Raw genomic sequence first — 128,680 nt, forward strand, 5'->3', positions numbered from 1 at the left:
CAGTGGGACACCGCTTCGATTTGAGCGGCACCGAAATCCCTAGGCATGCGCAAAGCCAGTGCTCAGTGTCGCTCTTTTCCCTATATATTCTATTAAGAGCGACACTGAGCACTAGCGACAGTTTTCACGGTTACAGCGGCATTGATCTCTTTCTGATTGACTCTACTGGTAACATTTTACATCATCGAACAGATAATCAAAGTATTAGTTCACAAACAGTAAGCCTTGCTGGGAGAACTCATTTACATCGACTTGGATCTAATTTATGTTTACTTTGTAAGGATAACAAAACAAAAATAACACTGACGAAAAAATCTGAATTTTGGTAACCGTCCCAAATCTTTTGCTCTCAATTCTCCGGAAATTTGCTCGTTTTAATGAAAAAAGACCCCCAGTACAGCCAGTTATTTGCTCCCTATTATAAAGAGAGTAAAGTGATTAGATTCAAGGGAATAAAAGAAAAGGACCAAACCTTCCAGTTTGATGACAAGGGTTGTCTACTTTATTATGACCCTGAACTTATCACAAGAACCGAAACGGAGATATTATTGTTTCCGATAGGTTAAGCTATCTTAGTTTGAAATGATCATTTCTAGTTGTGATAGACCGAAATGGAAGATATTGCTTCAGCTACTATGGATCACAATACTAGCCCCGACTGGAACTAGACATGTGGGGGGTTTGTACAGATGCACTGTCAAACATCCTTATAGCTAACCAAAATCCTAGCACAGTGCATATGATTAACAAAGATGGCAAATTCCTTTCCTTGCTACTGACAACGGAACACGGTTTAAGTGGTCCATGGGCTCTCAAGTTACGACGATAAATCTCATCTTCTGTGGGTTGGATCTATTAACGACAATACTTGTGTGTGTACAGATATATCGAAAAGACAGAATCACTCTGTATAACGTTTAAAATTACTATGAAATACACATGTATTATAGTAATTTTGTCAGGGATATTCAAAGCAAAACATCTTTGTTGATCAGAAGCTCTTTTTCATTTAAAAAAAAAACGAATGACTAAGACCGAAAACTTGAATTGATTAATTGTAAAGTTTTGTAAAATAAATGATTTTGTTTAAATATGATAGCATTAAAAAACAATATGACATTATACATTCTATATTCTTTTGAAAAAGATAAATACTGATTTCAATATAAAGTAAATTAAAAGGATACAAGTATAATTGAATACTGCTCTTACTCGTAAGTTCTACACTGTTTATGTAAAACGGTCCCGGGAGTGTCAATTCGTGTAACAACATTACAATCTAATTATATATGTTGCAGTTGCAAACAAAGTCATATAATATTCGAGATGCTTTCTCTTATAAACAACCCTGAAATATCGACTTACATGTATTTGACTGAAGCTTTTAAGCCTTTTTTAGTACAACATTTTAGTAAATATCTTCTCATCATGAAACCAGGTTCAGGTAGAATCTGAAGATCCAAAGGTAGTGGTTCTTTCTCCATGGGATCCGCAGGGATGGATGTTTAAACAATGGAAAAGTGCATAAGTATATAGTTTTTGATGACCACATAATGGGGACTCTGCATTTTGCTTGTGAAGATCGGGAAAACGGGAAAATCTAAAAGTATATAACATCATCCTTATTATTCTGTTGTGATTTATATTGACTATTAAATCTTCTGTTCGGGATTTGGATGGCCTGAATTTTGTGTAAGAGATTCACTGAGAGAGATTGTTGATATGCATTCAAAGCAGCCTCATAATTTCCCGTTATTTGGTGAAATATTCCAAGAATGACTTTATCTAGTCTCAGACATTATAAGTAGACAGTTTAATTCTTCTGTGCTCTTCGGCCGGACTACCACAGGATGTCTTGTGTAACAGATCCAGTAACTTTTCTCTTGTGTTTTTGAATCACTGCATTAAAGTGAAAGTTAACATGTGGGTTCTTTACAAGAGAACGTAAAGTACATACAATCATTTAATTAATTAAATTATGTGCAACAAAAATATATATCATATTGCCTGTCTAAATGGGCAGAGAAAAACATTAATGATCCGTCTATAGTACAGCCTATGATCCGAATCATGTAGACTTTAAATTTAAACTTTTTTTTACATTGATCGATCTAGCTAATTGTCATTCAAAATACCTGTGGTGACGTTTCTCAGATAAATAAAAACTATGAAACCTATCTCGTTACAACACTGGTGAGATAAGGTAAGTATAATACTTACCAACTTAATGAAATGTAAAGAATAATCCATGATGATAATGATATGCGATGTGGGAATCGAGCTAATATACTTAGAATGGAATACCCTTTGTCTAAGTATAAGTTTAAGTTTAAACATATATCGTTTAAAGGGAAATTCAAAATGGCTATGTCTTGAAATTTATACAAATGCATGCTCGAAACTTTACAGTGAACACAGCTTCCCCAATTGGTGCACTTCTTGAATGATTTATGACAAAAATTGTAAAACAATGAAAATGTTAACTTAAAACTTTTCATCTTTATTGCCGAAAACTTGCGCCCATATGAAAATTGTAAAGACCTCTAAAAATAAAATAGACATTTCCCTTTAAAATTTCTTCGTACTTTTCTTATCGGAATGTTTATTCAAAATACATGTCTAAAGCAAAATACCGAATAATAAAAGCTTTCCTATGCTGACGTTGATATACCCCATTGAATTCGAAATGAGAGCCACCACAGAGAGTGACACATCTGTTTCATATTTGAATATTCAACTTGAGAAAGACGATATTATATAGCATCAGAAAATAAATAAATTTTAAGATTTATTAAGTGATTGCATCTTTTCTTTTGACAATTCGATCCCTTATCTATTTTGCATATGCTATTTTAGTCTGCATGGAGTTTATATGTCTCGTGGTGATTTGACCGTGATGAAATTGCATGTTTAAATGCTTTATGAACAAACTCAATACTTTCTTAAACAAGGGAAATTTTGACAAAATAAGTGATGATACAGGAATATAAAATGCATTGTTTAAAGATAAAATTTTTCAAATGGTATATACTATGTATATATGATCGATGCAATGACATATACAATAAGTCGTTTAAAGGAGTCTCGACTGACGTCTAGATTCAATTTGTGAGGTCCTAACGTTACTAATTTTTGCGTTTACCTGATCACACCAAGGAGCAAAAGGTTTATGTGACCAGTTGACAGGGGATGTTAACTTCTCATTAAATTGACTCCTGATTCCGCCTTTGTTTTCAGACGACCGCGTTGCCTCTACTCATTTGTTACATAATCAATGTTGGCCTTTATAAATCCTTTTTTTCATGCTTTAAATTTTTTTCTTTTGCGTGTTAAGTAAAATCTATGAGAAGATGCAAGTTTGTTTCGCGGGAAAATTCAACTTAGCAAGACTAGAAAACGACGAGTGGAAAATGAACGACTCCTGAAACTGATGCCTAGACCGGTGTTACAGAAAACTGTCACTTTTCAGGGCACTTGTTGTGGTCATATTTCTTTTTGTGATGTCAGACCGAATGTGGGTAAGTGGTGGTAGCACAAATCTTTTCCTTATCGACTCAGATGGTAACACGTTAGACCATCGGACAGATGAACAAAACCTGAGTCCTGGTTCCCACACAGTGAGTCTTGCCGGACAGACGATTTACATAGATTTAGATTTAAATATCTGTAAACTATGTAAGAATTACAAAACTAAAATTACACTAAATTAATGCATAAATCTGAATCATGGATTCCGCAGGAAATTTACTGTTCTCAGTTTATCCCGGAGATGCTTGTTTTGATGAAAAAATATATCCCGTCACCTCCAGTTGATGATGTAGAGGCAAAAATTGTCAGATTCAATGGATTAGAAGAACACAGACCGTCCAGTTTGATGCCAAGGGTAGAATCTTTATATTGACCCTGAGTGTATCACAGAAAACAGAAACGGGGATATTATTGTTTTTGACCTGATTCATGATATCCTTCTTGGGCTATCATCACGTCTAGTTGTGACAGATCAAAATGGAAGTAATCGCTTTACTTACTATGGATCAAAAAATGACCCCCGACTGAAACTGGAAGCAACTGATATTTGTACAGATGCACTGTCAAACATCCTCATAGCTAACCAAAGCTCAAGCACAGTGCATATGATTGACAAGGATGGCATATTTCTTTGCTTGTTATTGACAACAGAACACGGTATAAGGGGTCCTTGGGGTATGAGTTATGACGAAAAATCTCATCGTCTGTGGGTTGGATCTATTGAGGACAACAGGTTATGCGTGTACAGATATATCGAAAGACAGAATCACTTTTCATAGTGTTAAAATTACTAAGAAATATTTTGTGAATAAGAACAGTATTCAAACTAAACGTTCATTAAACAATACAAACTGAAGCAGAGCAAACATTGACCTGCAAAACATCTCAGGTTGGATCAGGTACCAAGGAGGTACTACAATAGTACCTAGATAAAAGAAAAACCTCGGAACATATTTTACCAATATTTCAAAATTAACATCACTGATCCCATTGTTTTTTCTTTTATCATTTTAAACTACTTGATAATTGTGACGAACATTAAAGTCGTAAAGGGTTTGATACAAGGAAATATGTAATTGCCTAATATGTAGATTTTTGGTAATCCATATATGTTACTTTGTAGTGCAAAACCTAACAAAAATACTATAGTTAATTATAGTTTACAAAAGTTAACAATGGTGAACTCTTTGGCAGTATGAAAACTTTGATTTACTATGAAAAATTTGATTTAACATGGTGATAACTATGGAATTTTGATTTACTGTGAAACATTTGATTTAACATGGTGAAATTTGATTTACTAAGTGATAACTATCACAATTTAGTGATCACTTTGAAAACTTTGATTTACAAATAGTGATCACTTGGGCACTACTAGTGAACATTTTAAAAACTTTGATCTACTATAGTGAACTCTTTGAAAACTTTGATTTACTATAGTTTACTTTAGTTACATGTAATTATAAAGATGGTTAACAACAGTTGTCTTTAGTATTTTTGTTAGAAAAATGGTCATATTTTTTAGCATTGTTACATCTGAAAAATATGATAAAGGATAAAGTGGTTAATAAAAGATCTCAAATTTAAGTAAGATGCGCACTGACCACCTTTTTTCTCTGCGATTTTGAGCCATACTATATGAGTACTTAAATGTGTATCCAAAATGCATTTCTCCAAAAATTCTTGCTCTAACAAATTTCACGAGTGACATACCTTAAAGCATAAAACTTTCATCTCACAGTATTAGTTACAATTTGTAACCCTAATTTAAAGATTATATTCAGTGGAGAGCCAACGTAGTCGCAATATGAGAAATTTATTGCACACATCTGACCGATAAACCTACGGTTTCTTTGATTGGATTGGATAAATTCCAGCTGCTATTACTTTGATTGTAACGAAGCATTACACTTCTTAATGTATTAAACAATGGTATCCCAGTATTGTTGTCTTTGAGATTTATAGGCAAATGTGAATACTACTAAGCAATAGAAAACACAATTTCTCCTTTGTTTCGGATATATTAAATAGCAACCATGTCAAACACTTTTTTATAAAGCACTAAGCGAAAAAAATAGACATTCATACTGAAAAGGAAAAAGAAACGCAGGGTAACACAAGATGCGGATATTTCTTGATTGCATGACCTAAAATTGCAAAACCTGAGAATCTTGGTTACAAGTATGAACAAAGATCAAGTTTCAGAATTTCTATACCCTGAAATGTATGACCTTCCGTGGGGAAAGTGCTTAAAGCCAAAAACATGATGACGATCGACAAGCTTAAGTTTGTCAACTTGGTCATCTTGTCCCATTTGATGCATGTACTCGTATATGCACTGTTTTTCTGTATTCTCAAGGGAGGGGGGGGGGTTAAAACTTAGACAATCTCACTTTTCGTCTAAGTATCACTTTTACAGAAGACAAATCAAATACACTGTGTAGTGGAAAAGTGAGACCGAAAACAAAACTCAAAAGTGAGCTCATCTAAGTTTAAATGCCCTCTCGATCCTTTAGTTCTAAAGCCTTCGTTATCATTTACAAAAGAAAAAAAGAAAACAACTGAAATCAGTCTCCGTATAACACATATAGTGATGTCACACTAACAGTTAAACACGTGCGGACATACGTTTCCCTTATCTTTCTCCTCAAGGATAATAAAAAAAGAAATTCCTTTTGAAACAATTTCAAAGTGAACAGGAGATGTTTGTAAAACACTTATGATATCACACTAACATTTAAACACGTGAGGACATATGTTTCCCTTATCTTTCTCCTCAAGGATAATTAAAACAGAAATTCCTTTTAAAACAATTTCAAAGTGAACAACAATGTTTTCAAAACACTTGTGCCCCCTTCCCAAAATTGAAATTTTTTCAAGTCCAAGGCATACCTCTATTAATCAAAGTACTGAAAGTACTGAAAAGCGGTTAGCATGCTTTCATCGAATATGTACAGTGCACAATAACAAAAAATGCATTGAATCATGATATTAAAGTAGGCATGCATATCTTTTTCCAGTGTCATCAGCGAAGAAGCAGACACACTGAATTTTGTAGTACTTAACTAAATGGTATAATCAATAACATCCCAGACTGATGTCACAAATTTTTGTTTCAAAATATCAACCTGAGATTTTCAGTTTGAAAGACAGGAAGTTCAATTTCAAAAATTTCTCCCTAATTGCCTCCATTGATGGCGTCCAAAAGTGCTCAGAACGAAAAAAAAAATTATGTTGATGTTGCAAATTTAATTGGCTTTCATGCTCTATTGATTCTGAAATTAGGTAACTGTAAAGGCTACTATAGCAAACAACTCAAAAAGAAAATAAAATGATAATTCAAATTCTTTAGATTAATTGATCTGGAGTACTGTACATAGATCTTTAGCTGGCTAGTCTGAGAAAAACGGATGGACGAGCAGAGAATTAATTAATTTCAGAGAGCTTCAGTTTCGTAGGCTCACTGCGGGTCAGCAGGTGTGACCTGTCATTGGGAATGCTTACTTCTCCTAGGCACCGGAACTTTCAAGGATCGTTTTTCTTTTGAGACCGATCACTGTTCATTCTGTATTTTGATACAGATACTGAGTACATCTGTTTATTAATATTATGAACTATTTCTCTCACAGGAAGAAAGACAAGTAAACAAGATAATAAAGAAATGTACATTATTGACTTTTCATATAATTAAATGTTCGAATAAGTGAATGGTGTATGACAATTATTTAAAAAAGAGTCTTGCACGATATGTATAAACGAACATATACTGAGTATTTTGCAAATATTTTTCATGAAATATTGTAAAAAAAAAAAAAAAAAAAAAAAACCGTGTGAGAAGGAAAGTTGTTGTTTAATCCATCAATACTAGTATTTTAAACATTCAAAGGTTCACTAAAAGTCAGTGTATAACAAACAATTTAATTGTCCATTGCAAGAATTACCTAGGTATCATTGTCACTTTCTTCAATATGTCGCATAAGCAATACATTGTTTTATTTTTTTTCTAGTAAAAACAAGTATGCGAATTTCTATCAATATGTCTGTAAGCATCTGTATTTTAATTTTTATTTTTTCTCAAAGGCTCAAAATGATAATTAACGAATTGGACAAATTCAAATTTAAAAAGTATTTTTACAACTTATACCTTGCATAGGAATTTAGCAAACTTTCAAAAATAATCATTCATTAGATATAATTTTCAATTTGTGCATATCGTCAAGATTTTTCATGCCTCTTTTTTCTATGCATATTTTATATCGGCTGATTTTTAGAAAAGGATCGAATGCCGATTAAATTTTTTTATCCAATTTTTTAAAATTAAATTTAGTATTTTCAGGCTCCCATTATTTTTTTTTTTTTAATAAAAATGTGATCGTTTAAAATCGTTTGTAATAATTAGACTGAGTACAGAATTTATCCCTGGAAACGAAGCTTTTATCATCTTTTAAATAATTTCAATTGAGAAAAAAAGGAGAAGAAAACAAACGTTTCATTATGGAAGTAATCCATAACTGTACAACTTAAAGATGTATTCAGTATTTTTATATAAAGGTTTTCTTCGTGTACTAGTATTACTTAAGTTAATTAAAGGGATGCCTAAATATTTTGGAAAATGAAACTCGATCGAGAGATTCTCCGATGTTTTGCAATCGGTAATAACCTTCAACCTCTTTAGCCAGTAATTAACCCGTCCTCCCTGTGCCAGTAGCATAATTTGGTCAAATATTTATTGTTCATGAGGGGTGCCTTACATTTAATCACAGGCACCTGAATTTTCACCAGTAATCTCTAAATAAGCCAAATATCGAAACATTCTACCCCCTCTATATACATGTATAAATACACAAGGTGTGCAACGCCATTTTGACCCCCTGTTCGATTCAGGCTTCAATTTAACACATAAATTGGATATGCCTACTGGTTTTCGAGTAGCACTGGGTTAAAATATGATATTTCTCGCTATATATTTCTTCCTTAAGTTTAAATCCAACGCGTTGATAATATTATCAGCTAAACTTCATGCTGACTTCGAATTTCGTGACAGGGCCCGATCGCCATCAGCTGACGTCACGGAAATTTAATCTCGACACCAAATGCTCCTATACATAAACTTTTTTAATACAACAATTATAAATTTATTTCATGGACAAACAAAATCAGAAAAAATTAAAAACCGAAAGATTATGTTGTTTTGATAGTCTTGATTTTATTCAACATGTGTTATATGTGTCAGAAACAAATCATAGGTAGAGGCTTTGTTGAAGTTTCCGTTGTCGATAGGTAGCGCCTTATGGAAGTTTCCGGTGTCGATACATGCCATAAAGCGGTTAGCGAAGCTAACCGCTTAAAAATGACACAATCGTACCCAAAACAGACTTTGGCCTAGATATTCAGCTAATATATCTGCATATCAAATTTCATTTTAAATGTGCAACTTTTGCAAAGAAAATGAAGAGAAACTGCATATCATTGGAATCTTTCTAAGTTAAAGGGGTATAATTCTGACAAAAATAGTGCGATCGTACCCAAAACAGAACTGGCCTAGATATTTATCTAATAAATCTGCATACCAGATTTCATTTCAATATGTTCACCCTCTGAGAAGAAAATAACATAAACTGCAAATAAGTTGTTATTTTCTAAGTCCTATGGGCATAACTCTAATAAAAAGAGCGTGATCATATCCAGAACAGAACTTGACCTAGATATTCATCTGATTAATCTGTATACCAAATTTCATTACAGTATGTGTAACGGTTGTGATATATGAAGAAAATGAACGGAAACATAAATGGACCGACGGACCGACAGATCGACAGACAGCAGCAAAGCAATATGCTCTCCCTTCTTCGAAGGGGGCATACATATTAATACTTGGGTTGTTCGAAAAGTTCTTGGACGATGTCAATCTTCGTTATACATGCATTACTTAAAAAAATTTAAAACAAGCATAACATATTGTGTAAACATATTTTTTTTTTGTTGATGTGTGAAGTTTCATTCCATCCGATTGAAAAGAAATTGATTTATATAATTATAAAATCAATGTTTTGTCCCCGCGGATTTTACACAATTTTACGTCTTAGCAACTCTGTCTTTTTTAATAAAGGCTTGAGACCCATTTTGTTTTCATTCCTCCAACATTTTAAGAGCTTATTCAGGATTGTTTTGAGAAAACACAAATTTGCATCGTTATCTGCTTCTCCTTGATGTTCTACAAGGTCATCGTTTTTGTCGTTTTCAATGAGGACTACCTACACATGTATCTTCTCAAGTGAATAGCTTTTCAACGAAGCAAAATATTGAACCATTACTTGGAGAATGTAGATATTCTAAATTTGCATGTCTGGGCTTTTTCATGTTTTCTCAATTTTAGAGAAAACGTGACTACAGACATTTTTAAGTTTATTGTTTGTAAGTTGCTAAATTTTTGATCTACTCCTTGATTCGATTTTTGCACTTTTTAAATCTAGATAATTAAAACATAAATCTTAGTATTTTAGAAATATTTAATAGAAACCATGTGTGTTTATTGTTAAAATATTTCTACTAAATTTGGATAACATATGACGTCAAATAAAAGAGATACGGCAGATCTAAAGGTCCAGGAACTTTTCAAGCAACTCTCGTATTACACGTAATAAACAAATTAACAAATGGTAGAATATTATATCAAAATAATTAGAAGGGCACTCGCAATGAGTGTGGAGAGAATGTTAATTGAAAGTTGGCACTAGCTTGTTCATACAAAATTGTTGTTTTTAAATGAGGCACTTTGATTTTAAAGGGGAAGGAAGTATCATTAGAATTAATTTTTTAAAAAAGTCCATGAAATTTAATTGCAGTTGTGTCTTCTTTTTGTTTAGCTTAAATTTTAAATTTTGATTATTGATTTTTGGGGGTATTCTTTTTTTTCAAGCATGTGTGCGTGCACATAGTCAAAATAATACAGTGGAAGACATTTTAGACAAGGAATTTAAAGGAACAGACTTTAATGAACTTTTGTTATCTGTCAAAACAGTTCTAACCAGGTCACGTCTTTAACACACGTATGTGATCCTCATAATAAATTTATTAAAGCGTAGTCAATCGAATCAGAGGTAATTTTTTTTTTATTTGGCAAAATATGTGTCCGATTGAGGAAAGGTTAAACTCATAGTGCAGTGTAAAGGTGTCATGGTGTTGATTTTGTAGCATAAATGAGAAGGTTTATTCCACAAGCATTGTAATCCCATTTTGTGAAAATCAGGTTCCAAAATATAATTTAAAGCTTTTTTGTGAGGAAAAGATGGAATATTTGTGAAAACATCTTATTACTATAATGAACATATTTTCATTCCACAAGCATTGTAATCCCATTTTGTGAAAATCAGGTTCCAAAATATAATTTAAAGCTTTTTTGTGAGGAAAAGATGGAATATTTGTGAAAACATCTTATTACTATAATGAACATATTTTCTTGTAATGTCTTTATAAACGGTAATTATTGAACACCTGTTGGAATGTAGGACAGTTTTATGACCTTTTTTTTTTTTTTAAAAAAAATCACAAATCAAACTCTTTTTTATATTTGAAAGAAAAATAAAGTTTAAGTGAATTTGATTATATTTTACCCAGTTAATGTATTCATTCTACAATGTATTATCCTGTAAAATGAAAGCTTTTTCTCGATAAAACTGTTTTATTTTCTTTAAAAAATGCTTTTTTTCTTGTAAGACCTGATCAAATCCATCTATTTTGGATAAAATAAATATTATTTTAAATAAATCTATTCATTTTTTCTCTCTGAAAATGTAAAACATACGGTACGTTTAAGAGGGAATGTAATTAGTCTTATTACTGTAAAAACAAATTAACTACCCATTATATCTAAACATCTATTGTTATTTGCTAGTGGGAATAGATGGAAGACACCATACAGAGATATATTTCTTTCTGGTTCAATATGGAAAGGCGGGTGTGAAAAAAAACTGTATACCAAATGCAATTCATAAAAATATCAAACACTTTCTTTTCGAATAGAATGTTTTTTATTTATTAAAACTACAGATTCAATGATTCTTTATGGAAAGCAAATATTTTACACGATAATGCAAATCAAGAACGGTGCAAAACTTCCAAAGACATCGGAAGAGAAATGAGGTGCTATATAGGAATAAAAATCCCCTGTCAAGTGGTCACTAACCCCCTGTTTTTCTAATCATGATCCTGGGGATAGGCGAAAAATCTATATGCCACTTCTTATTTTCTGTTATGATCTATATATGTTACATCTATCAAGAATTGGCTATAAATTTAACATCCAGTATTCTGATCCGTGTGGCAGGTTGAATTTTGTTGTATGGATCCACTGAGAGAGATTTCTGATACGCATTTAGAGCCGCCTGGTAATTTCCTGAGATTTGATGACAGATTCCAATAATCTGAAAGGAGATGTCTCTGATGTCATTGTGTTCTTGATTGTTGTGGACTATGTCCTGAAGATTGTTCAATGCTGCTTGTGAACTTACCATGTCAATATGTTTGTAGCATAAGAATTCTAACATGTATAAAAGCACCCAAGTGGTATACGTAAGGCTGCCACATGGTTTCGATAACTGTAATATTGTTCAAGCATTAATTCATTTATGTATGTAATTTTATTATTAAGCGGTTAGCTTCGCTAACCGCTTTATGGCATGTATCGACACCGGAAACTTCCATAAGGCGCTACCTATCGACAACGGAAACTTCAACAAAGCCTCTACCTATGATTTGTTTCTGACACATATAACACATGTTGAATAAAATCAAGACTATCAAAACAACATAATCTTTCGGTTTTTAATTTTTTCTGATTTTGTTTGTCAATGAAATAAATTTATGATTGTTGTATTAAAAAAGTTTATGTATAGGAGCTTTTGGTGTCGAGATTAAATTTCCGTGACGTCAGCTGATGGCGATCGGGCCCTGTCACGAAATTCAAAGTCAGCATGAAGTTTAGCTGATAACATTATCAACGCGTTGGATTTAAACTTAAGGAAGAAATATATAGCGAGAAATATCATATTTTAACCCAGTGCTACTCGAAAACCAGTAGGCATATCCGATTTATGTGTTAAATTGAAGCCTGAATCGAACAGGGGGTCAAAATGGCGTTGCACACCTTGTATATTTATACATGTATATAGAGGGGGTAGAATGTTTCGATATTTGGCTTATTTAGAGACTTACTGATAAAAATTCAGGTGCCTGTGATTAAATGTAAGGCACCCCTCATGAACAATAAATATTTGACCAAATTATGCTACTGGCACAGGGAGGACGGGTTAATTACTGGCTAAAGGGGTTGAAGGTTATTACCGATTGCAAAACATCGGAGAATCTCTCATCGAGTTTCATTTTCCAAAATATTTAGGCATCCCTTTAATTAACTTAAGTAATACTAGTACACGAAGAAAACCTTTATATAAAAATACTGAATACATCTTTAAGTTGTACAGTTATGGATTACTTCCATAATGAAACGTTTGTTTTCTTCTCCTTTTTTTCTCAATTGAAATTATTTAAAAGATGATAAAAGCTTTGTTTCCAGGGATAAATTCTGTACTCAGTCTAATTATTACAAACGATTTTAAAGGATCACATTTTTATTAAAAAAAAAAATAATGGGAGCCTGAAAATACTAAATTTAATTTTAAAAAATTGGATAAAAAAATTTAATCGGCATTCGATCTTTTTCTAAAAATCAGCCGATATAAAATATGCATAGAAAAAAGAGGCATGAAAAATCTTGACGATATGCACAAATTGAAAATTATATCTAATGAATGATTATTTTTGAAAGTTTGCTAAATTCCTATGCAAGGTATAAGTTGTAAAAATACTTTTTAAATTTGAATTTGTCCAATTCGTTAATTATCATTTTGAGCCTTTGAGAAAAAATAAAAATTAAAATACAGATGCTTACAGACATATTGATAGAAATTCGCATACTTGTTTTTACTAGAAAAAAAATAAAACAATGTATTGCTTATGCGACATATTGAAGAAAGTGACAATGATACCTAGGTAATTCTTGCAATGGACAGTTAAATTGTTTGTTATACACTGACTTCTAGTGAACCTTTGAATTTTTAAAATACTAGTATTGATGGATTAAACAACAACTTTCCTTTTCACACGGTTTTTTTTTTTTTTTTTTTTTTTTAAAATATTTAATTAAAAATATTTGCCAAATAAACAGTATATGTTCGTTTATACATATCGTGCAAGACTCTTTTTTAAATAATTGTCATATACCATTTACTTATTCGAACATTTAATTATATGAAAAGTCAATAATGTACATTTCTTTATTATCTTGTTTACTTGTCTTTCTTCCTGTGAGAGAAATAGTTCATAATATTAATAAACAGATGTACTCAGTATCTGTATCAAAATACAGAATGAACAGTGATCGGTCTCAAAAGAAAAACGATCCTTGAAAGTTCCGGTGCCTAGGAGAAGTAAGCATTCCCAATGACAGGTCACACCTGCTGACCCGCAGTGAGCCTACGAAACTGAAGCTCTCTGAAATTAATTAATTCTCTGCTCGTCCATCCGTTTTTCTCAGACTAGCCAGCTAAAGATCTATGTACAGTACTCCAAATCAATTAATCTAAAGAATTTGAATTATCATTTTATTTTCTTTTTGAGTTGTTTGCTATAGTAGCCTTTACAGTTACCTAATTTCAGAATCAATAGAGCATGAAAGCCAATTAAATTTGCAACATCAACATAATTTTTTTTTCGTTCTGAGCACTTTTGGACGCCATCAATGGAGACAATTAGGGAGAAATTTTTGAAATTGAACTTCCTGTCTTTCAAACTGAAAATCTCAGGTTGATATTTTGAAACAAAAATTTGTGACATCAGTCTGGGATGTTATTGGTTATACCATTTAGTTAAGTACTACAAAATTCAGTGTGTCTGCTTCTTCGCTGATGACACTGGAAAAAGATATGCATGCCTACTTTAATATCATGATTCAATGCATTTTTTGTTATTGTACACTGTACATATTCGATGAAAGCATGCTAACCGCTTTTCAGTACTTTCAGTACTTTGATTAAAAAGTCTGACGCGCCGGGATAAAAATTTTCTCATTTTCCTAGTCCAGGAATGGCCGCGTGATACCTCTACGTACATTTCTGAAACTTTAGAAAATGTATGAATCGTGTATGGCTTTGCCAGTCTTTCATTTGTCATCTTTAAAATAGATAAAGCCTCGAAATATCTGCATGTTTTGTAATTATACATAGCAAGATACAGCATGTCAGAAGTATTTCCAAATCTTGCAACAAATTTCAGCATGTTGAAGGACATTCTCTCAACAATGTAAATCATTCTGTTAGCCCGATTTGGTTCATTGGAGTTTAAAAAATGTGATAAAAAGTTACCGTATCTGCTGTTCATTAAAAACGCAATTTTCTGAAGAATTGAAACCGTTACTTTTTGTAACAAGAGGATTTGGCACTCCTTCAAGGATAAACTCATGAACTGTTCTATCGACTGCAGGACCCTTGTGCTGCAAGGAAAATCAGCGTTCTGATTTGTATCATATATACTCACTTCATGTTTATCGAACTCATCTTCAGAAATAAGAGTGTTTACATCAATGAATACAGCAACATATGGGTTATAGAAAAAATGCATAATGTGGGACCTCATACTGGAATTTTCAAACAGACAAGTTAAACCTTTCTCATATAATGCATGAGGTCTGGAAAAAAGTTTCCTCTGTGCTTCACCAACAATTCTAGTAAGAAACATGTTATTTTCTGGAATAAAGAAGTTAGGACAATAACCGTCATATAACCATTTTAGAATAACTTTAAAACATACCCAGAAATTTACCCTCTAAAAAATTTTGTGGGCACAAGCAAGGTATAGAATGGTTTTGAAGTGTCCAGAATACAGCTGTTTTAACATGATAGGAGCATAATAATTTGTTTTCACCTGGAATCGTATTAACAACCTTCTTTAGAAAAAGCTTTAACAAACCATAAGTTAAGAATTGGCAATGATTCATACAGTGTAAAAGTTTTTGTTCCACGGAAGAGAAAGAAATTCTCCATTCGATGTCTTCAAGATTTCCAAGTTTGTGTCCTATGGCAACAAAGTGAAAACCTTCGTCGACTATATCTTGTACAATGTTAGATGAAGGCCAATATTGACACTTTGTTATCCATGACAATGCTGTCGGAGGCCAAATATTACTGACAAAACATTGAGCAACATCAAATTCCATACCTCCCCTATTGATACTCGTACACGCTCCATGTATTTTAATATCACGTCCGTTTTCTAAACTTCTGAACTTTCTGCGTAATAAACTGGATATACAGAGTCTGTCGTTTATTCTGCTGCAGGAATTGAGGAGACATTTGCATTTATTGGGTCCATGTATTAAAATTTTGAGCAAAGCAAATCCAGGTGGACTTTCAGAACAGTCAGCAAGAAAATATGATAAATTGGATGGACAATGATGCTTAGCTTGAGATACGTCCCAAATAACGAGATCGCGCCTCGGCCAGATCATCACGTCGACATCGGAACCCTCCATTCTGAAACCTTCTTTGAAACTTCCACTCTCCATGTTATATAAGTTCATGTCGGACTTATCAGATACCCTCTCAATAATATCTGCCATACTTCGTCTCATACTAACAACAACAGGTGTCCCTATTTCTCGACAAAGTCCCATGAAGACAGATTCAGACAAATGCTGTTTTTTGTCCTTCTATTGAAAGAAATATAAGACTGAGTATTTAAATTTCTTTAAGTAGACACTTCAGACAAATTAGATACTTATATTTTATAATTTTTTTTCAATTTCCATATGACACAAATAAATTGTGAAAAATTACCTGTGTAATTGTTCCTGCCATATGGACTCCATCTTGCTTGCTTGATATACTTACTGTGGTAAATTTCCAATTCTAATTACAGTATGGATGATATATAGTCTTTATCCCAGATTATTAAATGCAGATAATGAAGTTCGAAGATCTATTTTCTTTATTATATTAATGGAAATTTCCATTTCAATTTCTAATTATCAATTTTTGTTTTTATACTGTATATTCATGATTTGTTCAAACTAGCAGTTTGATTGATTGATTGATTGTATACTGTTTAACGTCCCTCTCCAGAATATTTCACTGATATGGAGACGTCACCATTGCCGGTGAAGGGCTGCAAATTTAGGCCTATGCTCGGCACTTACGGCCTTTGAGCAGGGAGGGATTTTTATCGTGCCACACCTACTGTGACACGGGGCCTCGGTTTATACGGTCTCATCCGAAGGACCCCCCCATTTAGTCGCCTTTTACGACAAGCAAGGGGGTACTGAGGGCCTATTCTAACCCGGATCCCCACGGGATAACTAGCAGTTTGAATTAAAAAAAATTACACAGGCTAAAGTGTCTCACATAAATTTCATGTGAATTCTTCGCATGAAAAAGAAACAAAAAACAAGACATGTGAAATTTATGCGAAAACATCATGTGATTTTGACATAAATATCATATAAATTTTACATGAACAGCATATTGCATAAATATCATACAAAGAAAACTTCACTGAAAGTTAAAAAAAAAGATTTGTGTGAATATGATATATATAAAATACGTGGTTACTGTCTTGAAATATAAGCGATATTTGGGCGAGGGTAAGAAAACGTGATAGAGGGCGAGGCTTGCGTTTTCGACCCGAGCCCAAATATCGCTTATATTTCAAGACAGTTATCATGTATTTTGTTTATCCTGCAACAAAATTATACATTTGAACGTCCAAGACATGCTATTTTCGACAGATTTAGGCACATATCTACAGTTGAAACTATGACGCCATGGCGTAAACATTGCAATATACGTGACGTCACAATGCTTTTAGAATGTTGGAATACATGCACGAGGCTTTATTAGGGCAGTGATCGGATAATCGTTAGTTTATTAGGTAACCTTTAATAGGTCAATGCAAGGGGTAGTTGCAGGATAAAAACTGTTATTCACATGATATTCACATGAAAATATATTTATACAATTTTTTACATGATTTTCACATAATTTTCAAATGAAAAGATAGTCACATGAATATCATCTAACTTTCCACTTTTCCTTGTGTAATTGAAAACTTTAAATAGATTTTAATCATTTTTGTAAAATCTTTTAGTTTCCAAAGTAACTTTGAACCTAATTTAACTGATCAAACATTCCAAACAAACATCTTTACAATATTATCTCTAAATAATGCATAATTTACAATGCATAATTATAATGTAGTACAGAACCATTACAAGAATGCTCTCCTCGGATAACAGATACCGGTATGACATTTTATGATCTAATGAATGAAACATATGGCGATAACGAACATTATTCAAAATCAAAAGTCCATAAAACAATACAAAACAGGAGCAGAGCAAACACGGACATCAAAACATCAGAGGTGGGATCAGGTCCAATGGAGGAATGAACATCTCCTGCCGATCGGTCACACCTGCCATGTGCTCCTTGTCATGATCGGGAAATAACGGGAAAATCCGTCGTCAATTCAGTGTATAAATAATGGACTAACATCTTTTATTCCGGTTTTTCCGTTTATCCCGTACATATGTCTCAATGGATATTTTTATTTCTTTTTTAACAATGAAAAACTAATTTATGCATTGAAGAAAATGAAATTCTGTCAGTGAAATTAAATATATATTTTCTTTTGTCTCGAGGCTAGAATAATTTCCTTGATACGGATATACCAACTAAACCAATTAATTATATTATCTTTTGACGACTACAGCATTCCATACAGTAAATTCATTGAATTTAAAATATTTGTACTTTCTTTTCTTCATATTGAAATTATGTTTGGTGATTTTTTTTACATAAAAAATTAAAACGTTGAACAATCCAGATAATCTTTTTCCGGCATTCTCTCTTTGATATTAGTGTGCAGGTGCAGTCATTGATGTTCGATACTAGCATAGACGAGTACAGTCGTGGATGTTAGCTAACAGATCGATCCCACTCATTGAACCAAATCGCCACGTATGCTAGAAAAAAGAATACACATATTTTTGGTTTCAGTGATGAGGTGAGTACGACACATAACAAAATTTACACTTACAATGTTTATCATTCAAGAAGATAAATGATTAACAAGGGGGATGCCGTTTGCATTCTTTTTTTAGCTAGTATGAATGATCAGCAACATTAAGGTATTCAAACCCTTATAACAACAGATTCAATGAATTGAATACATAACAGATGTGTAGGTGTTGAATACTGTGAATATTTAGACATACATATGCTTAATTGCTACAAAAAATAATAAGATTTCCATTCATTTTAGTGTTCACAAGAAAATATACGAATAGAAATTTACAAACGTGAAGGAAATGCTGTGAAAAAAAAAATGTTACAACATGGGAGATTCTCTCAACAGAGTTTTAAGGGTACAAAGCTGTTCTCATTGTCATGTAAACATTGAATACTACTGCAAAACGTGTAAACAAAATCTATGTGATCTTTGTAAGGAAAAACACGTGACCAACCTTGACACCAAATATCACAATGTGGTAGTTGACTGTTTAAAGAGTGAAGACTTCATGATAGCAGAATCATGCGAAAGACACTTGAACAGAAACTACAAATACTGGTGTCAGTCATGTGAATGTCCAGTTTGTGAGAAATGTAATGAACATCATGGACATAAAATACTGGACATCAAATCTGCCTATAAAATTCAAAGAGAACAAATCTGGGACAGAACTGTTGATATCAGGAGCGAAATAATTCTGTACAACCATTGCTGAAATCAAGTTTGACTATGCTAGATGTCAAACAGGTCTGACTCAACTCCAGTTAAAAATGACATCACATGCCAAGACACAAAAGACACTGATAGATATACGGGTAAAGGAAACCAAAGATATATTCCGTTATTTGAACTCTAAATTTCAAAAGTCAAGGCAAACAATTAAAAGTATAGAGACATATGTCTTCTCTTTTGAACAGTCATCTAATAAACCAGCAAATTTTTTATCATTTATAAAAAGGACATCTCTACGCAGGATGAAGGGCATTCCAAAGACCATTGCATTTTCCTTCAAAAATGAAATCAACTTGAAGGAAATGGGTGAATTACAAGGAAAAGTCAGACTTATTGAGACTAGAAAAAGACAGGTGGAAAATGACCGAACCCTGAGACTCTTAAAAAGACCATTGTTACATAAAACTCTCTCTGTTCCAGGCACACATTGTTGTAGACGCATTTCTTTTGTGACGTCAGACCGGATCTGGGTAAATGATTACGGAACAAATCTCTTTTTGATCGACTGTACTGGTAACATTTTACTTCATCGGAGAGACGTACAAAATGATTGTCGCGGTTCTCTGACAGTGAGTCCAAGTGGAGAACTAATTTTCATAGACTTGGATTTCAATATCAGCAAACTTTGTAAGGACAACAAAACAAAAGTTATATTCATGCATGAATTTGAACTATTGAAACCATGGGATATTTACTGTTCTACAACCTCCGGAAATCTGCTTGTCCTGCTGAAAAGATGTGATCACTCATATTTCAAATGTGAGGAAGCATTAGTAATGATATTAAATACATTAGGGCAACTTGCTCAAATCATCCAGTTTGATATTGTAAGTGGTCAGAAACTTTTTAATAATCCTGAGCTCATCACAGAGAATCGAAATGGGGATGTTATTGTTTCTGACACGATTTACCGGAATTATTATGAATTTTCATGTTTGGTTGTGACAGACAGCAAAGGAAATCATCGCTTCACTTACCACGGACCAACAATTGACTCCAAACTAAGTCTGGAGCCCTGGGGAATCTGCACAGATTCGCTATCGAACATCCTGATAGCTGACTTGATAACAAGCACAGTGCAGATGATTAACAAAGATGGAAATTTTATTTCTTTGCTACTAACAAAAGAACACGGTATAAGTTATCCATGGGGTCTGAATTATGATGACAAAACCCACCTTCTCTGGGTTGGATCGGACGACAAAACATTGCGGGTATTCAGACATATCGACAGAAAGAACCACCTTGAAAATAGTTAAAAATAAAGTAAACTAATGATTAATAAAAATATTGTCCACAGATTATGTATGTATTTTTAGTATACATAGTATTTGGCTTTGTGTTGTAAACATGTAAAGAGTATATGTGCGTATACTTTATGTGAGTAGGAAGTGTTATTTCTCAGAAAGGTAATTGAATTTTAAGGAAGAACTTTTAAGAATGTGGAAACAGACATCAAGCCTAACTTTTACAAACCATTCTACATAACATGTCAATCCCCCCTTCGCCATAATACATGCATGGAGAGGCCAGGGAACCTTTGGCCATATCATACCTACATGTAATTATGTAACATAGAGTGTTCCATGGAACGCATGTGTCGCCTGCTTTGTAGATTCAATAAAGATGTATATAAATCTAAGTGTATGTAGGTAGCTATTTATTTACCACTGGCATGATGGTTCATGAGTGCACGAAATAGCATCCACACATACGTAGTATAAGACTGCGATAGAGTATGTCAATTAAAGAAAGTATGATCCCCAACCCTTAAATGAATAATTCAGTTGAAATTATTATAAATGATTATTTATCAATTTAATGTGTTCACTCTTCACGATCCGTTGTGGGATACCGATCCCGATATATTTAATATAATAATAAATCATTTAAATATCAGTTTGTGTGATGACTGAATATAGTATAATTTTTAAGTACAGTAATATGAGCGCATAAACATTTATAAATGCTAATTATCAACATCTTTCCTCTCAAAATTATCTAGTCTTAAGGAGGAACAGGACCTTGATATGGAAAGCCAACGGGTTCAAAATTTCAACTCTGTAATTCTTAAAATGTACACATTTGAACCTTGATTTGTAAAATGTAAATCATAATTTCATAATTTGTTAACTGTTATATCACAATTCGTTAAGTGTAAATTATCCATCATAAATTGAAAAGTGTAAAATGTAAATGCAAGTTATGTCAATGATCACGTGTAATTCGTAGACTTGCGAATTGACAACTTGTGAAATGTACTTTCGTGATTTGTAAATTATGCAAGGTGGCATATTAAGATGAAAGAGGGCACTATAAGGGTGGCAAGATATTTTGCCTCAAAGCTAAAATGATCCTTAACCGAGTTTTAAAATACATTTTAACAAACGGTATATAACAAGAGATTGTACAACAGTAATATTTTGTTGATTATAAACCGCTGTCAGTAGTGCCAGCTGCTAGACCTACATATATAAATTTAAGTTTACTTAAAAATTTTTATTGTAATCAATAAGTGTCCTCCTTGAATGTGAAAGTCTGAAATACTGTATAGCTGTGCTTTGTAATGTTAATTTTGTTCCATGTCTTACCGTGGTAGGAGAGGCAGAGATTGATCAATCAAAAATCTGACCAATTAAAATCTAACAAATGAAATTCTGACCATGCGGTGCGTTACTCTGCCTTTTCTTCCATCTACATCCTTGGAGGACGGACGTTGTTTCAAAGTTTGTTATTTATTTTATCAAGATTTTGGTGAGTAAATTTATTTCATTATGTCTTCTATGAGTAAAACTTCAGTTGTCATTCTTGGACACTCAATTGTGCGTCGTTTTCATGAATTCTTGAAATATGGTGACATTAGGTATTCTGCGAGCCTTGGTCTTGGAGAAACGCATTCCGTTCTGTACAGGGGTGTGGGTGGAAGAAAGGTTCGTGATATCATATCTAGGGATATGGAGAACGTATTTGTTTTAGGTCCCGATGTAGTTGTTTTAATGATTGGGGGAAGGATATGATTCCTAGTACAGATACTACATTGTTAGCTGAAAAATTGAACCTGTGGTATCGAAAATACATTGCCGCTATACAGTTGCAAAAATAATTGTTTGTAAATTATTGCCACGATTTGGTGTTCGTTTTGGGTACAATAATATTGCAGACAAAGTAAACGCAATATTGAGAGATGCATTGCCAGCACTGGGTTACTGCGTATTTTGGGAACATGGGAATTATTTCGTTTCTCCCCGTGAAGGAGACTGCAGTCGTAAATTTGTTCACGATGGAGTTCATCTGAACAGTCAGAGGAATGTTCATTTATATAGGAGTATAAGGGGAGCTTTAATTTCAGCGAGAAAATAGATATACATCTAAGTCATAAAAGTGTGTCACCATTTTGTTACTTTTATTGTTCGTCAATTTTTCAGATAGATATTCTTTGAAATTATACAACATTTTGTTATTTTAACAGTACGATAGGCATTTAGGATGTCTAATAATGTAAAACAGATTTATCCTTTTTCTGTGAAGAAAATTCGGTTGGAAAAAGTATCAGCAAATTTGATTGTTTCGTTGTTAGTTTAATTTTTACAGTACTTTAGGCGGATACTAAGTACAAGTTTCAGGCAGTTTTTTGGTACTTGCCAAGTTTCAACCCATTTGGGTTTTTTCATTTTAGTTTCGGCTTTTACCATGCAGATGGTGATTTTTTCCATCGTTTTTCTATTTGATATCTAGGAATGTATTTTAAAGCATTCCAGATTTATCCTTTTTCTGTGAAGTAAATTCGTTGGAAGAATATCCGCCAATTAGTTTGTTTCGGTATTAGTTGATTACTAAAATATTGACTGTAAATTTTTACAGTACTTTAGGCAAGTCCTATGTACAAGTTTCAGGCAGTCTTTTGTGCTTGACAAGTTTAAACCCGTTCGGATTTTTTCATTTTAGTTTCAGCTTTTTCCATGCATATGGCGATTTTTTCCATCGGTTTTTATTTGATATCTATGAATGTATTTCAATGCATTCCAGATCGACTTAACCTTTTTCTGTGAAGGAAAATCGTTGGAAATTGTCTGCCAATTCGTTTGTTTCGGTATAAGTTGATTACTAAAATATTGTGAAATTCTACAGTACTTTAGGCAAGTCCTAAGTACAAGTTTCAGGCAGTCTTTTGTACTTGCCCAGTTTGTACCCATGCGGGTCTTTTCATTTTAGTTTCAACTTTTACCCCGGCGATTTATTTTCCATCGCTTGTTTATTTGATAAGTCTAGAAGTGTATGTTGATGCCTTCCAGATTTATCCTTTTTCTGTATAAAAAGAAAGCAATTTGTTGGAAAAATATCTGCCAATTTGTTTGTTTCGGTATTAGTTGATTACTAAAATATTGTGAATTTTTACAGTACTTTAGGCAAGTCCTAGGTACAAGTTTCAGGCAGTCTTTTGTACTTGACATTTAGCCGTTTTGGCTTTTAATTCATGTTAGACCCACTTTTACCTTGATGATTTTTATATCGATTTCACTTCAAGTTGATTTACCTAATCATGTTCAATTCAATGGTCCAGATTATGGAGGAATTAAAATTAAAAAAAAATCAAAAAAATCCGCATTTCATTTTTGAAGGTACAAGTTTACTGTTTGTATTTGCCATCCCCTTTATGATATTTAGTCTTGTACAAATAGTTGTTTCTCATTATTCATTTATTAAGGTTTTATTGTTCTGCAACTGCGCTTAGATACATTACAAGCCCTTCAAGTACCTCGTTTGTAGTAGTGATGAAAACAATTCACAACAGCCGAACAGGTTGTTATCTGTGGGAAAGGCACTACAGCCTTCTTAGGAATTTGACACGGTGCGAGGGTTGTCGGCTTCAAAGGTGGTGATTTATAACTTATGTCAACCTTTCGTTTTATGTGGCGGATAGTTCTCACTGATCAGCATCGGCTTAGTGATGTTGACTAATGGCTTTTGCAGTCGCACAATGGGTGCTTTTATTGGCTTACGGCAATTCGGGAAATACAGATCTGTTCCAAAACACTTTTGGTTCTACTATTTACTCTATTTCCGGAAAAAATTTTGTCAACAACTGTAGGTGATACAGGGTGTTTTATCGAAAAGCGGCAGAATCAATGAAGTGAAAAATTAATTGTAAGAAATGGTTCATCACTTTCTAGTTTGTTGTATTAGATTTACACATATTACTGAGCGATGAAAGTGGTTATATAATGTAATGTTAAATATCAATATGCTCAAATACGTTGTCATGTAGGCTAACTGACTTTTACAGTTGCAGTTGGGGCCTACACTGGCTACAGTGAGGTCTTACAATTCTTGTTCATTGTCAATTAAGGCCGAAGCCTTTTACAGTTTATATTTATACATAACATAATATATTGGATACATACTTCTCCCTTAATTTTAAATTTATATAGGTATATATTTACCAGCATTATGCCAGGCAAAAGGAATAAAGCCCAACAGTCCAAAACAAGTCAGGTGAAAAGACCACGTCGTGCACAGAACGGAACTGGAGAGTCCACTACCAATGATGCTGTGGCTGTCGATGCAAGCACTCAACCCCTTGATGTTCCTCCTGAAACCTTGGCTGCATTAACCCAAACCATAACAAAGGCAGTCACGGAGAAGGTGTTAGCAGAGATAAAACCATTACTGCAACATCAGGGGAGTATCTCTGTTCATAATATGGGGAGAAGGGGGAAATAATGCTTCCACTACATCAAGCAATAGCTTAACAGCAAGTCCTTCTGGGTCAGTTTGTCAAATAACAAATAAGTCAGTGGATGCAAGTATTTCAGGATTGGTATCAGGCGCTGTAATCGAACACAGTTCACAGATTGTAGGTACTGAACTTCCACCTGCAGCAAATGTCGGTAAGAAATCAGGTTTTGTAAGCTCATCAGTACCGATAGAGGCAACTGTTTCTGACAAAATAAAAACTAAAATTTGGTCAAAACAATATGTTGATATGGCTCTGTTGTTAAAAAAGGAAAAGGGGAAAAGTAAGTATTCTATCAAGGTAGAGGAACAGGATCACACAGGTAAGGTGGTAATCCACAATATGCGATCCACAGATGACGACGAAGTTAGGGATGGTTCGTTATCCCTGCATGACTGGGTAACTGCGTGGAATAGGTATGTGACAATATATTGCATTAAAGATACACTTGCACAGCCAAAGCTTGCAAAACACATGGAATCGGTAAGGCAAATTGCAGAGGAAAAGGGGGACTGGAGAAAATATGATAAGGAGTTCAGGGAACTCATAGAACAAGGTGAGGTAGAATGGGGTGATGTCCATATGGAGATATATGTTAATGCTCGACTCAAACAATCAGAAAAGAAGTCAAGCAAAATAACACCAGACCGTTCGTCATTTGGTACGTATGAGGAAGTCCCTCAGGGGTCATGCTTTGCCTATCACAAAGCTGGAAGATATTGTAGGCTTGGTTCATCATGCAAATTCCAGCACAGATGTTATAACTGTGGTGGCTTCCATCCAATCTATATATGTAAAAAACCAATTCAACGGCCATTTCGTTTCTTGGACAAATCCAGAACCCAAAAACCATTTCAAGGAAATGGCACATCAACCAACACAGGTAATGCTAAATTCTCAAAGCCAACCTTGTCGTGTGTTGCCACCTTTGTGACGTTTAATAATTTGTTTGAAATTCTCAAAAGTATTATTAATAATGACATATAATTTTTAGCAGACACAAGATATCAAGATGAGAAATAAAACCAATTTTGTAAAGGGAGATAATCCAAATTTACAGTAATTACCACTTAGATTTAACAGAAAAATCATGAAAATGGGTCTGAAAACGCTAAAACATAACTTTAAACAACAAACAAATGGCGGAGGCGGGGCGGCAGGAGGTAAATAACAAACTTTGAAACAACGTCCGTCCTCCAAGGATGTAGATGGGAGAAAAGGCAGAGTAACGCACCGCATGGTCAGAATTTCATTTGTTAGATTTTGATTGGTCAGATTTTGAATGGTCAATCTCTGCCTCTCCAACCACGGTAAGACATGGAACATGTCATGTAGGCTAACTGACTCTTATAGTTACAGTTAGGGCCTACACTGGCTACAGTGAGGTCTTACAATTCTTGTTCATTGTCAATTAAGGCCGAAGCCTTTTACAGTTTAAATTTATACATAACATGATATATTGGATACATACTTCTTCCTTAATTTTAAATTTCTATAGGTATATATTTACTAGCATTATGCCAGGCAAAAGGAATAAAGTCCAAAACAAGTCAGGCGAAAAGACCACGTCGTGCACAGAACGGAACTGGAGAGTCCACTACCAATGATGCTGTGGCTGTCGATACAAGCACTCAACCCCTTGATGTTCCTCCTGAAACCTTGGCTGCATTAACCCAAACCATAACAAAGGCAGTCACGGAGAAGGTGTTAGCAGAGATAAAACCGTTACTGCAACATCAGGGGAGTATCTCTGTTCATAATATGGGGGAGAAAGGGGAAATAATGCTTCCACTACATCAAGCAATAGCTTAACAGCAGGTCCTTCTGGGTCAGTTTGTCAAATAACAAATAAGTCAGTGGATGCAAGTATCTCAGGATTGGTATCAGGCGCTGTAATCGAACACAGTTCACAGATTGTAGGTACTGAACTTCCACCTGCAGCAAATGTCGGTAAGAAATCAGGTTTTGTAAGCTCATCAGTACCGATAGAGGCAACTGTTTCTGACAAAATAAAATCTAAAATTTGGTCATAACAATATGTTGATATGGCTCTGTTGTTAAAAAAGGAAAAGGGGAAAAGTAAGTATTCTATCAAGGTAGAGGAACAGGATCAGACAGGTAAAGTGGTAATCCACAATATGCGATCCACAGATGACGACGGAGTTAGGAATGGTTCGTTATCCCTGCATGACTGGGTAACTGCGTGGAATAGGTATGTGACAATATATTGCATTAAAGATACACTTGCACAGCCAAAGCTTGCAATAGCACATGGAATCAGTAAGGCAAATTGCAGAGGAAAAGAGCATATTGATATTTAACATTACATTATATAACCACTTTCATCGCTCAGTAATATGTGTAAATCTAATACAACAAACTAGAAAGTGATGAACCTTTTCTTACAATTAAGATTCTGCCGCTTTTCGATAAAACACCCTGTATCACCTACAGTTGTTGACAAAAATTTTCCGGAAATAGAATAAATAGTAGAACCAAAAGTGTTTTGGAACAGATCTGTATTTCCCGAATTGCCGTAAGCCAATAAAAGCACCCATTGTGCGACTGCAAAAGCCATTAGTCAACATCACTAAGCCGCTGCTGATCAGTGAGAACTATCCGCCACATAAAACGAAAGGCTGACATAAGTTATAAATCACCACCTTTGAAGCCGACACCCCTCGCACGGTACAGTGTCAAATTCCCAAGAAGGCTGTAGTGCCTTTCCCACAGATAACAACCTGTTCGGCTGTTGTGAATTGTTTTCATCACTACTACAAACGAGGTACTTGAAGGGCTTGTAATGTATCTAAGCGCAGCTGCAGAACAATAAAACCTTAATAAATGAATAATGAAAAACAACTATTTGTACAAGACTCAATATTATATAAAGGGGATAGCAAATACAAACAGTGAACTTGTACCTTCAAAAATGAAATTCGGATTTTTTTTTTTTAATTCTTCCATAATCTGGACCATTGAACCGAACATTCAGAAACTATTAAGTTCCTGTCGCAAATCAAGACCTTCAATGGATATTCGTTTACCAATAACCATAGTAGTTCTGCATAAAATTTGTGATGCTTTAGAACATACAATATCGAACATATATAAAAGGGCATTATTTCAAACAATGTTTTTATTGGCTTTTCATGGCTTCCTCAGAATAGGAGAGATAACATCAGTTGGCACTGCTAATAAGGTTTTACAAGTTTCACAGATTACTTTTCAAAAAAGTAAAGTTTTGATTCACTTTCAAAATTATAAACATTCTGATGGTAAAGTTTTTACTCTTACAATTAATTCTTGCAACTCTTTAAAATATTGTCCAGTGGGGGCATTAGAACACTACATTAAGATGAGAGGGAGGACCGATGGGCCCCTTTTTTGCTACCCCCAAAACACTGCAGTCACAAGGCAAGAATTTTCAAACATATTAAAGCAAAGCCTCATGTTTTGTAATTTGGATGTCAATAGATTCAAAGGACATTCCTTTCGAATCGGAATGGCCTCTTACTGTGCATCACGAGGGATGAGCGATAGTCAGATTAGATTCCTGGGTAGATGGAAATCGGATGCATTTAAATATTGCATAAGACATGTGACACCATGTTGATATATGCTTGAGTGGAAGTGGATCCTCGGAGCAGATTTGTTTTGTTTATTGTATAGGATCTCGACTTTGAAGTGATTTTCAAGAGTATTAACGAATGGGGGCATATGTTTATCCCTCATCCAGAACAATAGTGCCTAAGTCATTTGTTAATACTTAGGCTAGTAGGTGACAAGATCGCGTGCATATAAACATTTAAAATGGTGAGGAAGCTTACAGTGTGAAATATTTTCCAATATGGGGGCATATGTCTATCCCTCATCTAAAACATTGCTTGAGTAATCCTTAAATGAATACCACATACATGTGAACTTAGTAAAAAACATCGAATAAGATGATGATTTGCGACTATAAGGGCATATATTTATCCCTTATCGGACATTCTACATAGTGATACATTAATACTTGGGACCCACAGACATAATACACTAGGAATAGTAAACTCATTTGGTTGTGATGGGGGCATATGTCTATCCCTCATAAGACACTTGTGAATTCAAATTGTTGTTTTATTGCATGACGGGACATATGTTTATTCCCATGTTTGTAAATTTGACTCACTTTTGGTATGATTTATGTTTGAGGTGTGTTGCCCTTTATTTTTCCTTTATGGGTCTGAACTTTCCCTAGTTCGGTCAAGTCAGTGGCGTTTTCAGACCCATTTTCATGATTTTTCTGTTAAATCTAAGTGGTAATTACTGTAAATTTGGATTATCTCCCTTTACAAAATTGGTTTTATTTCTCATCTTGATATCTTGTGTCTGCTAAAAATTATATATCATTATTAATAATACTTTTGAGAATTTCAAACAAATTATTAAAGGTCACAAAGGTGGCAACACACGACAAACTGTTTTACAGACTTTTTACTCATTGAAGGAGGATAAGATAAGGTGTTCTAGCTTTGAAAGGATTATGGAAAGAAATTAACCAGTTGATGGGTAACCGGGGTATCAAAATACTTATTGCATTAAAATAAATAAATTTAAGTTTACTTAAAATTTTTTATTGTAATCAATAAGTGTCCTCCTTGAATGTGAAAGTCTGAAATACTGTATAGCTGTGCTTTGTAATGTTAATTTTGTTCCATGTCTTACCGTGGTAGGAGAGGCAGAGATTGACCAATCAAAATCTGACCAATTAAAATCTAACAAATAAAATTCTGACCATGCGGTGCGTTACTCTGCCTTTTCTCCCATCTACATCCTTGGAGGACGGACGTTGTTTCAAAGTTTGTTATTTACCTCCTGCCGCCCCGCCTCCGCCATTTGTTTGTTGTTTAAATTTATGTTTTAGCGTTTTCAGACCCATTTTCATGATTTTTCTGTTAAATCTAAGTGGTAATTACTGTAAATTTGGATTATCTCCCTTTACAAAATTGGTTTTATTTCTCATCTTGATATCTTGTGTCTGCTAAAAATTATATGTCATTATTAATAATACTTTTGAGAATTTCAAACAAATTATTTAAGGTCACAAAGGTGGCAACACACGACAAACTGTTTTACAGACTTTTTACTCATTGAAGGAGGATAAGATAAGGTGTTCTAGCTTTGAAAGGATTATGGAAAGAAATTAACCAGTTGATGGGTAACCGGGGTATCAAAATACTTATTGCATTAAAATAAATAATATTAAACAGAAGGTCTCGTCGGTGAACTTCAGAAGGATCTATGATTTTCAGTAAAAATTTAAATCAATGATCATTTTATAATTTGCCCAAACTATAAGATTACTGATTATTGACATACTTCCGAAATTGGTATTTTATGAAGAAAAATGATTAGAGTTGTTCATGATATGGATCTATAGATACATTTGTATAACGTACGTCACCTTCTTATCACTGTCAGATTATGACACATGTTTATTGTTTACTCATATTAATTTTGCAAAATTTAAAGGTTTTAATCATTCAGAATCCTTTTATTCAGTGAAAAATATATGGTTTTAAGTATCTAAAGAAAGACACATACAAGGAGCAGCTTGTATAAAATCGAATACCCGTCACATTGTTAATCCGGAAAAAAAGCAGGTTGATCATTACCAATCGAATTTTATATTTATACTTTTTTTGCCTTTTCTAATATTTAAACATAAGCAACTAAGAGTACCACGAAGATTTTTTAAACAAAGCAAGTACTTATGTAGTGTTCTCAAATAACAAAATATCTCAGTGGTACTCTTAGTCGCTCATAGTTTTTAGAGCGTAAGAATGCTGAAAATACTGTAAATATTCTTACTTTTTTCATGATCATGCAGAATCAATGTCCTCTAAAATTTATTTTATGGACGAATGAGAAGAAATCTAATATGTTTTATAAAAAGTAGGTGTTTCCATTTTTCAAATGACTGGGGTGTCTTTTTATTACAAGTAATCTATTTTTCTTAGAAATTTGGGGGCCATGCGACATTACTTGTCATATCTTGTTTTTTTATGTCGAAGGTTAAAGTTTGTTAAAAGTAGGTCAAATGTTACTTATGAACGGCAATGGTCAGCGCTTTCATACTGCCCATATTTTATCTTTTAGACAAGACCTTTTCTTAGAAAGCAACAACCTTGACTCTTGGACCTTGACCCTAGAGTTTGTCCTACCTTTAAAAATGTTTTGAACAGGTGGTACTAGGGTTCTATATTTTACATTTTTATTTCTTATTTAAGGTACCAAAATATTTGATCTGCATTTGAGAAAGCTTATCTTATCCTCATTGATATCCTGATTGAGCTTAGTCAAACGAATCATAGATAATTTTGTAAATTAGGAAAAACAGGTCTCCGATTGAGGGTTATTTAAACCCCGTCCCAGAGAGACAATGCGACGTTAAAGTTTCAAGTTTCACGGTGTTGAATTTGTATCATAATCCTGGAATAGATGTCTCTCTTGTTAAAAAGGGGATGGCGAGGGTATTAACGAAAGGAGAGAATAACAAATGAATGCATAAAAAACCATTTTTTTCTGTTTTAGAATGCAATTTATTTAGGGAAAACTTTATCCTATGCAGATAATAATAAATTTTTAAGTTAGGCATTTGCAAAGTGCTATGATATATTCATTTATCTCATACGTGTTGGTGATACAGGCCGTTGGATAAACTTATGCTTTTTCAACGGGTAGATGCTTTATCAATAGCAGTTTTGACGCTTCAAAATTTTATTTGAAACTTTTACTTGTAATCCCTATTATTGCACTAATAAAATGAATGATAAAGAGCGATAATATCGTTAAAAGCCAGAAAAAGTGTCTTAATTATTTTATCAAGAGACCTGTATTGGCTACTTGAAGACAGATCTATACGTTAATTACCCCCCCCCCCCCCGCCCTTAAATTGTTTTGAAATTTCGGAGAAAGTAAAGCCTAGCAGTTAAGTTATTGTTATAAGATTCCTTTAACATCTTGAAGAAGGCTTTCTTATATTATACTACGTATGCCTACCTAGTAATGTGAGTGTAACTTACCATTGATCAACAATGAATCTACAAGTAGGTCCCTAGCCTTGCCTATCACGTTTTGTACTGCCATTGTCCAAAGAGTTCATTTTCATGATCCAATGGTCCTTACAACTTTCAGTCAGAAGTCCGTTTGATGTAAAGCTCCAGCAATTGTCACATAATGTTTTCAAAGATGCAGATAGCAAAAATTCTAAATTTTGAACACGATCTACTTTCTTTCGAGGTATGTCATAACATCAACGGTGCTACGTCATCAAGTTATACGTCATCAATTTGAATTAGCAATCATTCATGTAGTTTGGCAGGGGAAGTCTCAAAGTTTTGCTGAAACGAAAGTCGTATGAGATAAATAGAGTATCTATAATTGTGTGATTTGATATTGGCTTTATCCAACTCGTTGAAATGGTGTATATTCGCTCGGCAAGCCTCGCAAATATATACACCATTTCAACTCGTTGGATAAAGCCATTATCTAGATATCCTCTATTTATAATATCAACTAAAATTAATATTAAGTAGAAATTCAAACATGAAATATGGAGATAATAAATAGCAATTAAGCTCAAAGGTCTATTAATGCAATAAAAACCGAGATCGAAACAAGAAGCTCAAAAGATTTCAGAGGTGTAATCAGGTGTCATGTATGAGTAAATTGCCCTTGTTAACCAGTCATTACCGCCGTGTGTTCCTCTTGTCATGATCAGGAAAACAAATAAAAAAATCCGTAGACATACCACTTTTCTGGTATGACAAATTAAATGTTTCATCTACATGTATCAAGAAATGGCTATTACATCCAGTATTCGGATCTGTGCCTCTTGATTTTTGTTGTATGGATCCGCTGAGAGATGTCACTGATATGCATTTAAAGCAGCCTGGTAATTTCCAGAGATTTGTTGACAGATTCAACAATCTGAAATGAGATATATCTAATATCCTTGGTTACAAAGTCTCCTTGTCTGTCATTGACTATGACCTGAAGATTGTACAAAGCTGCTTGTGAACGTACCATCATGTCAACATGTATGTAGCATAACAACTCTAACATGTATAATAGTACCAAAGTGGTACATGTATGCGTAAAGCTGACAAACAATTTTGATAGCTGTAATACTGTTCAAGCATCAATTCATTTATGTACGTGATTTTATTAAAAAGTCTCACACGCCAGGCTACAAATTTTCTCATTTTCATAGTTCAGGAATGACCGTGTGATACCTTAACATACATTTCTGAAACTTTGAAACAATTATGAATCACGTATGACTTTGCTAGTCTTTCTTTTGTCGTCTTTAAAATAAATAAAGCCTCGAAATACCTGCATGTTTTGTAATAATACATAGCAAGATACAGCATGTCAGAAATATTTCCAAATCTTGCAACGATTTCATCATGTTGAAGGACATTCTATCAACAAGGTAAACCATTCTGTTGGCCCGTTTTGGTTCATTAGAGCTTACAAAATGTGATACAAAGTTACCATATCTTCTGTGTATTAAGAACGCAATTTTCTGAAGAATTGAAAATTAATGTTTTTTCTGTAACAAGAGGAATTGGCACTCCTTCAAGGGTAAACTCATGAACTGTTCTATCGACTGCAGTACCCTTGTGCTGCAAGAAAGATTGGCGTTCTGATTTAATTTGTATCATATATACTCCCTTCACGAAACACTAGTTTATGGAACTCATCCTCAGAAATAAGAGTGTTTACATCAATGAATACAGCAAGGTGTGGGTTATAGAAAAAAATGCATAACGTGGGACCTCATACTGGTATTTTCAAACAGACGTGTTAAACCTTTCTCATATGAAGCATTAAATCTGGAAAAAAGTTTCCTTTGTGCGGCACCAGCAACTTTAGTGAGAAACATGTTATTTTCTGGAATAAAGAAGTTAGGACAATAACCGTCATACACCCATTTTAGAATAACTTTAAAACATACCCAGAAACCCTCTAAAAAATTTTGTGGACACAAGCAAGGTATAGAATGGTTTTGAAGTGTCCAGAATACAGCTGTTTTAACATGATAGGAGCATAATAATTTGTTTTCAACTGGAATCGTATTAACAACCTTCTTTAGAAAAAGCTTTAACAAACCATAAGTTAAGAATTGGCAATGATTCATAGAGTGTACAAGTTTTTGTTCCGCGGAAGAAAAAGAAATTTTCCATTCGATGTCTTCATGATTTCCAAGTTTGTGTCCTACGGCAACAAAGTGACAACCGCCTTCGACTATATCTTGTACAGTGTTAGATGAAGGCCAATATTGACACTTTGTTATCCATGATGATGCTGGTGGAGGCCAAATATTACTGACAAAACATTAAGCAATGTCAAATTCTAGACCTTCCCTATTAACACTCGTACACGGTCCATGTATTTTAATATCACGTCCATTTTGTAAACTTTTTATCTGTCTGTGTAATAAACTGGATATACAGAGTCTGCCGTTTATTCTGATGCAGGAATTGAGGAGACATTTGCATTTATTGGGTCCATGTATCAAAATTTTAAGTAAAGCAAATCCAGGAGGACTTTCAGAACAGTCAACAAGAAAATATGATAAATTGGATGTACAATTATGCTCAGCTTGAGATACGTCCCAGATCACGACATCGCGCCTCGGCAAGAGTTTCACGTCGATATTAGACCCCACCATTCTGAAACCTTCTTTGTAACTTCCACTCTCCATGTAACAAAAGTTCATGTCGGACTTACAGTCAATGGACAAAAGTATTCGTTATTTTCAAAATGGCGTCGCGTTGTTTACGTTCACAACGGGAGTTTTAAACGTAGATTTGTATACTTAGAATTAAAGTCACTTACCTAATATTTGGTCAGATTTCCCTTCATACGGATTACTTCTTTAATCCGATCTGGAATAGATGCATAGAGGCTGTGGACGTATTCCAAGGGGATGTTTTCCCACACTTGTCTAATTGCCTCAAACAGCTGATTGCGACTTTCAATAGTTGCGAACATGCCTTTAAGCTCTCTTTTGATCTTTAACCAAATGTTTTCAATCACATTTAAATCTGGAGACTGAGTTAGCCAATCTGTGCAGTTAATATTATTTTCGGTCATATAGTTTTTCACTACGAGAGCCCTATACAGTACGGGAGCATTATCGTCTTGGAAAACATAGTCTTTGTTCGGGAAATGTCTGGCTATTACAGGCCATAAATTATAATCAACAATTTCTAAGTATTTGAGAGCATTTATATTACCTTCAACAGGTACAATAGTTCCCATACCATCAAAACACATGCATCCCCAGATCATAAGTGTTATTCTCCTTTTCGATGGCGGACAAATCAAATGGGGACTGTTCGCTTCGGCGTCCTTTCTCCATATATACACACGGTTATCTGTCCCCATAACAATCTGACTTTCATCGGAAAATATTTTTTTTTCCATTTATTATCACTTTTCCAGTTTTTTCGTTCTTGACACCATTTTACCCGCTTTTTTCTGTTCACACATCGAACCACCATAGTCTTCCTTGCACGTTTCCTTTTGTACCCTTCTTCACGTAATTTTCTAAATACTGTTTTTTCACTAAATTGTCTTCCTCCTCCTTCGTTCAGTTTGTTTGTTAAATCTGTCAAAGTGTCCCTTCTGTTAGCCTTAGCGAGACGACTCAACTTCGTCTTGTCCCGAGTTGTAAACAAAAGTCGACGGCCAGATCTCGGCAAGTTTTCTACAGTGCCCAGTCTGTCAAATTTATTCAAAATACTCACGATTGTTGACCTTGGTATACCAGACATTCTTGCCAATTCTGCTTTATTTGGAGTGTGGTTTGCAGATTTTACGATCATTTCTTTTACCTCAGTGCTCAACTCAACTGATTTTCGCCCCATGTTTTCAAGTGTAGTTTTCCAGTGTTTACAGACACACAAGTGACAAAATGACGTCACAAAATCGTGACGCAATTACTCCAGTTTCTTTATTGAAAGTCGTTAGTTCTATAAATAGCGCGAGTGAAAAATAGCCGAGAGATGCATCGTGATTAACGCAATGCCAATCAAAATGACGAATACTTTGTCCATTTTTAAGTCATTATTATTGCGTGGACCCTGAGGTCCACGCAGTAAATATATAAGCGAGGTTAAACCGGATGCCCTGGGCAAAAGACAGGCTACGCATGCGCGAGAATGCTAGAAAGGTCGCACCTTAGGTAACTTGCCCGTAGAATAATTCGCCCTATTCGAATTAAAATATACCATTCATTAACAAATCGCACTTTTAATTCTGCATACCGCATTTACATATTCATTGGCAAATCCGATTTTCTCTCTTTTACATATACCTTTATAGACAAACAAAACATTGATTCTATGGTATAAGCATTTTAAGAAGTTATATGTAACTTAAAAATCTGAATGAAAAACGTCATCCAACGAATAGAGATAGCTTTTAAAAGATAGAGCAAGTTTTTGCCGGCATTAGTTTTGTGCATCAAGGCTCGCAAAATAATTTAGTGTTTCAGCAAACAAAATATCGTTTGATAAAGGTCTGTAGCAACGGCTTTTGATGTGTGTGTGTGGGGGGGGGGGGGCTCCGACAAAAGAATCTGTGCTTCTCGTAAACCATCAGATCTCTATTTCTCATGATAAATTTCTTCCGTATAAATCCAGAACAGATGTCAAGTCCAAGTCAGTATGAGTTACACGTAGCAAAATAACCTGATTTTTTAAACTGACAAAACTAAAGGTCGCTAATCGGAGATAAAATTTCACAATTTTGATTTGACACTTGACTACAGTCAGTTATAAGTAGGCAGATCATTGTAGAAAAAGTGAACAAACCTACATGAATATTCCCTACACCTAGATATTTTCTTAATTGAATTTCAGTTAGAAAAAAAATGCGTATGGTCCATGTATTGCAGTCCTTTTTTAAAGGACAGCAACTTGTTAAATTTTTAAATTAGAGAGTTATTTAACCCCCTTCCCCGCAGTCACGCATTTTAACGCATATAGCATTTCCTATTTCTAACGCAAAATCACGCATATACCGTTTCCCCGCAATCACGCATTTTCACGCACTTTTAAAAGTTCATTTAATCTTAAATTTAATGCCAATTTCCTTCTATTTTATACTTGCAAAATTCTCATCAAATAAGAAAAGTTATATTTGTATCAAAATATTACGTCATGATATTATTTACGCTGAACTTTAATGAAACGTGTACCTCGCTATAAGGTGCTTGCGGGGAAATGGTAAATATCTATTTCTATGACGTGAACATTAAGTGTATGTTGCATAACAGTTCAGTAAGTTGTAAAGAGTTAAGATTCCTGAAATATTTTTTCTTGAAGTTTCATTTCAATTTTTATTGATCAATTTTTGTTTGATTCTGAATATTTTTTACTTTAAATGTTTGATAAATTTGAAAAATGGATTTTTTTTACAGATGTATCTTTAATAATTTTTTTTCGAAAGTGCTTTTAACTATTTAAACCTACCAAGCATGTCAAACAAGCACTTTTACAATGTTAGATATAAATAAATGCAAAAAAATAGCACAGAAATCTTTCAAACAAGAGGCCCAAGGGCCACATCGCTCACCTGAGCAAGTGGCTAGGAAAAGCACAGATCAGATCAGAAATGAAAGTGTACTAAAGGCAGGGGGGGGGGGGCTTGAATTTTAACCCCCCAGGGAATCATGATTTGAACAAACTAGAATCTACACTACCTGAGGATGATTCCCTATAAATATCACTACGCATGGCTTTGAAGTACTTGAAAAGAAGATTTTAAAAGGTTTCCCTATATATTCCTATTAAAAGCTTTTATAGGCCATTTGGCCCCACCCTACCCCGGGGGTCATGATTTAAAGAAAATTCAATCTACACTACCTGAGGATGATTCCACAAGAGTTTCATCTTTCCTGTCTCAATAGTTCTTGAGAAGAAGATTTTTCCTATATATTCCTATGTAAAAATTTTATCGGCCATTTTGGCCCCGCCCTACCCCAGGGGGTCATGATTTGAACAAACTTGAATCTAAACTACCTGAGGATGATTCCATATGAGTTTCATCTTTCCTGGCCAAGTGGTTCTTGAGGAGAAGATTTTTAAAGATTTTTCCTATATATTCCTATGTTACATTTGATCGGCCATTTTGGCCCCACCCTACCCCCGGGGGTCATGATTTGAACAAACTTGAGTTTACACTACCTGAGGATGATTCCACATGAGTTTCATCTTTGTGAACGTACCATCATGTCAACATGTATGTAGCATAACAACTCTAACATGTATAATAGTACCAAAGTGGTACATGTATGCGTAAAGCTGACAAACAATTTTGATAGCTGTAATACTGTTCAAGCATCAATTCATTTATGTACGTGATTTTATTAAAAAGTCTCACACGCCAGGCTACAAATTTTCTCATTTTCATAGTTCAGGAATGACCGTGTGATACCTTAACATACATTTCTGAAACTTTGAAACAATTATGAATCACGTATGACTTTGCTAGTCTTTCTTTTGTCGTCTTTAAATAAACAAAGCCTCGAAATACCTGCATGTTTTGTAATAATACATAGCAAGATACAGCATGTCAGAAATATTTCCAAATCTTGCAACAAATTTCAGCATGTTGAAGGACATTCTATCAACAAGGTAAACCATTCTGTTGGCCCGTTTTGGTTCATTAGAGCTTACAAAATGTGATACAAAGTTACCGTATCTTCTGTGTATTAAGAACGCAATTTTCTGAAGAATTGAAAATTAATGTTTTTTCTGTAACAAGAGGAATTGGCACTCCTTCAAGGGTAAACTCATGAACTGTTCTATCGACTGCAGTACCCTTGTGCTGCAAGAAAGATTGGCGTTCTGATTTAATTTGTATCATATATACTCCCTTCACGAAACACTAGTTTATGGAACTCATCCTCAGAAATAAGAGTGTTTACATCAATGAATACAGCAAGATGTGGGTTATAGAAAAGATGCATAACGTGGGACCTCATACTGGTATTTTCAAACAGACGTGTTAAACTTTTCTCATATGAAGCATTAAATCTGAAAAAAAGTTTCCTTTGTGCGGCACCAGCAACTTTAGTGAGAAACGTGTTATTTTCTGGAATAAAGAAGTTAGGACAAAAACCGTCATACACCCATTTTAGAATAACTTTAAAACATACCCAGAAACCCTCTAAAAAATTTTGTGGACACAAGCAAGGTATAGAATGGTTTTGAAGTGTCCAGAATACAGCTGTTTTAACATGATAGGAGCATAATAATTTGTTTTCACCTGGAATCGTATTAACAACCTTCTTTAGAAAAAGCTTTAACAAACCATAAGTTAAGAATTGGCAATGATTCATAGAGTGTACAAGTTTTTGTTCCGCGGAAGAAAAAGAAATTTTCCATTCGATGTCTTCATGATTTCCAAGTTTGTGTCCTATGGCAACAAAGTGACAACCGCCTTCGACTATATCTTGTACAGTGTTAGATGAAGGCCAATATTGACACTTTGTTATACATGATGATGCTGGTGGAGGCCAAATATTACTGACAAAACATTAAGCAATGTCAAATTCTAGACCTTCCCTATAAACACTCAGACACGGTCCATGTATTTTAATATCACGTCCATTTTATAAACTTTTTATCTGTCTGTGTAATAAACTGGATATACAGAGTCTGTCGTTTATTTTGATGCAGGAATTGAGGAGACATTGGCATTTATTGGGTCCATGTATCAAAATTTTAAGTAAAGCAAATCCAGGAGGACTTTCAGAACAGTCAACAAGAAAATATGATAAATTGGATGTACAATTATGCTCAGCTTGAGATACGTCCCAGATCACGACATCGCGCCTCGGCCAGAGTATCACGTCGATATCAGACCCCACCATTCTGAAACCTTTTTTGTAACTCTCCAAGTAACAAAAGTTCATGTCGCAATTACAGTCAATAGACAAAAGTATTCGTTATTTTCAAAATGGCGTCGCGTTGTTTACGTTCACAACGGGAGTTTTAAACGTAGATTTGTATACTTAGAATTAAAGTCACTTACCTAATATTTGGTCAGATTTCCCTTCATACGGATTACTTCTTTAATCCGATCTGGAATGGATGCATAGAGGCTGTGGACGTATTCCAAGGGGATGTTTTCCCACACTTGTCTAATTGCCTCAAACAGCTGATTGCGACTTTCAATAGTTGCGGACATGCCTTTAAGCTCTCTTTTGATTTTTAACCAAATGTTTTCAATCACATTTTAATCTGGAGACTGAGCTAGCCAATCTGTGCAGTTAATATTATTTTCGGTCATATAGTTTTTCACTACGAGAGCCCTATACAGTACGGGAGCATTATCGTCTTGGAAAACATAGTCTTTGTTCGGGAAATGTCTGGCTATTACAGGCCATAAATTATTATCAACAATTTCTATGTATTTGAGAGCATTTATATTACCTTCGACAGGTACAATAGTTCCCATACCATCAAAACACATGCGTCCCCAGATCATAAGTGTTATCCTCCTTTTCTATGGCGGACAAATCAAATGGGGACTGTTCGCTTCGGCGTCCTTTCTCCATATATACACACGGTTACATGTATCTGTCCCGATAACAATCTGACTTTCATCGGAAAATATATATTTTTTCCATTCATTATCACTTTTCCAGTTTTTTTTCGTTCTTGACACCATTTTACCCGCTTTTTTCTGTTCACACATCGAACCACCATAGTCTTCCTTGCACGTTTCCTTTTGTACCCTTCTTCACGTAATTTTCTAAATACTGTCTTTTCACTGAATTGTCTACCTCTTCCTTCGTTTAGTTTGTTTGTCAAATCTGTCAAAGTGTCCCATCTGTTGCCTTAGCGAGATGACTCAACTTCGTCTTGTCCCGAGTTGTAAACAAAAGTCGACGGCCAGATCTCGGCAAGTTTTCTACAGTGCCTAGTCTGTCAAATTCATTCAAAATACTCACGATTGTTGACCTTGGTATACCAAACATTCTTGCCAATTCTGCTTTATTTGGAGTGTGGTTTGCAGATTTTACGATCATTTCTTTTACCTCAGTGCTCAACTCAACTGATTTTCGCCCCATGTTTTCAAGTGTAGTTTTCCAGTGTTTACAGACACACAAGTGACAAAATGACGTCACAAAATCGTGACGCAATTTCTTTCTTTATTGAAAGTTTCATTCTATTTCGTTAGAACTTTCTATAAATAGCGCGAGTGAAAAATAGCCGAGTGATGAATCGTGATTAACGCAATGCCAATCAAAATGACGAATAATTTTGTCCATTTTTAAGGCATTATTATTAAATTTTTAAATTAGAGAGTTATTTAACCCCCTTCCCCGCAGTAACGCATTTTAAATAACGCATATAGCATTTCCTATTTCTAACGCAAAATCACGCATATACCGTTTCCCCGCAATCACGCATTTTCATGCACTTTTAAAAGTTCATTTAATCTTAAATTTAATGCCAATTTCCTTCTATTTTATACTTGCAAAATTCTCATCAAATAAGAAAAGTTATATTTGTATCAAAATATTACGTCATGATATTATTTACGCTGAACTTTAATGAAACGTGTACCTCGCTATAAGGTGCTTGCGGGGAAATGGTAAATATCTATTTCTATGACGTGAACATTAAGTGTATGTTGCATAACACTTCAGTAAGTTGTAAAGAGTTAAGATTCCTGAAATATTTTTTCCTGAAGTTTTCATTTCAATTTTTATTGATCAATTTTTGTTTGATTCTGAATATTTTTTACTTTAAATGTTTAATAAATTTGAAAAATGGATTTTTTTTTTTTTTACAGATTTATCTTTAATAATTTTTTTCGAAAGTGCTTTTAACTATTTAAACCTACCAAACATGTCAAACAAACACTTTTACAATGTTAGATATAAATAAATGCAAAAAAATAGCACAGAAATCTTTCAAAAAAGTCTTTTCTCTGATTACATATAATATCTGTATAAGGTTTACTGAACTAAAGAATACATTCTTTTATTTATCCAGTAGATGTGACTCATTTGATATCTTTTTTATATTCAAATAATTTAATTTTATTTGTATTCTCGCCTCTCATTGGTTGATTTCCAAAAAGGAACGCATAACATTTTGTATAATCTGGTTTGGTATGGGGACACACCCCCTTGACGACCAGCTTAATCATCCTATCCATGCAATCCCCTCATTTCCAGTCCTCGGAATCCATGGAAAATTCCAGATTTAATAAATGTACCTTCAACTTTAATCAATTACTCGTTCTTACCTCATATAAACAAACATCATGGCTGCTAGATCTATGTATCAGTCATTACCTCCCCTCGCTTCAAATCACTTCCGTTACTACGGTTGTATTATTGCGCGGTAAATTTGAACTTATAAAAAGCAACACAATTTTACATCAAAAGTTGTTTAATTATTTTAAAATTAAATTATAAGGAATGACTTTAATTCTTGGCCATATTATCGAGTATAATCTGGTTTGGGTCAGTTTACGCTTTTTTATAATCCGCTTCGCGGATTATAAAGCGTAAACTGACCCAAACCAGATTATACTCGATAATATGGCCAAGAATTAGAGTCATTCCTTAATTGTTAAGTGCAAATGTGACGTCACAATGATGATGAAGTTAAAAAAGTCTTACTATAAACAAGAGGCCCATGGGCCACATCGATCACCTGAGTACATTTTATACTTCTGTTTACAGTTACTAAGGTTAATGTATATTGTGACTAGAATTTTAAACTATTTGATATTACTCTCATATTAATAACAATTGCTTTACTGTTCTTGACCATATACCTTGGAAAAAAAAATCCCTATTGTGGCCCCTCCCTACCCTGGAGTAATGATTTGAACAAATGTGAATCTACACATAATTATTAAGGTCTTCCGTCTTCAGGGAAAGACCTTCTTGTTATTCTTCGGTTTCTTTTTCACTTTTTTCCTTCTATATTATTATTCTTTTTTTCTTCCTGAGATGCATGTTTCAAGTTTAATTTATGCTGGTAACTATTAATTCAATTCAAATAGAAATGATTATTAAATCTTACCTATGAGTTTACCATATCTGTCAAACCGAACGCGGCCTTTTACAAATACATAAATTCCTACGCAACTTCAAATGCATGTATCTCCATTAATAGCAATATCGTAATTGTAATCAGACAATATCCCATATACATATTAACTCAAAAACAATCTCATTCAAACTCACATATACACCCAGGAGCTTGTCAGAAGTTTATCAACTGGCGCTACTTGAAAATTCAAAGAAATCAACAATTTCAACGAACCCGTGGCGAAGTGGTTAGAGTGCTCGCTTACTTATCAGGGGGTCCAAGGATCGAATCCTGCTGAAGCACCTTATTTTTTTTAAATTAATTTTTTTTATTTGACGTCACTTACGGTTCGGAGATATTGTCAATTTTATGATTTTTAAGGGTCAGGTTGTCCCCAGACTTTCTAACAAATGTCTCTTGATAGAATCATGAAACTTTCAGGCATGATAGTCCTATGTCTATAGATATACGTAAGGTATTTCATTTTTATCGGAAGTGTCGCACGTCGGCGCTCGTTATGGCCTAAAAAAGTCCAATTGTGAATTTCAAAATTTCTAACACATTTTCTACGATATCTTTTTACCTGGAAATATTTTGTTACAACATAAAGAACAAAAGAAGTGTAAAATTTCAAGATCTTGAAAATAATATCTCGCAAGGCTGGCCCCTAAAAAGGGATTTAGAGGGGCCAGAAGTTTTTATCTGATATCTTTAAAAGTATTGAAAGTATTGAAAATTTGTAATATGTCAAAGAAGCAATGTTGTTCAAAATGTCAAGCTGAATCTAGTGGGGTCATCAAAATACGTCCGGTGACGTCAATTCCGAAGTAATCAGAAAATGCATATCTTTGCCGTTCTTGACAGGTTTTTGGGAAACATCTATCACCGGAAGCATAAAACTTTATTTTCCGTCCGTCGACGTCACTTCCGGTCGAACCCGAAGTAGCAAAAATGGCTAACTTTTGCAATAATTAACATAGAATTTATGGATCAAAATCATTTTAGCACGTCATTACTATTTTTTTATGTAACTTACTTCCGGTCAAACAAGACGGAGAACCTACTCGTTGCTTTGTAAAGAGCTTTGCTGTAGTTAGTATTTACTTTTATTTATGAGTTTATGTTACTGCAGACATTCAGTTACTATTCAATATCATATTTCAATACATCGGGATTACTATTCCACAATGGATCGTGTAGACTAATCAACAATTTCAAAACTAATGTTGTATATATGTTAATCCTTTGTTCATTTGTTACCTTATCATTGTTTATTTATTTCTTGTTTAAACTTTTATGCCTCATGTGAGGCCTTAAAGTGAAATAAAATGTTCAATGCAGTAAAAACAAACAAAAATCTGTTTTGAAGGATTGTTGGAATCACGTCTAGCTCATGAAAAAATACTTTGAAACTATATGGTATTCAAAAACAGCAGCGAGATGCTTAAAATCATGAAAATATATTGGATTAGCATTACATATTGGATCATGTTGACTGGCAGTTGCAGTAAAAGTGGACTGAAAAATCTCTTTTAGAGAACTTTTTTTTCTTCCTATTGTCAGATTCTATTGCAGTTTTAAACTATCCATGAATGCTTTTTTTTCCTTTGTAGACAAATACATTAACTATCATGCTAGTAAAAAATAAAAAGCTGACCATTTTTAGTTTAATTCACATCTTTAATGAAGCTACAAAGCAGACAACACATGCGTTTCTCGGAATACTCTATATACATGTAGTTTATTTACTAGGCTTGTTCGTAAAGTTCGAAACACAAGATTGATGATTACTGACAAATTAAACATTGATAAAATATATGAAACTATTATTTTCATTAGATTAATGTTTCATTTGACACACGTACCAATATTTAACAAAAACAAAGCACAAACAATTATATTTTTATCAGATACAAAAAACGACACATACTCAGACCCAGACCACTAAAACTAAAATCCTTGACGTTACCCGACGTCAAAAACTAAATTCGTGTAAAGCTTTTCTCAACACAGTCACCGTTTTACTCGATACATTTCTTTTGTCGCTGTAAGCAGTCATCAAAAATGAGTACAAACTGTTCGGATTTTATATGTATAAAATAATTTTTACACTTTCTGTCTCAGATCCTGTAAATCACCAAACCTTTGTCCGCGTAAAAAAGACTTTTCTAAGACCGCGGAACATTAACTGGCAAAATTGGAAATATACAGTTTACGTCATTTCTATCTGTTACAATCAAAACATTCAGTGATAGACAAAGAAATGGGCGGGTACTATTCGACGCGGACGTGGGGAAAACATCGGATTGAAATTGCAGATCGAAATTCATTTTCAATCCACCTGAGCTGTTTTCAAAGCAAAGAGAGAATATATGATCAAAAAATCAACTAATTTCAACTCCCAAATACATATTGTTTGAAGTTCACATTAATATGAGTTTTAGTTTATAATTTTAAGAACGCAAAAGATCATAGAAGACAAAGATTATTTTTCAGGAGATATTTGATAATTCTAGAGGGGGGTTAAAAAATTGTCGAGTCAGTTCATGGCTTAACATGACAATATATTTTATTTCTAGGATTATAAGAGTGCATGAGTTTTATACTTATTCTCACTGAAAACTGTTGGACAACTTTATTTAAAAATCGTTCAGCCCCCCCCCCCCCCCCCCCCCCAACACAAACATACATGTATACATATATTTATTAAACAGAAATGAAATATTTGTCCCTTAAATATTAATTCAATCAAAACACTGGACAAACAAATTCAAATTGTACCAAAATTAAAATTATTTGTCTTCTGGGTCATTCAGTAATAATGTGCCATCTAGCGTAGCGGAGGTGGATTGAAAATGAATTTCGATCTGCAATTTCAATCCGATGTTTTCCCCCACGTCCGCGTCGAATTGTACCCACCCATTTCATTGTCGATCACTGAATGTTTTGATTGTCACAGATAGAAATGACGTAAGCTGTATATTTCCAATTTTGCCAGTTAATGTTCCGTGGTCTTAAAGGAAATACGGCAAAGTCACGTTACGAATTCATTTTAGTACAGTAGGCTAACTGCAATCTCAGAATGATGGTCGTCCTTCACGCAAAGGAAATTTATAAAGTAATTAGAATTTTGCGGTGCTCCAGGTCACCATCCCAAGTCTAATAATGAAGCCATAATTGTATTCATATATTTGTAATTGAATATAGTTTTATATTTTGTAATTCACATTTAGTAAAGGATTACAAATATGTTGATAATAAATATCAAACATATCATTTTTTTTTTCAAATTTTAGATTGTCAACGAACTTTAAGGACAGATCTCGTATAAATGAATACATGATCTAAAGACATTTCATACTCTGCAGGAATTATTGTTTACAGTAAGTTTTACATCCATTCAATGAAAAAATTCTAGATTTAAAAAATTCATAGATAAATTAAATATTTCGAGTAAAAGCAAATTAATTATTATACTGTGGTTTGTTATTTAGTCTTGCACAATCATGTCTCTGTTTAAAAAAAAAACAGGGATATATCCTTGTTTTTTGTGTCCATACAATTCTGTGATCATAAAAAATTCATCATCACATTTAATATAACTGGCCAGATTGAATTCTATCAATTCTTTTTATAGCTGCCTCACTTATCTGATTAACTTGTATCTCTTCTTCAACAGCCTTTTTGTAAGAGACCAAAGCGGCTTCCTTATGATCAGTGAGTTCCTGGCAGATCCCTAAAATCTGCCACGATATGTTTCTGAACTCGCTAGGCACGTATTCCCCCACGTCATTGTTAAGAAAACTAAACAAATCAGCTAAAGCTCCCCGTGCTTTCCTTGCGTTAACACGACGGTAGCACAAGACCAATAGAAAATAAAGCATGACAAATGGAGGAATACCAATTGCGGGCAATATATTTTTCTTACTAGCCTCCTGTTCCAGACTTAATTCGCTGAGATAAATCAGGTCACTATCTAATACTATGTCTGTGACAACATTCCGATTCAATCTTATGGACCATGGTAGTTCTTTTACAGCTTCTGCGTAAGCTGAGTCATCTATTGTGTACCTGTATATCACAGAATTCTTGAACATCTCAATCTTTAAACACTCTAATACTTTCACGGCCTTTCGATATCTGTTTGTTTGATAAAGGAAAAGTGCTTCATAGAGGGATGTGGACAGAAAACCAAATTTTCTTGACAACCTCAATATCTCATCAGATCTCATTTCTAAAAGGTACCGTGATTTATTAGAAGCGTTCCCGCAATAAGAAGATGTTTCAAATGCAAGTATGCGAAAAACTTCTGATGCATAAACTTGCATAAATGTTTTCTGGTACTTTGTAAATGTAAAATTTTTATCTTTCAGAATTTTTTCTAGTGCCTGTAAGCTTTTGATAGGATTGAAGATGATTTTTATTTGATAACAGGTATAAGCGAATATTTCAAAGAAATATTCACAATCAAACTTAGGTTCAGGAAGTCTAACTTGAAGGTCGAATGGAATTGGAAAATTGGAATATCTACGTAATTGTTTTTCCATTGACGGGCTCAATAATAAACATGATGGCCACATCCTCTTCAAGCTGACAAGCTGCTGATACAAATTGTGCTGCACGTTTCCATAAACCTTCCCAAAGAACATATTGTTTTCTGGAATGAAGAAGTTTGGACATACACCATGATAAATATAGTTGATAAAAGTTTCAAAACAGATCTGGAAACATTCTAGGAGATTTTGTGGGTACCACTCTGGTATGATATTTTTTTGAATAACCCAGAATAATACCGTTTTCATGTGATAGGAACATAAGGGTAATTCTTTAGTTTCTTTTTTCAGAACCTCTTTAAGAAACATTTTTAGTAAAATAAAACACAAAAATTGGCAGTGACTCAGGCAATCTACGACTTTATGCTCTGCATGTGAAAATGAAATCCTCCATTCGGTCTTTTCATATAAAGATGACCGGTGACCGATTGGTACAACATGACATCCGCCACTGATGATGTCACGGACCATATGAGGTGGAGGCCAATTTTCACATCTACCTATCCAAGGAAGGGCTTGCGTGGGCCAGAAGTCGGACTTGAAACAAAATGCGAGGTCAAAATTATTTTTCCCCAAAGTTGTACTGAAACATGGACCGTGAGGAACAGATCCTGGTCCTCCGAGAAAAGAACACATGATATTACAGTATGTACTGCTAGATATGTACCGTCCGCTATTCATGTGAAAACATGCAAATATAACATCAGGTTTGTTTGAGTCATTTAGCAATTGAAGAAGAACATAGCCAGGAAACTTATGATCACTCTCCATTAATATCAAAGTACTGTTTTGAAAATTGTAATATCTGCCTTGAGATGAATCACATATAACTTTATGGGATTTCGGCCAAAACATTATGTCACTATCTGAACTTTCCAATCGAAATCCCTCTCTTTTGCTACCACTGTACAAGAGTCTGTATCCAAAGGGGCAGTTTTCGTTATCTATTCTATTTTTTATTTCCATTATATCCCTTCTCATGCCCCGCTCTTTCGGCGAAGCTATCTCACCCTCTCTCGAGAGTCCTACATAAAGTTTTTCTGATGCACGATGTAAATAATCCATCCTGCATGTTTGAAAAAAAAATAAATAATTATTGTTGACAGGTTAAAAAGAACTTAACTGTAATTCATATTATAAAAAATATATATATTAAAAAGATTATGAACTATTTAGAAATAAAAGTTCATTTTATATTCAACAAATGTCTACAAACACGATCGTGTGAAAAGAAGGTGCAATCTTACCTTAAAATCAAATGTGCTTGTTAAAAAGCAGTGTAAGCACTGAAATGTTCAATGAACATCCTGATAATTCATTTTATATGAATATTTTAATATACTCGTAGTTCGCATGCGCGTCCATTGTCATCAATAAAACCGGAACCAGAAACACTAACTTTTACAGCTGTACTCAGAGATTTTATCTTTGTCTTCGTAGAAATATTTCCTGTGTTTGACATCCTTATGAACTCTTGATACCATGATAAATCTGAGACTATTTGGAAAGGAAAAGAAAGATTCGTGTACAACTTGTCTATAATTTTGTTCTTTTTACAACCATTTCTTCTTCATACAAATCTTGTCCTTGTTAAAACCCCAGTGTTTGCAGATACAATGAGCAGTCAAGAGAGAGAGAGAGAGAGAGAGAGAGAGAGAGAGATGTAAAATCTCTGATATTTGAAGAAATAAAATGCTTATTTTGATAATTGCATATTAAGCCTTTTTCCAGCCTGAACTAAGCTGCAAAGATGAGGAAGTATTTGTAAAGGAAACCCACACTCGCCAATTACAAGTACATATTTTTGAATTAAATGATATAAAATTTTACTTTCTCGACATTTTTATTTACATGTATATAAGCAAACTACAGTACATCACGTTTTATTCCGCAATTTCACATACTTCCCCATTGCTGTGATGTCGTTCCTTTGTTTCAGCAGTTTTAAGATTTACCTGTAGCAGTCCAATATTAGAGAAAAGACTGATATTAATTGTAGATTCAGCCTTTCTCAGTACTACTAAATGCACTCTTAAAAAAGTTTTACTTAGTATTCATTTTTTACTTGAAATAACAAAGATAAGTAATAGATAATTACTAAGCATTTACTTAAACTTTTAAATCAATTACTGAAATATATGTCAATTACTAAATTCAAATGTTTTACTTGATTTTTGTATTTTAAAGAATTGTTTTGCTTACACACTAAAAAGTTTTACTTAGTAATTTATATTTACTTAAATTTGTGTATATAAGTAATAACATTACTTGGTCTTTACTTACATTTTACCACTATTAACTGTATATATATAATATAACTAATATTTTTTGTCCCCGTAAACGAAGTTTCGGGGGTATATAGTTTTTGTCGTGTCCGTCTGTCTGTCTCTCTGTCTGTCTGTCTAGCTGTCTGTTTGTCCGCAAAAACTTTAACCTTGCCCATAATTTTTGATTTAGCGGAGCTATGACTTGCATATTTCACATGTCCATTCCTTTTGACAAGACCTTTATTTGAGTATCGCCAAATTTGACCTTTTCACCTTGACCTTGGAGTTTGACCCACTTTTACAAATTCTAAACTTTTTCTTTAGCCATATCTTTCTAACAGTAAATATCAGGACATTAATGCTTCACGTATATATTATTTGTTGAAAGACCTTTCATTGGATACCAACAATCATGACCATTTGACCTTGACCTTGGAGATTTCAATCCTTGTGAAAAAACTTTAACCTTGGCCATTACTTTTGAATGATAAGGGATAGGGCTTTCATACTTACATATATGTAATTCCTGTGAGAAGACCATTCATTGGATACCAATACCTTGTCCCTTTGACATTATCCTTAGTGTTTGACCCACTTTTAAAAAGCATACCTTGACTTTAACTTTAAAAGGGGTAGGGTTAGTGCATTCATACTTAACATATCTCATCCTTGTGACAAGACTTTTCTTTGGGTACCACCAAATCTGACCCTTTGTCCTTGACCTTGGAATTTGATCTACATTTCAAAATTGGTTACATTGACCATAACTTCTGAAGGGTTGGGGCTAGTGCTTTTTGTCCCCCGCTTTCGCGAAAGCGAGGGGACATTAAATCTCATTCGTCTGCCCGTCCGTCTGTCTGTCTGTCCGTCTGTCCGTCAGTCTGTCCGTCCGTCACAAAAACTTTAACCTTGCCCATAACTTTTGAATAAGTGAAGCTATGACTTTCATATTTCATATGTGTATTCCTTGTGACAAGACCTTTCTTTGGGTACCACCAAATGTGACCTTTTGACCTTGGAGTTTGACCCACTTTTACACAAAAATTCCATATTTTTACTTAGGCCATAACTTTTGAATGGTAGGTACTAGGACTTTAATATTTCACATATATATTTTTTGTAGCAAGACCTTTTATTGGATACCAACAACTTTGACCTTCTGACCTTGACCTTGGAGATTTCCGTACTTATGAAAAAACTTTAACTTTGACCATAACTTTTGAATGTCAAGGTCTAGGGCTTTCATACTTCATATATATAATTCTTCTGAGAACACCTTTCATTGAATACCAAGAACTTTGCCTCTTGGACCTTGACCTTGGAGTTTGACCTACTTTTCAAAAACTTTGACCTTGGCCACAACTTTTGAACAGTAGATACCAGGACTTTCATATTTCACATACGTATTCTTTGTGGCAAGACCTTTCATTTGATACAAACAACCTTGACCTTTTGACCTTGACCTTGGAGATTTTTTGTACTTATGAGAAAACTTTAACCTTGATCATGACTTTTGAATGGTAAGGGCTAGGGCTTTCATACTTCACATATATGTAATCCTTTTAAAAAGACTTTTCATTGGATACCAAGAACATTAACCCTTTGACCTTGACCTTGGAGTTCAGTGATAATTTGTAAATAGATGACTTATGATAGGGCGTTCATATGTCATAAAAAAGGACATCTCACCCAAAAAAGACACCGAAAGCGGGGGACCACAATTCTTTGAATTTGCTTGTATATTTCAGATATGTATTTTTTTGTGGCAGGACCTTTCATACCAATAACATTGACCATTTGACCTTGACCTTTGAGAAATCAAGAAATACCAATATATTGAATTTGCATATAAGAAAAGTTTAACCTTTGCTATGTTGCCATACGGAGGGCATCAGTGTTTCACAAACACATCTTGTTTAAATTGTATTTATTTGATTTACTTAAAACAATAATTTATTTACTGAATCAAGTAGTATTCAGAGCAGTTGCAATACAAATAATTACTTAAAATTGGTAGTCTAATCACTATCAGGATTGAATTCTTGAAATGTATAGTTTTGGCTTCTATATTAATTGTCTTTGAGGAGGAGTTATCTTTCTTCTAAATATTCTTTCATGTAAAAAAAAAGTCATGCTAATTAAAATGCTGTATTATGTACTTGAAACTTTAAACCATTTTTAAAATGTTTTTTAAAAATATAAGGCTTATTCAATTTACAAGGCTTTTGATGTTGGAATTAAATGTTTTATTGTTAAATATAATAAAATAATTACAAAGAAATTGGCAAAAGAAATAGAAAGTATTGTTACCATCCCATGTAGGTTCATCTAATTGACTACTCAGAAAGCTCAATTAGGAAATTGTGATCAAGGAAACTGTGATACGTCTTACATTTTATACTTTCATAGTTACACGTATCTCCTCTATCAGATGGCCGTTACATGGCAGTTTTTCAAGTAAATAATGTCGATTTAAGTAAATATGATAAGTATTTCATTTACTTAGTAGTCTCTTAAGTAATAACATTCTAGATTTCAATTAATTTCAGAATTACATTTACTTAGTAATAATTCATAAAATCTAGTAAATAGAAAGCATATTATCTGTAAATTAAGTAATAATAATTTACTTAAAATAAGTGGTTCATTTACTAAGTAATATAATTCCTATTAAGTATTAGTAAATCATTTTATAAGTAAATGAATTCATCCTTATTACTAGTTATGTTTACAATTACTAACCATGATAGTCATTTACTTGCTATTCTGACTAAATGGATTACTAATAATTACTAGTTTTTCTTAATCTAATATCTTATTTTAAAAACAACAAGTAAAACTTTTTTTAGAGTGTGGGACTGTTACTAAACGAAAAATGTGATTAATAAGTGAAATGTTGAGGTCCTTGGAGAGAGTTTTTAATGCTTCGTTTTTAAAATGTTTCTTTCTATACCACATTTTAAGTTTTTGATCATTTAATTGTTAAATACGATAGAAGTAAATGATTGTATTTTGATAAACAAGGTTTAACATTCAAAATTTTTAGATAAAAGTTAGGGAGGTGAGATTTTCTATTTTTACATTTTCCTTTGCTTATTTTTGTTTCATCTACAATTTTGCAGACGTCTTAAAAATAAAGATATCAACAATTACCCAGGTAAATTTTTAATTTTTGGTTTTATATTTTTTCTTCCTCCTATAGAAGCGTTTTCTTTCTCTATCTTTGTTTACAGACACCGGCCTTATCGTAACAAAACAACACAAAGGAAAATATTACAAGACTTTGCAAATTCACACATAGGTTACGTAATCTAGCTCAAAATAATATGTATATATTTATATAAATGCATATTCAGACTTATTACATTCTGCATTAAGCTGAAAAGTATCTATAATTAAAGTTATAAATTTTAAAGTTACTTTAGATAAAACCTAAATTCCTTAGCCATAGATCGACCTAATTGGCTTAAAAACACTGGGTTGTTAAAAAAGGTAAGGGTGTGGAAATCTTTGTAAAGGAAATCAACATTCACCAATTACTAGTAAATACATTTGAATTGAATGATCTAAAATTTTACTTTCTAAATAATTCTATGCAGAGGGAAAAGTGGCTTACATGATATTCATGTGATTATCTTTTTATTTGAAAATTATGTGAAAATCATATGAAAATTATATAAATATATTTCATGTGAATATCATGTGAATAAAAGTTTATATGATATTCACACAAATCTTTTTTTTTAACTTTCATGTGAAGTTTTCTTTGCATGATATTAATGCGATATGCTCTTCATGTAAAATTCATATGAAATTTATGTCAAAATCACATGAAGTTTTCACACAAGTTTCATGTGTCTTGTTTATCGTGTATTTATGTAAGCAATCTACAAATTTATTATTCTTGGCGCTTTGCTTAAGATAACTTTAAACATTATCCAAGCTCAACGGAATTGGATATAGTAACGCGTTTGTGAGTGCTATATTGTTCTTATGCGAAACGGAAGCAATATAATCTGCATCCGAATCAATGTCGAATAGTGTCTTGAGTTGTAGCTACAGTTGTAAGCTCTTTTCTCGGGATGCTTCGCTCTGTCATGCCCCTCTTATTCTTAGATTTTCTTCTTTGAAGTTGAGGAAATCCCAAATCCTGGAATGCTGTAGGCGGGGTACTAGACCAAGTGTAAAGATATACACCTTTAATCAAATGAACTTGTTCAGTCTACCCGTAAGCATGTATAATCATTTTAATTCAACACTTATTAAATTAAATCATTTTCACGGCTTACTGAAAATTTATAATTGTAGATAATTAACCGATATTTATAAACATCTGCATAGTGGAGATCAATAGAAATCGGAGACTTTTTCTCCTGAGTATAAGCCTCTTACAATAAAGATTTAAATTGCATTTAAACCCAAAAATGGTGTTTATAATATACTAGATATCGAACCACAAAACAACATTAATCAGTAGGTATTGTCGCAAATTATCGACTTTAAAAAGATAAAAGGTTAAAAATTCGTTTTTCTTTTTTTCACGACAGAACCTCGGGCTTGAATTAAAGTTCTTTAATGAGCAGGACGCAAAATGATAAATACTAAAACGTGTGACTTGTATAGCTCTGTGTTCCATTTCAATTGAAGAAATTGGAAAGTAAATTTAAATTATCGAGCACGGCTCATTGTTATCTTTTGCTACTACGTCAGAGGTCCTCGTTTGGGACCGAGTGTTGGGAATGCAAGTGAATTAGAAAATACCTGCCAAGGTAGATATATACCATATAGGTACAAAGGTACACTGAGCATGGAAAATTGGGCCTGACATGAAAGGTGAATCAAGGTCCTGGCAGGTGTATCGATTTTTCTCGGGTGTTGTCAAATCTGAAATCTGTCAGAAATATTTACTCTTCGACAAGACGTGCTCAATTCTGAGACAAGTTTTTCGCCAAGGAGAAAACATGCGGACACTTTCACCTGTACAAGATTACTAGGTAAGTAAATTTATTTTCTGAATAATATAATCAAATAAGCAATATAAATACCATTTATACTTATTTTTAAGATAAGATTACTAATTGAAATTCTTTACAGTAATACATATTGTTATATTTGTATGAATATGTTAATCTGAAATAAAATATACATTTATGTTTAAAATTTTAATGCAAAATTTTGGGTATTTTTCTTCAAACAAACTTACCTTTCATTTAAATTGGTACGTACATATTAACTTAAAATCTTTATAATTAGTCAATCAGTACAGTTTGATATTAAAATGGGTTGTAAGATTAAAGGTAATGCAAGTAGGTCCTTAATTATGTCTAAGAACTCAAGTAAACTCTTAAATAAATGGTTTATCCCTCAATCTGGTCGAAACCAGATTTCAAAAGTTGGTGACATTGAAGGATGTTCAATAACAAAAATGAGCTGTTTACTTGTCTCGTGCATATTTTCAATTTACATCAATAGATATAATTTTTTAAGCACTTCTGCGACAGGATTGAATTAACTTTATGTTCTCCAAGATTTGGGATACATTTTAAATTATCATACTACCCTTGCAATTAATTGTTAGTTGAATTCAGAAACTTAATATGATGGTGACAAGATTTTGGTTAACCGAGTTGTTCCTTATTTTGAAGATTATCTTCCAAATACGTAATTTAACGCTATGATGGCTTAATACAACCTAGTATTGAAGTTGGCAATACACAGGGAGATCTAAAGTGCAGTTTTTAAATGGGTTAAGCCTTCCTTTTGTGGGTGTCTGAGGTTTCTCCCGTTAAATATAACATTAACTGCGATCCAATTTCCAATGTCTTTAGAGAATAGACGCTCATAAATATATTTGAATAGCACAGTTCTTAAGAAAGATAATGTGTTACCGGGATTCGCGTAAAATGGGCCCCTTCTCCGCGAGATTGTTCCGTTACTTTGCCAAAATGAATGATACTATTTGGCGGAGATAAGTCAGATTTAAACTTCTTCTCTGTATTTACACCACCTTTCACATCGATGTCCGTATTTACTCTGGAAGTATTCAATTGCTTTCCCTAGGTATAGCAAATAATTAGTACAGCAAAATTGATCTTATGATTTCTGCTTCTTTCTTTTGTGAAGCAAAAACTCAAAGAGTTAATAGAAAGAAGAAACCCTTAGAATGACTCTGTGTGTCAATCGTTTAGAATGATTTTTATATTTATAGTGTAAAGAAATTGTCACTAAATGTTTCCTTTTTTTTTTTTGATGAAGGCAAAAAATATCTATATAGTAAGGAAGTATAATTTTTTATGCTTTGCTATCGTTTAGGTGAATAAACTTGTTTATACTTTAACTGTCGAACTTCATTTAGAAATTTTGGTTTTCTTCTTGTATGATATCAAATATTACATTTCAAAGCATGGTAAGTTGTATTTTTTTCCTTAAAAAAATTGTTATAACATGAAGTAAATGAATAATTAATAATAGAAATGTATGAAATAGCATGTGTATGTTAAGTTGATTTAAATCTTTTTATAATTTTATTTGTATTTTAGGTCAGTATGATGAAGAATCCATTCTACAATCTCTCCACTGTTGGGAGTGGGGAGAGCGTCTTTATTTATCCTCTGGACGGCTCCGTCACTCTTTTAGGGTCGGGCACGAAAGACTTGATAGTGCACCGTCTCCGCCCGCCACCAGGTGGCGTCAAGACAAAGCATGTTTCCTATCACGGTGTGATGAAGTATAAAAGTCCAGACGATACGAAGTCGGAAAAGCAGCGGAAAGGAATTCTGAAGAATTCTTCAGGAAATCAGTTAGATGGACGTGAGGCACCGTCTCAAAAACTTGACGTGTCTAAGATTCAGTGTGTGTTAAAGAAAAGGAAAACGTCAGCGAATGAGAAACAATCTAATAGCTCATATAGTTCTAAGAGTCAGAAGAAAGTGAAATTTGATGATAAACTCAACAAACTGACAGAACTAGGTATTAAGTATAAAGCTGTGGATCTAGACTCGCGCAGTCATCCCGTGGATGTGTCCCACATCCGGCGACAACATCAGATTCAGCGAATTCCGGTCAAGTCTTCCCAAACTACAGATGTATCACGTGATCAAGAAAAAACGTCGATGAAAATTTCGGACATTTACGACTTAAAAGATTCACGTGAAAATAGAACAGTATCTCCAAGGTCGCTATCTAAGTCAACATCAACAAACAGCGGAAGTTTACATCGCCGTACTTCCGGCGACTCCTATCCGCTGATCGAGACTGATGCTGATGATTTCGTGCGGATGGATGTTTGTGAGGACGGGGTGATTCCAACCTACAACCCGCGTGAATCTTCTTATCAAGGGGACCGTGAGTCAAGGAATGGGGGAGATATGGCGGACCATAACAACAGGCTGATTGAAAATGGTATCCCCGTGTTTACAAAGACTGGAAAGTTTGTTAGGACAACCAAACTCAATAACTATTTTCATGAGAAAAAAAGTGAAGGTGAAAACGACAACAATATGAAGACAGACAAACCGAATTATCGTCTGCCTTTAGAATCAAATCGAAAGGAAAAATCAAATTCGAATCCAAGAGAAATCAGGCGAGTGTCGTCTGCTCAAAAGTCTTCCATAAAAACAACGACGAACAGTACTGGTGGTGCTAAAATTACGCGTTCAAGCGTGAAGCCGTTTATGTTCACTCGTTACAGTAAAGACCAGGGACCTCCCACATCGTCTCCCCGTGACGTAAATAACAATAAAAACTTCTGTGACGATTTCAAGACTTATGACATCATAAGATGGCTGACTAGTGTCAAAGAGATTCAGTCAAAAGAGGGTTTCTCGAGCTTCCCAATCGAACACGGTGCACGTCAGTAAACCATATCACGTGTGACAGAGAAGTGAACACTGTGCACGTCAGATCATTTGAACGCGTGCACTTTACAAATTCTTAGCCCTAAATGTGGCTGATAGTTGAACTTCAGTATTATATTTGCAACCCGGGTGCTTTTAAGTGTCTCAGTTTTATAATTAACGTTATGTTTCGTTTTTATTTTGAAATCCTGCTGTTTTTGTTTTATGCACTGAATGCATCTTCACTATAATCGTTTATTTAGTTATTACTACAAGACAGTATACTTTCTCATATCCTGCTAGCTTCATGTTCGATATGTACCTTTGGTTTTGCAAAGCAACTTTTTAAGCTGTTTTTTGTCCACTCCTTGTGTTTGTTTCGTTCAGAGAATGGGCATGAAGCAATAAACTCCTCCTTTCCATTGAAATATTTTTAAAATCACTCTGTCTAACTCGATTTGTTATCTTTTTGTAAATGACAAACTGGAATTTACTTGAATACGCTTTCTGAAAGGCAGTACAAGTGAAATTTTGAAGTATTCTTAATACGCATATCCGCAACGTATAATGACACGGAATTCACTTTTTCGGTTAGAGGTAGAAATAGTTTACTTTTATTATTTAGAATGGAAAATATGATGAAGTGGATTATATGCGTGACTGTTACTGAATGGGAGCTTTCGTTCTTAATTTTCGTTTCGAAGAACGTGATTCACTCTTGTAACAAGTACACAGGTCACGTTTGCATTGTCACTAGCTGCAGAACTATAGCTCTTTGCTTGAGAAAATTCGGACAGATAAAGCAGAGAGCTACAGATCCAAACGTTGTAAAAACCTTCGATTTCCGACGATTTTTTGTCGCTCACTGTGGGTATTTTTTCGTGTATTTTATACTTTCCCCAGCTTTGAGAATAATTTTGAATGGTATTTGATAATTAATCGTATACATTCAACTTCAGTTCTTGATCATTTACATACCTCCCAACGCTAACAAATGGCTGTTTGTGGTTACGGACGTCGAAATGGAACTCTTTTAAACCGATATTACAAAATTATATACAGGACTGTTTCGGACCCATAAAAGGTAAACAAAGTATCAAATATAAGAATTAAATATATGAATTGGCATAGGATACCTTTCTAAAAGCCAGAAAAAGCTTAAACTACACAAAATAAATACCTAAAGTTACTCGACAAAAAATCGTCGGCGTAAATCGAAGGTTTTTACAACGCTTGGATCTGTAGCTCTCTGCTTTATCTGTCCGAATTTTCGCAAGCAGAGAGCTACAGTTCTGCAGCTACATTGTCACATGATCGAGTACACATGTCACATGATTACGTACATCGTTATATGATCTTACAATCGCTCCAATTCTCTCTTCTCGATCATTTTTCGAATTTTCGTTAAATCGAGAAGTGAGAATGGTAACGGGCACTCGGAAACCAGAAATCTCGTTTTTTTTTACTTTCTCTCTAATGTTTCGAAGAGAGAAGGGAAAAAGCTGGGAGAGGTTTGTTTCATGTTTGATGTCATGCAAGGACACTCTTTTATAAATAAATTATGAAATCGAATTGATCTGTATTCTGGCGAAATTTCAATCCTATCGGAAAGTATGCAATTATTGTACTTGAATTTTAAATCAATTATAATTAGTTTAAGCTCATTAACACATGGAAGGATTAGTGTTGATTATCGGACCTAATATTATATAAAACTGTTGATGTAGCATTAAATGTTATGTATGTTTCTGTTATATTTTATGACTGGCATATATATTTATTATTGTACAATTTGTGTTGGTATTTATAAATGTTAAGTTATTATTTTTATCAAGTGCATAGATCTATTAAATTAAATTGTGTACATGTAAGATTAGCCACTTTGCCGTGAATTATTTTGACATGTGCATGTATCATCCTCATTCAGGAAAATTAAAGTGTTATTGCTTTTTAGCTCACCTGAGCCATGAGTTTTTTCCGTTGTCTATCGTAGTCGTTGATTTTGTTATAATTTTCTCACGCTTTCTTTTCTTTTGTAGAAACAATTAGCAAATTTAGACAAGCTAGCCACAAAGAATGTTTGTGTAATAAGATTCTAGTCTGCTCAAATGGGTGCGTATCATTACCGCTACATTTTCAAAATTTTCATTACCGCTACTTAGGCATTACCGCTACAAAAAACCTTACATTACCGCTACATAAAAAAGTATACATTACCGCTACATTGCCTCTTTCGTTAGCCAGCCACATATGCGTGTACAGTACAACCTATAAATGCCTAAGACCCGTTTCCCCTGCTCTCCACGGGGAGGTAAAAGTAGGACTTTGATCAGAATGTTTTTTTTTATTAAATTCAATTTTATTTCATAAAACACAAAAAAATTTAAATCAAGCACTGTTCATAGATAAAATTCTAAGATTTGTCAAATGTTTTTTATACACTATCACTAAAGCCTTGAAAGCCATTTGCTTGACATATTAATTGTTATTTTCTAAATTTATACCCGTCGATAAGTAATCTGGCATTCCCTCGATTTGCAACAAACTTCTCAATTGTGGCCATAATGTTCAGATTACGCTAAATAATTAAATTTTGACTGCAGAGTTACTCAAGTACATATACTCATTCTGATTAGATAGTGAGTGAATTCTGTTGATTAGAACTCATATACCGAACCATACCTGGCTAAATCGATATGTAGAGGTAATGAGTTGTTTTGGGCTGATTCAATATGTAGCGGTAATGAATTGTTTTGTCAAAAAAATGTAGCGGTAATGATCGGTCGAAATTTGAAAAAAATGTAGCGGTAATGAGTTGAAATTTTTGGCAATGTAGCGGTAATGTTGACCTCCCGCTCAAATTTAGGGTCTTGTCTTCTTCCAAGGGGAGATTATTAACGAATTCGTGAAAAATCAATGGCATCATTTAAAAATCTTCTTTTCAAGAACAACTTTACTAGAAAATACATGTACAAAACTTATGTGGAATCATCCTCATGCAGGTACATGTAGTCACGCTTGTTCAGATCATGACCTCGCGAGAATAGGATGCGGAAAATTGGGATTCAAGATTTTTAAAAATTAAATAGTGACTAGAGGTACTGTGAGCAATGAGCTCACTAAATGATACCCCTCGCCTCCCATATGAATATAATGGCAGTGTCCATGCTTTGCTATGGGAAACCCAAATTATGTGTGCGATCAAAAAGTAAACTAGTAGGTGCACAATGGCAATATGTAATAAAGAGTTTGTGAAAATCTCATCAAATTTCATTTGGTGGTATGAAAGGAGTTGCGGATAAGAAATGGGTACCCCCAAAACGTAACAGACGGACGTACAAACAGTCGGGCGGACATAACGATTACTAAATACCCTTCCGCTTTTCAAGCGGGGGGGGGGTATAAATATATTTAAAAACCTTCTCAAGAGAAAAAAAACTATATTTGGTTATAAATACTAGTATATAAAGTGTTTATTCAAGTATGTTCAAATCGTATGGTGGGGGCACACTATATATTTAAAATTTTCAATCCTGAATTTATTTCTGATTTAGCCAAAGTATTCAGGTTAGCGATGCGGTACATGGGTCTCACTGTTTTTTTTAGACGCGTACGTGAGAGAATAAAAGATACGAACATTGTACTAATGGCGACAAACTGCATAATATGATCACAAATTGACAATGGATCTGCATCCTGTAAATGTCCTAGGAACATGACTGTAACAATATCAATAAAATAGTGTGATGTTTACATTAAAACCTGGAAAGATAACGTTCTTATTATACGCCGTATGAACAGTGGGAGGTCACATGTATGCAGTGATTGGGATGTCAGTCCGTCCGTCTGTTACGCTTCGGGGTACCCTTCTCTTATCCACAACTCCTCTTATAGCACTGAGAGGAATTTGATAAAACTTCACTGATTTCATCGTTACATGGTGCCATTGTGACCTACTATTTTAACTTTTTCATTCGACTCATACTTAGGGTTCCCACGGCAAAACACGGAAACTGTCAAAATAACCCCCCGTTTGAAAAGCGGGAGTGTATATAGTAATCGGTATGTCCGTCCGTCTTTACGTCTAGCTGTCCGTCCGTCCGTCTGTTGCGCCTTGGGGAACCAATCTCATATCCGCAACTCCTCTCATTTCACCAAATGAAATACCGGGGTATGATGAAACTTTCAAAGAATCTTTACTACATATTGCCAATGTGACCTCCTATTTTACTTTTTGACCCGATACATATTTTGGGTTTCCGACAGCAAAACTTGAACGCTGCCATTATATTCACATCGGAGGGGTATCATTTAGTGATCCCATTGCTTACAGTACCTCTAGTTTTATTTTATGCATATGCTCTGTTCACAGGGAGAGTTTAATTCGAATTCAACGTAAGTTTTGTGTTTAAGTTTTAATTCTGCTTGCCATACCAAAGAAGCAGATGAGACTGTAATTTCTCTCTATGGTCTAGCTGTCTGTTTGTATAGGACGCAATCACAGACGCTTGACGTTTTTAACCTTTCTTTTCATAAATAAAAACTTCCCTAAACTGTACAAACAATATTACAGTATGGAGATTTTTTAATTTATGAAAAGAAAGGTTGAAAACGTATAGCGCCTCTAAGGCCAAGCACAATGACTTATAGAAAACCTTGTGCTCTGTGTTTTTTGCAACAAAATGTGTTTTAAAATATAGTGAAAAAGTATTTAAGATTAAGTTGGGAAATGATTTAAGGGCAGCTACATGTAGTTTTCACAAAACTGAAATGCTAATTATATTCCGATTCATCGAAAATGGCAAAGGTGTCAGAGTTGCTTCCCGTAGAACATAATTCTGCCATGTATCATATATATATATGGTAAGGTGGAACCTAGTTTCTTTTTGTTGGTCTCCAAAAAAGGCGAACCCAAATAGGAGTTATTACACGTTCTTATTTGTAAAAATAAGTTAGATATCCTTTTGAAATTGATTGATTCAAGTTAAACTGACTTTTAGAACCTATCAGAAGTTACTGTCAAAACTGAGCAGCAGAAGCATTGACTGGACACGTACATAATTTGATCTTCTATTCAAAATAAATAATTTATATGTATAATTATAACACAGTGCATTCATAAACAATTAAAACCATGGGATTATATTATAGATTAGAATACTTATAAATATCTTGGAATTAAGATTGAATTTCAAAAAATGTAAACATAAAGGAAACAACGACACAGATTTTGATGTACCTCTGCCTTTTACATGTACACGTTTTATTTTTCAAAAATCGATCTTTTGACATCTTAAGTAAACCAATTTAAAGCAAGGTTCTCTGAAAATATGATAAAGTCCTAGTTCATTGCAGGATATTAATTAAAGTCTGCTTAAACAGTCGAGCATTGCCCTAGGCCGTTTATTTGGCCTGAAAATCACAGGCACCAGACAAATGGATCCTACCTCCGTACCCCCCTTATAGCTTCTGAGAATTTTTATCAGGCTCAAGAACTTATCAAAAATACATGATTTTCTAGTCTATCATATCATTCTTATTTTTCGAGATGGTCCATTACGGTATAAAATATAAGAATGGTAGACTAGGAAATCATGTATTTTTACGAAAGCCCTTTGAGCTCATGCATTTTCGAAGGTTAAAAAAAATATTTTTTTCGCGTTAGAACGCGAAACTTCCGCGTTATTTCGTGAAATAATATGCATATAGGATATATATTAATGTTACTCAGGAACCTTGATCTTGACTGACACATAAGAATATGAACTCAGACGGGAACTCTCAGGAATTTATATATAAAATATCATTTCCTCAGTTGTACTGGAGAAATGATGCGAGAAAAGCATAGATTAGTCATCAGAATATTTTCAACCCTCACCAATTAATAAAATGAATTTTACTTTCTTGTACATGTACATGTTTTTAAATAGTTAAATTCAAGAAATTCTTTAAACTGATTTTTTTTTAAGGAAAAACTCCACAATTTTTTCAAGCTGTTTTTAATCAGTAACATTTACTACAACTGTACCACTAGTTAATTAAGCAATCAGTCATTTTGGACTAAAAATTATACCCTGTAGAAACATAACTTAAAAGTGAGTGAACAATGTATCATTTCATGAGCTTAACGGGCCATATGATGCTGTTTAAATTACAATTATAACTGGTTATTGTTAGTTACAAATTTATCGAGGAGGAGGAGTCTCTAAATTTTTTCCAATATTTATTTATCCGAGGGGTTATAGAGAAGTTCGTGGACTAGCCATAAATAAAATTTACTGAGGTATGTGCAGAGTTTGTTCACTTTGAATTAATTGTCAATGTTTTCGTAAGCAATGGAATGACAAATCTGCTATCAATTTTCACAAATGCGGTGGGACACAATATTGACAAATTTACCTCATGTTGTTAACTTTCTGAGATTTTGATCTTTATGAAATAAAATTATTTTGAATTCTTAAAGAGTGCATAGAAAGAAGCCGGAAAGGGGTGATTTTCTCCGAAGTTCAGAATCTTGAAGTTCAACTTTAGGAAGACTTGCATAAACCTTGAATTGTACATGTTTGAACAGCGTTTAGAAAGACAAACTGTGACGGTAAAGATGGATTCAATAACAAGAAAACTCAAATCAATTGTAACTTGTGGTAATCCAAGATCTAAATAGCCTTTTTGCTCATCATTGTACCATGTAATAAATAAACTTTATCACAAAGTCAAAAACAAGTTGAGACGTTTCGCATTATAACGGGTAGTTACGCGTTTATTCGCGAAAGTTTCGTGTTATACCGCGAAAGTTTCGTGTTATAACACGAAAGTTAGGGTTTATTCGCGGAAGTTTCGCGTTATATCGCGAAAGTTTCGCAAATAAACGAACGCGAAAGTAACGCGTTTATTCGCGAAAATTTCGCGTTTTTTTTTTTTTAACCTAAGAAAATGAGATCAATGGGCTTTCGTACATTTTTGAAAACTTTTTGTTCCTGATAAAATTTTAATAAATTATCAGAAGTAATAAAAAAAAGGGGGGTGAGCCATCGTCAGGTGCCTGTGCTGGAAATGTGTTTAATTTTTAGTGCGTTTAATTTACTATTATTTCGAGCTAACAGAATATCACAAAAAATGCAGAGGATTGTTATTTAATGCATAGATCTTTCTGCTCATAATTTTTATTTTCTATTCAATTATTAAATACTAAGTTGACATAATTTGAAATAAATGTCTGCTTTCCATATAAAGAAATAAATAAATGTCAATCGATCCCTATTAAATTGTATGCGTTTCCATTTCAAATTTAGAACTATATAGCACTAAATCTATTTCAGTCTATTTATTGACAATCTGGAATGATGAATAAGGACACATTTTACCGGGGTGCTAAGTTCAAATGCCAAATACATGTAGTAGTCTCCCAAGGGAGTACATACTTTTCAATAGTGATTTCTTTCATTTTTCTTCAATACTTTGATTGTTTATTAATCTTTATTTTTTGTTTCACATGCACATGGTATCATAATGAGAAACAATAGATTACAATTTAATTTGCTTAATTCATTGAAATCTGACTTATTAAATCTCTCATGAAATTTTTTAAATCTAAATTCACCGAAGATTGTACGCGGACTTTAAAAATCAGCTTAATTTTCATTCTGAAAATGTGGTACAATGCCAGTATAATATTGACAGACACACACATTTTTACGTCATGAGGCCCGACTTAAAAGTTTCATTAATTTAAAACAAATCCCGACTGTTTGCTGAATGCGATAGCCCCTGCAGTGGAGAATGAGAGAAATATACACATCTAAATTTATTTAGTCGTGGTATTGGGGGATTATGACCCCACTAAACATTTGTATGACTTCATTATCGCGGAAATTCAAACCACTCTGACAACAGGCCGACATTTGTATGCATTTCATCAGGATCTGAAAACTACGACGATATGTTATCGCTTTCTGGTTGCTTGTTCTTTCTTTCATTCAATGTTTGTAACTTTGAGATTAGGAGAAAATAAATGAAAATGTGAATTTTTTGAGGTCATGTTGCTGGGTGAGCGGTAACAATCTTTGGACTGGAGTAGAAAGTCGTCAGTATTTCACATAAGTGCGCGTTTGATTAGTACCTGACAGAGGAAAGTCGGACCAAAGCCTAGCGATTGGAAGAAAAGCACGATCTTTAAGAAATATGATGTCGACAAATTAAAGATATCCACAACATCTATATATCAAAGGTAGGAAAGGATATATGAATTGAAGGTGCTGTCAAAATTTTATATATGTACATTTATTTACTCAGTTATATACAATTATTACATCTTTATTGCTTTAATTTTTTTTTATCATAGGAAAAGGGTGTCAATGAAAACTTAAGATAAACAATTAGTTTAATGTCTCGAGAGAAAATATTTAATGTTGAAAGTACGTGACATTTTAGGTGTTAGAGTAAATCTCTCGAGAAATTGTCAAATTTCTCTGGGGTTTCCAATAACACTTGAAACAATTCTAAACAGAAAAATCTGCGATATTATCCAACAAGAAAAAAAAGCGAAAGTAAATGTATTTGCTATCGTGTGTACATAATTTTGTCTCTCGGGGTAAAAATGTAGCTCATTTGTCAATAATTTTGAAAGGATATTTAACTAGAGTAAACACGAATTTGTATTGGAAGTTCGGTTAATATAGATCAATCAGGGACATATGACGCTCATCAATCTGGGATAATTACAATGTCTCGACTGTCATTAAGGAGGTAGACTGTCATTAAGGAGGTAGATACACAAGTCGTGCCGTCCTCTCTCTCCTCCATAAGATGGAGATGACCACTGACCGCCGTGATTATGACTTCCTTCTAAAGTATTCGCCGTTCTTGATTTACCCCAGTAGTTGTGAGTAAATAAAAATATGTTATTATTTATCTATACGCTAACATTCATAAAATGGACATTGATTTGTTGAAATTTTTGAAACATTGTTTTCATATTATCGGAATTTGTTTTCATATGAAATCTCTTTTATGTGAATTTTAAAACTTTTCTTTTAAAATTATAATAAATATATCTATGTATCAGGTCGCATTGGCTCTCATTGATATCTTGATTTTTATATGAAATAGTCGTAAAATTAATGTTTTCGTCATAAAAGATTGCTGAATACCCAAACTTACCCAATACCTAAACAATCTTGTGGAATGAGCAAGTTTTTTACTAATATCAAGGAATCATATTAAAATGGAAAGTTAGCATATATTAATATGTAAACAAGTCTGTATTTTATACAAGTACTTGTACGAAAGAGCATTTCACCTCTAGTATTTTTCTGATTCGCTTAGAGAATAAATATGATACCCATATACACAATGAAGCAGTTCATCTGCTGAGAAAACCCAAACATTTAATTAAAATTCCCCAGCCCACACTCCTTTACCGGAGGGGGTACCGTGGGGGTGGGGGGAATAAAAGATACCGTTATGTCCTCCTGTAGAATAAAAAATGGATACTAGTATTGAGAGGGAAAACAAATTTAGAGAACAAATTAAGTCCCAGAGTTTTTAAAGATCACGAAGGTAAATGTATTATAAAACATTACAATAGGTAGTTCATAATGCGCCAATTGCCGAAACTTAATGCAATTCATATCGTTAAATTCTCCAAATGTTTACATAGACGACAAATGGCGGACTTATGGAAACAAAGGGCGGGCACTTGTTGTGTTCATTACAGTCCCGTGTATTACGATAATCCGCTTTATCCTTATTGATTACTTAAAGACGTTAGACCAATAGAGAATGTGAAACTATAAACAATGGTGTGGATACACAGGCGTGAAGAGACAGATAGCGTTACCCTAATGGAGTATACAATTACATAAAAGTTCCTTTTTTACTGGAATTCTTTTACAAAAAGAGAGAGGATAATTTTGTTTTATCGAGTGTAAATTATAAACATATAAAAATGGATTTTGTTGTATTTGAAAAAGGTAAGAAAATAATTTTGATGTCAAAAACGTTTCACATGCAGGAAGGCATTTTTAATTAATTTTAATCAACTGAAGAAGTGGTTTTGCATTTGAAAAAAAATATTGATTTATTGTTGCTTAACAGGTAAATAATTTTCTGGGATGGGTGGGAATGACTGGCGAATGGATTCTTGTGGAACTTGCCAATTCCTTTGGAACTTGCCAAAAAATGCATGCATTGAAAATGATTAAAATCAAAAGTAATGCGATAAAGAAAAAAAACTTAACTTCTGTGTGCATTTAGCAAACATAAAAAATCCCTTCGCTTGTTATTTAAAATAAAGTTAGAGAGATCACTGTTACATAGACAAAGTCAGTTACTTACAATTTCTAATTACATTTCGAAACTCCTTTGAAAAAAATATTTTATCGACATATTCGTCTCTTTACTCAACATATGTATTACGATTTTTATAAATTTTTAATAATTTACATTTTGAGTAGACCGTCATATAAACACAAAATTAACACTGAATAAAAAGAAAACAGAAATACGTTGTGTGTCACGTAATCATTGTGCACTCAAGAAGAAGTGTTAAAGTAGTTATTCCGTGTATAAAATAATCCCCACAAAACAATGAACTTGCTTTATGTAACCCTGAAGTCTGCCTTTTTACGGTAAATCAATGAAATATCTGTTGTTTTATCGAAAATTTAGAAGCCAAGAAAAACTTTTATGGATATTTTATGTGAAGGTAGTGAGGGTTTTATATTCATTCCACACTTGATTAACACTGGTTTCTTTTTATTGGAAAGATATATCGAATATCACTTTCAACACTGAGTGTGCGATATGTTCTCTCTCTCTCTCTCTCTCTCTCTCTCTCAACTAACCATGCACATGACTCCTACATTACATCGTTACCTTAGAAGATATTCATTCTTTTGTAGATATGTCAACAACTTGCTGGTCACTATGGCAACGGATGCCGCCTCGTTATCAACTGACTTCTAGAAGAGAAGAAGTAGAAAACCCGGATGGAGAGCGGTGTAGAACGCCAGGACCAACACCCAGATCCAGGAGAGGCCCGAGGGGAGGGGGAACTACCAGCACCCTGAGAAGCGCCAGTTTTACTGAAATGCCTCCGAGAAATAACAAAAACGTTCAAGGAAGTGGTAGACGATTTCAATTTCCGAACAGGAAATCGGGTTACATAGACCACTTTAAAACTCAACAACGTGTGAATTCTGCCAAAGTGAAATTTTCCTCTAATCCTCCTATTTCACCCTATTCTCCACGTGAGAGAGCGTCCACAGCTCCACATTTCCCCATCACAAAATTAGAAACTTCGGCTTCTAGGGAGGAATTATCTGCAACAAATGTTCACGATATCTGCAGTGAGCACAAAGCCACAGGAGGACGGATTCGTACCCCTATCGGTCGTCAAAGAGAGGCTAGCATGGAACTAGAGGACGCGTCATCACTGCTCGTAGACAGCAAGTCATTTCTGAGAGATTCGTCACAGAGACGGTTTAATGTTCGAGAAACTGCGGAAGGTACCATGTATATTGATAATGGAAAAGTGTTCTTTATCAAGAGGTCTAGAAACGACCCAACCAATTTACTGAAAACACGAACAACCGACGGCGGCTTTCTTGCAAGCATACGAAAAGATTACCTTAAGAAGCCAAAATATATCGCCATTAAAGGGGAAAAATCGGAGCAGGACGAGAGTCCCGCGTTACAGCATGAACGGGTTTACTACAACCAGAAAGTCGGACACATCCTCGACTATTACTCCCGTGATGACGAGGATCGACTGTCGATCGATGACCTCGCCAAGTACACGAGATCGTCGCCCCGCTCAACTTTTTCGCGAAGTGCTTCCCCGCGATCTTCAAAAGTGAGGAAGTTATACTTTGCCTCCGATCAGGAGGAGTTGAGTCCTCGCCGGTCCCCCGACACACTGGAGGATCCTAATATTAATTCCTACATGAAAGTTAATTTTCAATCCAAACTTTACGATCGAAAATTTTACCTACGAACTCCCGCCAAAACCGACTTACACAGTCTGTCTACGGCAGATATTGATAACTGTAAATGTGGAATATGTAAAATTGAAATGCAGCTTTCTTTAATGGAAAAACTTGGAATAAGTTACCCACTATCAAAGCTTCAAAACCAGCAAGTTGATGCTCAGAAGCAGACGAGTCAAGGTTTACCTACGCAGACGACACCAGACGCGAAGCGGGAAACAGAGAATGAAATCAAATCTCGCGAGAAGGAGGAGATATCACATGCGAAAACTACGGATGGACTTCCGGAAGCTAATAGACAACACGAAAACAGTCAGATTACGGTAACAGTTCCGGCCATGGAAAGGGAGGGAACTCAGACAGAATCGGTCATAGATACCTCTAGGACTCCACTACCCACGCTCCTCCCGTAAATTTACTCACCGTAACGATGTACATTGCTTGAATTCTCATTTATGTTTCTTTCAAAGTTTATTTCAAATGGATGCCATTCCTTTTAAGGCACATTTTTGGTGATTATAAAAAAAGATTTTAAAATACGCATCAATTAACGATACTTTGATCATTTTGCAAAATTAGCTATTGCCGAAGAAAGGTTTTAAATGAACACCATTTTGGATGATCGGGGACAGCGTGTTATTTTCAACAGACAAAGGATGATAATCTTGCGAGACTGTTTCCCAGAAAATGATGAATGGATTTCAACACAAAGTACCCGTGTTAAAATGATACACGATGATATTATAGTGCTAGGTCAAGTTCTACTGCTCTTCCGTTTATTTCATTGTTATGTGGTATGTTAAAGATAAAAATGAAATGTATTATTTGTGTGTGTCTTTTTAATTCAAAATCAAACAGAAATTTTAGAAACTGTTCAATCATACTCAAGTACAACCTTCCAACTAGTCAATATTTAAAATAAAAAAAAAAATCTAAATGCGATCGAATTTTCAAGTACAACCTTCCAACTAAAGTTTAAAGTTTAAATGTAATGTTCAGAGACGATATCAGACTTTGAATGGAATTTTTTCATTGGAGAGAAATTAAACTGGTTCATGATGAAAATTTTTTACAAACAAGTGAGCAACACCGCTCACCTGAACATACTGTCTTGCAAAAAATTGTCCATCTGTCTATACGTCCATCTATCACTATTTAGAGAACATATCTTTTCTCCACCGCTGCTATACCACTGATTCTTTGTTGCATATCAAGTACCATTGTGCACATCTTATCTAAGTTTTTGATCAAACACATATTTCGAGTTTCCCATGGCAAAACATGGTCACTGTCATTCTTTCCATAATATTGAAGGTTACCCATCTCTACCCGCAACTACATATATTCTTACACCACTGAATAACATTGAAGAATAATGTTTTCAAAGTTTTATTTTTAAAATATTTCCCATATACGCGCACATGCTAATTTGATGAAACGTTTATTTAAACACATTTCTTAAACAAAACTCATAGCACTTAACTACAGATGTCCCCATACAAGTACTTCTGCTGGAGTGAGAACATTTGAGACCCCGGAAGTGATCTGTATTTTGACGTATCGCCCCACTGTGTCGACTGTGCACCACATTGCAATCCTTTCCCAGCGCCTCGTTTAATGACCACAAAGATGCATGGTATGGGTGTCCTGTCCCACTTTAACGTCAAAGTCGTGAAGTTGGAGCGCTAAAATTTCAAAAATAAATTTCTCCTTTTGATTAAGGCTGAAAAGTGCATCAGGCAAGTACTATAATTATTTCTTAAACACTGAAGATTCTATCTGAAACAAAAATCAATTACCAATTGTGAAAGGGAAATTATGGAAAAATGTATACATGTGTATATGAATTTTTTAGCAACGAAAATGACTGAAAATCGAGTGAAAGGGCAAAGAAAGATTAAGACTCCTTTTTGGTCCCTGGATTTTGATGTCTTTTAGAATGATGCAACAGTTTATCAATCAAAACCTGTGATCACCTTTGCAACAAATTGAGTATTGGTTCTAAGTTATGAGAAACACAAAAGTCACAGGAAGGTCAGAAAAAAGCGAATTTTCTTACTTTAATGTAAATTTTCATCGATATTACAGCACATTTTGTTTCAGAAAACATGGAGCACAAGCTTGCATATCAATGAAATTAATCTATTACATACACTAGTACATGTGTATTAGTAGCCGCAGAACTGTAACGTTATGGTTTTATATCTTGGGATTTGACCATAACGCTACAGATCCCGTAATGCAATAAATGTGTAATTTACGGCGTAAGATTTTTTCGCGCTGTTTGGGAGAATTCTTTTTAGCTTTCCAAAATTGGTAAATAATCAACCTTTCCCTTCATAATTCTAGACACATTTTAAATAAATCCCCCTGTATATTTTATATACCTCCCAACGCTATAAACTGAGTTAGAATTTTCTGCTATCCCTCAGACATTTCAAATCAAGCCAGTTTTTCGCGCGCCTGTAGAGGGTTGAGAAGTGTATAAAACAAGCATTATTTAAGATTTTGTTTACAAATTATCACGGTATTAAAGGTCCCATTATTAAATGTTCAAAGTAGGAAAAAAATTCCCCCGTTATGTTACCATGTCCTTTATAATAGAATTTACTCCTTTACTGTTCAAATTTTTTGCATTAATGTAAAATGTATGTCATGGTCAAATCCTAACATATAAAACCATAACGTTTAAAAAAACAATTTCTGTAGGATGAGTATTAGGGACCTCCAAAAAACATGAGGTGGGATCAGGTGCCATGCAGGGGTGAGCATCCCCTGCCCACCTTTCACACCCGCCGTGTGCCCCTTGTCATGATCAATTCAGTTTTATAGTCAGCATTTGATTCAAGGAAAAATTGTATTAGCTGACTTTAAACGAGACTGCTTAAATTCTTGTTTCATCGACTTGTTTGTCAATAATTTACCTATTTTGAAAAATTGTTCATACGTAGCGCTAGCTCTTGCGTATCGAATCAACTGAGATGTATAAACTCCGTATGCAGGCGATGAAGGTATATTACAATTAATTGAAAGTAATAAGATTGTTGGAAGACCTGGTCTCCAAAAGGGACGTAGATATTGTTAATCAGAATTTCAAGCATCTTTTTGATTTTAATTTCAAGTACTTGTGTGTGCAATCAGAATGTTTTTTAACAAAATCATTTTGCAAGTAAATTCACGAGTTCCATTTTTATTGAATTGAATAGTATTAATTGGAAAAAGTTAATAAATATGTACAAGTAATCATAATTATGTTGTTTCTGCTTTGAATACATACCGCAACACTTTCTAGCAAAGACTTCTATTTCCTGTATCACATAGTTTTTCCCCAGATCAATCACAAGAAAGGGTGTTTTCTCGGCACCAGAATGAGCGAGATCTGTAAAGAGACCATTGACTGCCTTAGATCCTGAATATCCTGGAACGCCGCATTCTGAACTTTGAAATGCGTATTTTCCGTACGCCACATTTTTAAGTTCATCGTGGCTTACCGCAACATCGCCACTGCATAGCAGACATAAAACGAGGAACACCAAACCTGGCATAATTGTTGCAATCGAAAAATGAAATGTTAATATGTTCTTAAGATTCACTGTTCAAAAATGTTTTGGATGTCGATTTTAATCAAAATACAATGTACATGTAATATATCTATAAAGATATATATATATAAAGATATATATAATATATATATTAAGATGAAAAATGATCCACATATATTTGAAAGAGTCGTGATTTTATTAAAATATCTAAAAAAATTTTTAGAATATATTTATAAGGGTTCAGAGTGTCTGTTAAGAATCTTTTGGATACATGTAGCTTACCATGGAAAAGTATTTTTACTAAAGCATTGATTGTGTTTTTTCTCTTTTATAAAAGAATGTTCTGTAAAGAAAAAAATCACTTATCTTTGCTCTAAATACGGGTAATTTTTGTGTCCGATGTTTGGCATATTATGGATATGTACAAATCAGTGAATTAAGAAAAAATAGGCTATTATACATAAAAAATTCAAGTTTATGTACAATTATTGTGGTAGTACCAACGAACATGAAACATTTATTATATAAAAAAGTACTGTAAATCACTTTTTATTCGCGAGAACTTTATTATGACGTAATTACGCGAATTTTTATTTCTCGCGTATAATAATATTCCTTACTTAGGATCACATAGAGCAATAACCACAATTCGTGAAAATTTTGTCTCGCTTATCAAGAGTCAATGACTATCTCGCGAAAATAAGGTGTCGCGAAAATTTAGTGATTAGTAGCTTGCAGTATATTGTCTGAAATATTTAAAAAAAAAAATCTACAAAATAATAAAAAAAAAATCCTCAAATACATGCCATCACTGAATATTCGTTAAATAACTGTCTGGAGAGAACAGGTTTTATTACATAAATGTACATGTAGCTCTAACGCTTTTCTTGGATATACATATCAAGGTAAGCACTTTAAATGACAAGAAATAAATAAACTTCCCGTTTCAAACAAGAAAATATAACTCCTTGTTGTATAGTTGAAGGAGTTGAATTAAGAGTTTCTTTTCTTTGCTTGCATTCGCTTAAAACATGGAAATAAAAATTCAAACTGAACATAATAATCGATGTAAGAAGTCGGTTTTCTTTATCTAAATTATTAATTTTTAAAAATTAAAACATCATTTCACCTATGCAAATTTGATTGAGTCTCATCGATTCCAAGTGGAATGTAGCATCCGATTTAAAGTTTTTTAATATTAATGGGTTCAGTAAAAAAGTGTAAATTCTTTTTTAAAATAAATATTTGCATATAAAATTTAGACACAAATGAAAGCGAAAATTCAACATGATACAAGAATAAATGTTTATTTTGTGTGATCTTTAAAAAATCTCTTAGAGTAATTTGTACAGTAAAGATTAAATTTAGGCAAAAGATCTTTCACTTTGTGTAGAAACAAGAGAATCAAATCATCAATCCCATTCTCGGAAGGGTTGCATGGGTCAAATAAGGTGATCAGATTTTTCCTAGAATTTGTGCAGGAAAAAATTATAAATTCTCTTCTCAAAAAAAGATGATTTTATGAAAATTTGATGTTTCTGCATAAAAGCTTACGGCAAAGTGTGAAAGTGTTTCTGATGCAAGTATATTAACCCATTCATACGAGAAGGATATGGAGATAACGCTCAGTATTCAATAACAAAGTCCATAAAACAATACAAAATAGGAGCAGAACATACACGGACCTCCAAAACATCAGAGGTGGGATCAGGTGTCATGGAGGAGTGAGCATCCCCTGCTGACCGGTCACAACCGCCGTGTGCTCCTTGTCATGATCGGGAAATAACGGAAATAATCTGTTGTCAATTAAGCGTATAAATAATGGACTAACAATTAGTATGAAAAACGTCAGTCAGCATTTGACCAAATGATAAATTGTATTTGCTGACAAGGTCATTGTATCGACCATAGAACTTACGAAATGAGTACTTTAAACGAGACTGCTGATATTATTGATTCATCAACTTGCTTGTCAATAATTTACCTCGTTTTAGAAATTGTTCGTACGTAGAGCATGCTCTTGCATATCGAATCAACTAAGATATATACACTCTGTATGTAGGTGATAAAGGTATATTGCTGCATAAGTAAGGGACGTTAAAGACATCATATAGCTTGAATATTAGATTACCATTAATGTCTTTTTCAAGTAAAATATCCAAGTATGAAACAGATATGTCAGACTCTGTGGTATCTTTTGTCTCAAGCTCACCAGGATATATTGTATAGACATAGGAATGGAAATTACCATTGTTAATTGACAATGCGAGATATCTAAATGTCGAGTTCAAGGCCACAGCAAGTGTTTTCTTTTTTTCACGCATAAGATTCTGCACAAATTCTGCTTCATAAGAATACAAAAATAGGTCTGCTTATAACGGAGCGCAATTGGTACCCATGGGAATTCCAATAGATTGTTTGAAGACCTGGCCTCCAAAACCCCATAAGTATTGTCAATCAGAAACTCGAGCGTCTTTTTGATGTCAACTTCAAAGTACTTGTGTCAATCAGAATGTGTTTTAACAAAATAATTTTACAAATGACCAATGACCATGTAAGTAAATTTACGAGTTCCATTTGTATTGAAAAAGCAGCTGTCAATGATATCAAAAAGCCTGGAGTTTAATTTATCGTGGGGAATGGTTGTGTATAAAGTTGAAAATTCGTAAGTTTTTAAGCTGTTGATTTTGGTAAAATCTTACGATTTCAAATCGTCCAAAAGTTCTTTGGAATTTTTGAGTATCCACATCTGATTCACACCACTTCTTGAATATATTGTTGCACAGTACTCTTGAAGTTTTTCATTCACTACTGTCAATATCTTTGTGAGGAGTAACGAAAGAGGCTTGGTGGAGCATTTACTGAAACCCGCAATATATCTTTGTTTGTAAGGATTTTTATGAAGTTTTGGAATCTAATTTATATAGGGTAATTCAAATTCATTTCGGCTCTTTGGAATATTAAAAATATTCAAAACTTACATATGATTTTGAAGAATTTCTTCCTTAGAAAGGGAAGTATGAGTGAAAGTAGGGTTACCACTTGTAGAATTAAATCCAAGTTCTTCTAAAATACAATTCATGTAATGAGCCTCACAAACGAAAACATTGTTGTTAGCTGCTTTGTCGACAGGGACCAGTACGTACTGATCATGTAATCTATCTATAATTCTTTTTTTCACTTCTGGATTATTGAACACAGAAGGATAGATGGTTTTCCTTTTGCCCCTCAATCTTCTGATACACGATTTTTTACATGGATCTGATACATGTACGTTTAATCCATTCTGACAAAGTGTCAACATCTTCTTTTTCATATATGGCTCATCATCTGGCGTAATTTTCAACAGAATCCATAATATTTATGAAATTTCGCCGCCAGTTGAAGGGCAGGGGTTCGCTATATTTAGGACCTTTTAAAATAAATGATCTAAGGTCCTCATTAATAACTATATTTACGTCACCTGTAATAACGTGTCCAGCAGGACTATAGTTATAGGACGAAGAAGATCCAATATCTCCAGTCTCTTCTAAGATAAATTTGTTTTTGTACCCTTTGTACACATCTTGTACCCTTTCTGGCGAACCTATGTTTTTATGCCTCTAAAGATATAGAACTGGTCACAAATATGTGCCCTGCAGGATCAATGAGTAGTCCCCTTACTATTCATCTAGTCTCCATGAGAAATGCTTAGGAGATCTGATAAGAATAGTCATTACATCAATCGCCCGAACCCCATTACAGACATGCTCTTGATGACTTTCTTCTACCTTTCCCTGTTTTAAAGCAAGGCAAGCTACTGGCATAGAAATTGGTGTTGCATGAATTTTAACAACCCTGTAGAAAGTAGCCATCAGATTTTAACTATTCCTTAATTATTTCCCCTCATGTAGGGTGTGGTCCTTCATTCGAACAAACTTTAATCTTCTTCACCCAAGCGTGCTTCATAGCAAGTTTGGTTGAAATGCCCCAGTGGTTTTGGAGAAAAAGTCAACATGCATTTGCAAATGTTTCCTGGCAGAGAGACGGGCTACAAGGAAAATGTGATCAGAAAAGTCATAAAGAACTTTCATTGCAGATGAATTAAAAAATGATATCGATACTTTGAAGCGCAATATAGGTCAATTTTAGCTTAAAATCCGTTATTTATACTTATGTTTCGATCTCCAGCTCTTTCATAGTTGAAGTATACATGTACATATATATATGTACTAGTCTAATTTTAAAAACGAGATTTTATTACGATTTTTGAATTTTTTAAACATGCAATGAAAGTTATTTTTTTAAACTAGCATTCATTTATTATTAGGGCCTATGATTTTTCTTTGTAAAAAATAGGCACAGGAGAAGCAAATAAAAAAAAATTCCTGCATAAGACAAAGCATTTCAAGATCAAATGTTTTAGTTTATCATTCTATTTGTCCAGACATAAAAATTTAAGAATCATTTTTATTGAAGTTTTATTTTAAATATTTCCTATACAGTATACACTCACGTTAATTTAATACAACGTTTAAACACATACGCGCACATGTTAATTTGATGAAACGTTTATATAAACACATTTCTTAAACAAAATTCATAGCACTTTAATTACAGATGTCCCCATACAAGTACTTCTGCTGGAGTGAGAACATTGGACACCCCGGAAGTGATCTGTATTTTGACGTATCGTCCCACTGTGTCGGCGGGGCACCACATAGCGATCCGCTCCCCGAGCTTGGCGTACCCCGTATAATGACCACAAAGATGCATGGTATGAGTGTTTTGGCCCACTTTAACGTCAAAGTCGTGAAGTTGGTGCACTATTCAAAATTCAAAAAGAAAAATTTCTCTTTTTGAATAATATTCTTTAAAGTTATAACATATGTGGCAGGTAGTATTAATTATTCATAAAACATGCACCGAAGAATCATCCTGAAAAAATATATAATCGCGTACCAAAGATGAAAGGAAAGTTATGGCGAACATTTAGATGTTTTTATATATTTTCTAATTTCTTTTTTTTAATAACAATGACTTTAAAACTGAGTGAAATTAATAAACCTTCTCTTTCACCGTTCAATAAATTACTTTACCCATCAATGCATAAAATTGATAATTGGAAAAGTTATTCAATGTGTTCAAGTAATCAGATAAAATGATGATCTCTTCTTTGCATACATACCACAACACTTTCTAGCGAAGACCTCTATTTCATGTATGACGTAGTCCTTCCCCAGATCAATCACGAGATAGGGGGTTTTCTCGGCTGCGGTATGGGAGAGATCGGTAAGGAGACCATTGACGACTTTGGATCCGGAATACCCCGAACTGTGATAATTTGAACTCAGAATTACAGATTTTCCGTATGCCACATTTCTTAGGTCGTTGTGGCCTAGCGCAACATCACCAATGCGAAGCAGACATAAAACGAGCAACACCGAGCCTAGCATAATTGTTGCGATGGTAAATTTAAATGGTAATATATTCTTAAGATTTACTGTTCAGAAATTATTTGGATATCGATTTTGAACTTCACACATGCAAAAATGTAACAGTTGTTATAATAAAAAAAAACCACTTGCGCCAAAGTCACAGATGTAATGAATGTCACTTAAAATGAAAAATGATACATGGATTTGGAAGTTTAACTGTGTATGCATGAATTCATTAAAACGAAATTTTTTAAAGAATAGATTTACTGGGGAAAAGCCTTAATCATACTTGTTATTTTTTATCCCTTATAATTAGCGAAAACATAAACAAGCTAATAATTCAGAGATCCTGCTCCCACTCCTTCTAACGCTTAAGGGAAAAAAAATAAGAGCATATAGACCTTTCAAGAATTTCCCCTTTGACCTTAAAATCGATTATAGGGGGTTTTTAATAGATAAAAGGAGGTTATTTTTTATTTTAAAAACTCAAAGGCTTTTTGAGGAATCACACGGAAAAGAAGTATTGCAGAAAGATAGCTAGGCGGACGGACAGGCAGACCCAAATTAGCATCCTCTACCTTCATTGAAAAAAAAGAACACAAACAAACAAACAAAAGAAAAATCAAGGCTATGTACAATAATTGTGCTATAAAGTTTAAAAAAAATCCCTAGTAAGCACACTTTACCACTTAATATTCGTTATTAATTGTCTGGAGAAGAAATGGTTTTTTTTTTAAATTTTACATTGTTTCAATATAATTACAATTGTTATTATATGTAGTTGTTGATGTGTACATGTAGGTCTAGCGTTGTTTCCTACATATAAATATCAAGGTAAGTACTTTACATGACAAGAAATAAATGAATTTCCCGTTTCAAACAAGAAAATATAACTCCTTGTAGTATACTTCAAGGAGTTGAATTAAGAGTTACTGTTCTTTGCTTGCATTCGCTTACAAACAAGGATGTAGAAATGTTGGACGTCTTTGTTTATCCAAGTTATAAACTTTAATAATGAAACATCATTTCGCCAATGCAAATTTGATTGTTTTCTCATCGATTCCAAGTGGGATGTACATGTAGCACTCTTTTAAAAGCGTATTAATTGGTTCAGCATACAAAATTGTTCTGAATAAATATTTGAATATAAAATATAAAACTGAAAGCGAAAATTCAACATGATACAAGAATAAATATTTATTTTGTATGAACTTTCAAAAATCTCTTAAGGTAATTTGTACAGTTAAGATTAATTGGCAAAAGCTTCACTACTTTGTGTAGAAACAAAACAATCAAATCATGACTTCCACTCGGGGAAGGTTGCATGAGTGAAATTTTGTGATCCTTTTTTATTTAGAATGTGTACAAAAAAAATTAACTATCTTCTAAAACCAAGATGTGTTGTGAAACATTGATGCATGAAAGCCTTTGGCATATGTGATTTTTTTTCAAAAAATAAGTCAAAATCTAATGTTCTTTATAGATAAAATAATTGTTGGTACCCCCTCCCCCTTAAAAAGAGGATCCTGTCATTATGAAATATATGGAGTTGATTACAAACAGTATTCAAGCTCGAAAGTCCATTAAACAATACAAAATAGAAGCAGAGTAAACAGGGACCTTCAAAACATCAGAGGTGGGATCATTTGCCATATAAAAAAAATCCGTCGACAATGTCATTTTATAGACCATAGAACTTTAAAATGATTATTTTAAACGAGACTGCTGATATTCTTGTTTCAGCAACTTGTATGCATGTCAACACAATAACTGACCTCATTTAAAAAAAGTTCATACATATAACATGCTCCTATGTATCGAATCAACTGAGATATATACTAGTAAAACCCATATGCAGCGGATGAAACTGTATAAAGTAAAAGAAGTTGACGAATGAAAAGTTTGTCATCTCGTTTGTCATAAAGCTTGGTTGTTAGACTACCATATTTAACGCCTGTTTCAAGTAAAATATCTAAATATGAAACAGATGACTCTGTGGTATCTTTTATTTCAAGTTCACCTGGTTATATATCGTATCTTTTGACATTCATTTGTTAATTGACAATACATCCTAAATATATCTAAATATGTTTTCTTCTTTTCACCTATAAGATTTTGGTAAATTTTGCTTCATATGAATATAAAAATAGGTCGGTTGGAAAACCTGGTTCTCCAAAAACCTTGCAAGTATCTTTTTGATATCAGCTTCAGAGTACTTGTGTGTACAATCAGAATGAGTTCCATTTTTATGGTACAAGCAGCCGTCAATTATATCAAAGAGCCTAAACTTTAATTTATCGCGAGGAATGGTTGAATATAAAGTTGAAAAGTTTTAATGCTCTCGATTTTGGTTAAATTTTGTGATTTCAAATTTTTCAAAAGTTTCTTGGAAGTTTTACATGTAAGATCCACATCTGATTTCTCGAATATTTTGTTGAACAGTGCTCTTAACGTTTCTCCTCCACTACTGTTAATATTCTGTGAGGAGTAAAGAAAGATGCTGGGTACACATTTACTGTAGCCCGCTATGTTTCTTTGTTTGGAAAGATTTTTATGAAATTTTGGAATTCAATAGAGACCTTGTAATTCAAATTGATTCCTGTTGTTAGGTATATTAAAAATATTCAAAATTGACATGTTTCAGAAAAATTTCCTCCTTAGAAAGGAAAGTATGGGTATAAGTTGGATTACATGTACCACGTGTAGAATATTCCATTTACACTACAATACAGTTTAAATAATGAGCCTTACAAAGTTAACTTAACAAATGTTGCTACCTGCTTTGTCAGCAGAAACCAGGGAACACTGACTGTGTAATATATCTATTTCATTTTTCACTTCTGAATTACTGAACACAAAAGGTATGGGCAGCGGAAAGGGCAAAAATTACCATAATGAGAAACAAACAATTATTTTCATTTCAATGACGATAAAAACTTAACAAATGATATACAATGCATAATCAACAGACCTTTTCGCAGAACAAATATACATTAAAGCAAAATCAGCGACCACGTACGTAACAAACATATATAAATGCTAAACCAACGATCATCTTTGCAGTACAAACGTACATAAAAACACGACAAACGAAAAAAAGTTAACAAACGTGCACGCGGTAAATCTAGTCTTCCAGACTCCCGGCTCCCGACGGTCACGGATTTTTTTTTTTTTTTTATTTTGATTTTGTTTTTTGTCGGCGCACAGAAACTCTTCAAACTTCTCAGGCACATTTTCTTTTTAAATTAATTCAATAATATGTAAAAACTTAAACAAGTTTTGCGTAATTATTACTGAATCAGCAGTATCACCTTCAAAAAAGCGGTAAATGTAGTACTCTTTTATAAATATGAAAACCAAAAACGGACATCGATACAGAGAGACGTAAGGTGTCGTAGATGGAATTAGTATTTCAGTGAAAATTGGCGGTGTTAATAAAAAAAATGAAAATTTAAATTCACAATATCAAAATGATTTGATTTCAAAAAAGATTTTTATCAAATTTTTCATAAATATAGCTAAATCTAACATTGTACTTATGGTAAAACATTGCAAAATGAAAGTATTTCATTGTTATACATTGACGTAGCATCGTTTTTGAAAGGAGGGGGTAACCATGCAGAGAGAAAAAAATCAATCTAGCTGAAAAAAGATTTAATAAAAATTGACAAGCAAAAACAAATAGGAAATCAAAATGAAATAGCCCAAACTCGAAAATCCTATTTCGTGTGTGAGGGTGAGTGTGTGTGTGTGTGTGTGTGTGTGTGTGTGTGTGAGGGTGTGTGTGTGTGTGTGTGTGTGTGGGTGGGGGGGGGAGGTTCAACTTCTTTCAGTACCAATTTCTTTCCTAATATACATGTACTACATAATCCTTTTTTGACCTTACTCTTAAAATTAGGAAATGTTGCTACGTGCCTGTCATATAATATGTCACTGTAATGTAAAGTTATCATAATAGATTCTTGTATTATTTAAAGAATTGGCGAAAACCAATTTATGTAACCAAAAAAAAAAAAAAAAAATGGCCTTCAGGAGAATGAGATATTTTTTTCATTTTATGTACATTCTTTTCTTTCATTTGAAATTTTTAAGATAAATTACCACCCCCCCCCCCAAAAAAAAATTAAAGGGGGATCCGAGGTAGAACCACGTCCATGTTGTAGAGCCTGGGAACATAAACATGATGTGGCAAAGAGTTCTATACGAAAAAAAAATGTGGGGGGAATTTTTGTGCATACAAATTATCTGGCATGTAAATGAGGGTTTTCATTTATTAAAAAAATATACCTCAGTTTGTTGTTTTTAATCGTGATTCGAAGAAAACATCGGTATCCTTTTTTCAGTGATTTGTCGCATTTACAGCTGATTACTAGATTTACCGCTTTTTGGCATATGGTACTGCTGATTCAGTAATGATTTGTTAAAGTTTTTATACCATTAAATTTAATGAATTTTTTAAACCTAGAAATGTGCCTGAGAAGTTCGAAGAGTTTCTGTGCGCCGACAAAAAAGAAATCGCCAAAAAAAAAAAAAAAAAAAAATCCATGACCGTCGGGAGCTTACCGCTGCACGTTTGTTAACTTTTTTTCGTGTGTCGTGTTTTTATGTACGTTTGTACTGCAAAGATGATCGTTGGTTTTGCATTTATATATGTTTGTTACGTACGTGGTCGTTGGTTTTGCTTTGATGTATATTTGTTCTGCGAAAAGGTCTGTTGATTATGCATTGTATATCATTTGTTAAGTTTTTATGGTCATTGAAATTAAAATAACTGTTTGTTTTATCATTATGGTAATTTTTGCCCTTTCCGCTGCCCATAGATAGCACTTTGCTCCTCAATCTTTAGAAGTCCTTTATCACAGAACACAATGTAGTAAGTCATATCGATCGTAATAATATTTAAATAATAGCATCATCTGATGGTATAAATGAAAACCCGAATAATTAAAATCAGTATAAGATAGACTGCAATTGCAAGTCTTTTTATTTTTATATAAAAAAGATAATCAACAAGATTGTTCCCTAGAAAATCAAACTGAGGAGTAGTCTAATTTATATGGAAACATTATCAGGTGATGTAGATTCAATTAATTCAACTATAAAACTACCTCGGGGATACGGTAAGACAACTTAATGTGCGTTATGTGACAAAATATTCAAAATATTATCTGAGAGAAAAGAACAGCTGGTTCGTTTTATATACACACTGTACGTAGAACTCGTAAAGGGGGCTGGCCTCTTCAATTTTTGTATGAGAATAGTCTTGTGTTGTATTTTCATTTAGATGTCTGTTGCCCCTTTCTATTTTCATGATCAAACAGTTGGAAAAATTGTAATTTTTGATACATGTAGAGTATTAAAAAATTTGAGGAAGGTCAATCCCATCCAAACAAATAAGTAAGATTTTTAAAACAGTTTGTGTCAACTTTCCAAGCAATTGCTCAGTTTTGATTATAGTCCGTGCATCTATTAATTTTTATGCCCTAGAAATTCGAGTGCATACAGGTATGTTCTTGTCCTTCTGTCTGTCTTTTTTCTTCTTTGTTCGCAAAATAATTCTGCTTGTCCGAACAATTGGTGCTACTTGTAGGGCTCTCTGACTCGTATTTCACATGTCTACACGTATTTCCCTATGATAATTTAAGATCTTTCTTGAGTACCAATAGATTTAGCCTATTTAACTACACCTCGGAATTTGACCCACTTCTCCAAATTCAAAAATAAATAAATAAGTTTCTTCATATCGTTATATATTCCATGTAACAAAAATGTCCTTGTGTTCCTAATTTTTCCCTGACCTTGAAGTTCAAAAAAAAATTTGGAAATCTAAAAATTTGGCCTTCACTTTTGACTTTTGGAGCCAAGACTTTTAATTTTCATGTGTGACCAGACCTTTTTTTGGGTACCAATATTTATGAACTTTTGACCTTCACCTCGGAGTTGACCTTCATTCCAAAAATTAAACCATGTCTTTATGCTTTTGGGGGCATATGTATTTAAATAATAAATGTGGTTCCCTTTTCTGCGAATTAGATTATACTTTTTATCTATTGTATGGCAAATATTAAACCACCTGATAAAAGATATATACTGGATCTATCAGATAAAACATATTAATTTCCAAATTAAGCATTTCATTTCAATAGGACACAACATTAATGTCGGATGTTTAAAAATAATATTTCAAAACAAACATTCAAAAGTGTACCTTATTAAAAGATACTTTAAAGTAAAAGGCTTATAGTTTAAAAGAATAATGCATATTTTTCAATTAACATGACCCCTACACATGCGACTTATATTTACGGATTGTTTGCTCTCTCGTGCATTTTTCTTGTCAACATATTTCCACAATATTTCGCAAGAATAGATAAGCAAATGTTTGAATTAAATTCATTTTCATAATTGATCCTTCCGCGATGGTTTGAAATTGCCCGGAAGAACGATTTAAAATTTCAACATTATGTTGTAGGTCAAATGTCTATTATTCTTTTATCTCTAAAACGTTCCGGAGAATTATAACCGCAGAAAAAATAACATTTGATTGGTTGTGGTTTTATTTATATAGTTTTTTTCTGTGCTGTAGTTCAAGAAAGTTCAACCTTTCTTTATAAATCCGGACAATATTTAATTAATAACATTTTTACCTTTTTCGGAAGAACAACACTGCCAAAAAAATTTAACCAAAAAAAAAAATTCCTTGATTAATATGCATTGGGTGCTAGTGAACCAGCATTGTAAAATATCTATTCATTTCATGTCAATGTTCTGTTTTTTTGGCCTTACTTATTAACATGTTACCCCACAAATTTAAATAATGTGATATTTGTAGCCACTTTATGGTTTGATGTGGAATTGATAAAGGTATGATATTCTGAAAATAGTAGAGATCGTGGTATTTCTGCAAAACATTTAATATTTTTTGTACTGAATTTGAATAATAAAAATAAAAATAAATTGATAGGAGAGGACTTAGTTACATAATTTAAATTTTATTACTAGATCACTGCCATTGAATTAGACACTTTTATTGATATTGAACAGTTAAAACATGTTCTGGGATAGTTAATATTCTATGATAAATTCTTACGATTAACATTTCTTTGGCATTAGTGATCATATATTTTATTGCTTTTTGCAGCTAAAAATACAAAGAAAAGCACTCCTATTATTAATATTATGGACATGCACTATCTACTACGACCCTTATTATTTTTTATCGATAAGAATGCGTCCTTTATGGGTTTGTTAAATGAGGACATTCACATTAATTTAATCCATGAATTGTTGAAGTACAGAGAAGAAAGTTAAATCAAGCGATAGTCCTGGACTTCATAGTGCATGTCATCAAATATACTTTGGTCTACATAAATGAACAGCCAGAGGTTTGAAACAATTATCAACCTTTGCTTCTTATAGCTCAATTATTTACCTGATACCCCAAAATGTTGAAATTGTGATATAAAAACTGATGCCCCCGTATGGAAGCTTAAAGGAAACCTGTACTTTATCAAGAAAATGTTAATATTAAACCTGATATTTTGGATGAAAGCCTTGTTATTCGAATTTTTTGTCAGTAGGCTGCCTCGATTTAAAAATAAATGGAATTTGAACATGTTTTGCATACTGAACTACTTTTAAAGTATATAGTAGGACATTGACAGGGAAAGGCTTGAAGACTTTATTTTTTTTTTCTAGATTAGCTATTAGCTTCCAATTAATTTTTATTGTCAATACGACGTGGCAAAGTCTGTGACGTCAATGTTCACATAAAAAATGTATTAAAACGTGATAACTTCAATTTTTTGATCGTCATCTTTGCCTTATGTATGTAGAAGTTTTCCATTTTCACCTGTATATGGAGTTTATTTCTCCCAGCTGATTTGAATGAAACGTAAGAGCAGGCTCTACATACGCGAACATGGTTTTAATGCGGCAAGTTATTCACAAACAAGTTGATAATACAAGGAAATCAAAAGTCTTCTTGAAAGTCATAATTTTGTAAATTTTATTGTCGATGCAATGACCTTCTCAGCTATTTACTATTTACCATTATGTCAAAAGGTACCTAATGTTTTCATACAAATAGTCATGCCACTATTTGCATGCTAATTTTTTTTGTTTTTTTGTTCGACATTTTCCCGATCATAACAAGGAGCAAACTGCGGGTGTCACTGACTTGCTGGGGATGCTTACTTCTCCAAGCAACTTATCCCATCTTGAAAAGTTTAGAGATCCGTGTTTGCTATGCTATTGCTCTCTATTGTTTGACTAGATTTTGAGATTAAATACTGTTCCTAATCTTCATACTAGTATTTAACTCCTTTCCCGTTTGTCCGATCATGAGAAAGAGCAGAGCGATCGATAATTCTAAATGTATCATATTTAATGTTTTCCTTCTAATTTTTTTTTTTGGATACCTTTTAAAAACTTTTAAAAATAAATTCATTAATATACAAGCGCATTAAACTAATTTTCACAAGAATATGATTTATTTAACCATATCAGAATATTATCTTCTTTAATATCTCGCAACAACTTGCATAAGTGAATAATAACAATTCAAAATTGATAAGTGTAAGAGAACTACAGGTGTTTTCAAAATATGATGGAAGTATGTATGCTAATTTTAAGCTTTTAAAAAATCTTACTGCATAGTGTGACTATAAAGAAAGAGAAGTGTAATTAAAACGTGTGACATTTATTCACTGTAGTGATGTTTTATTGCATATTAGTGTCATTCATCTACATCAACACAGTAACACCTCTCTATAAACATAAAACTGTCAAAATTAAGTGAATATATTGTAATAAAAATGTCAACAAATAGAAATGTCTGAATACCCCCCAAAAATTTATATAAGACAAAAAATATAATTTATATTTCATCAGCGTAAACTTAAATTCAAAAGTACGAACACGAATTAAGCAAGATTTCAAGCAAGAAAAGGCATTCAATTTAAACTACGACTAAATTTTTTTTTCCATGGTTACTTTTATTTATGGCCTATTTTTTGTAATAGTGTAGATCAATGGGGGAATACAGCGGTCGTGACGGATCATCTTTTAGAAGAAAGACAGAAGACACCCGTAATATAATTATATCATGCGAGAAAACCGTATTGCCTGAGTCCAGATTTTACCCATAAAGACTTGTAAACAAGTTATACAAGTGTAACTCCTAAATCTCTGCGTTGGTTGTTGGTGTATTCCCTAATTGTCTGAGATTAATCTTGCAAAAACTGGTATTTCTATTCATCCATGTGTTTAGGTTAAGGGTGTAGCTCCTTCCTTCGCCTCCTCCTGCACAAGAAAATCTTTTGTTTCGTTCCAGCAGAAACGAGGAAAATCGATGATGTAATTACGTGATTGATCTGTTGATTCTTTAGATTCAATGAAATAGTTTCGGTCTCAAACTTTTCAATGAGCGATATTTTAATCACTGAGTGAAGAAGATTGATTGATTGTATGTTGTTTAACGTCCCCCACGATAATATTTTACTCATATGGAGACACTAACACTTGCCGGTAGAGAGCTGCAAATTTTATCCTATACTTGGCACTCGGGGATTAGGGAGGGATATTTTTCGTGCCAGAACCTACTGCAACACGGGCCTGGGTTTATACGGTCTCATCCGAAGTCTTTTTCATAAGGAATGCTGATCGAAGGGATGAGGTCCACTGGCATACACAAAGTAATGAAAAGGAAGCAAAAGCAAGTTCCTGATATGATGTAAAGAAAATTAGCAAGTCACAGACCAAATGGATTGCTAGCAGCCATAGACTTCAACATATATGCTGAAAAGGGCATGTTCAAAATATTTGCTGAAACATTCAGTCATTAATTAAAACAGGGAAAACAGAGAAAAGGTTTGGAACATGATATGATTCATAAGCATCAATAACGAATTTTTAACTTAATATCCATTGTTTAAAAAAATAAACCTTTGATTGATTATACAAAAAGTGCATATATATTTTAGCCAGTGTGCAATAGATGAGGACTACTACATATGGAGTTTTTTTACTGTTATAAGTATATTGCTCGTGTCAATTTAGTTCATTTACTGAGTTATTGAACTAAAATTGAAATTATAAATCAAAATAGTATTATCTATAACCATTAGAATAAAATTCCATGTCATCCTAGATTTAGAAAGGTGTTGTATCAACAACATTTTTTATACTTTCAATTAAAGGTAAGGGTTAAACTACAGGTGTATGACGATTGACATTTATAAGAGATTTGAATTAACCAATCAGGTTCCGTGACATCATATTTATCTCTTGTTTGTATTGTGGTTTATAATATGACAAGAGTACTTGGTTGTATTTTAATCTGGGTGTTAAAATTAAATCTTTCTTAATTAACAATTTACATTTTATTATGTAGTTTGCAATATAAAATGTGTATTTTTTATGATTTTTTTTATATCTTTATTAAAATACACATACAATATTTTTTTTTTTCTAAAAAAAAAAAACTATTAACATCTCTTTTTATTGATGAATGATCATACGTAACAACATTATACAAATTCAAGACATATACTTAAAGATCGTGATAGTCAGTAGACAGTCATATTTTTGTGGATGTCAGTCAATATTCACAAGACATTAACTTTCAGGTAATTCAACTACATCAGAATTGAAAAAATAAATATTTAAACTAATATGCTACCCTAAGAACTAGATTAAATGCGATATCTTAAAAATAACAAATAGAAAAGGGAAATATTACGTTCACGCAGTTTATGCTTTTAATGCAATATATGCAACACTTATTTCGCTTTAAACATGCCAAGTCATTTCAATGTTCAGATTTGGGTCTTTAAGCGTATGAAGAAAACTGAAGTAAATATCATATCCGTAGGTGTGATATATGCATACAAATTAATAAGTTTAAGTAAAAAAAAAATCCAAAAAAAAAAAAAAAAAAATCTTTTCACATAAAATATTTTGCGACAAAATTACAAAAAAAAAACTTGATTTATTATTAAGAATTCTTAAGAAAAGAGTAGTAATCTAAGAAGCCAAGAAATCCTGGGAAAAAATCTCATAATTGTTTGAAGTACAGTCAATTACACCTGGGACTTTACTATAAAACATGAATTTATGTAAAACGAAAATTGAATATTTCACGGGACGCACATTCAAAAATTTCTGAGATCTTTTCTATGCTTTTATGTCTAAGAACAAAATAAATTTCTTATTATTTGTCAGTAGACTATTTCCAAGTACATGTAATTGCTTCTTGAAAATCGTCATGCAGGGACTTCAATCCTTGAAATATTCGTAAGTTTTTCAGGTTTTCACGAGGGAAACTGTTGTGGATATTGCATAAATGAAGGTTTTACTAACCAAGGCATTTAACATGAGGTGATGATACAGCTCCAGGTCTATGTTCTTCTTCATGTACATGTCTACTGCATGGGTTGTTGATGTAATTCCTCAGAGGCATGGAATACACATAATATATCAATTTTTCCAAACCTTTTTATATCGAAAAGTGTTGTCGTTTTAGCACTAGCATATGAATCTGTACTAACTTTCAAGAAATAGAAGAGGGTAGTCCAAGTTTGATAAACGACCTTTATTGGTAATCAATATATCCAATGAGATGCGTTATTTATATTTGTATCTCTTGTTTGTACTGTGGTTGATACCGTCACAAGCGTACCGGAGTACTTACCTGTACCCGATACTAAAACTGATCGATTGTCTGAATTAAACTATTTCAATTTTTTTATTCAAAATTCTACCATCATCAAGATATTTGTTTAAAACTCAACATCCAACTTGGATCGAAAAGTTTAACACTCTTAGGAATAGATATCGTGTAACCCTATTCCACGGACAAGAAAGTATTATAGACTATCTATGGAAATGCATTTCCAATTTCATTCAGTGTAAATAAAGAAGAAATTGAAAAGTAGATAATAACAATTTATGCTCATTGTAGTGTAAATAAAAATCTTATTTCATTTCCTGAATTTTTTGATAGAATATTTGAAAAAAAAAAAAAAAAAAATTTGCAAAGTATTTTTATTTCAAGACTTTATTTATGTCCAGTACAATTAATTATATTAAGTACAGCATAATGTTTAGAAATATATTAAACGCATACAAGTATAAAATTCAAAACAGTTATAATATTATTTTAAGACATTGCGTTAATATAGTGATCAGTAGCATTTTATCACGTCTGAAAACGTAATTTTCTATTGCATGATTTATCGAGTAGTAAATAAATTATATAATTGCTTAAACATTTTTCATTGCTTTGGATTCATTTTTTTTTATTGACCGAAGAAATCAATATTATTTTCCTTATCCTTCATTAGAATCTCTGCTTATCATTTTTTATGTTCAAAAGTTAAAACAACATTTTACATATTCATGACATTCGTAAAGATTATGAAACTAATTTTGGCAAAATTGTTATCATTTGAATCAATCAGCCAATTTTATGGGATACATGTAAGGAATAACATTCAAAATAGATGACAAATGAGCTGCCCTTAGATGTTTATATAAATATACTGGATACGAAGTAATGTTTTAAAAACTTAATATAAAATGTTTATGTAATATTTAAATACCAAATAAATTTGATAGAAAATAAAAAAAAATAAATATATAAAATAAAATAAACTTATTGCACATCAAATACATTGGATAAAAGTACAAAAGCTGTATTTTTTTAAAATATACTAATATTGATGTATGGAATTATTTATATAATATTAGAATCTTAACGTTAAAAAATGCAAGAAAATTCAATTTACACATTCTAAATAAAAATAATTATAAATATCTACAGAAACACATAGTGTTTAAATATAAAAATGTTAGTATGTTTTCCAGACTTCAAAATCCAAAGAACAAGTTGGAGAATGCTCATTAAATTTTCAAATCAAAAAATAACAAAAATAACAAAGCATGCTTATCTCACAAAGCATATCTAGAATATCAGATAAATATAAACCGCATTCACACAATCATATAAAACACTTTTCATTTCTCTGACAGTCAATCACATTTGAGACTTCAATAACCTACTTATGCATTTAGAGGAGATTGAAGAAACATTCAGGAAGATCATGCAAAATTCCTGAGATTATCCATGAGAATAATGTATATAATAATACAAACATTATTTGCTTGTTTGGCAATTCCTCCAAGTCATTGCTACCTGTAAATCGGCATGCAATGATTTCAGAATAAAATCAATCTCTGGAAAAAATACTGGTAATTTTGTTGAAAGACAACCTGTGGTCATTGGTAGGATAGATGGCGTTCCGTTGTCCAGAGAACATAGAATGGAGAGTAGCAATCTCCTTACAGGGATAAATGTGCCACCTGACAGTTCTAGCGTGGAGTAAATCGAGTCCGCCTCCGAGAGATACAGGAAGTAGATTTGGAGAGACTTTTCTAGTTCCTGGAGTTGTGAGTTCGGATTCATAGTCTGAAAAAAAAACAGCTTGTCAGAAAGAAGTAAAAAAAAAATAATGCTTGGATTTTAAGATTGACAGCAATTATTCTGAACTTTTATTTGAAATCAATATTCCATTACCTAAATGCATCATATAACAATTCTTTGATTAAAAGAAGTACTCACCTTATTTAGAGTGTAGATTTTGAGTTCTGGGATTCCAATGTCAATATCAGACGCCATTTCACTTTTCTATTTTAAAAAATTCAATCGTTATTTGACATGAATTAAAAAGGCGTTTATATATTTATTTTTAAATTATCATTAAATCATACGAAACAAAAGGTTGCAACTACATTGAGTAGACATTCTGAAAAATGACATGGAGTATTAAATTGAAGGTGCTCTAATCTGTGTGGATATATCTTTTAAATAATTAGAATAAAGGGTTCGTACAAATGAAAAAAAAATCTGTTATCATTAACTTAAACCATTTTCAATATTGCAAGCGTAAAGATATCACATACCATGGTTTGACGAAGATTCTGTGCTTCTTGCATGAGGTGGTATATATCATTAATGTTACAATTTCTAGACCTTCTTTCTTCTATTTGTCTGCTACATGGGTTGTTAATGTATTCCATCGTTGCCTGAGACACACACGAAGTAGCAATCCAATTTTCCGAATTCAATGAATTTTCAGATGTGGTACTTTCTTTTGCTTCTTCCTCCATGAGGACTGGGACTTCCGTTTTATTCCATGATACATCAGAATAGAAGAGAAGTGGAGTAGATGTGGTGTTTTTAGAATCACTTGAAATATCCGTGGTTTCTAAATTTTCACTAAATGATATGTTACCCATTGAAATTGGAAGTGTGTCATTTTCAATATTCGATTTCACAGGAAATGCAACGGAAAAGAGTTCCACTCGCACACACAAAATAACGATAAAGAGGAAAACCTCTGAAATAAAGTAAAAAAAAAAGGCATAATTGACGAACAAGGAATAGCAGATACACTAAAATTTTTAATTTATGTTGAAGAGGATTTTATCAACATTTTTAAACAAATTCAATTCATAATTGAAAATCGTGTGAGATACAAAAGATGATACGAATCAAAGAACATTACTGAAAGCTATTTATTTAACTTACTCATTTCATTAAATTATACGAATAATCTTGACTGTATAGATAGTTTGATTAAAGCAACAGTACGTAGAAAGATCTATTTGTCCTTTATGTTTCTATGCCAGTTTCAATCAAATAATGAAGATTGCTTTCATTAAAATAACATAATTTATATCAAATCAAATAAAATTCCAAATCTTTTTATAAACAGAAAAAGAGATGCCCTAGCATCAGTATCATTCTATATTTCAATTGAAGTAGAGAGTAATTATAAGGTGTGTGACGACTGAGTCTAGTATTTATATAAACCAATCAGATACCAGTCAATATCTTTATCTCTTGTTTGTACTGTGGTTTAAAAGTGATAAAAGTACTGAATTATACGCGATACTACTAAAAACCGTCTCTGAATAAAACCAATATATTCTTTTTATTGTACTGCATTCAGAAACTTGAAAACTTTTGTACATCAAAATAAAACATTTAATGAAAAACATTTTCTAGGGTAGAAGTTTTATTTTTAATGAAAAGTATCTTAAAATTCATCGTCTAAAGCCACGGTTCGTAGCCCACAAATAGCTCTCTCCTAATGGGAGAGGATTATACATTTCTAACGTGGTTTGCGATGATCTTTGAAATTTAAAATTCTTATCAGAATACTCAAGACCACACTGCCTTAATTTGTTTAAACACTGTAACATTGGAACAGTACTTCATACTGGAGTACAGACTCTTTATGTCTTTTAAGCATTTTAAGAATTCTGCATACGTTAAAATATATATCGTTTACGAGAATATTTAAATCTGATTTTTTCTTGAAAATAAATGATATTTCATTCAAAGTAATAAATCATATATTGGAAACAAACTTTAATTCGCGTGCAAGTATTATTTGCGAGTTCCGAGATCTACTTTGATTCGCAAATATGAATCCCCGAGGACAAATCATTTTACTTAGTATTTCTAGAGGATTTTTCCTCAGTCGCGAAAATTGATCGTCGCGGATAGCGAATGAAAAACCTATATCGTGCATACTAAAAAAAGTGTAAATGGTTGAACGAACTTTCAATGATTTCTTACAGTGTGGAATTAAAACCATTGCGATTGCTACTTTTTTAAGATATCGTAAAATGTTAACACTGTGGAATATTAGGACGCTCTTAACACTGCACACTGAAGAGGTCTGTTTATTGGGTTGTTTTATGCAGTAAGAGTGATCTGCTCTTAGATGTAAGATTAAATTAATTGTTATTTATTGTTAATTTTATATAATTTATCATAGATTAAAATATTTTTAGCAATAAATAAGACCAAGAGTATGAAATTAAATTATTTATTTTCATTTACTTTTCCAAGGTAAGTAAACGACAGTGATTTATGTTCACAAATAATCCATTGTCTTTGAACATTTTTCCTGCGCAAATAGGGCACGTACCCTATGTTCTAAATGAATGAAAAAGTCTCAATATACATATCTTTAGATGATATATTTTTCTCTAAGTCCAAAAAAAAAAACAGTTCGTGATAGTGTTTAGAGCTTCCTTAAACGATTTTCATTATTTTCATGTGAATAAAAATTTCACTTTCATGATAAGTATCAACAAGGAAATAATTTGTATAATTTCTAACACCTTTTTATATGGCTTAAGATTTTTTTTCTATTATAAGAAAATCTTAAATCAAATTTGTCTTCTTCATTTTTTACTAAAATCTCTGCCAATCGTTTCTATGGTTAAAAGTAAAAACGGCAATATACAAATACCTGTCATACGTAAAGATAATGATACCAAGTTTGGCAAACATATTATTTGATTCAATTAATCAAAGTGTCGGGGTGCATACAAGGGATAGCATGTTAAATGCATAAAAAAAATTAAAAGATGCAATTAAATAATAAGCTGCCCTTATCAATTCATATAAATAATGAAATGATGTAAAAAAAAGAGAATTGTTAGGTTTACACGTATATATGTTTTGTTTGTGCAGTGATTGCAAAAATCCCTCATTAACAAATTACATTTTGTTATTCAAGAAATAAGGTATGACTTGTTGAGTTTTATTGGGATGTGCTTTTGGAAGATTTGATCACGTGCCAACCCGTTTTACATCCCAATAAAACTCAACAAATCATGCCTTATTACTTATATTTACATTTGTGACTGAATTATTGCAAATTGCAATAGGTACTTAAGTAAAGTTTGAAATCCATAATTTTTTTTTTAACTCAACGGTATAAATTGAATGTGTTGATAACGTCGATCGCTTATGACGTCACTATCACATTACTTAGATCGCTTATGACTCAACAATTAATTTATGGTCACATGACGAACGTGTTTTACGGAGATGTAAAAAAAGCCTAGATCAAATAGTGTTATATAAGGGAAAACATTTGCAAATGTAAATATTTATATGTATGTCTGTAAACAGAGACATAAATCATAGAGATTCGCAACTGTTCGAAGTCTCGCGCGATCTCGCGTTCCCTATTGTTTAATTTTCAAATCTCGTGCAATCTAGTGCAACTAAAATTACATAGAACTATAAGATTATTAGGTATTACATAGTAATTCTTTAAAATTTATATAAATGAATTATTTAGGATATTAATTTTTTGTAAGTTTGTTTGTGTAATGCAATTACAAAGGAGAAATCCGAAAATACAACAGTTGACTCTTGGTCGGCCATATTACCGCGATTTTGCCGAGTGTCGGTCATTACACTGAAAGAAAAACCTAGTGAATTTAACTAGTGTGTTTCGAAAAGCATTAATCGTGATTAGTAAACTTGCAGTTTACTGGTTAAGATAGTGAGTTGTGAGCGGGGGTCGTATAGATACTTAGATACCTAGTGAAAGTTTCTCATCAGTTTTAAATTTACTAATCTTATCTAGTAAATATACCAATATCTGGTAAAACTACTACATTGTATTAAGGTAGTGATTGTATGGACAGTGAATCTACTAGTTTATTTCGTGACATTAACTAGTTATTTTTTTTACAGTGTAACCTCTTTTATTTGCCTAATTTGCTATTAAAAATCATTCAAGCTTAAAAAATCATATACCCAAATATGGTATAATTAATATTAATTTTACTTTAGAATGAAATACAAGACATAAAAAGAGTTATTCTTAGGATAGTGCTAGGACTTTCACATATTTCGGTAAACACAAATGCTAATGGTGGAGTTTTGAATCTCTGTTATTTATGTCTATGCTGTAAAATAGCATTAACAGGTTAACATACGAGTAATTTTCTTACATTTTTTATTGGTATGTATTCGAATGTTTCTTTAATGGAAGAGCTAAATGCTAATAAAAATATATAATACAGGTCCCTTTAAAATTGATTTCACACTCTAAGCTGTTAAACAATGAAAAATAGATTAATGGGAGTGGTTTTCGTAGGGAAAAAAAATCAATGGAAAAAATATAATATCAATATGTAATTATAACACCATAATGAATACAATGAAAACAATTTGCATATAAAATTTTTTTAATAGAAAATCAATAACTTATTGCACATCAAAAGAATTCTAAAAAAGTACAAAAGTTAAAAAAAGTTAAAAAAAATGTATAACATAATAAAATCATAACATAAAAAAAGCCCATGCAAATTCAATTCACAAAATCTTATTACAAATCGGCCAGTAGCAAACGCAAAGTATACTTTGTCTTGAGAAAAGGCTTAGTAAATAATTGAAAATTTTCTTAATAACTTTTAGATAAAACATATACAGCAACATATTGTGTTTAATTATGAATCTGACACACATTCACGCCATTATGGAAAATATCTTTCATTTGTTAGATGCAAAGACAGTCATATTTAATACGCCACTATCTCCCGTATGCATTTAAATCAAAGGAAAATGAAGGAACATACAGACATACAGAACACACGTGCAATATCCCTGAGATTATATCTATAAGTCTCAAAAGAATGTATTAAAACAAACATTATTCGCTTGTTTGGCAATTCTTCCAAGTCATTGCTACTTGTAAATCGGCGTGTAATGATTTCAGTATAAAATCAATCTGTGGAAAAAATACCGGTAATTTTGTTGAAAGACAACCTGTGGTCATTTGAAGGACGGATGGAGTTCCGTTGTCCAGAGAACACAAAATGGAGAGTAAAAATCTCCTTACACGGATAAATGTTCCAACGGACAGTTCTAGCGTAGAGTAAATCGAGTCCGCTTCCGAGAGATACAAGAAGTAGATTTGGAGAGATTTTTCTAGTTCCTGAAGTTGTGAATTCGGATCCATAGTCTGAAAAATAAACGCACTTGTCAGGAAGATATATTAAAAAAAAGTTAAAGATTGAAAGCAGTGATTCCCAACTTAAACTTTGAATCAATTTTTCATCGCCTATGTTTTATGTGATATATGCATTATACAATAGTTCTTTAATTAAAAGAAGCACTCACCTTATTAAGAGGATAGAGTTGGAGTTTTGAGATTTCAAGGTCATAATCAGACGCTAGTTCATTTTTCTAATAAAAACAAATTCAAATGTACGCTTTGAAAACAACATATGTATATATCATGTATATTAACAATTTAAATGATCATAACTTGATAAGAAAAGTTGCTATTAAATGGAGAAAATATTCTAAGAATTAACAAGTAATATAAGCCAAAAGTTGTTCAAATTTTAGTGCATATGTTTGTTGTAATTATAAGAGATAGGAATCGTACAAACGAAAAGAAAATAATCTGTTATCTTTAACGTATACCGTTATCAAAATGGCAAGCCTAAAGATATTACATACCATGGTTTGACGAAGATTCTGTGCTTCTTGTTTAAGGTGGTAAATATCATTAATGTTACATTTTCTAGACCTTCTTTCTTCTATTTGTCTGCTACAAGGGTTGTTGATGTATTCCACCGTTGCCTGAGACACACACGAAGTAGCAATCCGATTTTCAGAATTCAATAATTCATTAGATTTAGTACTTCCATCCTCTTCCTCCGCCATGATGACAGCTGCTGCTGTTTTATTCCGCGATACATCAGAATCGACAATAAAATCACGTGGAGTTGCTGTAATGCTTGTAGAATCACTTGAAATATCCATGGTTTCTAAATTTTCCCTAAATAATATGTTATCCACTGAAATTTGCAGGGTGTCATTTTTCATTTTTGATGTCACAGGAAATGCAACGGGAAAGAGTTCCACTTTCACACACAAAATAACGATAAGTGCGAAAAAATCTGGAATAAAGTTTAAAAAAAAAGCATTATTGACGAAAAAGAACAGTAGATGCAACAAATTTTAAAATTCATGTTGAAAAGGACTTTGCCAATATCTTCAAACATTTTTTTTTCTATAAAAAATATGTGTGAGATAGAGAACTTCAAGGTAATATGAATTATAAGCGTTACTGAAGGCTATTTTACTTACTCATTTCTTTAAATTATATGGATCTTCGCTGTATAAAAAGCTTGATTAAAGATATGGTATGTATAGAGATCTATTTGTCCTCTATATGTCTATGCTAATTTCAATTAAATAATGAAAATTAAAAATAATATAATTTATATCAAATACAATAAAATTCCAAATCTTTTTATAGATAGAACAGTGATGCCATAGCATCAGTATCTATTCTCTCAATTAAAGTAAAGAGTAAGCTTTGTAACGACTGACTCTAGCATTGAACCAATCAGATACCAGTTTATATCTTTATCTCTTGTTTGTACTGTGGTTTAAAAGTTCATGTTAGATAGAAAGCGACACCTCTAAAAACTATCTGAATAAAACCAATGTATTCTATTTATTCTTCTGCATTTAGAAACTTGAAAACATTTGTACATCAGACTGAAAAATTTTATTTAAAAAAATCCTACTGTAGAGTTTTGTGTATCTTGAAACATATGGTGATAACGAACAGTATTCCTGCTCAAATTTCATAAAACAATACAAAATAGGAGCAGAGCAAACATGGACCTCTTAAACATCAGATGTGGGATCAGGTGTCAGAAAGAAGTGAACATCCCCTGCCGACCGGTAAAATTCGTCGTCTAAAGCCACGGTTAGGAGTCCGCATATAGCTCTCTGCAAAGGGAAGTGGATCGTAAACTTTGAACGTGGCTTGCAACTATGTTAAAAATTCTGATCGAAATATTAAATACCACATTGCCTGAACTTGTTTAAAATATTTTAACATTAGGAAAGGACTTCTTATTGTTTTACAGATGTTTTATTTGTTTTCACCACTATCAGAATTCTGCATACGTTAAAATGCCTCTCGTTTACTTGAAGTAACCAGATCGGATTTTTTTCTTGATAATAAATGACTTTTCCAATCAAAGCAATAGCTCATATAAATGTCCATTGCAAAAGTGTTAGTAGATTGAAACTGATGGTGCTTTATATATCATTTGGGAAAAAATCTGAAGTTTTTTAAAGTCCTATACCTGTCAAGTATGATAATTGTTACTTGCCCTCCTGCGTTTGATCATTTGAGATGAAATTTGGAAAGTATTTTAATTTATTTTAAAGTATTTCTTGGTGCCATATACTAAAATGTAACCGATTGTAAATGTAAAATGTTATTTCTATTTCTTTTTCAACCAACTTACAAATTTAATGCAAATATATTTTTGCATCTCATAAATATCAAAATTGATAGCGCCTGTCACATGCACGCCAATTAGGAAATAATTGAAAAGTTCATGCAAAGTCCAAAACCGAGTGTCTATTTTTTTTTTTTTTTTTTTTTTTTGCAGTAGCTAGTATTTTTTTCTTTTATGATGCATATGCCACACCGATATCTTTTACTCTTAAGCCTTAAAGTTTATTTGAGTCTCAGTTGATCATTTTTATCCTCATAAATAAAACAACATTAAACAAAATCCCGCTTTGGCGGCTAATATACTTTATTTTATAATGGTTGCAATTATAAAGATTTAAAACATTGCTGTGATGTCATTCCTTTGTTCTTGCAGTCTAAAAATTTACCTATGGCAGTCCGATATTAGTGAGCAGTCTGATACTAATCGTAATATCAGACCGTCTCAGTACTGATATCTTGGAAAATTGGACTGTTACTGGACAAAGGAAATAAAAAAATGTGATTAATCGACAAACAGCAATTTAAATTTCTCACTTACAATAATGATTTTGAAACCGTGATCTTATAGAATTGCAGAATTAAATAAAAATTAAACTTTCAATTACACCGAGTATACTGTAACAGGAAGAAGAAAATGCGGCTGACCAGATCATTGAGAAAAAACCCCAAACAATCAAACAAAGCTAGTAAATTTCTAATAAACTTATTATACTTGAAAAAAAAATGTTTCAACCCCTTTCTCTGGTCTTATAAAAGGAGTGGGCGCATTGGGGGTCACCAGAGAAGCACAAAAAGTTTCAAAACCCCCAAAATAAATTCAAAATAACACACAATTTTAAGACACTACAAAGAACATTATTCAAACAGTTTGATTTCATTTTTCTCATAGAAAGAAAAATGCCTTTGCAAAATCAAGGTAGCTAGGCCTAATATTTAATAATTAATACTTAATTTGACAGATTCGCAACAAATTGTGAAAGAAATTTAAAGTATTTCATTAATTCAATGTTTCCCTCAAAACCCCTGGATTATTAATTATCTTTGTTTTTCTGTAATGGAGCATCAAAAAAGGTACATGTAGAAGCTAAACATGAAAAAAATGTAATGGCTTAAGAAATATACCACCAGCATCTGCTTAATTTTCTGTGGTCATTCTTCATATCTGCATTTTCCATTCCATATTCATCATTCACTAGATTGTCTATATTATAATTTGTTGCTCTGCTTGAATCTCCGTGTATGTTTTAAGGAAGAAAAATTTCGTGCCCACTCTCCTTATCAAATTATTTCAAATACCTTTTACAGTGAAGTACTGAGTACTTTTCATTTAAACCTGCATTCTTGAAAGTATTGCTTCAGTGGTCATTAACACCTTTGTCTTTTGTTCTAATATCGGACTTTCTCAGGTAAATCAAAAAGCAATGTTTTATGTACGATATATGCCTCATATAATTCTGTATTAAAAAAATATCAGACAGTTTTCGGCCTTAACGGGGCCTCAGACTGTCTGATATTCTTTTTAATACAGAATTGTATTCGGCATATATTCAATACATAAAAAAACACATTTTATCTTTCATATTTAAGTCTGTAAACTTAATCGATTAAAATCTATCATTGATCTGTACTCTGTTGAATGTTTCACAGATCAAAGTGTTTTTAAGGAGATCTTTCAAACAGTTATCGTAAAAACCGTAGCTAACGAAAGGAAGTGGTTTTCATGGGAAATAAAGAGAAAAAAATCATTGGATGTTAATAGAATAATATCAATGTATGTAAAATCTGCATAGAAAATTATATTCATCAAAAAAACAAAAAACTTGACGAATGAATGACACAAATTCCTATTTTGGATTTTTTTGTCAAAATGTACAGAACAAAAGGTAAAAAAAATAATAAATGCTTCGTATTGCTAAAGAGCGCTACTTGTTTCTTGATATATTTGAAAAAGAAAGACCTAAAACAGTTCGACCAAAAGAAATGACAAAAAGAATGGAAAATGCAAAAATGCCAAGACTGATTGTAAATTATGCACACCAGTCAAAACAAGAGATAAATCTTAAACATTTGATAGAAGTGTGCTGTATTTTATTTTTAAATCCATGAAATATAAAGAAACCTGTAAGGCATATTTGATTTTTAACTTAATAACTCAAAATCTTGTCCTTTGGGTGAGATGGATCACAGGAAGAAACAAGACCTTTCAGTTAAAACTGAAAGACGTCTTTCAGTGACTTTTCAGTGGCCATTCAGCCACTGAATGGCACATACATTTCAGTGACCTTTCAGTTGCCTTTCAGTCACATTTCAGATACCTTTCAGTCACCATTCAGCGGACATATTTCCGTTAAATTTCAGTGACCTTTCCGTCAACTTTCAGTGACCTTTCCATCAACTTTCAGTGACTTTTCCGTCGTCTTTCAGTGACCTTTCCGGCTACTTTCAGTGACCTTTCTGTCGTCTTTCAGTGACCTTTCCGCTACCTTTCAGTGATATTTAATTTTAGTCTCAACTTAGCGATTTTTTTCACTAGCTTATTAATTTATAATTAATCAGATATTTTTTTTCCTTATCAATGAAGCAATGTTTTGACTAAAGATTTATTATGCAATCTTATTTGTGTTTTTTACTTATCGTAATTTAATTCGCGTGCCTAAAAATATGTCTAAATAATACTTTAATTTTATAAAATAAATATTTATTCAAAATGATATTTAATTTTCTAATTACATTTAGAAAACACAATTTCGTCAAGTGATAAAGAATGATGATCCGATAATCGAATCAAAATTTACATAAATGCCGAATAACATTCTATAGTGCTTATACGTGTATTGTTTCAGAGAAATATCTATTTTTGATTAATGAGACAGAATTCCTTATATACCTGATCGATTTCGTTTCTTAATTAATTGTCAAAACCGCAGGATATTTTAGCTTTTGAAAGACCTCATTTTAAAAATCATTTTACATGAATAGAATAAATCATTAATACATGACTCTCGTAGAAAAAAACTAAATATTGTAGATTTTAGCTTTTTAAAATGATATTGTTTTAAATTTATTCTACTAAGTTTCTAGATAGAGAATTTACAACGATCTCATATTTATAACTGACACAGGAACAGGTGCCCGTAGCTGATAATTGTCATCATCCCGATAGGAGATGTGTAGTAATCAGTCTGCCCCAAAAACCCGCGCAATTAACATAGAATATACAAAAGATATACAAGATATATACACATCGCAGCTCCTCGATACAACAGGTGAACCGATTGTTCCATCGATTTCTACAAATTGATTGATTTTAATTTCCTACCAGACAACAAGAAGCCGTAGGTCAATTGGTTAGGTCGCGGACATGTAAGCAGGAGACCCGGGTTCGCTCCCGGCGTTGTGCGCGATTTTTTTTCTTGCATTAATATTTTCCCCCAATTTTTTTTATTCGGAATTAGATAAATTTAATGCTATTATACCAGAAAAAAGTGAAATATTTTTTTTAAGGTAAAAAATAAGCTGATTATTCAATAAAAAGATGCAACTGAATGATGGCTGAAAGGTCACTGAAATGTATGTGCCATTCAGTCGACTGAATGGTAACTGAATGATCACGGAAAGGTCACGGGAAAGGGTCTTTTCAGCGACCTTTCAGTGACCATTCCGTGGGCATTCAGTTACCATTCAGTCGACTGAATGGTGGATTTTCATCCTGTGGATAAACCAACGTCCTGTATCACAGTAGGTGCTGGCACCAAAAAGGATTCTTTTATTGTTCAGGGTTTATTGTTAGTGCTGATATAGGTCAATATTTGCAGCTATCCACTGGCTAGTGGTTGCGTCTCTATAGGAGTAAAAATTCGCTTAAAACCTTAAATAACAAAGAAAAAAATATATCTCAAAAGACCTGAAATCTAGTTTAATTAGTTCGATCATGATAAAAGCACACGGCGGGTGTGACCAGTTGGCATCCGATGCTCACTCCTTCATGGCACCTGATCCCATCTCTAATAATTTGAAAGTCCGTGTTTGCTCTGCTCCTATTTTGTATTTTTTTTTTTTATCTTGAATACTCTTTGTTATCTCCATATGTTTCATTAAATAATCTTTCCTTTTGATGTTTTAAGAAGATGAATAGTATCAATATCCTTTCAATATGTATCAATATGCCGCGCCGCGTCAAATCGATGACTTGTAAATAGATAATGGCTATTCAATCAAAAAATGTATCATCATGCATTAAAAGAGAAAATTGTTAGTCTCTCGATAAAACATAGATCGTGTATAAAGGTCGATGTTGGCTCGGTAGAGAGAGCTTTAGGACCGAAGATTAATATAAATTTGAAGGTTTTTACCCATATCCGTTGACATCTCTAAAAACAGGAATCGGATTTTTAACAGCATGCAATCAATCAATCTTTTATGATATATCAAGGATAAATTCAAAACAATGACTCTCAATACTGAATAATTTTTAATATATTAAAATGAACATTTAGCAAACAAAATATCAAAACGATGTTAAAACATCTTAAAGATAAATTCGAATAAAATAGGGAGAATTTTTTTTAAATGCATATCTGTCATTAACCTTCTGAAAAATGCCAACTTTTTTTATGCTGTGTAATGTTCACATTTTGTAAACAAATCTTTAAATACCCCACCTACTATGACTTGTCGTTTCTGAAATTAGAAATCCATTCAAATTTGTAAATAAATTAATATCTTTTCATACAATTATTTAAAAATATTATACATACTTTTAGTATGTTTTTATTTACCGCTGTCTAAACTATATGAATAGTTATCTTTTTAAAGCAATATAATTTTAAAGAAATCTTCGAATTCGTAAGATTTCTATATATCTTTCCTTTCAACAGATATAATTTTCTGATTCTAAATTTATTTAGATTTTTTTTTCTTTAAAATATCAAGTTAAAAGAGTATTTCTTTTCTTTTTATTTTACACAATCTTAGACATGTTAGATATCTTTATTATGAATTATTTGCTTGAATTTTTTTTTGCCATATATAACATGCTATACAATTCTATTTTTTGTGAATGTTAAGGAATGCGTGTTAAATGAGAAGACACACAATTTTTTATTTAGGAAATTGAATCGCAAATATTTTGACCAGTAGTGAAACAAATAAGCGACCAATTAAGTAGCTTAAAAATAAGAATTTCCTGGCCGAGCTTTTAGTTTTCCCCTCCCACAATCATCTATCATTTACAAAAAGTAGGTCAAGGACAGTGTGATTTACGTTATCAAACATCCAGCTAGATAATTCGATGGACAGTTACCCCACAACTAGATAAAGGAAGTCGTCTATGTTTCATTTGTATTGATAAAGAATGAATAAAGTATTAAATGTTTTCTTAAACTTCATTTAGATTATTAGAAATAAATAGTTGAAGAACTATGTAAGAGTATTCAAGCAAGCATGGCATTCACCTTAACATTGTACTTTTTCATCATCATAATTATTTAAAAAAAACTGTTGTAACGAGTTTTTTACTCAAATAGAAAGAATTATTGTATATAGTATGTTTGAGGTACCTGCGTCACAATGCCTAGTGAAAACCATATATTTCATGTTTGATTTCATTTATTTTCAATTTTGAATATGTTGCATTTGAAGGCATTATGAAGGTAAAAATATTGACATATCTTCTACCTATACATGCAGTGAATGAGTATATAATCGTAATGTTTACGCTTCATATAAAAAATTTCTTTACGGTTGATATAGCGTGCCCTTAACCAGGTCATACAGTATAATTTGGGTATCTATTAAATTGAACTCCCTAAACATTTTAATTTTCATGTTTCAAACTGATACATAGATTTATATTTTAGTATCTTGTGTTAAGTTGGGATATTAAACACAAGATACTCTTTTGAAACTAAAATGGACAGGTGTTAATTCTGAAAGCTTTTAGGTTCTTTTAAAAGGTTCTTTTACCTTCATTTACATGTTCGTTCATACGATCTAATAAATTTTGTTACTTTTAACAGAGAAGTTAAGGCATTGCGTTTTGTTCAAAAGCTCAGTGCGCCATAATTCCTAGGTCGTTAAGTGATAACGAATAATTTTTACAAAGAAACCAGATTCTGCGATCTTACCAATTCAGTGTAATGCGTGTAAATATTTTCAAATAAGCTTTCTGCGAGATGATTTTCCAAAAATAAAAATCATAACATTTTAAATCTAAGAAAACAACATTTAGATGTTTACACGTTTTTAAAGGTAGTAGAATAAAATCTATATCTGCGTATTCATACTGGCATAACTGTTTTACAATAAAAAAAATTGTCTATAATTAATTATATCCAATAAACTTATTTTTAAATTACCATTTATCCTAAACGGAAGAAATTAAAGATGAAGAAGAAATAACTGTCTTAAATACATGTACATGTATTTTATTTTAGAAAATAAAAAGGATACTTTAGAGATATACGACACAGACGACTTTTTTTCCCAGAAATCAGCTGTATTTTTCATAAATTCATATTTAAATTTGGTAATCTGGATAATGTCTCTCAGTTAAAGTGAAGAAGTTTATGAGATTTTGCCATCATCTTAATTGCAGGATATTGTATAGAATTCTATAGAAAGCGAAACAAATCGTTATATCTATTCATCACATCAACGTACGATTTCTTAAAAATTTTAAGAATTTATTATTTATATGACATCTCCAATCAAAATCAGTCAAGAAATAGTTATCAGTCCGTGCATCAATTTTTTTTTAATTTGTGGTAGGAATCCTTACTCAGGCTAATAATGAAAACAGTACTCTGTCAGAATAAAAAAAAGACTGTGTTACTCAATACTGGACATATGCTTATACCATTAAGCATAACTGATAAAAAAAATCGTATAGAAATACCTTAATTTTAATTTTGAAACAGATTCATTACAAATTATGTCAGACAAATCCATGTTTACGTTAATTCACAAAGTGAAAAATCTGAACAGAGATGAACAATTTTCTTTTGAAACAAATTTTAATTGAAATGTTTTAAAACATGTTTTAAAAACTAAATAATCAGAGAAGGTGATGAGACTGTTTTTTAAATTTTTTTAACAAGATATATAAAAGTTTCGTTGTTTGCATTGATTATTACGCATTACAATTTCATTTCACATATAAACATGTGTCGATATATAATTACTGAGTCATAATTTGTCTACGTGATTTTGGGGGGAAATTCTTAATCCATTAGTAAAAATCTTGATTTATATTAATTTTCATATCTATTAACAAGGTAAAAATAATTAGATAGAAAAGGTTTTACTTATCATCAAGTCGAAGTTTGATCTTAAATCAAATAAATATCCAATGTATAACATTTGGGGAAACAAATAATTAAGCAAAAAAAAAAAATACTTGTAATATAATTTGTCTATAATTCATAACATAAATTCCAACATTTTAAAAACAAAAAAATAGATATAGACAGTTTAGCAAATTAAAATAATCAAATGACATTTTACGTGCACGTTCCAAAGGGATGACAAACAGAATAAATAAATAAATATTACATATATTCTTTTAAAAAAAATATAATAATAATAAAAGAAAAACGATTCTACATGGCACTAAAATAAATATTCTTTGGTTTCACACAAACATGGGACTATTTTGAGATCATTACAATGGAAGATTCCCTGAGACATGTCTTCACTCATAGAGTTTTTGTTAAACGAACAAACATATGCAAAAAAAATAATTGATTTGAATTTTTTTTTAAAGATTTAGAGGTTTTTAAATAATCTCTTTTGGATAAATTAAAATGAAGCAATAAATCAAAATCTAGTAGAAAGACGAAAACTTAACCAGATAACACATACTAAAGATTTAAAATGCATATGTTTGTCGTCATTGTAAATCATATAAATAAAAAAATAAAACCATTTTTACTATTAAATATGAAGCTAGTACTACAAAAATGTTAGCATTGAGAAGATTGTACCCCACCGTGCTTCATTAATTCACACAGAAATCCATGGAACCTTTGAAATAATTCCTTAAAAGTAAAATTATAGTGCGGAGAGGGAACTTTCACGGAGGCTTTAATGAGCTCGGCTCTATCCTGAAGTGCTATTTCTTCGGTGGCGCCCATTCTGTACAAATTACACAGAATTTTAACAATAATTCTGTTGATGTTGCAGAGAATGTCGGGGATTTCACTTTTAATCTGTAATTTCTTCTCTCGGTTGATCATTTGGTCAACATATAGAAATACCGATTCCATGGTATGCTTGATTTGTGTGGTATTTGTGGACACATCCTGAAACAACCAACGTAAACGTTATAGACAAGAAGAATAATTAGAAGTAAATATACGTCAAATGTCATCACGGAAGTAAATAACAATACTGTTACCTGCACTGACTCCGGAAAAAGAATAGTGAGATCGGGGTTCGGCGAGTGATAGCGCTCCTTATTCTGTAAAAATAAAAGATTGTATTATGTAGTTCTAAAGGCAACGTGAGTGGAGGCAATACTTTCTGCAACGTTACCATCGCACAGGGAAAACAAAGAAAAAACTAAAAGCACTACATAACTTTTCATGTAAGCATGTGTCTTGGTTGGTATTTAGTGAACAATCTTGCCATTGATTACTCATGATTCGTAAGTTACTTGTAACCACAACGAAGGATTTGAATACGGTAAAAGCAATAAAGGGAATGAGAAATCAAGGCGTTGGACCCTCCGATTGAGGAAGACATGCTTCTTATTTGATGCATTGGGTATGAGAATACATCTTCTACTATTTCCTGTGTCATAATGTAAAGTGCATCTAACTTCATAATCAAAGATGCTAATAATTTAAAAAAAGATATATATTTATATGAACAAATGTTCCAAGTAAGCATTATAAAACATAAGAAAAATTGTCCCCTCTAGGCTGTTATAATGCATTCACCACCACACTCTCTGAAAAAAGAGTATTATGAAACAATCACATCCAAATTTGCTCTGTGGTTAAGATACGTACAACAATATCAAGGGCACTCTTTGTATGGACTCTTAAATCTCCTGCCTGCTGACCAATCAGATTCAGCGTTCTATTCTCTGCAGCAGGTTTAACTTTGTCCACGTGATCGTCACATGGATTTTGTAGGATGCTGATGGCAGATGGCTTGATGCAAGTACTTGGAATGACTGCTGAAGAAATTTCTGTTATGATCTGCAGCAAAGTCGCAGTGGCAAAAACTGTAAAAGAAAACCAATCAATGAAATTTGATAATATTACTAGAAAGAAGTAATTTGCTGAAAAAATATTTGTTACAGAGAGAATGAAAGTTATTCAATGAAAAGAAATTATTTTCTTAAATGTTTACAAAATTTTGTATAATTGCAAGTAATTATACTCTGCATTATGATTATTTTGTAACGGATAAAAGTGTTTCAAAACGGAATAATTTGACTCCCTTTTAATTAGCATGAACACATTTAAATATCAAGAGCCTGTCATGCTTACAGATTATTTTTCCAGTTTCCATTTTACTGTAGATGTAAAGTCTTTGGCGAATTCGGTGTGAACTGACAATTTATAGCGCGACGGCGGATTTTACACAGAAATCCCTTTTTGCGGAAGTTAAGCGTTTCCAGTTTGAAAATTACGTTGTCACGGTCACTCCACCTGCTGGGATACTACCTGATCAGAAATAGCTTCTTCCACCTTGTAATATTTTGTGTCGTCTGCCAAAAATGTACATAACACGAAAAGAAGGCGAGGGACGCCTCATAACCTTTGAATTCTAACCATTTTCCAATCAAATCGAAGAATTTTTATAAAGTAATAAAAATTCATCGATTCAAATTGCATTACCTAATGATTTGTGCCAATGCTAATTTTTTCTCAAGGATTTTTTGAGTGCATTGCCGTTTTTGGGTACTCCTACTCTACATGTTTAACACAGTGAAACTTCTAAATTTATTAACTTGGTGCTTACTTTTTTTTTTAAAGTTGGAAGAAAAAAATCTATCAGTTTCTAACTTCAATTTTCTGAATTTATGTGCTATTATAATTTTCTGTTCATTATATTTATTGCTTTTTGTGTTGTTTATTATCTATGAGTTCATTTAACAGATCAATGATTGATGATCATGATTAATTTTTATTTCAAATGTTTATGCACTAAGATACTGCAGTTGTACAAAGCATGTGTAATTTGAAGGTCGCATAGCTGCCATTCATAAGTATGCAAACGATCTAGAATCACCTCATTAATATTCATATATGCATATAAAGGTTATGCCCCACTTGTATGCGTCGTTGTAATGAACTTGCACGTGTAGGTTATTAATTATTCAGGTAGTGTACTTAAAATTGTCAACTTAAACAGGTAAAGGCAATTTGAAATATAGCAGAGTGAACTGAAGTGAATTATCCTTTCAAGTAAATATGCTTTAATTCTTCTTGTTCCTCCCTCTCTCAAAATATTCGGCAGATTTAGAGGTTTAGCATATTGAGGAAATGGGATTATTACGAAAGGAAGCAAGGGAGAAAAATATCATACTGTTATTCTTGTAGGAAAGGTTAAATATTAAAAATAATTTCTTTCAAAGGGATATTTTTGATAACATTAAGTGATATTTCCGAGAACAATTTATTTTGTTTTCATTTTCTCATGAACATAAGTCTAGGAACTTAAAAGCGATTTAACAATACTGTAAACCAAGTATTATACGCGTGCGATAAATATCCGCGAGTTCCGCGAGTAACCTCTGCTCGCGGATATTTATCGTCGCGAACCAGTTGTTCATTTTCCCATGTTATGATTAGAGTTATTTGCCCTTTTTTGAGTACCGATCCCGACGGTTCAATAAGTAATCACGGAAGAATTTTAGTGTTCTAGAAGCAGTTGAAGTTTTATTACAAACATTCAGAAAAAATATATAAACGAATGGAAAATCTAAAAATATTTGTCTAAAACGATTAAAATGTCAATAAATATTTCAGCTTGTGTTATTATAATTGTTCATTTATTGTCACAGACGAGTTGGAGATAGTCTGGTTAATTACAACTAATTATGGCCCAGTCCTGCTCCGTCCCAACCATTTATAATAATTGCCCTTTGGCTATGTAGATCTTATAAAGCATCAATTACCCAATTAGCACGAGGTACTTTTACACTTGAGAGTTTTAAACCTACTTAAATCTCCTCGATTTTTTTTTACCGATTTTCATTCGAGCGTCGTGAATAATGCGTAAGAAGTATACTCATGGTAACATTTTACCTACTTTAGGTGCGGATATAAGATTTTAAATAGACGCAATCCACAGAATGTCTTAAATAATACATAAGCAGTACTTACGGTAGCATTTTACCTAGTTTATGAGCGGATATGAAATTTTGATGCAAAAAATAAAATACTTGTGGAAAAAAAAAAATGACCACTTGTTCGCGGAAATAAATCGTCGCGGATTAGTTCTCCAGCGGTCAGTCGCGAATAAAAAATGACGCGTATAATAATTGGTTTACAGTATTAGTTTTGCTGCAAGTCCTTGACAGTTATATAACAGAAAATAATCGACATTGTCATATACATTGTACATGCTTCAAGAAAAAAGAAAAATTTATAGATGTATGCCATTTCTAATAAAATTATTATAATTTATCTCCTTAAAATATAATGCTTTTAAAACTTTAAATATTACTTGCAAATTAACTAAAAAATTAATTGCAAGATTATTGAAAAATAAAATCATCTGTCATCTTGTTCTCTAAATATATGTTATTACACATGTAACACATTTAATCTTTAAAAGGAGATTTTAAAGTTCAAGAAAGATTTAAATTGCTTTGATATTTAATAACATTTACCACTGTGATAAATATATTTATTAATAGTTTTAACACCTGATGGGAAAAACCCTTAGCAGAAAGTTTATATCTATGACGAAAGTCTTTGACCAGACAAAATAATGACGTCAAATCTAGTAAGTCGCTTTAAGAATATAAATGACAGAATATAGCTGTAAATACTATGCTTAATAGTTGCAGAATTCCTGAACTAAATGGCATTCAGGAAGACTTACATATAATAGTGACTTAACATTAATTATCGTTTAATGCTTGACGTCTTCAATGACTTCGGAATGGTAGTTATGTAATTTTGCAAGTCTGCAACATTGACGAGGAATGGCGTTGTTTTCTAATTTACAAACACTTCCTTACAAGATTAGAAAACAAAAGTTCGCTATATACGAACTTATTTGCATAAGTCACTGTGTATTAATATTCAAGGCAAAGGAACGATGAGATATATAAATCATGACACAGATTCATAAAAAGAGCTTTTCAAGAAACAAATAATTTTGAATTTTTATTAGTTGCTAAAGTTTCAAGTTCTCTCATATATATTTTTGGATCAGTAGCATAATAAATATCATCTTAACGGGACTTATATGATGCAAACGCTGATGAAAAAGAAGATAACGAAAAATATTCACTCCAAGTCTCATGGATACTTTATTTTATACAGGTTATCGATAAGACAACAGAATAAAAACGGAGATCTGACTGGTATACAATGTTGGTGAATTCAAGTTCTTTTCAAAAATCGGCCACTCTCGCTGCGAGCCTTTTGAGTTGTTATTATATAAGGTATTAAGTAAAATTTTCAAAATCAAACAGAAACTTCAATAAGCGAGTTTTGGTCTGTAAAGGCGACTATAAAGGGTTGATAGGGGGTAGATAAAATATACAGGTTGGTTAACAAATATATAACGAAATTGGGATTGAAAGATTGTTAATTGCATTTGACAAATGCAGGAGAGTGGAGACATTCTAACCATCCTAGCTTAGAAAGTCTTGCGCCGTAAATGGACCATATATGCATGTTCATATCGGATCTGTAATATTATGGTCAAAGACTAAAATAAAAAAAAAATTCCTGAAGCTACACAGACGTAAAATACGACTTTAGAAATAAAACAAAATAAATGGAGATAAGTAACATTATTATATGATTGAATAATTTCCATCTCTCTGATTGGCTGAGATCCAACTATGTTAGAAAAATACTACGTTGTATTGACCTGCACGTGACGTTCCAGGTGAATACAAGGATTTATTTGCTCTACATTGATCTAAAAATAGATCGGGAAATTCCAATTTGATACAAATCGTTTTGGAAAGCTATTTAAACAACTATGACTTTTTTTTTCATGTGAACAAAACATAAGCCAACATATATTTTGGGTGAGGGCGGTAAGCGGGGATGCAGGGACCCCTCCAACACTTTTACTAAACAACAATTTTTACTTTTTGGCTATTAGTTTTTCCTGATAATACTCCTTCATTTAAAAATTTATCCTATAAAAAAGACTGACATTTATTTTTTTCATGGCAACTAAAATTGATAAAAAACATTTAAAATTGCTACGACTAGTAAAGTTTATTTACATTTTAATTTTGCTTCTCTCTTGTATGTGGCTGGGACTTGATTAAAAGCAAACAAGTAATGAGCTGTATAATTTTATCTGAATCATATAATAAAGCAATTATTGCTATTTTTTCGGTCAATACAATGATTTCGCCATCTTCGAAGTACAATATTTACCTCGCCCTTCGGGCTCGGTGAATATTGTACTCCTCAGATGGCTAAATCATTGTATTGACCGAAAAAACAGCAATAATTGTATAGTATTCAAAAGTCCGTTCAAACAATTCAAAAAAGGAGCAGAGCAATCACGGAACTTTTTAGCATCAAAGGTGGGATTAAGTGCCATGGAGGAGTAAGCACCCCTTTTCAACCGTTCACGTCCGCTTTGTGCTCCTTGTAATTACCGAAAAATTATACAGAAAAAAAGTCAGTGTGTAAATAACACTTAAAAAATGGATTGAAAATCGTCAGTCAAAATTTGACTTAATGGTAGACTGTATTTCTGGCAAAGTCATTATATCAACCACAGGGCTTGTGAAATGATGACTTTAAATGAGACTGTTGATATTTTAGTATCACCAACTTTTTTTTGAATAAGTTAATAACACGTTTATAATAAGTTAATTGAGAGATATAAACAATAGACACTATATGAAGGCAATGAAGTTATATTGCTGTATAAGTAAGGGAAATTGACGATTGAAAAGCTTAAGTTATCAGGTTTGATATAGGGCTTTGTGGTTACATAACCATTTATTTCGTTTTCTATAGATAAAAAAAAAAAAAAAAAAAAAAAAAAGAAATAGATTTTTACACTTTGTGGTATTTTTCATCTTAAGGTCACTAGTATGTATTGTGCAGGGCTAGGAATGGAAATAACTTTCATAAATAGAAATATATAATACGTCGTCGATTTACTTAATTATCCAGTTGAAGGCCATATGAAATGTTTTCTTCTACTCATTTAAGTGCCGCTGATTGTTAAAGTTTTGTAACTGGAATTTCATCAACATTGATTTAAAGTAAACAATTTGTCGTAATAATAATCAAATAAACAAATAACAAATAAACCTTTCAAACGGTTGATATATGATTTTAAGATTTAATTCAATATAAAAAATATTTGTCAAAAAATATACAAAAACAATGCAAAAAATCATACAAAATAAAAAAAGTATCAAAAAATTGAATGAATGTTTGCGGAAATAAATGCAAGTTAATAATAAATAGACTAAACCGACATCAGATAAGAGTTCATTTGCAGAAAATATATACTCAGATGTTGTAGAACGGTTCTTGCTTGCAGTCTTCTTAAATATACAATGGGTTCCACAGGTAGACATTTATAAATATTTTGTGACAAAGGTGGGCTATTTTGTTCACGTCCTTTTCCTGCCATAATTACACGCATAAAACGAAACACGTCGGACTCGATGGTCAATATATAACGAATGTTTTCTGTCTGTAGAGATAATTTACGCTCAAGGTCTTCTATCTGCACACAGTAGGAAAAATATACTGATAAATCCTTGTACGCTTGTATAAATTCATCTTCAAAGCTGAGGTTCTGCAAAAGAAAAGAAGAAAAGTATACTTAAAAATTAATGTCATCACTCTACAATATTATTACTTATGATGTGTGGCAGGTTTTCAAATATAACGTGACTTGTTGGACTTTCATATTCTTAATAATTATGTCTAACATTAATATTTGTTAGTTAATTGCAATGAAGAGTTAAATTAATTGTATAAAATGTAATTTGAAGCTAATTATCGTATAATATTTATTCCACTATCTATTGTAATTTTTTATTCTAAAAATTTATGATTTTCAATATGAACAACATTTGTTTGGATGAGATCGATCATTGTTCGAAATATTCACACATATTCATTAATCTAGATATTTTCACTTGTAATGTGGATTGTTTATCACCATATTTTAATTCAGGCCTTGTTCAATTGAACCTATATCCTAGGAAAGAGGGAAAGTCTAACCAACACTTACAAAAGTCGAATTTCAATATTAAATAATGCATTACGGCATTATCATAAGAATGCGAGGTTATCTTTCTCCCAAAAATTTAGGTAAATTTGCAAAAATCGTGTGCGAGTTAAACCTGATATTACCATAGGAAAAGTGCGTTTCTAGTAGCACCAAAGTACGAGACACTTCTGGGGTCAGGACAAACATATACATACCTTTTTGAACGTTGGTAAATCTAGTTTGGGGTTGGTCAGCTGCAAAGGAAGTAGGAACCCGTGAGCCTGCCGGAAACAAAACGGAAGATATATATCATAATTGTAAAGGGAGGTAAACATGTTATAAGGAAATGTTTTAATCATATACTATACATTTTGATACAGTGAAAATTCTTATTCTAATGTTATGTTATTAAATTTAAATTCAATTTAAACAATATTTTATTCACAACAGATGTTATTGTGAATAGGATTGGGCAGCAGGCGCAGCCTATTTTAGCCCTTTCCCTGTTATGTTATGTTTACATTCAAAATGAAACTACTACATGTGTATTATCAATTCATTTATTAACTGAATGAAGTCTTTCAATACGATTTCTAAGGTTCCTGATTTGTAGTAATTATAGAGTATTCTGGAATGGTTGTCTTATTTCAAATTTTCATGGTAAGACTCTTATAATAAGAGAATTTTTCCAAAAATGAAATGGAGGTATTTTGCTATACAGTCGCACATAACAAATACAAGTTAATGTGTCTGAAATAAATTTGCCCTCTTACTGATTTTTAATACTTACTTATACTTGTTATACATGTATACATAATATAAATATGAATTTCCTTACATCAAATAGTTTAAGATATCGTTCGATTTCCAGATTAGCTCTTCTTGATATCTCTTTCATTTGCATTATCATGACGTCACGGCTCATGGCCGGGCATGGCCCCCCACAAGGATTGATGACGTATTGTCGTGCTTTGTTCAGGGAGGCTGCGCATTCAGAACTCACTGTTGCTGTGCTTTCACCTTGCACACAGGTCAGAAGGAAGACAGCAAGGATTGTACACACTATCATTGAAATTTTATTGGAATTATTTATTATCCTAGGACGTTCCTTTTTTTTTACCCCTCACAAAAATTTTTATTTTCTAATCCGTATATTTTTTTCATATTTTATTACATTTCTCTTTGGGATATTAAGATGACGTTTTATTATTTTCTAATATATTAACACAACTTTTGAAGAAAAAAAGATCATCTTGTTTTCATAAAGAAAAGTTTTCGAAATGATATAGTAGATCATAGTAAATAGTCAACGTTTTATACACGTAAATTATTAGAATTAAGGAAAAAGTATTATAATGGACAAAATGATAATTAATTTTCGATACCTTTAGTGTTTTTCATTTTACATGAATGTTTGTTTCATATGCTATATAACTGGATTTATATACGATTATTTGAAATTTTCTACAAAAGATTGACCAGTCACAGCTCTTCTTATCATTACAACTGAAACACAGAAATACAGATAATACCTCTCGAAATGCCTCGATATTATTCTATATATAGAATATTGCTTATAATATCTATACACTACAACACTTCAAAAAGTCCGTGTTTGCTTTGCACTCCATCTGTATTGTTTCAGTGGACTTCAATGTATAGTATTATAATAAAAAAGAAAACTTTTCAAAATTCAATAAAAACCAGAATTCTGGGATTATAGCAATTACAATACTACTTTCCCACTGGCAACTGTTATTTTGTTTCAGTAAAATTTGAATCAAATAGTTCAAATTTCGTCAAAATGTATTGAACTGGAAGTAAACAAAGAATGTATCAAAATTGCATTAAGATCATCTCACATTTAAATCTGTGCAATATCTGCTTATATTGTTATCAAAAGTGCGCAAATTCATAAAAAAAAAATGAAAGAGGGTTATCCCCCCCAAATGATTGAATCGAAAGGGAATGCAGACTTCATCTGTAACTGATCCTGATACACCTGCATACAAAAAATCTGCTCAATATCTTTAAGCGTCAAGGAAAAATGAGCGGAAAACCAAGTTTGAAAAAAAATTACAGACAGAGAGACAGACAGACAATTAAACAGCTAGCCAATGAAAGACAGATGAACATTCGCGAAAGAAAATAATTCATCGAGCTTCAAAGGTAGGAGACTAAACTATGAAATTTACATGTATATAATGAAATTTAATCATATTTCACATAATTGAATCACCTTGCAATTTTTCAACAAGAGATCCTCTCAATATACCGGTAAATATAAGCAACATTTGAAAACAGTAAATAAATTGTTTTGTGACAAACCCTTTAGCAGGAAAGTAATATAGGATTTACCCTGGTATATAACAGCTCATGTCAAACCTTAATCCGCAGGAATTTAGGGTTTTAAGGGAGAAATAAACGCAACTTGATGGAATGCTTTTGTTTATTTTTCCTTGTTTACTAATAAACATTTATTCTTATTTTTTAAGGGAGTGGTGAACAGAATCACTTCATATTGTAGAAAATTGTTCCCCACATTAAACACAGAACAGTTTAGAGTTTATATTAGGATAATTATGTATTTCGTACAGCATGGTTTAAATATCAAATACACTTTTGCAAAATATAGTGTCACTTTCAACAAATGTTCCCCTATTTGAGGTATGAATTAATGATTTTTCAAACGGGACCAAATACTCTATATTTTATATATAGATATTACAACAAAAATAACAAAGATGTCGGATACGGATATATCGGTTTTGTTAAGACGTGTCTCAAAATACAACATTAGCATAGTCACTCATTCAAATACTGTCAAAGATACCGATGCCTGGCAGATATAAAATAGATGAATCTCCATTGCATTATAAGAATCACACCTCTGTACAGCACTTTTAAGTGTGGTTTACCACTTTTGTATGGTATGCAATCCATAGCGGATATATGGACAGCATTGAAATTCCCCTGCAAAAATTGATATGTTCGACATCTCGAAAACACATGTTTAATACCACGACAAGATCTGTATATGCTGGAATGGACCTTGATGGAACGTTAGGTATTTTCAAGAAATATTTTGGACAAAAGTTATCTGAAGGACAAATTCCTTCCTTGAACAAATATCAACTTAGTTTTGTATGTTTAAAAAGAACTCTGATAAATTACATTGTATGTAACATTAAAGAAAATATTAGACATTGCTTTTAAAATTGTAAGGTAGAACTCGGTGACCATTCAGTCATTAAATGATAGGTAGTTTCATTGCTCTTTCAGGATCTTCAGCATTTGTTAGAGCAAAAATCCTCAAAGGAAAATTGCACCTCATTTGCTGTGTTTCAGTTATTTCATTTATGTATGTTTCTTTAAGTAGCCCCAGCCATTTTTCTGCAGTTGCAATTGCAATTACAAGAACGGTAAAATATTGCTGTCATTTTATTTTACTCGACATAATAATAAATCTTCAAAAATTGAAGAAAATATGAATACATGTATAAGAACACTTTTTTCAAAATTATTGCATGTTAAGTTGAATCCACATGTAAAACAAAAGGTAAAAATGTAAATTGCATTGTAAAAGTAAGGTAGTTTCAAAAGTAAAAAAAAGACCATCAAAATGCTTCTATCAAAGAGTGGTTAATCACGTAAAATGCACATTGTAATTGCAAATAGGCAAGAGTATCAGCATGGATTTCACAACTTGATATCACAGGTTGACTTCATTAAAACAACATGATCATAATTTCTTTGAAGACTTTCTTTTCTGTGTTTTTCGACCTTTAGCTCTCCTTTTTCTGTTTTTGTTTGGATTGCAGCTTCTTTTCCGTCTTCTCCCGCTGTCCACTCTTGCTAGAATCCGCTCAAACATTCCATATATTGACTGTGTATACATTGCTTGTATATTGAGACAGATTCCATGTATCTGAGTTTTATTTTGGATGTGTTCGGCCCGGTAAATTCTGCACATTATATTACTCAGTAATCTTTGAATCCTTATAAGTCTTCCTTTTATCCTAGTGTTGAGCTGTAATTTTTCTTCTTGTTGTAATCTCTGGGATGTATAAACAAATAAAGCCTCCAAAACCCGAAAAAGCGATGAAAAACTTTTCTCCAAATTTTCGCCCTATGGGAGAGACAAAAAAAAACTCTTAATGCAATCCTTAAAAATAAGTAACAAAGTATATAATAAAACGTCAGTCCTTGGTATTTAAATGGTGTACTGTTCAGTTTTTTCGTTCAGTTAAACCTAATCCACCGAGAAAGACAAATATAGGAAGTTATTTCAGCTATTGCTTCTGTTCAATTATGCATAGCAATGCATTACAGTGCGATAATTTATTAATAAAAGTAATGTCCTTGTATAAGAGGCATAACGGTCATTAGAAAGGTATGTTATATTCTGTTATCTGCGATCTGAGTTGTACTACAGATCACATGGTACGTTAAGAGAGTCATTATGACACTGTCTGTAATAAACATTTACCTTAATCAACTCTGGAAAATGCGACGAAAGGTCCGTGCTGGTCGGTGATTGATGGCGAATATTTCCCTGAATAGAAAACAAATAGCAGGTTAAGAGGGGACAACGCTTACTGTCAAAAAATTAACATAATTAAAACAAATAATTCGGTCATCTTACTAGAAGTGCTTCTCTCGTAGATGTGAAACAAAATTTATAAACACCATGACGTTCTTCATTTAATTTCATTCCCAAGATCGGAAACTTAAATTTGTGCAAATTAGCCTGTTCACTCTCTAAAATGCTTTGTTTTGAAAATCTTACATTTAAATCTATCACTTTATTAAATCTTCAAGCAGAATGCCAATTAAACTAAACGTGTTGCTGACCCTTGTGTTTTTATGAATAATTCAACATATATTTAGCACAAAAAATGTCTATACCCCGAAGAGTAAAATCTCAGTTTGCATGATAAATATCAAAGTAAGTTTTTAACATACAAATGTACAATGAACAATTTCTTTTAAAATAATTTCAAGTTCCCTATAGTTTTCTTACTGTTTCGTTATTTCTTACTCTGTTTGTATACTAGTATACAGGGAAATTTATTTTTAAGACTTTTCTTCTCAGAAGTTAAAATACTAATTTTAGCCTTGATATATCTTTGAATTTCTAATTGAAATTGAACAAACCTGTAGGGTTTATTTTGTTTTTCGTGTATTCTATTGAGCATCTAAATTGTGTAAGAAAATAACCCCCACCCCGCAAAAAACAAAACAAAACAAAAAAACAAAAAAACAAAAAAAAAATACAAACAATAAAAAAACAAATAAAAACCAAAAACTCTTACCTCCTCCTTAATTGTTTCGTTGAGTTTATATCTAAGCCGCTTGATTTGGTTTCTGACTAGATTTCTTTCCTCCCTCAGCATTGACCGGCAATAGGACGGCGACTTGTTACACGGTTTATAGTCACATGGCAGGGACACATTCAGCGAGCACACAGGTAAAGGGCTAGGTTCCTGTACGGGCATTGTCCGACACAAGACGATGTAAACAAACACTACCAGTACTGATTAATTGGAATAAAAGATGATATAAGAGATACATAAAATATATATCAATTATACCCATAAACCAAATTAAACAATAAATATTAAGAGCAGAGAACACAGAAAAAACATTTTGGAAAACGCTACAATGGATTATTTTCGTGTTTTTATTATACATTTATCATATATATTATCATGAAAAAACGAAGAACGATTAAAACTTCCTAAATGATTATAAAGGAAATCTTATATTGTCAGTTTTGCTGTTAGTGATGAACACCTGTTAGCAAATGTCTGTTAGAAAAAAAAATCCATAAAAAGACATTGCTATCGATAGTTTAACACTAGATTCACAATTAGCTGACAAAATAAGTATTCAATGTACAAAACTGTAATTATTAATTTGCCATAGATTTCTTACATGTAGTCTTTACGATCATTTTCAATATACTGTAATAAAACAATATAAAACCTCTTGTATTTATATACTATAATTTAGAAAGCAAAAATAGTGTTTTTTCAGATTAATTTTAAGCATCTTTTTTTTTTTAAATTTGTATACACCCAATCAGGTAGCTAAAATTGCATTTTTTTTTAAATATTTCACATCTGTTGTTATGGTTTGGGGTTTTACGTCCGGGTACAATATGTAATTTAAAACTCGTAGTCATGGGTATTTTCATTTTTTGAATAAATTTAGATTAAACGCAAAATTTATTTTATGCTAATAAATGACGAAAAATGCTTCCATTAATTAAATGTTTTATTTAATAAGTGTTAAATTTGGTAAATTAGATTACCTGGTAAGAAATATTTATTTATGAAAACCTTGTTTAGTAAATAGAGATAATCTGGCGGTCCTCTTTTGTTAGACGAACATTTTTATACAGCTTTGACAATTCAGATAATTCATTGAATGACCCCATTTATTGACCAGTACCAAGGAAAACGAGTGTGTTTCAAAAGGGATGTTAACTACTCTTAGGCATGTGGTTCAATCCCTGGTGTTTCTAGTTATCCCAGTCACGATAAGAATGTGTTGCTGGTTTCTTTTTTTCCTTTTCTCTCAAATAACTTTTATTTCGTTTAATATTGTTATAAATACCAAATTAAAATTATATGTACATATTTTGAAGAATTCATCATGCACATACTTTACGTCGACGTAAAGCGGTAATGGTTAAATGTGTAGGACTATACTAAAAGTGTTTTTTTTTCTTTAAAAAAGGATCTCATGAATTATCTTACCCTGCCATTGGTAATTTCAGAATTGTTTTGTTAAAATAATTCTGAATGTACACAAAAATACTTGAAAGTTAATATTCCTGTGTTTCTGCTAAACAATATCTGTTTGCTGTTTGGAGAACAGGTCGTCCAAGAATTTGTTGGCATTCCCATCGGTTCCTTTTGCGCCCCATTATTAGTAGACTTATCTTTGTATGCGTATAAAGCAAAATATATACACAATACATGAGAAGAAAACACTTGCTGCAGCCTTCAATTCGACATTTAGATAGATCGACGATATAGTCCGTGTATGATTTAACAAAAGTTACTTCCATTAATTTGTGGACACGATATATCCCAGTAAGCATGAATAAAAGATACAAGAGAATCTGACATATATGTTTCATTTTTTCGAAATTTTAAGAGAAAAAATGTTTATTTTTATCTAACAACCAAGATTTATCATAATATGATGACTTTGACTTTTCAATAGTCAACTTCCCTTACATATACCTTTGCAGCAATATACCTTCATCACCTGCATACGGAGCTTATATCCCTCAGTTGATGATTCCATACACAAGAGCATGTTGTGCATATTAACAATTTATAAAACGAGGTTATTTACTGACAATCCGGTTGATGAAACAAGAATATCAATAGTCTCTTTTAAAGGCATCATTTTGTACGTTTTATAAACAATGCAGTAACATTGTCAGCAAATATAAACCATTTAGTCAAATCCAGACTAACATTTTTTAAAATTTAATTCTTGAACCATTATTTACACAACGAACTGCCGGGTGATTTTTCCGTTGTTTTCCGTTCATGACAAATAGCACACTGTGTCGTGGGATGTTCATTCGTATATGAAATCTGATCCCGTCTCTTCTATTTTAGAAGTAATTGTGTTTGTTCTGCTCCTGAATTGGAATTTTTGAATGGATTTTAATGATGAATATTGTTGATTATCTCCATATAATGTATTAAAAATTAGTAACTACAGAGAAAATTTTATGTGTAAAGTTGAAAGCATTGTCAATTTTTGCAAAAATGAAAAAAATAATCCTTTTTCATTTTTATTATTTAAATGTTTGTAAGCGATGTGAAGATGTTAATTAAAATATATATATACAAGAAATGAGAGAAGGTGTACTTTGTTTTTTTTCCCTTCATTTTTTAAATGGATTCATTGCAAAAAGCCATAATGTTTTTTACCTAGTGGAATAAAATGAATTGTAGAAGTACATGGCGTCTTTTAATGAAGGGTACAATGAGACATGTGTAATAATACAGTTTGCTTCTTTTCGATTTCCCGATCATTTTTGCGCATGAAAGAAATTGTAATCATTTTTGAATTACTTAATCGAATTCGATCAATTATTTTGGTTAATTATTTACACAGTTAATCACTTCCTTCTATTTTTTCTGTAAAATTAAATGTTCTCTAAATTGACAACCGAATTCTTTTTAATCTCAAAGAAATTATCTTTGAATAAAATAGCAATTATTTGAAACATTATATATTTCAAGATAGCCTGTTGACATTTTTTACGATTGGTTATTTTTTGTGATTTGTTTACATATGTATATGTAGAAAGTTTCCTGTCACTACGTTTTAATGCTTAAAAATAGCTTTTCTTTAATTACCAAGGTAGTATAATTAGTATTTCGAAATTTCTTCCATATTAAGCACCGTATGACGCTGATTAAATATCATTACATAGATTTTAAACTTTGCATTTTCATCATTCCCAATGTTAGGACGTATGCTGTGTCTTATATTTATTTATATTTCAGATTTATGGACTAAGACCCTTGACATTGAAAGGGCATCACATAAAATGACGGAAATAGAGATGAAGATATTTATTTACTACAAATATTCAAATAACATTTTGTATGTAAATAATCTATAAGTTTTAAGGTGATTTTATGTTCGCTTAAATTTAAACATTGAAATCTATTGTTTCATTGAAAGTTATAAAAACCATGTGGTGATAAATGTACATTTTCGACATTACTTTGAATAAAGTATTTGAAATTGTAGACAAATTTAACTCTGAAATGTCATAAATGTCGTAAATTGTATTTAAATATATAAAAAGTTTAGAGTCACAAATATTTTGCAGAATCATATGACAATTTACTTTTTATAGGTTTTATGTTCATTTGTTTAGCTCATTGATATATTTAATAAAATTTTATTAAGGTAATATAAACTGGGACCTTGTTTGTGCAGAAATCTTTTAATCTCTTTCTTCTGTTTTTCAGGATACGTTGAATACAAAGCAAAGCATATCGATGGCGGTTCGTAAATCAGATGAAAATCTGTTTTAAGAAAATACCTTTGCATTATAAGACATATCTATAAGCATATTTATCAGCATACATGTATGAAAATACATAACGCATGTTTTTCTTTTTCTAAAAAAATGTGAATGCTCAACATTTTCTAAGAATTAGGACATTACAAAACAATGCACACTGAGGCAAATTACTATAGTTTTACATATTTATTACCTTCTGAACAATAGGAGGTATTTTTACATTGAAAATATCGCGCATTGACTGTCATATTCAAACGTAAACAATACAATGCCCATATTGATGTTTGATTTCTGGGAAGTGGAATCAATGGTTTTTAGAAAATTTTATATTTCTTGAAAAAATATGCAACAAAACACTGATCGCAAGTTGCTGGCAAATATTTGTAGCATTTTATACTAAAACGTAATGATCTGAATTTAATTGAGAAAGCATCGTGCAGTTTATAATATAAATCTTTGGAGAACGATGAACATTTATAAAGGAATATTTGCGCTCGAATTTCAGTAAGTTCACTTAAAGCATTTTTAAATGTCATATTGTATTATATATGTTTGGTTTTACTGTTTGAGTTATATGTACATGTAAAATAATGTATCTTATAAAATAATGTGAAATCAGAAATTTTCGTGGGGTTTTAATTATCGTTGTTTTCAAGGTATGAAGAGACCAACGATAACATGTCAAATGCTACATACCTAACTATTAAACTTTTCATCATTTACCAAATCAAATCCCCACAAACAAAAAGTTTTTACTCATAACAAAAAATTTAACCCCTTGAAAATATATGATTTTATAGTACATATTTTTTTTTCAGTTTTCATTGAAATTAATCATACTGACTCTAGTAATCAATTTATTTTTATGCAAAATTTAATTTACTTATGTTGGTACATGCATTAATTTTTCGATAAATGAAGATCCTTTAAAGTTCAATGTTCAAGTGTTCAATGTGTTCAATGTGCAATAATTTAAAGGAAATCTAGCATTATGTTTTAAAAATTTAATAAATGTTCAAAAGATTGATAAAAGGATTTAAAAAAAAAACGAAATGGTGATTGTAAGAAAAAAAATTATAATTTATAGTACATGTATTTTAAAAACAAAGTGTTAATAAAATAAAAGCAGCAGTCTTCTTTTCACCAAATTTTACTTTCACTCTAATGTAAAATCTGTTTCCTTCAGAATTTTCGTTCTGTCAGCATAAAAAAAAATTCTTGGTCTCAAAACAAATTAAAAACAGAACTATAAATCATTTTCTTTACATTTCGGATGAACTTCCTATATATATTTCTGCATGCTTGATGTTAATACACAATGTATTCCTCTGTCGTATCATTAATCATATTTCACTTCCTGTGTTAAATATAACATGCAATGCACTATGTTTGACATGTGTTTCTTTTATTAAACGTGTAGATGTAGACGAACATGTTCACTGTTCATGCAAGTATAATGCTGATATATTTTTTGAAATTAATTATCTTATCATTTCAAGACGTCTGTTTCATGCAGTTTATCTTTTTGAAGGTCAAGGGTAATGTCAACCAATCAAATCAGAATAAGGAGTAAAATATGCTTTTTGAGCATAACATTGGCTAATTCGTTTAATTCCAATTCCATATACTCAAAATATTTCCTTGTACATAAGAGCAAGGGGCCATTGTTCCCATAAAATAAAATTTCTTTAAAAGTATACAGTTTATAGACCTTTTCCTACGCTTCTGAAGATTAGCTGTTGAAAGTGTTCCCCTTATGCATTCCGCACCCCCTTTGAAGGAAATATTGCTTTTCTGCAACGTTTGTTATTAATGTCAGACAAAATAGCATTAAAAAAATTGGCGATTTTTTTTTCAGAAATGTTTATATTATTAAGAGACGGAAAATCCTCAGATGCAAAACAGGAAATTTTGTAAAGAAAAGAAGGCTATTGAGAACAATGCACCGAACATATTTTGCACTTTCAAAGTTAACAAAGGCTTTAAAACATTTCTAACTTTCAAATAGCTGAATGGAATTTTCTTTTTAAATAATTGTTATCGTAGCACAACCTTAATCCTTTTATGCAAACTTTTTAATTTTTTTTTTAATCTGAGATAATAGTTTCTTTACTTTATTTTTCCTTTTAAAATTTTAAACATTTTCAAAATAAGGTTTACCTGATGCAGTATACATCTGAGGAAGATTTGTCCCGGTATTTAAAGATTGAGAGGGAAGGATGCTATATAATTATCAGGTTTTGCTGAATTTTATTTATAAAATTTCCAAATAATTCATTAAGTTATCAAAGGACAAATGGCCGGAAATGACCGGAAATCATGGCCACTATTAATTTATACTTGACGTCATGTTCAGTTAAAAATTCCCACTTATGACATGGGAACGTCCAAAATTGGACTGAACTTGAAATGGACATCCCCTTCTGAAACGGCTACAATCAAAGATTGAAGACTGGCGTTTAGTAAATTATTTTAATAAGTCCTGTTTAAACAAAATTGTTTGTCAATTCTCTTTTTAAAAAAACCTTTAAATTTGTAAACAAAATTAAATATAAGATTAAAAGCACAGTAATAAAAACAAGGATCGATATAAAATATACGAAAATATAGAATGTATTTTTTAAATACAATTTGAAAATGTTTTTCTGCTTTCTTTTTTTGTAGATCATTATAAGATTTACTTCTGAATACAATTGTAAGCCATATTGTTAGGGATAAATAGATAATAAATGATAATAATAAAATAGAACTTAATCAATTTTAAAGGAAAATTGTACAATTTGTCTTACTAGTTACATCTGCAGGTTACATTCATTGATGTACTCATTTTCAAGATGTTTCGGATGAAACAAAGTATGTCCTTAAATAATATTAAGTTTTTTGCTCATTTCCTTTATTTAAAAAAGAAACATACATGCATGAAGCAGAATGTTCATGTCTACCGTCGAAGGAATTGATTTGCCAATATTGAAAAAACAAAACAAAAAACATGTTGACTGTATGAAAATTTATATCAAAAGTGTTTCTTTACAAATTTTAAATTACATTTTGTTACACGCCTTTGCAACGCGACAGTCCTCACTTATTGATAATTATAATATGTGTGCTAATTTTGTTTGACAGTTTATATTGATTGAATGAGATTCATTGATGTAGGACGTGTTTTAATTTGTGAAGGAGGATATTTAGAATCAGATAACTATCTCATTTTAAACAATGGTTTTAGACTTTACTTTATTAAAAATATTAAATTAGTTAAATTTATAGAGGAAATTAGCTTTAGAGGAAGTACACGGTGACTTTCAGCAAATTTACTCAATATTCGTAAAATAGCTCTCTTTTTTTGAGGGGGGGGGGGATTTTTATTATTTTGTCTTTTAATGAAACATCGTAAAAATAAATATCATATAATTATGTACATGAGAGAATACAATTGGTTATCAGATTCAATTAATAAATGAATTCTATTTCCGTGTAAAGATATTTAAAGTCAATAAATAAATTCAAAGTCGATATTTTTCTATATATATAAATTACATGTTCTGCTCAAAAGAATATCCAAATAATGGAATGACCATCGTTTAAAAATATCAAAAATAAGAAATTTTAAGATTTATATAATATTGAGAAATCCATTTTTTTCCTTGAAGAAATTGTTTAAGAAGACTTTCAAGTAGTATCGTGGTTTTATTTTTTAAAAAAAATTCTTTTATGATTAACAGGCATTACCATTTCAGTAGAATTTTAAGCGAGGATTTAATTTTGCATTAGTAGAGAGGGTGCCGATATCGCTTATATTGAATATCGCTAAGAATTAATTGCGTTTTTTTTTATTTGTTGTAAAAGCTTCTTTAAGATGCATTTTTAAATCGCTAAAATAACATCTCGCTAAAAATAATTCAACAGTTTTTAAGGACAAATCGCTAAATTGTCTCGCTAATATTTCCACTTATACGGTACAAGTACTATAAAAATCCACCCATGACTTTTATTTACTTTTTTATTGAAAGTCAATAAAAATTACCAAGGATTTATTTGTGTTGAAGATTTAAAACTAAAATGCCTCAAAAATCTTTGAATAAATTAGTTTGTGGGGGAATACTTTATCAAAATGACTTTGCATATAAACGTGCAAAAGTACAATATACTAACATTATAAATGAATTATATAGGACCTGTTTTCAAATTGGTACTTTATCATTTTGAAAAACGTGAT

At 32.4% G+C, this 128,680-nt stretch overlaps 10 protein-coding genes across 11 annotated transcripts; 4 read left to right on the forward strand and 6 right to left on the reverse strand.

Annotated features, from left to right (window-relative positions):
* Positions 1-19,418: 19,418 nt before the first annotated feature.
* LOC134232166 (uncharacterized) lies at positions 19,419-20,639 on the forward strand. Its single transcript, XM_062714112.1, has one exon. The coding sequence runs from the start codon at positions 19,419-19,421 to the stop codon at positions 20,637-20,639; it is 1,221 nt and encodes a 406-aa protein (XP_062570096.1).
* Positions 20,640-24,325: 3,686 nt separating this feature from the next.
* LOC134232167 (uncharacterized) lies at positions 24,326-26,926 on the forward strand. The gene is made up of 3 exons (XM_062714113.1): positions 24,326-24,525; positions 24,810-26,030; positions 26,613-26,926. Exons 2-3 carry the CDS (start codon positions 25,364-25,366, stop codon positions 26,924-26,926), a joined length of 981 nt encoding a protein of 326 aa, XP_062570097.1. The 5' UTR covers positions 24,326-24,525; positions 24,810-25,363.
* A 19,906-nt stretch (positions 26,927-46,832) lies between these two features.
* On the reverse strand, positions 46,833-48,857 carry LOC134232168 (uncharacterized). Its single transcript, XM_062714114.1, has one exon. It carries the CDS (start codon positions 48,855-48,857, stop codon positions 46,833-46,835), a length of 2,025 nt encoding a protein of 674 aa, XP_062570098.1.
* A 5,865-nt stretch (positions 48,858-54,722) lies between these two features.
* On the forward strand, positions 54,723-58,322 carry LOC134232182 (uncharacterized). Its single transcript, XM_062714127.1, has 2 exons — positions 54,723-55,053; positions 56,599-58,322. The coding sequence occupies exon 2, from the start codon at positions 56,605-56,607 to the stop codon at positions 57,916-57,918; it is 1,314 nt and encodes a 437-aa protein (XP_062570111.1). The 5' UTR covers positions 54,723-55,053; positions 56,599-56,604; the 3' UTR covers positions 57,919-58,322.
* Positions 58,323-65,869: 7,547 nt separating this feature from the next.
* Positions 65,870-70,707, forward strand: LOC134232191 (uncharacterized). Of its 2 annotated transcripts, none has more exons than XM_062714137.1 (2): positions 65,870-66,121; positions 68,796-70,707. In XM_062714137.1, the coding sequence occupies exon 2, from the start codon at positions 68,798-68,800 to the stop codon at positions 70,292-70,294; it is 1,497 nt and encodes a 498-aa protein (XP_062570121.1). In that variant the 5' UTR covers positions 65,870-66,121; positions 68,796-68,797; the 3' UTR covers positions 70,295-70,707. The 2 variants fall into 2 exon arrangements, with proteins under 2 accessions (XP_062570121.1, XP_062570120.1); XM_062714136.1 differs by lacking the exon at positions 65,870-66,121 and adding an exon at positions 66,677-66,775.
* Positions 70,708-71,363: 656 nt separating this feature from the next.
* On the reverse strand, positions 71,364-73,426 carry LOC134232169 (uncharacterized). Its single transcript, XM_062714115.1, has 2 exons — positions 73,167-73,426; positions 71,364-71,490 (listed from the first exon to the last, which is right to left on the reverse strand). Exons 1-2 carry the CDS (start codon positions 73,424-73,426, stop codon positions 71,364-71,366), a joined length of 387 nt encoding a protein of 128 aa, XP_062570099.1.
* A 4,495-nt stretch (positions 73,427-77,921) lies between these two features.
* On the reverse strand, positions 77,922-78,938 carry LOC134232192 (uncharacterized). The gene is made up of 2 exons (XM_062714138.1): positions 78,591-78,938; positions 77,922-78,228 (listed from the first exon to the last, which is right to left on the reverse strand). The coding sequence occupies exons 1-2, from the start codon at positions 78,856-78,858 to the stop codon at positions 78,017-78,019; spliced, it is 480 nt and encodes a 159-aa protein (XP_062570122.1). The 5' UTR covers positions 78,859-78,938; the 3' UTR covers positions 77,922-78,016.
* Positions 78,939-107,503: 28,565 nt separating this feature from the next.
* Positions 107,504-109,511, reverse strand: LOC134232170 (uncharacterized). Its single transcript, XM_062714116.1, has 4 exons — positions 109,490-109,511; positions 109,004-109,221; positions 108,388-108,450; positions 107,504-108,292 (listed from the first exon to the last, which is right to left on the reverse strand). Exons 1-4 carry the CDS (start codon positions 109,509-109,511, stop codon positions 107,954-107,956), a joined length of 642 nt encoding a protein of 213 aa, XP_062570100.1. The 3' UTR covers positions 107,504-107,953.
* Positions 109,512-114,635: 5,124 nt separating this feature from the next.
* On the reverse strand, positions 114,636-116,460 carry LOC134232171 (uncharacterized). The gene is made up of 3 exons (XM_062714117.1): positions 116,230-116,460; positions 115,607-115,672; positions 114,636-114,971 (listed from the first exon to the last, which is right to left on the reverse strand). The coding sequence occupies exons 1-3, from the start codon at positions 116,458-116,460 to the stop codon at positions 114,636-114,638; spliced, it is 633 nt and encodes a 210-aa protein (XP_062570101.1).
* A 2,629-nt stretch (positions 116,461-119,089) lies between these two features.
* LOC134232172 (uncharacterized) lies at positions 119,090-120,889 on the reverse strand. Its single transcript, XM_062714119.1, has 3 exons — positions 120,707-120,889; positions 119,881-119,946; positions 119,090-119,520 (listed from the first exon to the last, which is right to left on the reverse strand). The coding sequence occupies exons 1-3, from the start codon at positions 120,887-120,889 to the stop codon at positions 119,134-119,136; spliced, it is 636 nt and encodes a 211-aa protein (XP_062570103.1). The 3' UTR covers positions 119,090-119,133.
* Between the last annotated feature and the right edge of the window lie 7,791 nt (positions 120,890-128,680).

Source organism: Saccostrea cucullata, unplaced genomic scaffold (genome assembly GCF_032062105.1).
Source record: "Saccostrea cucullata isolate Sc308-1 unplaced genomic scaffold, CSIRO_AGI_Scuc_v1 ctg220, whole genome shotgun sequence".
Taxonomy (NCBI): domain Eukaryota; kingdom Metazoa; phylum Mollusca; class Bivalvia; order Ostreida; family Ostreidae; genus Saccostrea; species Saccostrea cuccullata.

Coding starts and splice junctions, on each gene's coding strand:
- LOC134232166 (XM_062714112.1), top strand. CDS start 19,419: ATGACATCACATGCCAAGACACAAAAGACACTGATAGATATACGGGTA.
- LOC134232167 (XM_062714113.1), top strand. CDS start 25,364: ATGGCTCTGTTGTTAAAAAAGGAAAAGGGGAAAAGTAAGTATTCTATC. Junction 26,031..26,612: donor CTCAAAGCCAACCTTGTCGT/GTGTTGCCACCT, acceptor AAATTTCTATAG/GTATATATTTACTAGCATTA.
- LOC134232168 (XM_062714114.1), bottom strand. CDS start 48,857: ATGGATTATTTACATCGTGCATCAGAAAAACTTTATGTAGGACTCTCG.
- LOC134232182 (XM_062714127.1), top strand. CDS start 56,605: ATGATGAAGAATCCATTCTACAATCTCTCCACTGTTGGGAGTGGGGAG.
- LOC134232191 (XM_062714136.1), top strand. CDS start 66,700: ATGGAGATGACCACTGACCGCCGTGATTATGACTTCCTTCTAAAGTAT. Junction 66,776..68,795: donor CTTGATTTACCCCAGTAGTT/GTGAGTAAATAA, acceptor ATTCTTTTGTAG/ATATGTCAACAACTTGCTGG.
- LOC134232169 (XM_062714115.1), bottom strand. CDS start 73,426: ATGCCAGGTTTGGTGTTCCTCGTTTTATGTCTGCTATGCAGTGGCGAT. Junction 71,491..73,166: donor ATAGAAGTCTTTGCTAGAAA/GTGTTGCGGTAT, acceptor TCATTAAACGAG/GCGCTGGGAAAGGATTGCAA.
- LOC134232192 (XM_062714138.1), bottom strand. CDS start 78,858: ATGCTAGGCTCGGTGTTGCTCGTTTTATGTCTGCTTCGCATTGGTGAT. Junction 78,229..78,590: donor CTTCGCTAGAAAGTGTTGTG/GTATGTATGCAA, acceptor AATTTTGAATAG/TGCACCAACTTCACGACTTT.
- LOC134232170 (XM_062714116.1), bottom strand. CDS start 109,511: ATGGAAACTGGAAAAATAATCT. Junction 109,222..109,489: donor GGAAACTGGAAAAATAATCT/GTAAGCATGACA, acceptor TTTCTTTTACAG/TTTTTGCCACTGCGACTTTG. Junction 108,293..108,387: donor TTTTTCCGGAGTCAGTGCAG/GTAACAGTATTG, acceptor TGGTTGTTTCAG/GATGTGTCCACAAATACCAC.
- LOC134232171 (XM_062714117.1), bottom strand. CDS start 116,460: ATGATAGTGTGTACAATCCTTGCTGTCTTCCTTCTGACCTGTGTGCAA. Junction 115,673..116,229: donor GATATCTTAAACTATTTGAT/GTAAGGAAATTC, acceptor TGTTTCCGGCAG/GCTCACGGGTTCCTACTTCC. Junction 114,972..115,606: donor ATTTACCAACGTTCAAAAAG/GTATGTATATGT, acceptor TTTCTTTTGCAG/AACCTCAGCTTTGAAGATGA.
- LOC134232172 (XM_062714119.1), bottom strand. CDS start 120,889: ATGCCCGTACAGGAACCTAGCCCTTTACCTGTGTGCTCGCTGAATGTG. Junction 119,947..120,706: donor ACGAAACAATTAAGGAGGAG/GTAAGAGTTTTT, acceptor TTTTCTATTCAG/GGAAATATTCGCCATCAATC. Junction 119,521..119,880: donor ATTTTCCAGAGTTGATTAAG/GTAAATGTTTAT, acceptor TCTCTCCCATAG/GGCGAAAATTTGGAGAAAAG.